Raw genomic sequence first — 129,181 nt, forward strand, 5'->3', positions numbered from 1 at the left:
ACGACTGTGAGAAAATTCAACAGGATCTAGAGAGAGTTCAAATATGGGTAATAAGAATAAATTAGTCCTGTATGTAAATGTTTTTTTTTTCCACAAGTGAAGAAAATGCAATTTAAGACTACAGGGGAAAAAGGAGGTAAGTCAAGATATGGTCGAAAATGAGTTAACAGCAGAATAATGTAGCCTGAAAGGTGTAGTTTGCATGCACTAAATCTCACGGTAAAAAGGAAATTAGTCACTAAGAAATTTAATGCTAAAGACTTCGCCTACAGGGGAAGAAGTAGGTAAGCCAGTGGAAAAAAGGTCAATTGTGTAAAATCATAAACAACTGACTTACCTCCTTTTTTCCCTGTAGTCTTCAATTAACTTTACCTATTCAATAAGTGGCACTTCTTTGTCTATCCCAAATACTATTAAAGATCCAGGAGTTATATTTGATAGTAAATTAACCTTTGCTTAACACATTGACACGATAACGAGTAGTGCATATAGAAACCTAGGTTTAATTTATAGGATAGGACAGGATTTCTACAAAAAATCAACACTTATAAAGTTATATTTTTCGTATGTGAGGTCAAAATTAGAATACTGTTGTACTGTTTGGACACCAAATGTCACTAAATAGTCTGATGCAATAGAACATATACAGTTTAAATTCTTAAGAATGCTTGCATACAAGAAACCCAGTTTCTACCTAAAGTATGTCCCCTATGAAGACTTATTAATGGATTTTAGTTTTCAAAAATTAGAAAAAAGGAGATGAGTTTTTGATTTGTTACTCTCTTTTTTACCATTATTAAATGGTAAAATTGATTGTCCAGAATTAGTTGCAGAAGTATTATTACGTGTATTATGACTAGAACAGCAAACACTGGGACTTTCTATTGTAGAAAAGCAAGAACTAACATATTACATAAATCTCCTCTGCGAAGAATGTGTGCTTCATATAGCGAAATTGTTAGATCTCCTGTAGTAGATGTGTTTAGTATGTCAGAAAACAAGTTCAAAAGAATTGTCAGGCAATAACTTATGTATTATCAGAAAACGTATGTTTGTGTATGTATAATAATGTATGTATAATAGTGTATGTTAAATAATTATATATACGACACTATAACTGGGCATTAAGCCTGTTGTGTTGTTCTTATAAAATAAATACTCACTTCGCCCCAGCAATGGGGTGAAGCGAGTAGACCTATGAGGCGAAGTGAGCATAATACCTAGCTATGATAACATTAATATTACAAATTCTACTACTGCTACTCGTATATCTTCTGTTTGGTAGATGCGCTATGGAAAACAATATATTCACTTGACTCATTAATATGAAGAAAAGCAAAAGCCCAGAAATGGTTCGTTATTAATATACATATTTTCAAAACTGGCAAAGTGAATGCATGTGATATATATTAAAATGAAATAAGAACTTGCTTATTTTGAAAGTATTATAAATTTATATTCTTTTTTCTTGTAGCTTTTATTTATAGTACGAACTTCTTGCTATAAAGCGTCAGTTGACTATACAGGTAACATCATATCATAATCGCTCTCAATACTTTACAAATACGAATTCGTCTTTATAAAACGCACCAACACTATATTTATGATGCCAAGCACCATACATTTGACACTCTATTCAATTCAGGAATTTTCAACTTTGGGCCTCAGAAAATATTCTTTGACAAAATCTACAAGGTGTCAGAAACAGACTTTGCAGTATATTCCCAAATGTCAAATTTCTCGGGCCCCATTTGATTTATTTTCTTTGCTCGCACCGATGTGAAGTTTTCGGAACAATTAGAACTTGAGGTCCTGTCTGAATCTCGCTTCTCTCATAGATGATCTCTTGTGTGAACATTAAGGTAGTATGACATGTATTTTTTCCTTTTCTCTTCTTACCTTCGGTGCCTGTTGTCCTGCATCTTCAGTTGTCACTTCTTGAAACGATTGTGTGGGTTTCAATAATTTTAACATAGTGTATGACCAGCCTATTTAATGAGAATGTTTCAGGGATTTTAAAGTCAGAAATACCATTTCATGCGGTTAATGCTTTTTCTCATGCCTCACATAACAAAACACTGAAATTGGTTATGGACCTATTAGCATTAGAAAATACCCACTGACTAAATTATATACTCAACTGTAATATGGGTGCAAGATCCAAAAAATGACAAATCTATGGAACGTACAACTCGAAAGAAATAAAATAGTGCCCCTGTGTTCAATGTAGTATCTACCACGTGCAGGGACTTGTTTGCCACTTGGCCATCCGTTTGAAGCAAGATAATGCATGTAGGTCTATTTACTATTAGAACCCTACATTAAAGAAAATATGCTGTTGGTCCTGTCTTTCTAAATCCCTTATCAGAAGCAGGAGTATATTTTAGTATTTATTTACTTATCTTTTATTTATTTTTTGTCAGGTATCTGTAGTCATTTCGCCCCGTCTCGGATACCAACTTCACCTCACATTACATATTTTTCTTTTCGGGATTATATTTACTATATACGACCTAGTGGCGACGGAAGTCCACTACTGTTAATTATGTCGAAGTTCTTTCAGAATAAATATATCACAGCAGCTTTGATCTAGCCTAGAATAATTGGTAGACCTTACGTAACATGTACGACTCCAAAGTTATAAGATTTTTTAATAGTGATACGCGTTCACTTATCTACCCACAAAGAAAGACGCCTGCAGTCTACTATGTGTACCAGAATTCAGGCACAGCTCGACTACATACATCAGTGACTACTTACACAATGAAAACTATCACTGTGTCGTCAGATTCTCCTTAGCAGTATTCATTTCGTCCCACAATTCACTTCATTCCCAGTAACTCTATGCCTTTATTTCACAACGAATTAAAATTCTTCTGTAGATTAGCGGCGGTCCCACACTGTGTTAATCAGGTAAGCAGTATTTTCTCTACGTGTTTCAATTCTTCTGGTATAACCATAAGTCATAATTGGTTTCCAGAAGAACATTGTATTATTCTCTTGCAGTGAAATACTCAGTTATGTCAGAGAGGATTCCTGTTCAAATTCTGAGCACCAAAAACTGACCACAAGTATTCCACAATGTTCAGAATTTGGTCGGGGAGTGCACCGATGTTCATGAATCCATACCTCAACAGTCACAACACTGTAAATTGGTGTATTCTCATTTGAAAATTGAGCCATTGGCTGAAAACATAATCTGGATCAAAGGATTAACGTAGTCACTTACAATATTGTACACATAATCACTGTCAGTAATGTGTCCAGGAATACAAGGAAATTGCAGTACATGTACAGGGTGTCCGAGAAGTCCTTCCCTGATTACAGAAATTGATAACTCAGGCTAGAAATAAGATAGAAATATGAAACTGGTGTTGAATTGTTTACAAACTATAAAAGTTTTCGTCTGTGTTAGGTTTGTTCTGTTTTACCAAGTCTCAATTTTTTTTTTTTTAAGGTTTGTAGTACGTAAGTAAGAAGCCCAAGAAGCCATGCCAACCAACCAGGAGAAGGCACAGTGTGTCCTGTGGTACCATGAGACACGATCACCAACCACGGTGCAGAGACAGTTCCAGACAATATTTGGGAGGACTCCACCTGATGTCAACAGCATTAAAGCCTGGTATGAGAAGTTCAAGAACACAGGGTCGGTTGCTGACCTTCCGAGGTCTGGTCGACCAAGAACCTCAGCAGACACGGTGGAGGCTGTGCGGCAGTCTTTTCTGAGAAGTCCTAAGAAATCGGTGCGCAGGGCCTCACGTGAATTACAGATGCCAAAAGGTCTACCGAACACGTGTACCAGATCTTGAAACCCTGCAGCAACGAATAACCACAGTCGTTGCATCGATCCCTCCAGTGATGTTGGCTAATGAGTGGATGGAAATTGAATATCGCCTAGATGTGCTACGTGCTACCAAGGGTGCTCATGTGGAAGTGTACTGATGTGACCAAAACTTTTATAGTTTGTAAACAATTCAACACCAGTTTCATATTTCTATCTTATTTCTAGCCTGAGTTATCAATTTCTGTAATCAGGGAAGGACTTCTCGGACACCCTGTATCACACAGATGCCGGCATCTTTCACGGTAGGGAGAAGGCAGTTCGGAGTATTAGCTTCTTTGGACGTCCGTCATATATACGCATCCTTTTGTTAGAAATGATATTAAAGCGGACTAGTCGGACTATGTTACACGTTTCCAATCCTCGGAGGGACAGTTTACATCACGCTAAATTGCTCTCAACGGTTTGGAAATTGGAAGCTGATCGTGGATGTTCAAGTTGTGCAACTCACATTGAACTATGATTGTTGCAATAGACTGTTCCGGATGCTGGTTAGGTTCCACAGTCCCTATTGCTGCGTTCGCTCTACGTTCCTTGGTGACAATGGACATTTCAACTGATTTTTTATTGCACTATAAAATACCTTAGAGCTAACTGGTTACGGAAAACTCTTCTATTCGCTCATACGTTGATTCTAAGTAATCGAAATCTGCTATTTAATTTCGCTCTGTTATTCATGAGCTAAAACCAGTGACCGCCATGTTTGTACGTCACTTGTAGGTTCAGGGGAAACTTCCATGTCGCTCAGTAAAGAAAAGGGCTTAGACAAAGAAACGATGTATGTTTTCAAAGTGTCTACGACGCTGCTTAAAACGAAGAATTGAAAAGTAAGAGGTTTTTTTTCTTGAAAAGTAAAATATTTCTTTATTTGGTTATAGGGGAAGAGCGGGCAAAGAGGTACACAAGTTATAAATGGCGTAATATTGTCAGAACAAAGCACAACAACAGAATGTTTTATACACGTATGGAAAGCCTGAACCTTCTGCCATATTATACAACAAAACGGAAATAAAACAACTAAACATGTTGATGATAGACGATATTTAATGTCGATATGCACAAGTTCACTTCGCCCGGCTATAAGGATACATGTATGTAGAATAAAAATTGTTGTTTGTTAAGATAATGTTGAGAATTTACTTAAGACATTAGTTGCGCAACTATTATCTTCGAAGAACAAATTATGAACTTACAGATTTGTAAGGCTGTGTTTACAATACGTTTATAAGAAAGTAAAAATTAAAAAAAAAAAAAAAAATATATGGAAGCAGCTTTTGCATATATGTCTATTCAAACAGTTCCACTTTGCCCGCCGTCTGTTATTTCTTTTTGCCCGCGTCAGCACGATTTACATTTTATACCTCTCCAAATCAAGGTTTCCATCAATTCACAAAACCATTTCATTTATTTCTATTATGAATGATGCTGTACTCACCTAATTATAAAATACGTATTTCCGTTGAATATTCAGGAACTACAATTATTTTCTTCCTGACCTTCTGAAAACTTGTCTTTTCATGTCGCACGTTTTCCCTCTATTATTCATACGCAACGCAACACGTGGAATTTTCCATTACGTCATAGCATCAAGACACTTGCTTCTCTTCAGTGCTACCACCTGTGTCTTCATATATAGCGTTATGTTTCTGAAAATCACAAATTCCACTTTTCCCGCACGTTTCACTTTGCCCGCCCTTCCCCTAATCAATTATTTGAATATACACGAATATCCTAGAGCAAAGATTACTAATTAAGAAGATTATACAACAAAGAACCTAACATATACACTGAAGCATTACTCAGTAATAAATTCAATGCAGTGAAATTACTATACCACTTAAATATGAAACTAGTGTTACTTTCCTTAGCAGCACACCACAATCACCGCCTATAAACATACATACTAATTCAAGTTTTGAAGTACATTTAAAAGCTATAATCTTTAAGCTACACTTGTAAGTACAGCTATAACAGTAAAGCTGTTCTATAACTATTTCATTTTATTTACTACCTTTATTTAATACCATTACTTTGTTTGCACTCTTAGGTAATACAAGGTAATACACTAATTACTGTCCGCCTGTTTGGATCACCATCCAATCTTATGAAGCGGACCTTATTCATCTTAAGAAAAAATAACCGATAGGAAAGCATAGTGATTTGATAGTGGAGGCTTAATTTCTGGTATACAAGTTCATCATTGTTTTGATAAGAAATGCATGTATGGAAGAAGCCCAAGTATATTTATTCAGGAGAAAACATTTCCCCAAGTAGAAGAATCTAAATTCTATTCTGGATTCAATGCTAGGACGCACAAACTTAGGATGATAATCATGTCCATGAGCTTTCTGGGAATTCTCTAGTACTATTACTGAACTATTTTACATATTATCAATATCATTTCACCGTCGTTTCCTTTAGCCAATGGAATATGTTCGGAAACTGGTTATTGTAATGTGTATTAAGATAACTAAAAAAAATTATGTATACCTAACCCGTCGTTATCCGACAGGGCGTAACTACCTACCACACCCCCACATTTAATTTCATTTAAGAAGGTTGATTTCATAAGTAATAATGATTTTTTTAAAATATTGATCGATTCTGAACAAATATTATACCGATAATTATAAAATTAACTTCATAAATGTAAATACTTGCAAAGAAATACCAATACTTGCATTCTTACTGTAATGGAACTCTTTGATTAATCCTTCGAAGCATCAAATGAAGAAAATGATAACATTTCCATAAATTATTTCAAAACTCATATATTATAATCAAATATATCTCCAAAAACATATATATATATATATATATATATATATATATATATATATATATATATATATATATATATATATATATATATATATATATATATATATATATGTAGAATATAGAAACAAACCACAGAATATTAATCTCAACACTGAACTAAATATATTAATATTAAAGTCATATAATAAATGCAAAAATTCAGTTTACCAAGTCACAGATGACTTTCCACGTACTACATTCAACTAGTAGTAACAGACTTCCAACTATGTTTGTTTCCGTATAAATCGTATCTCACTAACTTTACCAAATTATCATTATATAATACACAATGAAATTGCTTTTATTCGACACCATGTATGATACAATTTTGCTCACTCGATATAATCAGAGTTTGATATTGCCGGGCAGATAACCAGTGTAAAAGTGAAGCTGGCCATTCCCTTTTGATACAGATTGCTAACTAGTTCTTATAATTGCCACACCTGGCGCTACTAGTCTGTACAGCGTTACAAATAGCTGACTTTTAAAAAAATATATCCTCAACTCATTACATTATATTAGTCCATGAAATGTAAATAACTTATATAATTGGTAGAGTTTGGTGAATAGTAGTCAGTGTGAAAATTTACAGATCGACTGAAGATGATTTTCGAACACATGACTTAATATTTAAATAAACAAATAAGTAAATAATAATATAGCATAGTAAAAACAAACTATTTCCCATTGCCTGATTACTGAATGAAAAGAAATAAAATTTTTAGTTTTACACCCCACGTTTGTGCCATGTAAGCTAAAAGAGATGGATGATTAATTAAAGTGAATGATTATAAAATAACTGGTGGAACGGCAATGTGGGAGAAAACTATGGACTCGATGTTGTCTACAACAAACTCACATGACCTGAGATCGAACCTCGCATCAGAGATTAGCAGCGCTCCAGCACTGATCCACCGTGTCCTCTGATTATTAAATAAGTACGAATATTTGTGATATGTCATTACGAGTAATATTCTGTTCCAGTAACTGAAGCAATATAAGGGAAAACAATCTACACTAATGAAACTTAAACAAATGGCTAAACTCTTCAAACATTTGCTTTTATGATTTTCTTCCCCTTTGTGGACCTCAGAAAACGCACAAAACACAAAACTTGCACGATTTAATATTTTGCAAGTGTACCAAATATTACTAACCCTCAAAGTTGAATTATAAATCTGTTCGTATGCTCAGAACACTATTTCGTGTGAGAATGTCGAAAAGAAACATTTGAAGTTTCAAAGCAATAACATATGTAATACATAATGAATTGCTGCTAATATTCCTCTTGTTCAAGCTCGAAAAGCCTCGGGTGCTAGATAACCATGGAGACCGGAAATACGAATATGGCACACTGAGAAAAAAAATTGTAGGTGGCGTACTTAAAAAGATAGGTTACATGCGTAATTCCTGTAGTTTTTGGACTTAACGTACAGCAGACGTATAACTGAAAACGCATGTTTTATAATACTTTCTGTATAAGTGTTCCATCTATACGTACTTTCTGAATAAAACAATGTAGGCGGTCAGGATCTCACATACAAATAGACGTATATAACATATAGCTGACGAAGGTAACATAAGTACATGTATGTGATATACGGAAAACTGTTAGATGTCAGAATCCTGCAACGGCATGATATAACATCTAAGAGCAGTGCCTATGTAGCTTACGGATAACGTATGCTCTGTACTGATTTCTATAATAAGCAAGAGGATACAGTATATTTGTACAATTTACCGCTGTCCGGAGAACGGATTTTTCTCTGTGTACCTTAATAATTTAAATCTAAAATATGTAGCCCAAGTATCAAATTGTATTTGTATTATTATCATGTCTAATTTTGAGAGCTGGAACCTAGGTCAGAAGAAAAATTTCCGAGCACTACTCCTGTTTATTATGCTTTTTGCCAACCTAGCCATCTACAGTACTAATCTGCCTCTGTTTGCTATGTATTTCTTCAGCCACAAACCATCGTAGGGACCACGAAAGCTTTCCATATGGAAATACAGAAAAAAAGTAAAGACAGTATATAACACGAGCTCTTCTACTATTAAGATAAGAATACTACGAAGAAGTTTTCAAAAATGTAGAAGAAGTGGAAATATGCATATTCACAGACTTCAATTCACTAACCTTGTTGCCTTGAATTCGAGATAATGAGATAAGGGAGGGGTTGTTCTGTTTGAAGTGATCTTAAGATGTATTCATGAGCTAACTGCATTAAATTTAAATCCTCACGACTTTGAAGTCTACATAAATCATTTAACCCTTTCAGTCACGAATTTTTGTTACATGGTAAAAAAAATTATAAGCTTGTTATATTAGGTTATTTGGACGTATTAAACATAAAATACACGAAAGTTTTAAATTTTACTTTGTAGTTTGCGAAATTCGGACCGTGCAATATATAGGACATCGTGACTACAATTACCTCGGGTAGTCCCATATATAGGACATCGTGACTAGTAGTAACAGTAAAATCTAATATTACAGAATGGTATCAAATGAGAATGAAGTTGATTTGTATCTCATATTATGCTTTCTTTATTCCGTAATGCGTTACAAATATATAATTAAACATAAACTAAACCACAAAACTTTATATCATATTCATATTATGAATTAGAAATCCTCTTTATTCCATTACTTTGTATGGAAAGAACTGAAATAGTTTTTGCCTTTAGCTATGCACAGCGCTACTTTGCACTTGGAACACACAATGTATGTTTTACCTTTGCAACCCTCTCTTTTACATCTTGATTGGCTTTTCTGCTCAATGTACTCTGGAAAATGGTTGAAGCCATCAAAACGAACGTCTTCTACTGGACGAGTAGCGGGTACTCTCTTTGGGTACCCGATATGACTTCGTGCGAGGGCCTACCCCTCTTCCTACAATCCTGTCTTTTAGATAGAATGAAAGCTTCTCCAACATACTGGCGAAAGTGAATGAGATCCATCAATCATCAATATTCGTGAAAAGAAAGTTCGCAACTTTTTTTGTACTGCGTACAAATTCGTTGCATAAACCATATTTTCAAGATCTGCAGTGAAATATCTTTCAAAAATTTGGGTTGGATTTCGTAACTCCACGATATCATCCGGTGTATTTACAAAAGATTCCATAGGCGTTGTCTCAAAGCTGGATCCTTGAATCCAAGTTATATCCTTTTTCGCGGTTAGTTCTTTGTCACAAAAATACTGTTTCTGGAATTCCTTTTCAGTTAAAGCACGTATGGATGGTAACACTCTCGCTAACAGATTGGTTACTATTTACGTTCACACAAGCAAGGTAATTATTTGACTGCAAATCGAAACTCGGATCATTGTCTCGAACAGGATTTGATTCCAATTCTTCGAATAAAGGCGGCAACTCACTGTCGTCCAATAGCAATTCAGATCCTTCACCTGGAGAATCATCTCTAAAATCCTTGAGCTCGTCACCTTCTTCGTCACATAAATCTTCTAAATTTGATACATTGCCATTTTCGATCAAAGACAGAATCTCATCACAACTGAGTTTCTTTCTATTTGCTTTAACTCCTGGTTCACCTTTTCCACAACACCTGATGTATTCTTCATCCATTTTTAAACGAGCGAAGATAAAACGCGTCAAACGTGTAGCATCAAGCTTAGCAAACTGCGTACACAATGCTTTATTCACGTGTAAATCATTTTCTGATTCCGAACCGATCAGGGTAGTAACAGTCACATTGTCCTATATCTAGCACGATTTTTTAAAAGCACGTGGAATGAAACCTTTAGAGTATAAAGTTCTCAAAACTAATTAATTGATATATTTTGTATCTAATTTATCAGGAAAAAAATAAAGTTTGCGAATTTTCTTTTGTTTTAAAGCTCTCGACCTGTTTTTAGGTGAGCACTTCTTCAACTTCGTTGTTTAATGAAACCCGCTTTCTAAATATTCATGACAAGAATTACAATTTTGTATAATTGTTGTCGGAACTTCTCGATACTAAAACAAAGACCTTTTAAATATACAACGGGATAAAAAATAGCATGTGAAACGAAAATATAAAAGAATAAAGCAGGTTTAAATCCACTGTCCTATTTATAGGACGAGGTGACTGAAAGGGTTAATTCAGTTTACCTCCATATATTTTCACATGCTATTTCTTACAGGCAATGTATACGCTACGATTCTACCAGTCGTTTCACTGGCTGTTCTTGTGGAGTCAAGCTCCTCCAATGTCTCAAGAACAAATGACAAATGACACTTGGACTCATCTTGGTGAAGGTATTTTCAAACAACCATTCCTTACTATTTCTAGTAATGCACTGTTTGCCATAAGAAGTGGCAACTTTTCTTTTCGCATTATGGAAGCATACACACTCACTCCAATACAACCCTATAATTTTACTGACTTAGGAATTTGGGAGGAAAATCATAGGAGCTTCTCTTCTATCATACCGAAGAAGTATCTATATCTAAGAAGAGGAAACTTCCATGGTTCCATATTGAAAGTTACAGCTGCTGTAAGTATTTCGTATTCTTTGTTTTGTATTATAACGGTAGTAAAATTAATGTATGGAACAATAGATACAAACGTGAATCCAAGTGTAACGGTAAATAGGCACCGTCCCGTAAATTATCACAAAGTTAAGGATGCGACCTGTATACACGGACGAAAAGAAATATGTATTTTTCTACATCCGACACAGAGCCGTAGCTAGGGGGGGAGGGCGAGCGAGGCCGTCTCCCCAGGCGCAGATAGTAAGGGGGCGTCGAACGAGCAAGAAGAAAGAATAGGTATCGGAAAAGAGTAAACTACGCGGCACCACGTAAAGGAATTGGCGCCCTATTAAATTAATATTGTTTTCAGTTTGCAAATAAATACATTTGCAAAAATATTTTCTTGCTCGCTCCGCTTGCAACCCAAAGATTTCAATAAGGGTCACAACAAGTTTTTACTTATTACTTAAAGTTATAATATATGATTTTATTAATGACGATGTGATATACAAGTTATCGAGTAATGACTTACAGTGTATGCAGGAGCGTTTTCAAAATCGGAAAAGGTTAAAGTCTGAAATACGTGTTCAGCGTTTGTTGAGAATGAAGGTATGAAAATAAGAAGAGCATAGAGACACGCAAGCTGCAGTTTGTGTGGGAATATTAAAAATGAAGGAAAACAAGGGGAATAATACCATGCTCAAAATCGTAGAGTAGGGCTAAAAGTATCAGAACTTAATCCAACGAATTTCGTCTTTTTCTAAGATTAATCACTATCAGTAGTTTTTTCATTCCATTGACATATAAAATGCTTCCAATTTGAAGGAATTTATTGGGATCATTCCTCGATCAACTAGTTGTATCGCCAGGATATGTTTTCTGTGCATGCGTATAAGTTGTTCTCTGTTTTATTTATTTACATACAGATAAAATATAAACCTTCTGAATTTCCGTTATATTTCACAAAGTATTTCTACCACAAAAACTAACTAACTAACTAACACTATGGCTTGTAGAACCTGGAAGTTCAAAGCCACATAATAAAACCTCTCGAATGACTTCTGTCTTTACCCAACTGAATCCACTTTCTACTTTGTATTCCTATTTCTGCGAGATTCGTCTTAATACTGTCCTTCCATCTGCGTCTATGTCCTTCTAATGGACGTTTTCCGATTGGATTTCCAGTCAAAACTTTGAAAGCGTTCCTACTTTCTTTCATTCTCGCTACATGACTTGCCTACCTGAGCCTCTAGACTTAATGTTTCCAACAATGTTTGGTAAAGGGTGTAAATTATGCAGTTCTCGTTAAGAAGTTTCCGCCACTCCCCATTTCCGTTCCTCCTGGGTCCGAATATTTGTCTCAGGATTTTATTCTCAAATACTTTCAATTTGCGTTCTTCCCTTAAAGTAAGCGACTATATTTCGCAACAATACAGAACAACATGTATGATCGTTCTATATATTTTGAGCTTCAAATTTCTCGACAGAATTCGCGACGACAAAAGATTTTGAATTGAATGATAACACGAATTCCCTGCTTTCAGTCGACATTTAATTTCTTCGTGGATATGATTTTGGTGTGTTAATATTGATCCAAGATACTTGAAAGTATCCACTTTATCGAAAATATTATTTGATACTTTGACGCATCCATAATTTGCAGTATTACGATCCCAGTGAATTTCCATGTACTTAGTTTCTTTTTCTGCGTTTACTTCTGAACCTGCAAGCATTTAATAATGTCTCTGCATTTCTTTCTATTGTTCTCCTATCATCTCCTATCAGATTTACATTATCATCAGCATAAGCCATAATCTGGTAAATACCACTCAGCTCTAGGCCCTGGTTACTATGTTTGATTTTCCTCATAGCGTACTCCAGAATAAAGTTGAACAATAATGTTGACAACGTATCTCCTTGTTTCAGGCCATTCTCGACGAGGAAGCTCGTGGACAAGATTTTTTCTACTCGGTCTGTACTTTGGGATTCTTTTAAACACATCTTAGTTAACATTATTAGTTTTTCAAATTCTGCAAGAATGTTGTGTTATATTTAGCTCCTAATAGAACCGTAAGCCTTTTTTAAAATCAATAAATAATTGCTGTAGCAGGGTATTGTATTCCTAATTCTTTTCGAGTATTTGTCGAATGGTAAATATCTGGTTCATAATTGATTAATTTCGTCTAAATCCACATTGATAATCTCCAAAAATTTCATCTGCGTATGGAATCAATCTTGCTATAAAATAAAATGTTTGAGAGGATTTTATGTTGACACAAGAGAAGCGTCTCAATAATTATTACAATCCTCTTTGTCGCCTTTCTTGTGAATTGGAACAATGATTCATTCTTTCCACTCTTGTGAGAATTCCTCCTTGTTCCAGATAAGGAGAATGAATTTCTGTATCTTGGTCCACAATTTTCCACTCTAGCTAAAATTAGCTCAGTCGGAATTTCGTCTACACCTACAGAGTTGTGTTTCTTTAATTTCTTTATAGCAATTTCTACTTCTGTTTGGTTAGGCTCTGAAATTTATGGTACACAGGTTAGGCACGCAGCCATCACTTTAAAGTTATCTTCTTTAAACTCTCTGCAGAAGTATTGCACAGAGCCATCATTTATACAGTTCCCTTCTTTAGACTCTCTGCATCAATCGTGCACACAGCCACCACTTATAAACTTCTATTTTTTAAACTGTGCACCATTCGTGCATACAGTCATCACGTATGAAGTTTTCTTCTTTAAACTTTCTACAGCAGTCATGCACACAGACACCACTTCTAAAATTCCACTTTTTAAACTCTACATCAGTAACGTGAAAGTCTTATGGGTTCCGTGCATGTAGCGCCCGTAGACTTAGCGCCCAGTGTTTCTGGCTCACAGAAGGAATTTTATACTGATTTTATCTCACAATCAGGGATGTCCAGTTCCTTTTACCACTCTTTCCACAGGTTGTTAATTCCTATTATTTTCTTACATCCATGTTCCGTGTACTTAGCGTCCAGTAAGTAAAACTGTTATGAAGAGGGAGAGAGAGAGAGAGAGAGACAGAGAGACCAGCCAATAGCACTGATTATGACGCTTCAATGAATCATAACCTCCGGGGGAAAGGGTGAAACGCAGAAACGTATTTATATATATATATATATATATATATATATATATATATATATATATATATATATATATATATATATATATATATATGTATGCATGTATGTAACTGTACTCCGTGGTATGCAATGCTCTACAATATCTAAATGTACTATAAACTAAGGTTACATATTTAGCTTTTAATGTGAAAACTATGTAAAACAGACGTAATCTATAATAGAATACCGCAATGAGGATAAGGCATACAAAAAACGGTGAACATATTCTCACGACTGAGAACCGGGACAAAATGTAAACTGGCGAAACACCTGTATTAGAGTCTTCATGGAGGTCACGGAGGTTCAGTGGTAGAAACACTCACATCTGGTTCATGGGATCCCTGGTTTTATCCCATCTTGCGTCAAATGGGCTTTGTGATAGTCAGACGCTGCGTGCATGGATAAACTCGGAGTTCTTTCGTTTTCTCTCATTTTCTTCATTGCACCATTTCATTCATTCTCACAATCACCGTCTTCTCTATTCTACTCAAGGTTTCATTTCATTTCAAGAGCTTTCAAACCGGGACTGTCCCGGTAAAAACCTGACATATGGTAACTCTGACTATATAACAACATCGGTTTCGATACCAAAAAAGAAAAAGTCAAATTATCATATGGTAGTACGCAGTTTCAGAAAAAAAAAACATCTAACAATTTCACAACTTTATGCGTAATATAAATGTATATAGTTAAGCAATTGATATCATACACTACAAGCACTGAAAAACAACGTAACGTTCTATAATAAAAAGAACGTTACTTTACGAACCAATAAGTTAATCGCTCTACGAACCTTATTGTATACATTATACCCTAAAGTTACAGCCTTATGCAGTAATCAATTCCAATCAGATATTGAACGAGTATGGTGTTTCCTTGAGAATAATCCATCAATAAGTTGAACAAGCGCCTTTGAATGTTAATCGTCTTCCATTTTATCCTCTTCTTCGGTAATTCATCTCACTACTCTTGTTCGATGCAGTTGAAACCATGGCCTCATCCTTTTGGAATGTTCATCCACAAGGAAGGATGAACAGGTTCAACCTTTTGGAATTTCAAATTCGAAGCTTCTGTCAATTTACTCGTTCGTGTCTCTTTCTGTAATGTTGCTATATGAACGGCTATGTTGCGAGGAAACAAAAGAGGCTAGCAAAGAAATCGAATCGTAAGATCACCATAAGATGAAAGTCGCATACTCCAGAGACTACCTGATACGTAATGTTGATCAAAATAAATTAGGAATTCTTCAGTTTCTTCTGGTACGATTTGCTGTAAGTAATCCATCCCTTCTGACCCTTGTCAGAGAGAAGGAAAACAAATCCGTCCACCATTCCACAGAAATCGGACTTTCTCATTCTCCCTGTAAAATTTCGCCAATCCCAACTGCTGCAGTATGTACTTCGTGTTCGTGTGACTTGTCTGGAACGCTTTGGCTTACGACTTCCCTCACTAGCCACGTCTGGTTGTGAATTTAATTTACATATTCCAATATTTGTTTGTTTTATCCCTCCCCGCTGGTCTAGTGGCAAGCACGCAAGCCTTTGGCGTATGAGGTTCAAGGTTCGATTCCTGGTGGGAAAGCATTGAGTGACCAAAGTGATTCGGATTCCACTATAATCAGTAAATCCAAGTCTTCCTTAGCCTACCCGGCAAAACCATGGAACGTAAAACTAAATACAAACCTTTTCTTTTTTCACAAAAGGAACGTTTTATTATGAAGTAAAACACTATTCAGAAATATAATATTAAAATTTGCAAGAAGGAAATTTATTTCTACGTAACAAAATTTAAAAATTAATTATTCACAGGTAATTGTTTTATTGGATTGTAACGAGTTACAGTATAATTTCCCAAAGACTCTTCTCATACAATTCTCTTGTTCTCACATGTAACACTTCCCAAGTGTAACACTCCGATTTTGATAAAATTTAGCAGGTAGATATTACACATAAAATAAACGAATGCATGTTCTTTCTTTTCAGCGGAAAAACAGTTTTAGGGGGGAAAAAGCCCCTACCCAAAATTTTGAAATTTGAGTCCCGAAAGGCAAGAAGTGAGCCGAAGTGAATAATATTGTGCACAGATGCTATAAACGTAAAACGAAGGAATAGATGTTTCGTATTTTCCTGGGAAAAACGGTTGGACATAATTGCAACGATAGTTTGTGTAGGAACAGTACGCAAAAATAAATAAATAAAGAAAGAAAGAAAGAAAGAAAAGAAAAGAAAAGAAAAGAAAAGAAAAGAAAAGAAAAGAAAAGAAAAGAAAAGAAATGATTACGTGCTTTTGATTTTGTGCAGAAAAACAAAAGTGTGACAAAGGGCCCCCCTCCTAAAAATACGAAATTCAACTCCACGAGCCCAGAAATAAATATACTGTAATAAATGAAAATGTCCACAAATATTGTAGACGTAAAATGAGAGAATACGTGTCGTATTTTCCTGTGAAAACTACCTGCGCTTCTGCGGTAATAATTACTTTTTTTTCAGAGGGACTTTAGTCACACCACAGTTTTTCCGCAGAAACTAAAAACACGTATTCGTATTTTTTTTTTTTTTTTTTTTTTTTTTTTTGCGTATTGTCTCTAAACACATTTTCGTTACAATTCTCCATGTCCTTTTAGGTACTTTTCACTATACTAATGAACACTTTGATAAATCGTGATTAAATGTTTGAAGGGGTCTGTACCCCACCCAACCATCTTTTCCAGAAAAATGCGACACAATATTCTGTCATTTTACGTCTACAATATATGCACACAATTTCGTTCATTCCGGTCTACTTCTTCATGCCTTTCGGTCGTCAATTTCAAAATTTTCGGTGGAGACTTTTGCCCCTAAAAACATTTTTCTGCAGGAAATAAGAAAGAAGTGTTCATTTATTTTTTCTATATTGTCCCTACCCAAAATTTCCTTACAATTCTCCATGTCCTTTAGGCATGTTTAACGTACTGTTATTAGCCCTTTTGATATTTCGAGATCAAAGGTTTGAAGGGGTCTGTGCCCCACTCAACCATTTTTCCCGGGAAAGTACGAAACATATATTCCATCATTTAACGTTTATAATATCTGTGAACAATTTCATTCACTTTGACTAACTTCTTCTTGTCTTTCCGGCCTCAAATTTCTCCAAATTTTGGGTGGGGGCTTTTACCCTTTAAAACAGTTTTCCCCAGAAAAAAAACACGTATTCATTTATTTCATGTGTAATATCTACCTGCCAAATTTTATCAAAATCGGAGTGTTACAGTTGGAAAATATTAAATGTCAGTACATTCATGTAGCTTGCATTTGCGGCAAAAAGTTCTTGATTTGTGCTCCCTCTTTGCTGGAGAGACTTTCTTAGGCTGTTCCTCTTCAGTATGCTGGGAAGCTTCAATTCTCCGTGATTTCTTCTCAACGTTGGCGAACTGCTAACCAGACGAAATGAAAAAATTACGGAATTTCAAACTTTTTAATGTTTGTTTCTCTTTGAAATTACGCTTTGATGACACTATACCATAAGTGTTAAGTCCACTTACATCAGTTATGTAAAATACTGTCATAGGCCATTTTGTTCATTGTTTTGTGGTGTAACAGCGAGCCATATGATTGTTAGAGTGAACGTATAATTTTCTTATGTTGTAATATATGATAACTTTGAGTTTTTTCCTCTACTCTAGAAGTGATCACTTCAGGATTTTTTTTTTTGCAATGGGTGATCTTACTGGCTATATATTGTCAAAAGAGACAGCGCGCCCAAAAAATGAGAAATTGTTCGTCTACAGTCATATTATATGTAAGAATAAAATTATATTGCAGAGTGTGTGAAGAATCTGCAACTTCACAAATTAGGAACAGTTCGTCATCAGGTATTCTAATAGCGCCGATGTTGTCATCAAAACATAAGGCAGCCCATGTAGGATCGCTTTTCTCCGGAGTTTTGCTTTTTGCATTAGCACGTGCTTTTGCATTTGCTATAGGTGCTACGCTTCAAACTTCTAACCAATCCTCTGGATAAGAAAACTACTCAACGTCTCATTTCAATATTGGTACCTGAACAAGAAACTTCAGTTGCATTTGTATATAAGTCTGCTAATATCTTATCGTCTGTCGGGAATCAATTTCTTCATTGTTTATTGATTTACCAAAAATATTCCTCCTCTACCATCAACAGTGACGCGTATTGTTAGTGATCTGTTTGTCTACCACGTGCAATGATCAAAACACACTAACAATAAACAAAACTTTACATACAATCAGTGGCAAAGCCAGGATCAGAGCCCTGCACGGGTCGGGCGCGCCCGGTGCCCGGCCCGGCCCGGCCCGACCCGTTTCAAGTAATATCAAACTGGACCGGGACCTAACCGGGCCGGGCACATTTCGGGCCGAGCCGGGCCGGCACGGCTCGGCCCGGATACTCTGAAAAGCGGTTCGGAAACTAACATTGTCAGTCTATTTGTTTTTTTTTTTTTTGTTTTTTTTTATGTTCTCCACTACCTCTATATTTGCCGTGTTCGTACGTTCTTACTGTCAGCCTATGTTATTCGTAATGTGTTAGGGAAACTGACTCTTTATTCAAGACTGCGATGTACTGGTAATACTATTACTATTACTACTTCTACTATTACTATTACTACTTCTACTATTATTACTACGACCACTGCTAATACTACTACAACTACTACGACTTCGCATCAGAGTTGACATGTCTGGTGGTACCGAATTTACCTTCTAAATACAGAATAAAATGGAGAAATGCTAGTTATTACGGCCGGTCTGCGTAGAATGTGAACCGATGCTTGATCTACGAGGGAGAACAGTGGCTCAGTAGAAAAAACACTCACATCTGGTGCTAGAGGTCGTCGGATCAATCCCTGCTCATGCTATGTGAGCTTTGTGGTGGACAAACACCGTGTGCGTGGGAGTTTCTGGGGTGGTCCCGCTTCCTCCCACTGTTTTTTTTCCACCAATTCATCCCATCATCATCCATACAGCCTGAGCCGTAGTTACCTAAAGAACGTATGATAAAGTCAAGCACTTGACCTAGTAAGTACAATTTGGTACGCTACCATTGGACCACGGAGGCCAAAACCATGAACTGGCGTGCTCATAAGATCAGTGCAATTTGTAGTAATGTTCAATTAGCAAGGCAAATATCGAATGGTGTTACATGTTCATGTATTGTTTATAGTATGATGCTACAAATATAACAAAATATAATGATCAAATAAATCACCAAGTCGGCAGGGTCGATTAGGTGTTCTTGGAACGGTGGCTCAGTGGTTGAGCGTTCACCTCTGGTGTATGGGGTCCCTGGTTTGATCCGAGCTCTCGCCAAGTGAACTTGGTGGTGGACAAACCCCGTGTGGGGGGTTCGCGGCGTTCTCCTGTTTCCTCCCACTTTATTCATTCCACTATTTCATTTATTTCTCATCATCATCGCCTCCTTTAGCCTAGTTGGCATAACTTGGAACCACCCACCAAGAAGAATAAACTAATGGATTGGGAAGATAGACATTCAGTCTCTGATGAATTTGATGAAGTAGACATCTACCTCAACATGTCATCATGTGTAAGAGAACTAGATATACTGCAGTGGTGGAAGCAACAAGAACAAACATTACCAAAATTGTGTAAATTATCGCGTCAGTATCTCGTCATCCCTGCTTCTAGTGCGTCTACTGAAAGAGCTTTTAGTACTACAGGCTATATAGCTCAGGAACGGAGAAATTGATTTATTGATTTATTGACATATCAGGCACAGGCCTAATTACAGTGTTACATAGTATGAACGTTATACAGATTATGTATGTTAATAAAACTATTGGTAATAATTACATTCGGCTTACATAATTAATAGAATTCCTAAAACTACTTACATACATTGCCAGTACATCAAGGTTGAAATTTTCTTTAACTAACTTGTTGTAGGTTGCACTAGTTCTCCATATAGGAGATCTGCTTAATGCATTTTTCGAAGCAGTGCGCAATTTAGTGGATGGTACGTGGATACATATTTGGTCGCTAAGATCAGGACAGTCTATTTTGCCATGAAAGAGTTTGTGTAAAAATAATAAATCAATATTTCTTCTCCGGAGTTCTAATGTTTCAAATTTAAAATTTTTAAAAAGGTTAATGTAGCTTTCAAATTTCGGGTAGAATTTTGTTTTCTTAAGTGTAAGAAGCCTTAAAAACTTATTTTGAGTAGGGGAAGGTCGTCTGGTATCGGACAGCGGGTGGTATCGGACAAAAGCAGTTTTCGTTATTTCCCGCTTAGGACTGCACCTAATAAGCTTACAGTGAGTTGATCGGAATGAATTAACCAAGCCCACACCATAGTGGATTTGTCCCATGAACGGTGTGTCTCGTGCTTCAAGGTTTTTGTATTTTTGCGAGTGATCAGGTGCATGGAGATCGATTTATGTGGCTATAACTTATTACAAAATAAGTGTTTTGATATATTATTATTATCACAACATTTATTAGGATGTATATATTATAATTTAGGAGTATAGTTGCATTCGTGTTGTTACAATCCGGTAGATAGCCATTCATACGTTGCAAGTCATTCGGCTGGTATCGGACAAAGTGGAATCGGGTGGTATCGGACATTACATTGGTAAATAAACATGACGTTTCTGGCTTTTTCAGGAAACCATTGGGAAAGTACATGGCAATTGGGATGAAGAAAATATAAGGTTGGCCATGGATAAAAGTTATTTCCAAATAAATGGCACTACGTGTAACCGGTTTTAGATTTAGTGTTCCTAAGAGTACATTAGGAGATTGTGTCAAAAAAAGAAAAAAAAACTGTTGAAAGGAAAAGAAGCCTTGCTTCTCGGATAACAAAGGCACGTTTAGTAGAACGTTTGATCGCGACCAAGAGGAAACACTATACAATCATGTAAAGGCTTTGGATAGTCAACTAATGCCACTAAGCAAACCAGAATTATTAAAACTAACTTACAAACTTGGTGAAAAACTAAACATCATAATCTGTGGGAAGTCTTTTGATGAAGATAGGATGTAGTGTAACGTATATAAAGACTGGGTCCATGAACAGTATACCAATGTTGATGACAAACTGTTTTATCATTGTGATTTGTGTTACAATAAAAAAAAATAAGTGCAGATGAGACTAAGAAGTTTGAAATTTGTGTTTTACTTTTATTTTAGGCTGTTTCAAAGCCTAATAAAACTGTATTTCGTGTGTAAGAACTCCTGTAAGTAAACAGCCAGCAATTGTAAGTTGTTCTGTTATTAAATTACCTCAGAAGACCGATTATCTATAGTTTTGTGTTTGTCCGATACCACCCTCCACTTTTAAGGACGCTAATTTCTATTATCTTTGATTTTTTTTTACAAAAATAAATATTATTAGTTTCTACCTGTCAAATCACCTTTAGCATGTTGTGTATAAGATACCAAGGTATCGTTTTGTGCATTAAGTAATTGGATATAGGTATTTTTCAGCCTGACAGACTAAAAAAAAACTAAGGTATCCGATACCAGATGACCTTCCCCTACGCTTAATCAAGAATGAGTATTTCTGTATATTAGGGTTCCATATATTACTACAATGTTCTAATTTCGACCTGCCGTATGCATAATACAGTACAATTAAAGTTTGGTCATTTTGGAAATCTTTACTGACTCGTTAAATATATCCAAGATTTTTGTAGGCTTCTTTGCAAATAGTTTCAATATGTTGAATAAAGGATAATTTTGAATCAAAAATAACTCCCAAATCCCTTATAAAATCAAGCTTTTTCAGTTTTTCCCCTAAAGCCTGAGACTGTTGACTCTGTTTCCGTGCTATTCGATGCGTACAAGGACATACAGTAAAGCGATGTTCATTTTGCACTATTGGTTTCTTAAGAAACCTTATATTTTCATTTTCTTAATATCAACTATCCCTTCTATTATATGTGATCTTAAGAGGCATTTATGATAGCTGATATCTATACATTTTTCATTCAGGGGACTTTTGAGGTATTTTTCGTTCAACAATGATATGTGTGGATTTTGTTTTGATTTACAGCCTCGCATTCCGTCATATAGCTCTGTTATTTTCTTGTTACGAACCGTTCCAGGAACACTTCATCGACCCTGGGGTCTGGGTGATTTATTTGATCATTGTTTTTTGTTATTATTATTGTAGCATCGAATTATAAAGAATACAGGAACATGTAACATGATTTGGAATCTGCCGTGCTAATTGAACATTACTACAAATTGCGATGGTTTCGGCTTCCGTGGTCTAATGGTAGGGAACAAATTCTAATTAGTAGGTCAAGGACTTGACTTTCTCATATGTTCTTTAGGCAATTACAGCTCAAGACGTATGGATGATGATGGATGAATTGGTGGAGTGAAGACAGTAAACGAAAACGGGCTAATCCGAAAACTCCCACGCTCACGGCGTTTGTCCACCACAAAGCTCACATAACACGAGGAGGGATCGATCCGACGACCTCTAGCACCAGATGTGAGTGCTTTACCTACTGAGCCACCGTTGCCCCTAGTCAAGCATCTGTTCACATTCTACGCAGACTGACCATAATAACTAGTATTTCTTTGATTTTTTCTGTACTTAGATTGTAAAGTATGTACCACCAGACATGTCAACTCTGACGCGAAGTCGTAGCAGTTGTAGTAGCAGAAGTAGTAGTAATAATAATAATAATAATAATAATAATAATAATAATAATAATAATAATAATAATAATAATAGCAGTAGCAGTAGTAGTAATAATAAGAGTATTAGAAGTACAGTACTTTACAGTCTTGAATAAAGAGTTAATTTCCCAAACACATTACGATTAACACAGGCTGCCAACATTAGCTTTCGATCCGTCTTTCACAGTGTTCGGGCCGAGCCGGGCTGGCCCGGTTCGGCCCGAAATGTGCCCGGCCCGGTTACAGCCCGGCTCGAGATTCGGGCCGGGCCGGGTCGAGCTGGGCACAGAATTCAGATCCATCCGGGCCGGGCCGGGCCGTCTTCGGGCCTGGGTTTGCAGGGCTCTGGTTGCCATTAAATACAGTTTTCATTTTCTTGGAATACATCAAAACTTAACAATACTTAGAGTCACTCCACATTCCAGTTATACAAAATAATCCTAAAACCTAGAATTATGTTGAATATAGTAAATTTAATTGTATAACAAAACTGTATATGTACACCCCTAAACTCGTATATTACACTGCAAAATTATATATTCCTTACTGAGCTCCTTCGTTGGTAAGCGGTTAACGTACGCACCTTTGACATGGGAAACCTGGGTTCAATTCCCGGAGGGAGCTCACGTGGTTCGGACTCTACGTTAATCATTAAGTTCACGTCTCATATAGCTTCGCTGCTGAACAGGATGTTAAACTGAAAAAATCAAATCAAAAATATTCCTTACTATAAGTAAGAAGAAAAGAACTGTCAATTTTTCAAGAAAAAACTGTTTTAGGAACTGTCAATTTTTGTGCAATTAAAGAACTTGTGAAGGACTTCTTTTCTTGCGAAATGATATCTCAATTAGATCTAGAGCGGCTTACTAACATATCGAGCCCTCTTAAGATGAAATGAAAGTACGCTCGAATTGTCTCGCTCCAACAGCTTAATTTTTGGGCCATTTTTAGTGGCATTTTTAAAACGCAATTTCTGTAGCTTTCTTAACTTCACAGAAAGATAACCAATACGTACTCATGGAACGGCAAATATTTTATGGCACCATTTGTATTCTATAAACCAATAATACATACAAAACTTTATATTTCCAAATGAAACTATATACATTAATGGGTCATTTCAAAAAAGTGGAGGGGCAACTGCCCCCTTTGCCCCCCTAATCGCCGCCCATGGTCCTAGGGTTAAAAGTGTATCCTTGTATGGATATTTAGATAGAGGAAATACTAGTTCTTGCCGAATTTCTTTAACTACTTACGATATGTTTCATTATTTTCAAACTAGGGTTTAAAATGTGATTGATTGCGTTTAGGGCGGCTTATAACACTTGACACATGTTCATTAGAACGTTTCATTTTCATTTGATATAAAGAATTACCCAGCAAATTTTGGCAATTGAATTTTTTGACACCCTGTATTTACGATAGGAAATGAAGTTATGCAATGTGCATAAATAATTGCTGTTTTCCATGCAGTAGTATTTGCATTAAGGTGCGTGTAATTATTATTATTTAAAACTATATAAATTTTAAAATAACGCTGGCACATGAATTCACATCCATATACTGAAACTCTCATAGGTGATATGGTAATGCTCTTAAGTCGTGATTAAATTGTACGTAATTACAGATGTACATGAAAAGTCAGAGTGTTAGAGCTGACGGTGATGAACAGGATAGGTGCTGACTGCCACGGGTGCTGACTGCCACAGCCAATTATTGGTGCTGACTGCCACGACTGTCGCTGATTGCAGATATGAAGGTGCTGACTGCCACGATGGCGTGCTGACTGTCACGAGCCTGGGAGGAACTGTATTTGGAAAGAGAGTAATTAATCCCTCATACTAAATTTATGATTATTAATTAATTTAGTAGGGATTAATTTAGTAATCATCACAGCAAATCTATGTGGCATTCTATAAGTTGCTCTACAAAGTTGCTCACTAAGTGGAACGACATACACTTGGATGTTTATAAAGGGATTGTCTTTTCTGCTATATGTACAATTTGCACATTTCATTGTTTATATTAATTGTTTTATTGTATTATTTAATGGATGTGATGGTCTGAAGCCAGCTGACAAGGGAAGTTTGGGAGAAGCACTCGCCTGCAGAGAAATAGGCATGTCATTTGAAGGACTAATTCATGCTGATTACAACAGGTAATAAAACTCCTGTACGTTGAGAACTGTTCGAGATATTCAGCTTGGAAATTTATATGAGAAAATGAGTGGATGCACGTTTCAATACGTTAAGTATTCTCACCCATGGCGAAGCTTGATGGTTTGAAATTGCTATTGCTTGATCACTGGGGTCCATTCACAGACAAATTGTCTATTACAAGTTGCATGACGGATGGCAAAGACCTAATGGTTGAGAAGATACCAAAGAATTGCACACGATTTGTGCAACCATTTGATGTGTTTTGATTCCGATCAATCAAAGATTATAGCAGGAGATTTGTACATAATATGAATCTTCTTCATCTGGACGTTATAATGTACCAACGAAACAATCAAATAAAGTTCGTGTCCATACGAATCACTTCCGATCACCGCGATACATAGGATTGTTTCAGTTTGCGTTCTGCAAGGCAGGTTACGAACAAATTATAGGCCTATAACTTTTGAATCACTTGTCAAATTTGCTTTTTGCTTTAGTTCTGCGAACTGTTCTCTTGCCGGATGCAACACAATTGCACATATAAAATGTTCATGGTGCAAGGGAGTATTTTGCCTGCGTCATTTATTCATAAAACAGAAGAACAACAGTGATCAATTTTCATCTCTAACCTATGATTATTGTGAACAATGTAATGACCAATTGTATCTAACAAACCCGTTAGTTATTGCGAAACACTTTTTTTCTGTTACTTCCGATAGCTTTCAATTCGTATGTTAATATTCGTTACTAATTATGTTGTACTTAACGCGTATAAATGCGCATATCCTCATTTTCTCATATAAACTTCCAAGTTGAATATCTCGAACCGTTCTCAACCGTACAGGAATTTTATTAGCTTGTTATAATCAGCATAAATTGGGACTTCAAATGGCATGCTTAGTTTCTCTGCAGGCGAGTGCTTTCTCCTGAACTTCCCTTGTGAGGTACAGCCAGCAGTGCTTTTTTGATAGAACTTTCAAGAGCTGCTCGAAACAATTTGCGCAGCTGTACACAGTTCATTCTGACATAGGGAGTTCAAGTGAGAATACATAAATCGTACCAATTTTGTACGCACCGCTCCCTGACAAAACTGAAAGTACACTCATGTCCAAAATTATTGTCGCATATTTATAACTATTTTCTTGTAAGAATATAATTTGATAATTTTGCAGAGTACTTTTAAAACTTATATTATGTGTATAATCAGGAAATTTAAATTTGTGATAAATTTCATAGGAAAAGAATTATAAATACGAAAATCATAATGAGTAAAATAAAATGTAACTAAATGGACAAGAAAATTTTATTTTCGTTTTATTGTTCTTATTTACTGCTCTTTTGACATGAAATTTACCACATACATGTCTTTGCTGATTATACACGTACTAACATTATAAGAAATACCGGGCGAATTCGTTATCAAATTATATTACTAGAACAACATATTTATAATCGTATGACAATAATTTTGGACATGAGTGTACATACAGAGACCTGTTTACCTTTGTTAGGTGTTGGTCTGAACAACACGATCCTAAGGATCTAGTTTCTTTCATGCTTCTTGGCGTCCGGTAATGTTACGCCTAGCAACTTTCTCTCAGGCTCGTGGCAGTCAGCACGCCATCGTGGCAGTCAGCACCTTGATATTGGCAATTAGCGCCAGTCGTGGCAATCAGCACCAATAATTGGCTGTGGCAGTCAGCACCCGTGGCAGTCAGCACCCCACCGATGAACAGAAGAGGAAGAAAAGAACACATTTCTTTCAACTTGCCTAAGGGGTTTTAAAAGTGACATGACAATTGTGCAGCAGTATAGCAGGATCTTTCAAGTGAAAAATTTTTGTTCTTTAAAACCCCTTAGGCGAGTTTGACGTTAGTCGTCAAAAGAGAGGGGATGGGATAGATTATTTGAGTACGAAACTACATTTATACATATAAACTAGTTCTCTCTTTGGTCAACCCTAGCACACTGATAAGCATCAAATATTTTCTGGGCGCTAAGTACACGATATTATATGTGGGCGCTAAATCTACGGGCGCTAAGTACACTCCACGGTCTTACGTTAGTAGACAATCTTGCCCCTTCCCCCATTATGCAAAATTTGAGATAATGCTAGTTTTCTGGTCACAACTGGATTTAACGTCAATTTGTCGTACGAACCATCATGATTTCTGATAACTTGACTTCAGAAAGAACCGTTATCTCCTCCTAGGACACACTTCATCTAGTTACATTTATACTATTTACCCTTCTGATAGTAAATTATCACAAACTTACACTAAAGTATACTGTAGAACGTAATCCTTCCCGCTCGGTGCATAAAAGTGTAGACTAGAACACTTGGGTCAACACAACGTATTTCGTTTCTTAAGATGTAAATATTGTCGATTCGTATTGAGCTAAGCATAGGGATGAATGATCCTCTGTGGCAACTTCCATAGCTGTTCTCAATATACTTTCTGAAAATATATCTTAAAAGAAGGATATTAAGATAAAGGGAAAAAATTATAATAAATTGGATCAATTTATTAATAGGATACTGACAAGAGAAGCTTTCCCAGGAATATACACGTCTTTGGTCAGTTGCAATCTTAGTAGATGGTGGAAATACATAATACTTAAGCTAAAACACAGTCATAGATTTAAGAATTCTAAATCTGACGTTAGTTCTATTGAACAGAAACTAATACAATATATTTTCTTTTTAGCCAATGTATTCAACAAGCAAGTTCACCACTCTTTACGAGAAGACCGGTTACCCAGCTCACGATTCAAACATGGCTATATTTCTTGGTTTGGTGGATATCTTTAATTTTAGGTCTGTACAAAATATTTTCAAAAATGTATTTTTAGAACATTTTCAAACGTGAAAAATGTGCTGTTTAGTATATTGAACAAAAGTGTACCAACGAATTTCTTGAGGAACGTGAAATAAGAATATCTTGAAATTAGTGAAGATTTTTTTAAAAACTGAGATACATATAGTTTTGAAAGCTAACATTAAGACATATCTGCCCAATTATATTTGATTACTTAAAATTTTTCAGTACCAAGGTCATTAAGTGTGGAATAAATTTTATATTTAAGTTTCGAGTCATCCATACTGTGACTTGTGTCTGGTGTAGCTTGTGTGGGTACAGACCAGTGTTCAAGAGCATCTCGCATAGATTATTGTGTGCATTTTCCTCTCCACATCTTTTCACCCACAAAAGAAGTAGGTAGTTTACAAGACCATTCACAAGTTGTTTCCAGCTCTGTCCGGATAAACCTTCATCATCATGTCCGTATCTTCACTGAGAAAAGTAATTGCAGATTTACAGTCGAGCTCTTGGATAACATGCTTTCTGGCGGGAAAATTATACCAAGATTGGTAATAATCTACACCCGTTTCACCCGCTTTAGTGCTCTCGGAAAGCAGTGTCGGTTGTACTACGGGTGAAACACCCGTATTTAAATACGGTATACGGTGACATACGTCAGCACATGGAAGCAACAATTGTTCCTCCGTAGGCAGGTTTCGAAATCTGTATCTGTATTTACAGCACAGCACAGTCGAATAACAATTTTCAATTAGTGCATGTGTTATGTGTGGGGGGGGAGGGGAGGGTGCATCATTTGGTGTAGATTTAGAATTTTAAAATTCGAATTGCGAGGTGTTTTCATTGTTTGCATTGATATTGCTCCCTGTTAAGTTCCCGTTAAGTACCAGAAATCCTATTTTTTCTTACTTTGTCCATAAAAAGGGATGAAGATTTAAGTTTATTGTATCCTAGAAATAAGTGTGTCATTCAAGCTTACCCTGAAACTTATGATTACACCCCGAAAATTTATTTTACATCTCTATCTATAATTTAATGGGCCAAGCTTTATGTATATTACGTAAAAGAAATAAAACTCCCATCCTTTGTATACCGGTAATTGTGTTTACAGATTGGTATATTCTTCGCTCTGGGACAACAATTTACAGGCTTTTTTCTTTGGAAACTTAAAACAAAAATTGCAAATCTGTATTTCATTTTAATATGTATAAATCTGAGCAATACATATTTCTTGTAAATGTTATATGTAAGTACTTTTTTTTTTTTTAAGAACGCAAGACACACAAATTATACAGAAAGTATTGAGGAGGTACGTTATGTATGACCCATTCCTTGAGTATCCAAGATCTAAATCACGTAAATTAGCAATGAGTTATACTTGGTCGGATGCTTTGTAGAGTTCAGTGGCGTACACATAGTTTTATTGAGAGGGGGGTTTAAGCACTTAAGCTTGCATCTTTTTAAGACACGTCTTCTTTTTGTACAATATCTTAATATCTATTTTTCCACAAAATACTGTTAAACTCGGAAACCGATTCCTTGAGCACGCCTCTGATAGACTTAGTTGCATCGTGATTATAATTGACACACAACAAATGTGTTACATTATACAGTGTAAGCATGGCCTTAGCTTTTTTCTTTCTTTCTTTTTTCTTTTTTTCTTTTTTTGTTTTATTTAAGTTCATTAATGAAATATTTGAATAAATAAATGAAAGAAAGATGTATAATTTTCCGTCTTCTAAACACGATACCTTAACACATGTCACAAGAGTAGGTTTGCCTACAAAACAAGAGCTGAGATTATCTCGTCTCGAATACGTGTCGTGAAAGTGATGTCTCGTCTCGCAAAATGTATCTGTTTATACTGGTGGAGTTCTGACTCGATTCGTAATTCATCACATAGATTCCATGTCGTCTGGTTTCTTGGGAACCATACGCATAAGTATTCAGTGACACTTTACAGAAAAGTGTCTCTGTTATTCTTAATAGTACTAGCAGCCAGGTACTAGTAGCCAAGTACTAGTAGTCAGGGGCTTCCGTAGAAAATTTTCTTGGGATCTATCTCCCTGGTTGCTATATTACGTTTGGTATTGCTTATTTGTATTAAGAAAATTAAGAAATTTGAAAATATACATTATACACCACCCTGCCCTACGTTCGGACGAACATGATAGTAGTGTTAGCATTTGTTCGACAGAACTACGTACGTAGATTCTCTCCATTAGTGCAGACGACTTAACCAGAGGGCAAGAAATCAATATTTCAGATAGTTACACCATTACACACATAGTTACACCGTTAATATATATATATATATATATATATATATATATATATATATATATATATATATATATAATGCCTCTAATCAAAGTACTTTCAAAGGATTACGTGAAAAATATAATTTTATAAATCACATTATTTTGTTTTTCAGGTTTAACCTTACCATATCAGCCTTTGGTTCAATTGGCCAGTTCGGGTGGAAAGGAATGATGGGTCTGGTTTCTAATGCTGAAGTTGATATGTCGGCTACTGTTAATGCTATTCTACCTGAAGCTGGGCTTTTCGTTGATTTCTTACACCCTGTTACACTCTTTCGGTAAGATAAATGCATTAAATCAAATTCACTTTAAAAGAGAAAATTGAAATCAGATTTAAAGTCTCGTGATAGTCAACTTGAAGGTAAGGTAAAGGAGAGACGCCTTTAATATAAATCTATGCAATGAAATTGTGGACAGAATGATGAAATGAAAGGAAATTGTAGTATGTTTAAGTTTACTCCCATACACAGTGTTGTTATATCTCACAGCACTCGTTGTGAGAACACAGTTTAAAGTCATGAATCTGAGCCAATGTTATATTTTTAATCTCCTGTCAAAAGACGATATATGTTAGAAATGAAATGAAATGAAATCTGTGTTTTACGTCCCACGGTTATGCCGGTTAGGCTAAAGGAGACGGTGATGATGAGTAATGAATGAAATGGTGGAATGAAGAAAGTGGGAGGAAACGGAAGTACCCCGAGAAAACCCACGCACACGGTGTTTGTCCACCACAAAGTTCACTTGGCGGGGGCTGGGATCGAACCCGGAACCGATATATGTTAGAATCAAGAAGGTATCAATAACTGAAGAGAAAAAGGAAGATAATGTGAAATGAAACCTTTGACCATTTAAGCCAAAGAAGACTGATATCTGTTGCAAATTAAATGCTAATGAGGTAACTGATGAAATGATAAATAAGAGAAAAAATGGCGAAATAACAAGAAAATCCTGTATACAATTGTATTCATCTATCTATGAATGGCATCGGATTGAATTATGGCCTTGAGAGCCAGAGATAAGGCCTTTACCAAGAGAGTTGTTATGTTCCCTAACAACATTATCATCTTCTTAATATACTTGTTAAATTTGCAACATCTATTAACAGTAAAGCGCTCAGCTCCCTGCAAAAGATCTTAGGTTCAATCCGATTGTTATCAGGAACATCCTGGTTGGGATCTTCCTTACTATATAGTCGATTTTCCTACCAGATGAATTATTATTATTATTATTATTATTATTATTATTATTATTATTATTATTATTATTATTATTATTATTATTATTATTATTATTATCATAGAAATACAGTACGAACTATTCTCTCAGATTTATCACTAATTGGCTGGTTGGTTACTGACTGACGAACAAGTGAAAAGTTCACATATCTACCGGATAGTTGGCAGTTTTAAGATTTTGTACTTATTATGCAATTGCTTATTCTATGTTTCAAGTTCTCGTCTTTACTTCTTTTCAGGTCAGTGAAATTGTACTTTATTTTTACTTAATTTATATTATTATTATTATTATTATTATTAATAATAATAATAATAATAATAATAATACAATATAAAACATACTCTACAGTATGTTATCTTTGAGCTACTGAAGCTTCATGTATGAAATTAGTAGATATATTTTTCTCTGTCGATTTAATTCAACGTGTCTTCTAGTGATGGCCAGACGGATCCGGATCCGAAATTTCGGATCTTGGATCCGGATCCGAAGTTTCGGATCTTGGATCCGGATCCGAAGTTTCGGATCATGGATCCGGATCCGGAATTTCGGATCTTGGATCCGGATATCCGGTTCCTGGATCCGGATCCGAAATTTCGGATCTTGGATCCGGATCCGAAGTTTCGGATCTTGGATCCGGATCCGAAGTTTCGGATCTTGGATCCGGATCCGGAATTTTGGATCTTGGATCTGGATCCGAAGTTTCGAATATTGGATCCGGATATTCGGTTCCTCTATCCACACCCGAAATTTCGAAGTTCAGATTCGGACTCCTGATTTGAATATTTTAGGCCTTAGATTGAGACCCAGAACTAAAATATCCATATGTATAAAATTGACTAGGTGAATTTTATCTAACTCAGTGGGAAGACAATTCAATTTAAATGACAAAAGATTACATGAAAATCTCATTTTCACATTTTTCGGGGTTAGGCCACTGTTGCGCACACCCCATCATTTAGTCCTTAGTATATCTTTAAACGTACTACAAGTATGCCACTTTCATCTCAAGTCAGTAATTATATAGATCTGCCTTTTGTTATATATTAATCGAGTTAGGATTAAAACTCGATTGTTTGTGAGACCTATGATAATATTTTCAGAATGAGTTATAACGTTGAAAAACTGCATAGTAATGCTGCATATTTTCTTTGTGCCACATTGGAATTTAATGTAGTCTATCTTCTACAGTCGGCTCTTATGATTAATTCAATGATCTGAACTCCTGCAGCATTACGCTAAAATCATGGATGTCTTTGAATTTTCGTCATTATTTCTATTTTTTATTACGAGCAAAATAAATATCATAAGCGGCATTTTACATAATACATATAGACGCAGTTCAGTCAGTTGATTGCTTAAAGTTTATAGCAAAGCTATTACATTTCTAAGACACTGGCGGCTTTAGGACAAAATCCATGGCTTTCCCATAAAATTTTAAATCTCTCTATATAAAAAGGGCAAAGTCCTGAGTGAGTGAGTGACACAGATCACCGTACAGGCCAAATCGCTTAAGCTACAAACGTGAAATTTGGACAGTTTATAGGCTTTGTGACGTAGGATACTACTAAGGAAGGACTTTGGGAAATTCGACGAGGAAGGGGGGAAATGGGGTGGAAAATAATGATGATTCTTGACGTTAGATACTTCAAATTTCTTATTTGGGTTTCTCATTGAAAATAATTTGATACTTGTTAAAGTGCTTTTTGATAGCTATTTAAATTAGAAGGGGCAGGGAAGATGTAGAAAGTAAAAGAACGGGTGGTATAACGACTCACCAAGGGTAGTCGTTAACCTGGTTCGATCGATGATATAGGAATCTCGAGTGGTAGTAATAGTTTGCATGTAAAAATATCTTTAATGATTATACATATTATTATTCTCACCTTTTCTATCAAAATTATAAAGTCGACGAACGGTATCAAATGATTTATTAGTTGATACACTTTTATGTATTTTCATTCAAATTGTCATGCGCACATACAAGATGATTAGGTATCCATAAAACAACTACATAGCAACTAATTACATAACACTATCCCATAATATATATTTTTACATATATTAAAAACATTCTTCTTTTTTTATTACTAAATTAACATTCTATTAAGTATAGTGCACATGTATGAGCACTTTCTGCCCAAGGTACAGGTGATTAATAATCTATCCAAAGTATTTCGTTATATAAAATGTCGCCCGACAATTGGACTGAATATAAAAGTCATAAGCAAGCTTGGCTTTTATCTTCAAGAACCACTGGTCCGTTTACAATAATGGTCTTACATTACTTATTTTCATCACATTTTGATCGCCCCTCGTATTTATCTTCATTACATATCATAGATATAGATACATTTATAACAAATCTTTCACTTCATTAATACTTATTTTTCATTACATTAATTATATTTATTTCATTATCATTCATTATATTATTATTATATTTTATTATTAAAATGTCGTCGCCTATTTATTTAATCTTTGAAGGGTGCGAAGTCAAAATCGTAAGAAGCAATTACAGTTAAAACATGAGTTACCATTATCCAGGGCGCTTTATTTAATAATTATATTGGGTGATATTTTAAAATAAACATTGGATCAATAAGGCATCAAAATATAGAAGAATCTCATTCAAGATAGTCGTTGAATAATTAACTTAATAGAATGAATTTTATACTTAACATAATCTTTGACAGTTAGGTTTTCAACACAAGTCAATCTAATATAAATAATCTTTGTTTTTAATCAATTATGAATCGAATTATAGTTCTTCACATTAACAAGAGAGAATTAAAATCATTTGAAAATTATCTTTCCAGTCTATCTAAAACTATATCTAAGCACTTCAAGTATTTATAAGAGTCGTTTTCATTATCGATATTAACACATAAACTTAAAAATAAAAGTTCACAAGAATCTATAACTGATATGGGTTTAACCTAATTTCATTAACGGTAATCAGCTTACATTCATACTTGCATAGGATTCTAATAAAGTACATTGTACTGCACAATCATGATTAGGTTCCACAATATGCTGTACATGTATTTCATCGTGGTTCTGATTTTGATACGAAGTGCCATCTCTTGACCTCCAATTACGTCTATCCATGTAGCTTGTTGTATTCCTGTAATTTCGCCCTATATTCCGATTGTTTTTATGTCTACTTCTGTTGGGTGATCTGACATCAGGATTACCACGATTAATTAGGTTAGGCTGATTCCCTACATAACTTTGTCTATTTTGCTCGTTTTGATTGCTAGAATTTACTCGGCTTAGGTTGTGTTCCGTATCGTTCACACTTCTGATATTTAGATTCCGAACAGGTACAAAATGATCTGAATTATTCTTATTTTTACCTACTCCTGCTTGTTGACTCATAGCATGGTATTGAGTTTCATAGCATTGGACAAGCATTAATAAATGGTTGAAACTCATACACTGTGTAGAAAACAAGATCTGTTGTAACTTAAATGGGAGCAAATTTCGAATCGATGCTATTATTCTAGATTCCGATTGTAATGGATTAACGACTTTTAATTCGTTGTATGTATTTACGACAAATTCAACAACAGATTTGTGCAAACGAAAATTGAAATGTTGATTTCTAATGGTGGCATCTCGATTTGCAAGCAAAAAGTCATTTTCATAATTCGCAATTAGCGCTGCTTTGAATTCCTCATAAGTATTGATGTGATCACGTACGGCTTTAAACCATAAAAAACATGGTGGGAGTAATACATGAGGGATTAATTTCATATATTGTGATCTATCTATACACATTATATTGCATTCGTCCTGAAATTTTTCCAGGAAAGAAGTAGCGTTCTCATTACATTTACCACTGAATTTACTCATAGCCCGTATTTCACTCATCTTAACACTTAACTTTACCTTTCTTTTATCATTCCGTGTACTTATTGGGTGACAATTCCTATCCATGACGTGATGTGTCGTTGCACCATCCCTTTTCCGCCCATCTGTCCTCTTCGGATGAATTTCTTCCAAAATAATATCCTCATCAGACACAGGTGAAGGCGAAGCCATCTCTGATGATTGGGGAAAATCCAAGCGATCACTACCCATATTATTGTGGTATGTGTTGTCCTTAAACTGTAGCGTTCTAATTTCTTCCTGTAGAGTAGCTATCAATTGCGTATTTGCACGTATGTTGTTAGAATTATTGATGACCTGAATCTTTTGCTGTTGAACAGAAGATTCTATTATTTCTAAATCCTTTTTTACATCACTGATTTCTTGGCTCAGGTGGTTGTGATTATCCTGGCATTCCTCAGATATTCCTTTTAACTTTTCCTCGAACTGCGAGGTGATATCGTTCATCGTCTGGATAATTAATTGTTTCGTTTCATCTGACTTCTGTTCCATTCGTCTGCTTAATTCCTCGTATTGCTTGTTGGACTCTTCGGACTTCTGCTCTATCGTCTGCTTTAATTCGGTAGACATCTGAATCAATTGTCGCTGTAAGGCTAGCAAGATTCGGTCTTCTGATGTCATTCCTGGTGCTACACTATGTTCACCGTCGTCACTATTATTGGATTCTTTCTCAATTGCCTCACCGTTCATTTTTCTTATAATTATTCTACCACTTCTTAGTCTGGTGAAATTTGTATTCATTAACTTTATTACAAAAGTAAATTCACCCTTACTTTGCTTCGGGATATGAATTTACAGCAATTCCCGGGTGAGGTAAACCAAAATTTTTATAACGACTCACCAAGGGTAGTCGTTAACCTGGTTCGATCGATGATATAGGAATCTCGAGTGGTAGTAATAGTTTGCATGTAAAAATATCTTTAATAATTATACATATTATTATTCTCACCTTTTCTATCAAAATTATAAAGTCGACGAACGGTATCAAATGATTTATTAGTTGATACACTTTTATGTATTTTCATTCAAATTGTCATGCGCACATACAAGATGATTAGGTATCCATAAAACAACTACATAGCAACTAATTACATAACACTATCCCATAATATATATTTTTACATATATTAAAAACATTCTTCTTTTTTATTATTAAATTAACATTCTATTAAGTATAGTGCACATGTATGAGCACTTTCTGCCCAAGGTACAGGTGATTAATAATCTATCCAAAGTATTTCGTTATAGTGGTAATTGCAATTATTGCAATTAGTATAATAATATGCCTATATCTCGGAAACTTAAAGGGCTAGAAACATGGAATTTGGTATTTGAACTTCTCACTTAAAATAATTAGATACGTATTTCAACGTTTTTTTAATATGTGGCCCAGAAGGGAAGAAAAAGGGCGAGAAGAAAATTAAGTGGAGATTAGAATTATTGTATTAATATGTTAAATCATTTAAGGTTAGAGACTTGAAATTTGGTATTTGCATTTCTCATTGAAAATAATTTGACATGTGTTTCAGTGTTTTTTGACGTTTTAGTAAAAAGGAAAAGAGAAGAGATGGAAAGGAAAGAGGGTGGGGATTGTAATTATTATAATAACATGTCGATATCTGGGAACCTCTGAAGGTTAGGAGCATAGAATTTGGTATTTGGACTTTGCATTTGAAATAATTAGGTATGTACTTAAGCGTTTTTTGATGTATGTCTTAGAGGGGAAGAAAAGGGGCGGGGAGAAAAGACTTTTATATCTCGGAATCCTGGAATGTTAGAGAAATGAAACTTGTTATTTGAACAAAAATTCGTTATGAAATGAGATCTTTGAGTTTTACGTCCCACGCATATGCCGGTTAGGCTAAAGGAGACGGTGATTATGAGAAATAAATGAAATGAAGAAAGTGGTAGGAAACGGAAAACCCGAGAAAACCCACGAGCACGATGTTTGTTCACCACAAAGTCCACACGGCGCGAGCTGGGATCGAACCAGGGACCCCAAGCACCGGAGGTGAACGCTCTACCACTGAACCACTAGTTTTATTGTTCATGTGCTTGTCTTTATACAAAAAGTGTACAAGAACCAGACTGACTCCTAGGAATACAATATAATACAATACAATACAATATGTCTTACATACAAGAAAAGGAAATTGTAAAGTATAACAATAATCGCGAAAAATAAAAAAAATTAAATAAAAACGAAAAGATAAACCTACATCATGAGTTGTAGCGGTTTTTTTTTTTTACGAGAAGGGAGGAGAGTACTGCAACACCACTTCTAAAAACCTACTAAAATACTGCCTGTCCAACTCGGGGGAAAAGAGCTTTCGGCGAATGCGTTTTAAAAAATCCAAGTAGGTGCGAGCATCCAGCAAAGGTACATGGCGATGGATATACACAATTGTACACGCCAGTAGAAAAAGCACAGCGTGGTGTTTGGTCTGTGGAAAATAACGAAAATCCGGAAACAAAACATAGGATACTATGAACTGGTGTGGAGGTCGACGACAAATTCGTCCTAAGAAGGACGTAAGACAGTTCCAGATAGCTGGAGCACCCACACACTGATCGAACCGGTGGGATAGTGTATCTTCTTTGGCGCATCGAGAACACAGTGGGTCAGGAACACGTTTCAGCTCAAATAAACGAGAGCGCGTAGGCACCAACTGATGCACCACTTGATACCATTCAACCTGTAGGTATGAAGGTAATACCGGGGCAGAGATATTAGCCCATACCTGTGACCACGTAGTCTGAGCATATCGGTGAGGAATTCGGAGAATAATCTGATCGTTAGTCAACGAGAGAAGGAAGTTATACAAAGTGCGAGAATTGTATCCCGTAGGGCAGAGAACCACACCACTGTATGTCCAATAACGTATTAGTGAAGTAATGTACGCCGGACAACAATCAGCAAAGTTAATAAACGGGGGGCTCACAGGTAATTCATAACTAGGCCAAAAACATCGTATCCATTGCTGTGTGAAGGATTCGTTAATAGCAACTGCAGCATAGAAATCGAGCATAAACAGAGTTTGACATTTCAATCTGAGATGTACTAGACCCAGCCCTCCCTGTGAACGGGGAAGATAGAGTCCTGCACGTGGGATACGAAAATAGAAGCCACGCCATATATTCCATAGGAATAAGGAGTCAAACCGCTTAGCGAACAATTCCGGTAAGGGGAAAATTCGAGCCCGATACCACAGCTTAGGTGCAATGTAAATATTGATAAAGTGAATACGATGAATTAAATGAAGGCGACGGAAACGCTGAGAAAACAAAAGCTGGCGAATTTGTAACAACAACGGGGACCAAATCTCCTCGAAAAGGGGAGTAGGTTGTGACGTAAACGGGATACCTAAGATCTTCAAGGAAGTGACGTGGGGTACACACGGCACCCCAGGCTCGTTAGCAGGTAAATGAAAACCATTGAACTGTAATAGGTTAGTTTTCTGTACATTATACTGTAATCCGGAACAAAATGCAAAACGTTGCAACACTGCAAAAACCCGCGCCATACGAACAGGATCCACGCCGGTGATGGTGACGTCATCCGCATACCCGAATATATTTTGACTCAAGAAACGGGAGGGTCCAGGGGGTGCAGGGTGGCCAACTGTCGAAGTAAAGGATCTAATGCGAGTGCAAAAAGTATCGTTGACAAAGAACATCCTTGCCTTAATCCACGTTTCAGCGGAATAAGAGGGGAAAGGTGTCCGTTAATCTGTATACGGAAATTGGCCGTGGTATATAAATTGTTAATGACTGTGCGGAAGGCTAAAGGAAACCTCCAGGCTTCCAGCACCTGCAACAAAAAACTGTGATCTAAACTGTCGTACGCTTTTTCTAAATCTACAGCTGATGCGCCCGCAGGCACCTGCCGAAAATGAAAATAAGCAAAAATATCGCGCAAAGAGCGAAGAGTATAGGAAAGGTTATGCGTAGCATGGAGTGCTGCCTGATAAGGACTAATGTAGTGACGGATGATTGGTCGAAGTCGGGCTGTAAGCACTTTAGTGAACAACTTAAGATCGACGGGCAATAAAGAAATAGGTCGATAGTCCTGAACATAATGCGCTGCGCGGGATTTCGGAATGAGGACTAAGATAGCGGTATTACGACCCACTGCTTCGCCTCGTAACCAAGCATTGAATAAAGCGGTAAGAGAGGGACTGAGGTGAGACCAATACTGTTTATAAAACTGGATATTTAATCCGTCTTCTCCGGGGGCACTACGGCCCTTTGCCCGCCTGAGGACTGCGAAAATTTCTTCCGCACTAATGGGATTGATCAATGTCTGACACTCGTCATCCGTGAGATGGTGAGATAACGTGGACAAAAACTCCGGGGCATATGAGTAGTCTATGGGACGCGCACGTGCAAAGTCTGTATAGTAGCGCGTGAATTCTTGTAAAATCTGCGAACAATTAGTAGTAGTAGCGCCATCTCCCAGAATGAGAGAAAGAATGGCGGTGGAACGCCGTTGTCGCAAAATCCAATCAACATGATAAATAGTTATAGTCTCCTCCGGAAAGCGATGATAAAAGTCTTCCGACAAATACGCACTAATCGACGTGTGGGAGTAAATAGTTTTCAATCGATGTTTGATACCGTTAATACAAGCCAGGTTCTCCAGCGAAGGCGGAGCATTCCAAAAGTCACAGAGAGCTTGATATAAAAATTCATGTAAATGGTGGTCGTCTTCCCTCGCGATCCGCCCTTGCCATTAAAAAAAACTGCGTAATTTAGGTTTACAATATAAATTCCACCAGAAAATAACAGAGGGGTAGTACCGCTGCATGCTGCACCAATAAGGTAAGCGACGCGAGAATTCCTCTACAACCTGCGGGCGAGACATGATGTCATTATTAATCTTCCAATAGGAAGGGCCCCGGGCCGGTGGTAGCAAGAAAGGCATTTTAAAGGCTACTTCAATCGCGGCATGATCGGACCGCGCCACTGGAATTGTATTTTGTTGTATCACCGCAGTGCATAAACTCTCTGAAATGTAAGCTCGGTCGATTCTACTCTTCGTCGTAGTAGTGCAGTGGGTGAATACATGCTTCGAGTTTGACACAACTAAAGCGTCTTTTAACTTTAGGACACGAATAAGCTCTGACAGAGTAGGACAAGGCGTGGTAGGCGTCAGAGAATCTCGGGGATCAACAATGGCATTGAAATCTCCGGCAATTATACAATGAGGAATTCCCGGAGGAAGTAAAGAAGGAATGGTAGTTGCATAAAACTCATTCCTCTCTTTTGCACGTGTAAAGCCAGAATGACCATATAATGCTATAAAACAAATGTTCTGAATATAACAACGTATAGCCCTTCCTTCAGGGGCTAACACAACACGATCATAACTCAGACCCTTTCGCACCAAAATCGCAACCCCAGTCTCTTGGTCGCGGTTAATAATAACTTGATAATTGGTAAGAAAATCCAAAGATGTAAGCAGAGAACTTATTTCCTGTAGAAAACAAACGTCTGGTCGGCGGCTTTCGATGAACTGTTTTAGAAGGGCCTTATTATGATCGGAACTGATTCTATGAATATTGAGTGATATTAACTTAAATGAATTTACTGTTAACATTAGAAAATCACTCAAAAAGAAAACTATAACAAAAAGAAAAAAGTACTTACAAAGGTGAAAGGGATTCTTTCCCATGAACACTAGTAAAGTGACGCATTTTGAGACGAATAGAAAACAAACCGAGTGAACTTTCCTGTACGAACACAAACACTATCACTGCCAAATACATCATAACATACAATGTGGACGAAGCCCTGGAAAGCAGGTGTGAAGGTCAATAGCGAAGAGTAAACACACCACGCCTCAGGGCAATTCTGAATCAGATATTGCCCGATGTTGTGATCGTAATTCGCGTGGCTCAGCTTGGTCTATCCCTCGTGTAACATCAAGGGCACACTGTTCTTTCTTTCGTGTAGACGTTCGAGTAACTTTCCTTCTTTTTTGTTGTGAAGAAAAATCAGCTTGCACAGAAGTAACAGTATGTTCAGCTGAAGACGGGACATTATTGTCTTGCACTTCAGACGAAGAACCAGACGGAACTGTTAACACTTCCTGCTCCGACGGACGAGTCGAGTCAAGTTCCATGACATCCACCGGCGTATTCTGTAAAGGCGGGGGTCGCAGTTTCACTTCAGAATCTTCCATAACTAGGGCATTATTTGTTAGAGATGAATTCACTTGGGGTGTTCGTACTAACACTGGAAACTCGTTGGTATCAGTCAATGAAGGCAATCCTGAGGAACTCTGATCAGGGGCCCGGGGGGCAATGACAGAGAGCGAAGGCGAGCCAGAAGAGGGAAAAGAGCGATGCACTTTGCCAATCTCCGTCATGTGTAGAGACGTCTGTTCAGGGGCGGCCGTAGTTGGTTTTGCGTTCTTCAAAGGGCACGTGGCAATCGTGTGAAAATTACTCTGACATCTGAAACAAGTAATAGGCTGCCCTTCATAAGACACACTCACCTTACAACCGTGCACTATGATACGGGACGGTATATGCTTATGTATTTCCATATGAACAATACGTACGCCACTGTCTATGCCTGGGGGAAAAGGGGCACTCCATAGTTGTGGTTCCACTTTGCGCACTTTACCATAACTTTTGAAATGATCTTCTAGGAATGATAACGGTAATTCAAGAGGAAAGTCATATATACGCACCAACCGAATGGGGTCATCAGCGGGGACGATCCTTACTGTGCTTGTTTCCCCAAACACATGCGTGAAATCTACAGACGAAGGAGCTGTTGCTGCGAAATGTTCATAGGCTTGTAAATCTTTAAACTTAATATATATGCTATATGATTCCGCATGTAACTAGAGCGCACAAATGTTGTCGAAGATACGAGGAAACTTATTTTCCAACCACTGATATACTTGACTAGCATTAGGTTTGACATTTCTATATCTTCGGTCAAATATTAATTGAAATTGTAAATCCTTCTTATATTCCATACTACCACAAGCTATTTAAACTGCAAAACACTGTACACACAGGGTGAGATTCACCGATCACACTAAAGCACAAAACTTGTGGAAGAAGCACAAGTCTTTTCAACTAACGTATGAGTAGCGATATCAGGCACTCCAATGGGACCAACACTACTCACGATGTGAACAGCTCGAGACAACGAGCTCAACTGCCACCGCGCCCCCTTAAAAATTCGTTGTGTTTGCAGGCGTATGATGTGCGAGGCCGTAGACCGAGCAAATGTGTGGGCTGGGGGGAAAGCCCCCATGTACTCGCACTGAAATTCGGTATGTCTCGGGATACCGGAATGTTATTACATACAATTTGATATTTGAACTGAGATTCGGTATGGTTGTAGGTTTACGAGGTACGAGGTCATAGGCCGATCAAATGAGATATCAGAGGGTCTAAGGGCAAATCCCCAGACATTTCTTTTTAAATTGATTATGATTAGAGGCTTTAGTGGTGCGAGGCCCTAGTAACGGGGGTCTAGTGGCGAAGCCCCCAACTAGCCGAGGTCTATTAAGTACATAAATGTATTTGCGTAATGACTGGAAATTGCATGTATGCCTGTGGACAAAATTGCATAAGTAGCCACGAGAAATGACAATCCTTTAAGATAAAAATTTTAAAAAGCTACCAAAATGTACTCTTGAATGAGTTGTATATTATGTTTGCGCAGGGCCGAATCCAGAACGGACTCCTGGAGGGGGCGGATGGATTCTTAGGGGGCGGTTGGGGATGCTAGCAGTGAAAAATTACTTAGATGATCTGAAATTGCCACAAATTACTACTAAAGTACACTGTTAATGGTGGCGCTGGGTAGAGGCGAACGACTTTTCGCCATCCCCCTGCATCCGCCTATGTGTTTACATGAATGATATAGCTCCTTATACAACCTATGCAGAGTTAATAGTAGTGGATTACTAATTACAAAGATACGTGTTACTGCTCGAGGCTCCATGTGGTATTTTGTATACACATACAGTACATTAATACATTGATTTTGATACATTAATTGCCATTTAGAACTTCATCTCTACTACAATTCTTAATTCTAACTGGAGTGGTACGGTCACAGAGAAACGTATTTTTAAAGAAAGAAAAAAATCTCATCAAGAGCAAGAAAAGGAAGTTGCTCCTTAATTTGATTTGATCTATATTTTATGGGCTGTTCTATTAGCAATGGCCTAGCCCATCACGACTAGGAAATGGCCTCATTCAGTGACCACAATAACTCAGAAAGAATTAGAAAAGTAAGCAGCCTGAGTCTAATGAAGAAGCTTGGGCTTGAGACTAAGGTTTCATCCCAGCATTTGACTAGTGTTACAGAAAACAAAGGACAAATTTCCATCAGGACGACCGCTTTAAAAAAGATTTACTACCTTTTCGGTCAAGTATTTCTACTAGAATCGAATCTGACAATGAGATTGCTCTCACCTAAGTCGACAGTTTTACTCAATCAAATTTGGAGTAATTGTGACATATTAAGGCACGAAAACCAAATATCAACAGAATGAAGAGAAAGCAAGGCTGTCACACGATCAGATACCAAAAGTGTCTTAAAATCTTATTTTAAGCATAGGAATGAAAATCACTTTGTCAATAATTTCGAAAATTTTGCTGATTCGGAACACCCGAATTTTCTGACACGGAGTTTCGAATCCGGATCCAAGATTCGGTTTTTCAGGTCTGGATCCAAGATTCGAAATTTCGGATCCGGATCCAAGATCCGGTTTTTCGGATCCGGATCCAAGATCCGTTTTTTCGGATCCGGATCCAAGATCCGGATTTTCGGATCCAAGATCCGGATTTTCGGATCCGGATCCAGTGTCCGGATATCCGGATACCGGATATCCGGACCCAAGTGGATCCGGATATCCGGATCCAAAAATATCCGGATCTGGCCATCCCTAGGTCTTCTATTCAAACTCCTTTGTGGGCCGCGGTGCCTCAGTGGTAGAGCGTTCACCTCTGGTGCTTGGGGTCCCGGGTTCGATCCCAGCCCTCACCAAGTGCACTTTGTGGTGGACAAACACCGTGTGCGTGGGTTTTCTCGGGGCTCTCCCACTTCCTTCATTCCACCATTTCATTCATTACTCATCATCACCGTCTCCTTTAGCCTAACCGGCATAACGTGGGACGTAAAACTCAAAGATTTCATTTCATTTCATTTCAAACTGCTTTGTTTCGGTCAAATTTTGTAATCAAATTCTAACATTTCATCAAATTTTCAACGAAGATTTATACCTGAATTATGTCAAAAATTATATTTCTGAAAACTGTTCAGAAATGTTTACTTGGGAAGGAAATTTATATTCGTCTAAAAAAGTCACTATCAGTTTGCTTCAGTATTTCTAATTTATTTGACAAGGAAAACCATTCTGTAATTGTGAAGAATGATTTTGGAAACAATTTTTGAAAAAGAAAAAGTCATAAAGATAAAGTAAATATAAAAAATAGAAGACTCGATTTTATTCAAAATATGCACTATAAATTAACGGTTCTTTTTTGCTTATAGTGGTTAATATTATCGATCAGAAAATCATGGAACTTTAAAAAGAAAGTAATTCAATTCAGTTTAATACGTACAGTTTACTATATGTGAAATGAACGATTCACGAACAAAATCGTATGAATAATAATACATTTTACAGTTGGTTGTAATATATCTCGTTAGAAACACGAGAAAAATTTTCAGTTGCAAAATTTCTTAACGCGAGTTGTGTTTTAGTTTATTTTCTTTTTTGTCAATTTTATATTATATCTTTGAGAATGGAGTTCAAATTTATAAAAAAGAACAATATGTTAAGATCTTGCAGTTCAGTCGATTTTTCATTTTTGTCTAACATCCCACGGTTATGGATCGAAGCTAAGAAAGACGGTGATGATGACGGTGGTGATAAATGAAATGGTGGAATTAGGAAAGTGGGAAGAAATAGGAGAACCATAAGTCATTCTCTATACACGGTTTTTCCACCTCAAAACTCATTTGCTGCGAGCTGAGATCGAACCAAAGATCCCATGCAACAAAGATGAACACTATTGCGCTGAGTCATCACGGTTTCTATTCACTCACTTTGTTCATTCATCTCTTACTTCTAAACTTTCTCCAGCTCGGTTTTGATAAAATAACTAAGATTTGTAGCTTAATAGTGTTCGTAGTGTAGTGGTGCAAGATGGTTTTGATCTATCATATCCTTAAGGAATAGTTGTCAAAATGCTATCCCATACTATTAGTGCTACTAGCATCAACTCAGTTTCGCTATTTCCTGCTCGAACTAATTCAAGAAAGTTGAGACACACTGAGGAAACTTTGCATAGTGACAGTAGTTATAGTGTAGACGGTTTTGAAAAGAGATAGTTGACCTCAATCGTATTCTTGACGAATGTAAAACGGAAAATTATCTGATAAATCTAATATTTACAGATAGAACATATTCCTGTTTTTTTCTTGATTAAATAGTCCGACATGGATTGAACAATATTAAGTAAAGTCTGTAGTCTGTACGGTGATAGATTTTATAGGCGTGACGACGAAATGATTGCGATCAATCATTTCCTTAGGGCAGGGCGCAAAATTTCCGGTCTCCAGGTTGCCATTGACGACTAGACATTTAGAGCTGGCGACCAGTGTTCAGTAGAAATGGTTTCTGCCTAAACTTACAGCGCTACGCAGTTTCTGATTCGCACGAAAATAATTGTCACTGAGTGAGAGAAAACACGAAATGTAAAGTCTTCACAACAGACATGAAAAGTGCTTTGCAACCAGATTTATACAGTGAGAAAGTCGAACTTGTCGTAGCAGAATAGGCAGAATATAAACTTTTGTTTTCTTTATGGACGTTGAATCAGACACTAAAAACTTCGTTACGAGATTCCCAAATTTTCTTCCAATTGTCACATTTTGTGCAAATTAACCTGTGAGTACTGCTTCATATCAGAGAAGCTTCAGCAGTTTCAACAGAGTTGACACTGCCTAAAGGAATTCATCGAAGACTGACACACTGGATGATTTGCTGACAATTTCCGTTGATGGCTTTTCAATTAAGGACTTTGACCGAAAACTGCAATCAACAATTAGTACTTCAGTGCAGAGGGAGAGAGCGTTATAAAACGTGAAGTCTTAAGGTAATATATTTTTTTAACATGTATATGAATTGTTCAATTCAAAATTGATTATCCTGAATCTAATTGTCTGGTTTTGAAATTTTGTGCTCTGATGTAATCTCTTTCTTTGTCAACCAAGAATTCATAATTTGTACGTGAGAGATACTGGTGACCATCATTTTTGGATTGGTGAGTGTGTCTGACTTTGAAATTTTGCGCCCTGCCTTAGGAAATCCTGGACGGGAATTGTCCCATATACCTATCATAAACAGAGTGAAGGCGATTCCAATTCTTCTTGATAGAAATAGTCCCATACGGTTTGAGCTACATTCAGCATATTTTATATGATGATATAGAAAGTTTTGAACCAAGATGGTTATAATTGAATCAGTCGCTTCGGAAAAGGTCGTGAGTCAGAGAATAGCGAATTTGCATTGAGTTTTTTTTCTACCAATTGCCTTAAACAAGTTGTTCATTTCGTACAATGAAAAAATAACTACTTTTCAGACAAAGATCGATCATTTCATGTCTAGCAGGAGTTTAAAAAAATAAACAGGTTTTTGTTCGATCTTTTCGTAACTTCACTTTTCTGACTCATGACCTTTTCAAAACTACTGATTCAATTAATTTCATCCATAAGGTATTTTGATCGATGATTGTCTTATGTACACTCATGTCCAAAATGATTGTCGCATATCTATAACTGTCTTTTTGCAAGATTTTGCAGGATACTTTTAATACTGTTACTATGTGTATAATCGGGAAATGTACATTTGTGGTAAATTTCATAGGAAAAGAATTATAAATACGAAAATTAGAATGAATAAATCAAAATGTTGCTAAATGGACAATAAAATATTTTTTCGTTATATTGTTCTTATTTGCTGCTATTTTCACATGAAATTTGCCACATACCTGTCTTAGCCGATTATACACATACCAACATTATAAGAAATACCGAGCGAATTCGTTATCAATTTATATTCCTACGACATATTTATAGACATGCGACAATAATTTTGGACATGTGTATACTTAATATTAGCCTTTACATTTCAATTTAGTAAAAATTAGGGATCACGAAAATTTTCTGGAATCCAGATTCCGGAAAATTTATTTTCTGGAATCGGAAATTTCACTTTCCGGATTCGGAAAAATCTGGAATTCGGAAAATTCCGGAGTTCAAAAAAATGCCGGAACTTTTCCGAAATCCGGAAGTTTTCTGAATTCCGGCATTTTCTAAATTCTGGAATTTTTTCTCATTCCGGAATTTTTCTGAATTTCGGAAGTTTTTCCGAAATCTGGATTTTTCTGAATTTTTTTTTAAAATTCCGAAATTTTTCCGATTTTACTTTACGGATTCCAGAAAGTAAAAATTCCGGAATTGGCCATCCCTAGTAAAAATTCATCTAGGGGTGACATTGGAAGAGAGGGTTTTCTTACCTTATGCTAAGCAGGTTTTCACTCGCTGTGTTCAATTATGAATTCAAAATGCTCTTATTCCTTGTTTATAAATGACTAACATCTACAATATCTGAAACATACCATGAAATAATTTAATTTAGGTGTTCCAATGATATCACAAATGATTTATAAAAAAAACGAAACTTCAATTTTATTAAGTTAATACTGTACTATACAAAGATTGTGATTTTTTATATTAGCATTATGTAATACAGAGATATAAATAAATACATACACAAACAAATAAATAAATTACATACAAATATAATGAAGTCACACAATTTAAAATTCTGCTATGCGAAGTTAATTGATGTTTCTTCTACGGATTTTCAATTATTTGTCAGCAATATTTGTGGTATGTTTCCCTCGTGAGTCGTGTATCCGACTCACTGGAAATTTATCCTGAAAAAGACAATAAATATATTTATTAATAAAACTGTTTATATTAAGAACTGGTCTTACGAAACAAAAAATCATTATCGAGATGGAATTACGCAAAGATAACGATGGCAAATTTCGTGTTGGTGTCATCTATGGTTTAACTGACATAGTCGAACGTGTAGGGTCAACAGTGACTTAGCTGATGTAGGTTGGCTGGCCGACGAGATGAATCGAAGCTATCTCGTTTCAAAAAGTCACCTTGAAAATGATATTTCGTCTCAAAAGCTGTCTCGTCTCGTCTCAGAGCTCCGTATTGCATCATCTTGTGGAGAGCAGCTTAATCAATCAATAAGAGAACTCAACATGGAACAAGGTATCCAACGACCATAGTCTCGACTCGAAGTCAGAGTTACACTTGGATAGGTTCCCTCGTCAGGAAATATCCCTTTAACATTCTTGAATATTTCTGTTGCTGTTCGCATATCTTTCACTCTACGTCATTTCTTATAAATAAATACAAGTGAGTCACGTGCTCCAATAAATCTTAGATCCTATAGTACATTAATCTAATAATAAAAAAAAAAGTTGTATACACAAAGAAAGAATTAGAATATGCCTCAAAATGTCCCTAAGAATAGATAATGTGTCATATGAAGCACTTTATTGCATTTCTGGATATACATAGAAATACAAGAAAGAGCATCAAGCGATACATTTTCAACTCCTGTAGATATTTTAAACCATTCTTAAGGTGTCCTTGAAAATTTTCTTTCGTATGTATCTTACGCTTTAAAAAATCAGTGTTTGAACTTATTTGAGCAAATTAGAGAGCGGTATGGAGAAAAATAGTGAATGAGTTTGTTGAAGTTACAGAATGCAACTTATCTGAAGCAAAAGAATTGACGAGTTTGATTATGTTAACGATAAAGGTTCAGGGTACAAAATAAGTATGTGAAAGCTATTCTGAAATTACAAATAAATAATAGCCATTTATCATTCTCTCTGTGTCTTTATACGTATTGAACAAGAATTTTAGGAATGATTCAAAAAAATGCATTAAAAAATAGCGATCTTAGCCAATAATTAATTTTTTGGATCAGGGACCACAAAATTTTTGAAAGGCCCCTAAATCGAGTTGTATTTTGTACAGAATAAGCATATCATACTGAGTTAAGAGATAATTTGACTTTGGTGCACTATATGTAGTTCTCCAGATAGTGTAATGCCTACAAGAAAATTTTTGCCTGAAAAATATTGGATCTTTTGATCCACAAACAGAAAGAAATAAGTAAACAATAAAAGTATTTGTTCTCCATTAGTCATCATATCGTAAACAAACTAATGTATAGATACTTAAATCCTAACACATTTTGCAACTTACCCTCATATGTTTATATGATTTACTTATGTGATTTTGGTGCGACAAACATGCACAGAGAAAAATCCGTTCTCCGGACAGCGGTATATTGTACAAATATACGGTATCCTCTTACTTACTATAGAAATCAGTACGGAGCATATGTTATCCGTATGCTACATAGGGACTGCCCTTGGATGTTATATCATGCCGTTGCAAGATGTCTGACATCTAACAGTTTTCCGTATATTACATGCATATACTTAAGTTACCTTCGTCAGCTATATGTTATATACGTCAATTTGTATGTGAGATCCTGACCGCCTACATTGTTTCATACAGAAAGTACGTATAGATGGAACACTTATACAGAAAGTATTATAAAACATGCGTTTTCAGTTATACGTCTGCTGTACGTTAAGTCCAAAAACTACAGGAATTACGCATGTAACCTATCTTTTTAAGTACGCCACCTACATTTTTTTTTCTCAGTGTGGGTTTAATTCGCGGAGGGAGTTTATGTACTTACGATTCAACGTCTCATACGGGGATGATCTCATTGCTAAAAGAAATCTTCAGGTCTAAATCAATCAAGGAACTTAACCCGCTCTAAAGGTAACGAAGACATAAATAAAAATGTCAAAGCAATGTGTAAATTTTCTCTTACAGTAGGTATTACTCATAATAATCCTTTGTCATGGAAGTCAAATTTCGGACTTTGACCCCTAAATATATTTGACATAATGCATCAAATACCAGTTGGCAGGAAAGTTAAAGAAGGACAAACTAATTTCAAAAGTCCAAAAAGTATATTGGCATAAAAAAAAATAAAATGCTTCAGAATTACGTTGCGTATTAGCTGTTCTTTATTTTTCTTCTTTCATTATGTGTGTGTGTGTGGGGGGGGGGGGAGACAATGAAAGAGATGAAAACAACAACTGAAAATGGAAAATGAAATTATATTTCTAGTTTTGAGCTCCTCGCTTATGCTTTTTAGGCTAAGAGACGGATGATTAATGACAGTGAATCATTATTGTTAGTTTGGTAGTTTGATAGTTTGGGAGGTAACGTAATAATACCAACAACAACAACAAATACACGAAAACAATTATCCACCAGAAACTTACGTGACTTGGGATTGAACCAAGAATCTTTTGTAATTAAGGTGAGCGCTAAAATCGTTGTTTTTTTTAATTTATATTTATTTACTCGCCTTTTTTTCTTACACTTTGAATTTCTACCGGATTAACTATATGACTATATGAAAGTAACTATATGAAATCAGCCCGATACCAATGGAGTTACCTTACAGAATGGGATTTGGTTTTGGATTTGCGTTTAGCATCCCTTTCGGCAGTGACTGTGAGAGGCGAACCTACAGTTTAACGTGGGATCCCAACCATATGAGTTCCCGCCGGGAAGCGAACCCGGGTCTTCCGCGCTAAAGGCGCGTACACTATTCACATAGCCACAAGGGAGCTCTCTTGTGGAATAAGCTTGGTAACCAAAAAGTTATACAAATATTTTCAAAGTTTAAAATCAAATCCTGACTCAGATATCGGGGCACTGTATAATATATTTATTCCGCCCTTTGTCCAGAGATAATGTAAATTCTTATTTATGATTCGATTCGATTTTGAGTTTAATGTCCTTTTTAGCAGCTAGTCTATATAATATACGTCTTATATAGCCTAGCTGCTAAAAAGGACATTAAACTTAAAATCGAATCAAATCTTAAATAATTTGCAGGAAACCATATCAATTGTACTGATCGGGTCTTCACACGAAATGAAGAAAGTATTTAGTACTGTACGCTCATCCATCTGTTTCTCGGACCTCCATTTAACAGATATCGGAAACAATGGACAAAATCAGGAGCAAGAGATTCATTTTCAAAATCCTAATTTTAAACTAAACACGTTAAATGTTGAATCAGTGGCGTAGCTTACGGCTTGTGGGCCAATCCGCAGACAGCGTGGAGTGGGGCCCCTTCTCCACGTTCCTATTGAAACGACAATACAAAGCACTGGTCGATTGTTGCAACCTTCAAGGAAAGCTTATTGATGCTACAATTGTTTGCGAAATTCATCACTATAGATCGGAAACTACCGATGTGCAGTACTTAATAAAGTTATCTATATGAGTCGTTCAGTTCGAAACCGGGTTTTGTTCATTAACAGCAAATCCTGGAAAACAGAAAAACCTGTGAGATCGATATGTTTTATGGAACTGGAAATATTTAACTGTGTTCATGTGAATAATTTGAGTGCCCCTAAATATTTCCAATTCTACAAACCATATTGATCCTACGGTTTTTCTGAGTTTTCCAGGACTTGCTGTAAATGGACAAAAGTTGGTTTGAAACTGAACGACTCAAATACAGAAAACGTTTATTTTGATCATACTAATAGGAAGGATATGAATAGTCAATTTATGAAAATACCGATACATGCTGAATATGAAGGCGTCTGTTGTAACAATTCAGATGTGCACAGTTATAACCTGGTTATAATTTCTGGTTATAACCTGCTTCTGAATGCAAAGCTGAACTTTGTATTTGGTTGTAAGAATTCAAACATTATAAACATCATTTCATGTGTGAGAAATAAAAAAATATAGAACACACATAATAGGTAAACTAGAACGTCAGATACACCAGAAACATTAAAAGTTTTAAAACAATTTCTCGAAATCAACATTTTCTAAATAATTAGTTTTCACTTAAGCATCCCGACCTTTCTTCTCAGGTTTAAAAAAAAATGCTAGTGGATATTTTCTTTATCCGATATAATTATCATTTTTCTCAAACAAGAATATGGAGATTCTACAAGTATTAAATTCGTTACAACTAGCTTATCTACTAATTGAGCCTTACCTCCAAGACGTCGTGGTGTAAATGTTCATGCATGTGTGACAATTTCCTCAGTTTGGCAGCGAGAAGTGCATCCAAAAGTCTGTTGCTCCTATGGAACCAAAACCATGGCCATGGAAATGGTTTGTGAGAAATTGGAGAACTGTAAAGAACTTCCGGTTTCGAAGTGCTAGTGATTATGGGTTTTGAACTACTGTGAGTGTTTGATGGTATTATGACTGGTTTTGGTGGATTAATTGTTGTTGTCTTATGTGGTTTAGTTGTTGGTGTAAGCTTCTGTGTATGACTCGACGTATATGATGTTGTATATTTGTGAGATTGAGTTGTAGAATAATGTGGTTTCACTGTAGATGGATGATGAGGTGAATGTGTAGGAAGATGAGGTTTCACTGTGGTTGGTTTGTGAGGAGGAGTAGAATAATGTGGTTTCACTGTAGTTGGATGATGAGGTGAATGTGTAGGAAGATGAGGTTTCACTGTGGTTGGTTTGTGAGGAGGAGTAGAATAATGATACGGTTTGATTGTGGTTGGATTATGAGGTGAATGTGTAGGAGGATGTGGTGTTATTGTAGATGGTTTGTGAGGTAAATATGTAGGATGATGTGGTGTTACTGTAGATGGTTTGTGAGGTAAATTTGTAGGATGATGTGGTGTTACTGTAGATGGTTTGTGAGGTAAATACGTAGGATGGTGTGGTTTGATTGTGGTCGGAGTGTCAACTATAATGTAGTGAGGTTTAGTTGTCGTTGGTTTGTAAGTTCCATGAGGGTATGCCTTTGTTGTCAGTTTCTGCACTGCTGTAGAAAGAAATGTAATAGTTGTTTGTTTATGTGGTTGATACGTAGAATAATGAGGTTTGATTGTGGTAGGATTGTGTTGTGGGTGCAGAGAAGTTAAGGATTTCGTTACTGTAGTGTGTGCTCGTGTAGAATGTGATTCCCCGTGATGTGAATGAAGCACGGTAGGTATGTGTGGTGACCGAGTTGGATACTGTGGCCTGATATTAGGTCGATTATGTTGTGAATAAGTAGATGAATACGATGCAACGACAGATGCATCTGGCTGTGTGGAAAGTGATCCTCCATGATTTGATTGAGGTATTGTTGGTCTGTGTGGAGCACGTGTCGGATATTGCCCTTGGATTGTGGTCGGCCTCTGTTGTGAATTTGCTGAAGAATATTCTTGCGCAGTTGGTGCATTATGTGGTTGTGAATGATGCGATTCCCCATGATGTGCATGTAATATTGTTGGTCTGTGTGGCGATCGCGTAGGATACTGCCCTTTGATTGTTGTTGGGCGATGTGTTGGAACCTCGCTATGTGGTTTGGGTGTTACTTCCTCATGCAGCGTTATATCATGATGCGGCTGTGTTGCTGTTACTTCATGTGATGAATATTCAGCAGTGTGGGGTTTAGTAGTTGTCGCTATATGGGCGTGCGAGTGAGAATTTGGTTCTGTTGTTGGTACATGAGCATGAGTGTTATCTACTATCGGATGATGAGTATAAACTGAGTATGGTTTTGCTGTTGAAGGGTTACGTGTTGGATAAAATTTTACCACTTTATTAGAAGTTGTTGTTGAATGGTGTGGCTTTAGAGTAGTTTCCTGGTGTGAGTAGCTATCATGATGTGCTTCAGTCACTGGTGGTTTCTGCGTAACATATACTACTGTAGGCAATACTGTTGTCTTTCCGGAATGAACAGGAACGTGTGGTTTCATTGTTGTTGTTTTGTCTGGATACGTCACTGGTTTAACAATAGTTGGTTTAGGAGGATGTGGTGTTGGCACATGTTCTTGTTGATGTGGTGCCATCTCTGACGAATGTCCTGGTAGTGGTTTAGAGACTGTCGGAGTCTTATCAGGCAAATGAGACTTGATTTTCTCAGGTAGATGTCCGTCTCGAATATCAGAGCCCACTTCGTTGTCTTCGTCCACTATTATAATTATTTCGTTGCTTAAGTCGTCATCGTTTTCTACATGTTGTGTTCCTTCAGACGTACTTTTGCTTACAAGGGTCACAATCCAAATAAGGATTAGCTGAAAGATAAAATAATGGCAATATTTTCAAGCTTTAAAATCGGATACAATTTAGACATAAACATAAGTGTAATTATATAATTTACGATTCGTTTGATTTGTAATTATTACAAAGCTTTTTTTTTTTTTTTTTTTAATAAAGAGTCTTATCTTTCACCTTAAATCTCACATACTTCCACGCGAAGTAGAACTTTGGAATTTTGTTCAAATACGTAGATCCGATAAAATACAGTATTTTTTTTTACATAATTTTCGTTGTAGTTTATCGTTTTATTATATAATTTGTTATTAATTATTCCCACCAACTACATCCTATTCCACCGGATCCATACCCTTTCCCATGTTTTGTAGCATGTTGCGATTAATATCGCCAATTCATTTCATGCCGTGTACTGCGGTAGAAAGTGGAAATACTGCATGAAAACTAAACCTCGAAAGTTAATCTTTTGAAGCGCATGTCTCACAATAACATATGTTTATTAGATTTTACAGTGAAATCGATTACATCATTTTTACTTGCCCTGTATTTGTAGTTTATAAACTTCTACACAAAAAGATTCTTACATCTGTTTTCTCGTAGAATCAATCGTTTCAAATATGAACAGCTCGGGTGAAGATAATGATAAGCGCCATTTCCGGTGAAATTGAGTAATTAAGTAGAATGGTTTGCGATTGAACCACAGAACAGTATGTAGATAGTTTAATTTCGGAAATGTACCTTTCAGATAGCCGGGGATGCTTGTTTGGTACGTCTCATTACATTGTAGTACATGCGAATGTTGAAACTTTTTTCCTAGTTTACTTAAAGTTAGAAAGTGTCATGTACGTACCATTATGTTTCCCCGAGCCGTTGGTATATAAACTGAATTATGTCTGAACATAAATAGGGTGTGGATTTTAACTTGAGACTGTAAAATAGGCCTATGTTAGAAAAATAAGGTCAGCATTTTGATGGAAGAAATTCGCCCGTAATGAAATTAGCCAGTTCCCTCCTCCTGGGAGTGGGATGGAGCAATTTTGAAAACTCAAATAGGAGCCCTTCTTTCTATTGTGGACTCAGATTCTACGAGAAAAAATAATCAATTTTATTCGTAACATTTTTTCTCAATTCTTAACCAGAGAAAACTACAGTAGTTTTAATTAGGTTTCTTGAGTTGGGTAGAATAAATGGCGGCAACCAAAGCTTTGCACTGTCAATTCCCGTGTCACTGACATGCACGTTCTTTGCTAAACTTGGTCTTAAATATCATTGGAACTGGCATAAACACCGACTTTAAGGGGGGTAGACGCTTTTGGCCCCCCAATATTTAGAAATATAGCTGGGGTTCTCCCCCTCCCAATATAATACAGTCGAGCAAGAATTAACAAACAGGAGCAAGAATTTCTGTCGTAAACTTCGTCGTGCTTTTAATTCAATATAGGAAGAGCCTTTTTATTCGACAGAAAACGCCATTTTCCAAACTGTGTTTAATGAAGCACTGAAGCTTCAACCAACACACTGGTAGCACTGATAGACAAGTGAAGATCAGTGTGAGCGCAAACTTGCAGTGAAGTTCCCAAATTTTGAATTTGTTTTAAAGCCTTTAGGCAAATTTGCATTAGGTCGTGAATTCGGATGCAGCGGAGTGGATGCAGCTTACCGAGAACTCGGGAGAGGGGCGGGGCGGGGGCCTTCATCAAACAGTTGATAGAAAACGTTTGAATGTGATGATATATTTATTCATTATTTTACCCTCCCAATATTTTCTTCAAGTGTGCGCCTATGGGGACTGGCACCAATCAGCTTAAAGATCCCGAAAATTACGGATTCGGCAGTAAAGTGGATCATTTTGGACACTTTGTTTTTTCACCCTTTCTTATCCTCCATGCAGATGGGACTGAACTATCACTTAAACGACATCAGGAGTGTCACTATCCACCTCAGCTTTCCGAAAATTATGGATTCGACGCTAATATGGGGTCTAGGTTGTTCTCGATTTTTTTTTTAGTCAGGGGTAAAAGTGCGGGGAAACTCGGGGCGACGCCGTCCTCCCACCTCAAAAAATATATGTACGGCGTCCCCCCAACTCATAAAAAAATTATAATGGGCAAAGATAGGCAGGGGGAAGCCCTCACCTACCGTCCCTCACCTTTTCAGATCCACTTTTACCCCTGCTTTTAGTTACACCTTTCCTACTCCGCTCACTGCTAAAGATGTCTTACCCACACTGTATTTTTTTAAAAGATTGTAAGTCATATGTGTATGTCACTTGTTTTAAAAATGAGCTTACAAATCGAGTTTCATCTTCCTAACGTGCTCCTGAGGTACTCTATTTTTGGCATAAATCTTAAACATATCTTTTCCTTTGAACACCTTCCTCCTCCCTTAGAGCACACATCAGAGAATTCTAAATAGCATCCGGTCTATTCTAAACGTTCTTGTCTTCAATACAACTACTTCGAAGTATTCTAAGAAAATAATGTGAGTTTGTATACTGTACAAACATTCATTTTTATATAGGTCTATAAAACTAGCGGAAATACTCGTATCGCACGGCAAGAATAATGTTCAGGTACAAAATTTGAAAATACAGAACTGAGTAAAATAATTAACGAAGAGCCTGTCAATTCCAACTGACATGTCCAACGTTTTCAATGTTGTCACTGTCAGAAAACAGAGACAAGCAACGCCTTCGGCAGTGCCCTACAAAAGTAAAAGAAAAAATGAGTAAAATAAATCACCACGAGCTACGCTTACTACCGCGTTGTCTCTGTCAATTCTGGACCAGCTGGCATGCACATTCTTGACTAAATTTGGGCTTAAATGTTATTGGAACTGTAATCAACCAGCTTGACGACCCCGAAATCTACAGGTTTAACACTAATCTCGCTCATTTTGGATATTTTATTTTTCATCTATTCTCACCCACTCCTCCTTGACGATAGGTCTGACTGACTTAGACTGCATTGGGAGTATGTCTATTCATCTCAGCAATCCCAAAAACTATGTGTTTGACAATAATGTCGGTCGTTTTCGATTATTTTTTCGGCATTCCCTTCCCTTCCAATTCCCTAGGAATATTTTATCCCATAGTTTATTTTCTATATTGTAAGTCATAAATGCTAATTTGCTTTTAGAAATGAGTTTACATATCGAGTTTCATCTTCCTAACATGAGTAGCTAGTAAGAAATTTTTTTGCATCAATTTTAAACCATATCTTCCTCTTTGAACTCCCTTAAGATATGCATAAAGAAAATTCTAAGTATCGTACAGTTTCTTCCAAACTACGGTTTCTTCGATAAAATTACTTTGAAGTATGCTACCCAATTGTGTGGATTTGTGTTCGAGACAAATACAGAAATACAAATGTTCATTTTTGAATATAGGACAAGAAATGCCTTTGTCGTTGTCCTTATCAGAAAATAAGAAACCAAGTAGAATAAATAACAACAAGCAATGCCTTCGGCGTTGCCCTTATGAAAATTAAATAATTGAGTAAAATAAATAACTACCAACAACGACTTCGGCCTTCTCCGTTTCAATTCTCGGACCAGTTGACATGTACGTTCTTGACTAAACTTGGGCTTAAATATCATTGAGATTGTCACCAATCAGCTTAGAGATTCCGAAAACTATGAATTCGACGCTAATATCGGTCATTTTGGATATTTACTTTTCACTCCTTTTCACCCTCACACTGATTGAAACTGAACTTGCTCTTAGATGGTATACGAAGTGTTGCTATTCATCTCAATGACCCCAAAAACTACGAATTCGACACTTATATCGGTTATTTTCAATTATTTTCACATGCCACCCCGTCCAGACAGTACTTTTTTCCTCGTGATTGTAAGTTATATTTGTTTGTCAATGTCAACCTGTTTTTAAATGTGAGGTTACATATCGAATTTCGTCTTTCTAACAAGAAAAATTTGTTAGATATTCCATTTTTATACAAATTTTAAAATATCTCTTCCCCTTTGAAGCCAGCTTCTCCCTCTTAGGATTTCGAACCAAACAGTTCTATATAGCCTACGGTTCTTCTCGAACTAAGGTCTCTTACTAAAATCACTTTGAAGTATGTCAAGTCAACTGTGTGAATTTGTATACCGAACGAGCAAACAAATACTTATTATTATATATATATATATATATATATATATATATATATATATATATATATATATATATATATAATAAACCACCTCTTCCCCTTTGAGTCTCCCTCCTCCACCCTTAGGATACGCATCAAAAAGGTTTTAGGTGGTGTACAGTGTCCTTCAGACTATGGTCTCTTCGCTAAAGTTATTTACAAGTATGTGAAGCAAGTAGCCTGGAATTATATGGTGAACAAAGAAACAAACAAATATTGTATACTGTTTGGGTCGTTTCGGCGCAACAGATTTTATAAGAGGGAGCTGCGGTATAGGTTGCACTCTTCCACCTCTCTCTTTAAATCATGTGCGCCGGTACAACTTTCAACCCTGAAACATAGATATTTAAATAGAGAGTGTACTAGTTCCTCTAATAGTTCTCATAGTTTTCGAGCTAAGCAGCCTCAAAGTTACAATTTTCTCGATTTCGGCATCTCGTAACTTTGAAACAACGCATTTTTCACCCTATATTCATATGGACTTTTTTTTATTATTATTATTATTTTTAGGTGTGAGGATTTCACCAGTAGATTTTGGCTACATGATAACTGAACACCTTGTATATATAAGATTACAATGATGTACGCTATTTCTGTTTATGTCTATATAGTAACATAGACATTCATATTATTCAGTTGAGTTGAGTCGAGTTTATTTTAACATCCCTTTCAGGAGTAAGGCTATATGAGACGAGACCTATTGATAAGCGCGGAATCCTAATCACATGAACTCCCGCCGGGAATCGAACCCGGGTCTCCCACTCCAAAGGCGCGTACACTAACCGATTAGCCATCAAGATGCTCATATTATTCAGTATATCATAATATTTAGTCTATATGGTAATTCAGACATAATTCAGTCTATATCTTAAAAAGGATTGATTCTTCGGAAAGGAAGTCTAAGGACCTTTTGTGTGTGTGTGTGTGGAGAGAGGGTTTCAAAGATACAATCTTGTTCTTAACTATTTACGTTAAAAAGAAAAAAAAAAGAATTTTCGAGATCCTAGCTCAAAAAAAAAAAAAAAAACTAAAAATCCACGGCTGAAATTAAGGATACCTTTTAGGAAATGCTGATAACATCAAAACAAAGGTCTCCACGAAAATCTAGTTTGTTCGAAATTTATTTTCGCAGTTAAAATATAATTTTACATGGCTACTAGGGCTATTCACGAAAATTTATCCTGAAGTATGTCATTTTGTCCAGACTGATATGATCTATCGATTGATATCTAAGTTATCCTCGAATAACATTAAAGATAAACAGAAATAAAAGATTAAGAGTAAATCATAAATTCGTTCTATAACTCATTAATTATGTTAAGTACTGTCATCTTGCTAAAGTCATTCTGAAGAACTTGTTGATGGTGTACTTCAGGATCAATTTCACATAAACAGTTGTTTTACAACGTCAATTTTTAGGATTAGGATTACATTTTGTTCAGTTAAACAAAATCTATCGATTGGTATAACGTTTCATCTTTGAACATAAGATCGATAATCTTTGGACAATTCTATTTTTTCGTTCAACGCTTATAATCAAGGATCTTATGAAATAGAGGATCTGCCCTTACAACAAAACTTGACACAGTTTCTCCACCCCTATTCTGCCCACTCCGTTCAATAAGATCACAATGTTTTGAGTCAACAATCTTGGCGGAGACGAAAGTAGCCAATCAGACAATGGCGAAAACGAGAGTAGCCAATCAAACTTGCCGATGCTCGGTTGTTTCTTGGCTTCATTTATTTAATAGGATGAAGATACATATAGGCAGATCCTCTATTTTATAAGATCCTTGCTTATAATGTACTAGAACTATTTACTTTAATTTGTACAAGCTTAAATAAGCTGCAGATCATAGCCTATATCTTAAATCTGAGCGAAATGGAACACATAGAATCAAAAATGATTGGTTTTTATTCAGATTACTCTTTTGACCACTAGAATAGTTAAAGAAATCTTTCAGGCAAGTACTATCTTCGAAAGCTGAATCTGAACTTTTCTTTTACTAACTGAAAGAATGTCGTTACTGCTACTTATACACAATAGTTGAACTGTTGAGGTTTAAAAAAAAAAAAACATTATTTTAGGAAAAGTAATTTGAAATTCATTTTAAAACAATTCCATGAATTTTTCCACTTTTGTTGGCAAAACCATCTTGGGGGACTCTCAGAACTTAAAATAAATAAATAAATAAATAAAATTACGTGTTAATCTTTGAACAAAACGTTTATCTTCCAGGAAGCACGTCATCTCCGATACAAACCCAAGTAACGGTTTGGATTTTAATTTAATAATAGATCCTGTTCTTCATAATCTCTTTTTCATAAAATCGTGAAGCAGAAATTACAGTCAATAAAAGGAAATGTTATCTTCCTGGTAGTATAATAAATGTTGGAGCTCCTCCATGGCTAAGCGGTTAGCGTACGCGCCTGTGGCGTCAGAGACCCGGGTTCGATTCGCGGCGGAAGCTCATGTGGTTCAGATTCCACGTTAAATCAGTAAGTCCCGTCTCATATAGCCTCGCTGCTGAAAAGGACGTTAAACTCAAAATCAACTCAACTCATAATAAACGTTGGTATAAGTGTATGTATGCTACTGATGATAACCATTTATTAACGTGCATGAAGTTTTATTATCACAATTTGTAAATTTAGAAAAAAAAACATTGATTCCATTCTCACGCAACATAAGATACACTTAATCTTACTAAATAATATTTTTTTTTAAAAAACCAAAGGCCTCTGCATTTTAACCATCAGCTAGATCCTTAGCAACAATGAAATTACTTACGCCACTAGAATAGAACTGAGTTCATACTTCGAACCATCAACGCAGTGTACAGTATTTGTAATGTCCTAACACACTGTTAAAGGTTTCAAAAATAAGAATGATACTTTATTTTAGATTACAGTTCCACTTATTAGGTATTTTAACAATTGTTTTGTTTTCTTTTTAAGGAGATTGGTTTACCAACCAAAACTCCAGGATATGATGTTGAGGATCAAAAGTTAGGAATCGAGCTTCGTTCATAAGGGTAATATTCAAACCGGAAATGGTATAAATCAATCATTTCCGGTTTTAACTATCAGAATAGAGAAGAAACGCTAACAAATACCAAGATGCTGTTTTCTGCAATTAATTAAGCGCCCTAAGAACATAATCAATCTCTATTCTAATCTCTCTACTAAAACCAAAAGTTGTAGAAATCTACTTTCACTTATGGTCTCAATATTAATTGAGAAAATATTACGACATATAAACCGAAGTCCTTCACGTGGAGTACACGTAACACCTCTACTTTTATTTAAAATATTATTTCTTTATCATAATTCATATATAGGGCGCAAAATTTCCGGTTGCTATAGGTAGCTATTGGAGACTAGAAACTTAGAATTGGCGACCAGTGCTCAGCAGAAATGGTTTCTGCTTAAACTCACATGGCTGTGCAGTTTCTGTTTCGCGCGAAAATGATTGTCACTGAGTGAGAGAAAACACGAAATGTGAAATCATCACAACGTTGTAATTTGCCCTTCCTTTCTTTAAGGACCTAAGGACTTTGATCCGAAAAGTGCAAACTGGTACTTCAGTACAGAGAGCGTTACACAAACGTAAAGTCTTAAGGTAATATATTTTGTAACATGAATATGAATTGTCCAATTCAAAATTGACTATCCTGAATCTAATTGTATTTGTTTGGTTTTGAAATGTTATGCCCTGATGTAATCTCTTTCTTTGTCAACATCAGCCAACGGAATTAGATATCCATCTCAGATAACAATAGTGTGTTGCAATTAGACTATTATGACATTCCTACACTTTCTCCTGTTGAGAGGCACTCGAGACATCAAAACAGAACTAAATAAAACGATGCCTGAAAGATAACAAGATTGACCGATTTCATCTTTCAGTCCAATTATTTTAACAGTATAGATACTAGGGAATGAATTAAATTTTAATATCGTAATATGTTTCTGATAATACTGAGAATTTTTTCTGCATTCTTTAATGATTTCTGAAAGCAATACTGAGAAGTCTTATAGTTTAAGATTTTTGATCAGTATTTATTTCTCATATGAGTTTAGTAGTAAAGATTGCAGTTATACTTATCCCCGAAGTGAATGAATTCTGCCTCCTTGAAATTTCAATCGTGTCATCTGCCATATAGTCCGTCTACGGTGACGATTCCCGTGCGTGGTGCTGAAATAATTGTAATTTATGAGCTAAGGTAACATTGGTATCTAGTTATAATCCCGAAAGCCAATAGAGCAATGGAGAGTGGGTAGTCACGCTGCCCTTGTCTTCACTAGTAATGAATGTAAACTTTTGATATTTATAGAGCTCAAGTAATCAAAATTTCAGTAGTGTAAATATGTTTTTAGAATTAAATGTGAAGCTCGTAACGGAATTTAGACAGCTGTAATGATCGAGCGCCCGAAGGCAGTTGTTCTTAAACTGTGGTGCCCCAGACAATAACCGGTGGGGTGCTGACTGCCACGGATGCTGACTGCCACAGCCAATTATTGGTGTTGGTTGCCACGACTGGCGCTGATTGCCAATATCAAGGTGCTGACTGCCACGATGGCGTGCTGACTGCCACGAGCCTGAGAGAAAGTTGCTAGACGTAACATTACCGGACGCCGAGGAGCATGAAAGAAACTAGATGAACCTTAGGATCGTGTTGTTCAGACCAACAGCTAACAAAGTTAAACAGGTCTCTGTATGTGCACTCATGTCTAAAATTATTGTCACATGATTATAAATATGTTGTTCTAGTAATATAATTTGATAACGAATTCGCCCGGTATTTCTTATAATGTTAGTATGTGTATAATCGGCAAAGACAAATATGTGGTAAATTTCATGTCAAAAGAGCAGTAAATAAGAACAATAAAACGAAAATAACATTTTCTCGTCCATTTAGTTACATTTAATTTTACTCATTATGATTTTCGTATTTATAATTATTTTCCTATGAAATTTATCACAAATATACATTTCCTGATTATACACATAATATAAGTACTAAAAGTATTCTGCAAAATTATCAAATTATATTCTTACAAGAAGACAGTTAGTTATAAATATGCGACAATCATTTTGGACATGAGTGTACTTTCAGTTATCGGTGCGTACAAAATTGGTACTTTTTATGTATTCTCACTTGAACTCCCTATGTCAGCATGAACTGTGTACAGCTGCGCAAATTGTTTCGAGCAGCTCTTGAAAGTTCCATCAAAAAAACACTGCTGGCTGTCCCTCACAAGGGAAGTTCAGGAGAAGGCACTCGCCTGCAGGGAAACTAAGCATGTCATTTGAAGTCCCAATTCATGCTGATTATAACAAGCTAATAAAATTCCTGTACGGTTGAGAACGGTTCGAGATATTCAACTTGGAAGTTTATATGAGAAAATGAGTATATACGCATTTATACGCGTTGAGTACAACATAATTAGTAACGAATATTGACATACGAATTGAAAGCTATCGAAAGTAACAGAAAAAAAAGTATTTCGCAATAACTAACGGGTTTATTAGATACAATTAGTCATTACATTGTTCACAATAATCATAGGTTAGAAATGAAAATTGATCACTGTTGTTCTTCTGTTTTATGAAGAAATGACGCAGGCAAAATACTCCCTTGCACCACGAACATTTTATAGGGTATGTTCAATTGTGTTGCATCCGTCAAGAGAACAGTTCGCAGAACCAAAGCAAAAAGCAAATTCGACAAGTGATTCAAAAGTTATAGGCCTATAATAATTTGTTCGTAACTTGCCTTGTAGAACGCAAACTGAAACAATCCAATGTATCGCGGTGATCGGAAGTGATTCGTATGGACACGAACTTTATTTGATTGTTTAGTTGGTACATTATAACGTCCAGATGAAGAAGATTCATACTATTTACAAATCTCCTGCCATAATCTTTGATTGATCGGAATCAAAACACATCAAATGGTTACACAAATCGTGTGCAATTCTTTGGTATCTTCTCAACCATTAGGTCTTTGCCATCCGTCATGCAACTTGTAATAGACAATTTGTCTGTGAATGGACCCCAGTGATCAAGCAATAGCAAGTTCAAACCATCAGGCTTCGCCATGAGTGAGAATACTTAACGCATTGAAACGTGCATCCACTCATTTTCTCATATAAATTTCCAAGCTGAATATCTCGAACAGTTCTCAACGTACAGGAGTTTTATTACCTGTTGTAATCAGCATGAATTGGTCCTTCAAATGACATGCTTATTTCTCTGCAGGCGAGTGCTTCTCCCAAACTTCCCTTGTCAGCTGGCTTCAGACCATCATATCCATTAAATAATACAATAAAACAATTAATATAAACAATGAAATGTGCAGATTGTACCAGAGCCGTAGCTAGAGATTTCGGCGCCCGGGGCGAAGTAGAATTCGGCGCCCCCTACACTCACCAATAATTATATTTATATAAAGAAAAGCAGTTTTTGTTGTTATGATACGCTGAATTTTTATTAATCTTCTTGGAAAGGCACTGCCATTGCAAAAACCAAAAACGATCATTATGTATCCTTTTTCAAATAAGAGCTGTTTTCAAGAGTCTTATTTTGGGCTTTTTGTTAAACTTGACAAAATTACCTTTGGTTGTCTACAAATTCACTGGGAGAACAGTTATGGAAAGTTACTACTATTTACAACGTTTCATACTATCGATAAGGAATGAAATTTCAATACATTAAAAACTGTGTGTTTTTAAATTGTTCGAAATGGGTGACAGTAATAATTGTAAACTTTTTAATTTTATTCTGTATGTGACCACATCAATAGCATTTTAATTTCGATCTTTTAACGGTAAAATATATTTTGTGAAATGTAATGGAAATTCAGAAGGAGCCTTCTTTATGAATTTTTAAATATTGATCGATGGAGCTGAAGAATATGTTCAATGTTTGTACTTAAAATCCAAAATATACTTTGGCTACTAAATGTCTGAAATTATAGTAATTACTTAATTTCTTAATGAATGAAAGTTCCGAATTTAAGGTACCGGTACTTATTATTAATTAACATATTAAAGTACTCTAACACGTACATATATAAAGAATGTGTGTACTTATGTTTTGTATGTATGTAGATAGATAAAAACATCACACAAACTAGACACGTATGCTGCCGTCCTAAGCGAAAAGACCTTAGCTCCACATTTTTCGAAAATCGAGATATTGGTATGGGAATGTTCGTAGTACAATTCTGCATCTATCTAAAGTGAAATTGACGTGATTTGACCAATAGGTAGGGGGTAATGACATCATGAGTGTTTACCTTATGTTCAAAACTGTAACTGAAAGTAAGCAAAAATACCTTAAGGGGCAATTCATAAGCAAATATATTTAACTGTATTACCACACAAATTTTAGATCGTGAATATATATTTAATAAAGTTTTACTGAAATACAACAAATTTGAACGTACAGCCTAAGCCAAAACACGTTTTGCTTATTTTCTCGAAAGTATGTGAAATGGAGTTAAGGCTTTTTTGCTTGCACAAAATAATATGTTGGCGATACAAAAAGTTGATGAAAAATAACCCAAATAAATTCCTCCAAATTGGAAGCATTTGATATGTCAATGGAATTTAAAAATAAATCATTGGTAGTGATAAGTGTCTGAAAAAGTCGAACTTCGTTGGGCTAATTTCTGACCCCTTAAGCCCCTATCCTACAAATGTTTGAAGTTCGAAAATATTATTGTTCCCCTCGTTTACCTTTATTTTGAACATTCCCGCACAAACAGCAGCTTGAATGTGTCTCTACACTCTTCTCACTTTCATACCTTCATTCTCACCGTCACACAATGGGGCCAGGCGTGACGTCATTTTGTGTGGTGCTCTCGTTTTGTCAACTTAAGATCTCTCAGGCAATTCTTAGCAAAAACTCGAAAAATGAAGTAAAAGATTGACTCGACATAATTTGTTATAATGAAACCTTAATAGTGTACACATAAGATCGTGTACAGGAAAAGAAGTTATAGCAGTTTACAATGAACTCATGGGACGTGTAAATTTGGTTATCCGCCGAAGCCGGAGAGGCGCTGCTTAGTGACAGAAGATAGGAAATTGACTTTGAATGCAACTATTCCTACATTGCGTGTAAATATTCAGTGGCTGGTAGGGATGCGCACGAGACGAGTCGAGACAGGATTTTCCTGGCAAAATTCGAGTCGAGACACGACTCTTCCAATAGAGAAATATACATTTTTCGAGTCGAGACATCGCATTTACGGCACTTTTTCGAGTCGAGACAGCCACAAATCTTGTCTCGTGCGCATCCCTAGTTGCTGGTAAACATGGTGGCACGGCGAACATGTATGTATCATTTTGTATATTTAGAATGTAGATGTGATGTGTAGTCAATAATCATATTTGAAATGATGCTAATAGTTATCATATCCCTATGATAATCCCCTACTTAATATCATATTTGGAAAATGTTGTGGTACTGAAAGCATATAACTATGGTCAAGCGATAGAATGGCATTTTAATAGAAAATATGGCATAATATGTCTGTAATTTTTTAATATGTCGTAGCGGAAACATTGTTCTTACTGTATGCAAAGAGAAAACCTGCACATATTTGCACTTTTGAGAAATATAGCGCATTAAAATGTTTAAGGAAAACCGCATTCTGGATGCAATGCTGCTTTTGAATTGAGCTGGGATAAATGTGAGAGCAAGTGTTAGGTTATTAGACGTGTGATCCCCATGCACGCAGTGACAAAGTTGAATATAGGTCGGAACTTTGAACCCAGATCTCGTTGGGGGGCTTCGCCCCCAGAACCCATCTTGTTTCTAACATCTAGTCATACTTCTCTGGCATTCATTAACAGAACTAAACTCTAGTCAAACGTATTTGATTAATGGTGACGACATTTTGAAACACCAATGCTAAACCATCTATGGCCTATAAGGTAGAACCATATTAAAAATGGTGTTGATCAATTCACTATTGTGTTTTTTTGTGATGCGTGCACAGAAGTGACATTGGAATCAACTGTAATGAACCTCCGCTTGCTCCAGCTAAGAGTGTTCCGATCAAGCTCTGAAATGAGCTCACGTAATACACGATGCAATATATGAAACAACTTGAACAGGTTACTGTTGCTTGTAAATCATAATGGGCCTTATTCAGAGTCGTTCTGACGTTTGATTAGTGCCATACTCAAGAGTTCGACTAACATATGTTTCCTGCAGTAGTCAGTCTTTTAGTATGACGCTAATCATACGTCAAAATGACTCTGCATAAGGCGGCATATGTTTAATATATCTGATAATATATTTATATCGAGAACTTGTGATGAGATAATTTTTATGTATTGAAGCGTCCTTGCATCTTCATTGTCATAACGAATCCTCCACAACTTTGAAATAATTTTGAGAAGCAAGAACTTCTCTTCAATTTTATTACTCTTCAGTTGTAAATGAATAAGTACACTTTTTTCTTTCATGCGTAAGAATGTAAGCCAATCGTGAATTGCCAAATCAAAGCATATTACCCATGCGTTTGTTTACGCCAATCATATAATCTGTTAAACAATTTAGGAGCGAATATAAGGAATATTTCCTTTTATGATGTAAAACTCTGTTTTTGATTAAATAATGTCGAAATAACATTATTGTAGCCACTGCACATACCGAAATAATTGGTTTTCTTTCAATTTTCTGCTTCATATTGCGAATTCTTATTTTTGCCAAGAATTCAGTGCTTTGGCCCCACTGTGCGTTGAGATTAATCCGATTGGGTAGAAAAATGTTTTGAACTAAGCAAACTCATTACTGTCAAAACACCGAACACGACTTCGCTCGTTTCTGATTTTGAAAATGCTCCTGCGCACACTATAAGTCATTACTCGGCAGAGGATTGCGAGCGAAGCGAGCAAGAAAATTTTTAAGAAATCTACGTATTTCATTGATAACCGACAACAATATTGATCGAATAGGGCGCCAATACTCTCTGGGGGCGACTCGTCTTTCACTCATGTCCAACACCACTTTTTCTTTCTCCTTGTTCGTTCGGCGCCCCCTTGCATCAGCGCCCGGGGCGGGCGCCCCGCTGGCCCACCCTTAGCTACGGCTCTGGATTGTACATATAACATAAAAGACAATCCCTTTATAAACATCCAAGTGTATGTCGTTCCACTTAGTGAGCAACTTTGTAACTTATAGGATGCCACATAGATTTGCTGTGATGATTACTAAATTAATCCCTACTAAATTAATTAATAATCATAAATTTAGTATGAGGGATTAATTCCTCTCTTTCCAAATACAGTTTCTCCCAGGCTCGTGGCAGTCAGCACCTTCATATTTGCAATCAGCGACAGTCGTGGCAACCAGCACCAATAATTGGCTGTGGTAGTCAGCACCCGTGGCAATCAGCACCTATCCCAATAACCTTGGAGTTCTCTCAGATTGAACATTAGTCAATAATAATAATAATAATAATAATAATAATAATAATAATAATAATAATAATAATAATAATAATAATAATAATAATAATAAATTACAAATGAACTTTGTATCATATACTATGTTTGAGAATCTCAAACAGTTGTAGATTACAAAGTAAAATGTTATACAAATTCTAATAATAGTTTGTTGTTGTTGTTGTTGTTTAACACTCCTCCACAATCATGCACCGAGCTTGAAGGAGACGGTATTGATAAGGTGGATAATAATGGTGGAATGATGAATGCAGGAAGAAACTGGAGAACCCCGAGAAAACCCACGAACGGTCCGCCACAAAGCCCATTCTGTTTTAATTCATTTTACATATAGATGTAGTTTATATACATGTATTATTATAAATTATTTTTCATACTCTTCAATTACTATTAAATAGAAAACTATTTACTTCCATTGATACCAACATATACCGGTAACAAAGGGAATTTTAATTAATAGGGTAAACCCATGCCAAATGGTCCAATCATGTTGCTGAACAATTTTAAAAAATGGAAAATTTTTTGTGCAGATACCTTACCATCAGTACCGTACATGTCTTTCCGTTTGGCCTATTTCCGTTTCGCCTACAGAAGACCTTCCAGCAACTTCTGTCATTATCTCAATCTCATTATATCTGTAAGTAAGACGGCTATTCCCGTTTCGCCTACGCTCACTTGACAAGGGATATTTAGTATTTGAGATGGGAACGCATTATAAAGATAATGAAAGTAATATATCGACTAAATGCAGTCGTGCTATTTTCAATCAAGTTAAATCTATGGAAATGAATCAGTCTAGGGAATAATAAATTAAACCAATTAACTTGAATTTTACAGAAAAGAAAATTCCAGAATTAACACTGCATATCGTCTAAAATTCTCATACTAATTAATAAATGCTGTAGTAAGTTTTACTTGTCTATAGTGTTCTTAAGATTCTATACTTAAATTTCTCAACTTTATTATTATTATTTTTTAAGATTAATTGATAAATTGAGTGTATCAGGCCTCATAATTTTTTTAAGTGTGAAACAGCAATGTTCAAATTCCGTCGTTGTCTACTATCACCATATTCACTTTAAAAGTTATACCTTGAGTGAAGACTTATCCCGGCCCATCAACCCTATAAAACTAATTCCTTCATTATGAGAAATTTGGTACAAAAAATGAATAATTTAGCTAAAATAAGTTTAAAGAAATTCAGATTTGGAAGGTAATTAGCTCCCATTCGAGATATCCCACCCTTTACTCCAGAGCCTCGTTAAATACTATCAAAGCGAAATAGCTTATAAATCTCTTCATTCTCAGAAACTCGTACTCAATTTGTCTAAACAGGAAGAACGAGGGAAAGAACTAACTCCGTTCACTTCACCTCTGTTACCTTTCGTTCGATACTCGTCCACCACTCAGAACATGAGTCAAGTATTCTGAATTGAATTTAATAACCAGCATTCATGCTATCCTGAGCTCTTTCTCCGGACCTCAATTTTACTCTACTTGCAATATTACAAGTATATTTGCATTCAGGCAGAAAAACTAAGTTACGACAAACCCACCACTAAGGCTGAAAAATTCCATTAAGAAATTTTCCTAGCAGGCAGTTGGAGGGCATAATGGTTCATCTCTCAGAATAACGGGAGTACGACCAGGAAATAGGGTCATTTGCCCAAGTGTCTATTTCCTCAAGTCTCTAAACTAGAGTCATTTCCTAAAGTGGTTATCTTTTTTCTTAATCTGATGATCATCAACCGAAACAGAAGGGACACCTGCTGCATTCTTAGCAAATACCAGAAAGGGGATGGATGGTTTCGCTGCAGGCTATTATGAAATATCTCCGATAGACAGGGTTGCAGTGTGTCACATAAAATTGTGTTGCTTTTAAAAATATGGTAAACTAAGCATAGTTGAAACTAGTTCAACTGAAAAAGAAGCATAAACTAAGACTTTACAATATAAAATGTCTGTTTTACAATAAATTAACTGAACTTTTCTTTAAAAACATATCACAACCTAAAAGTACTCACTAAATTATCTCAATGTGAAAGCGAAGCAAAAATAAGAAGTTATGTTGATTAAGTATCGAATTTCTATTGACGCCGTTATTTTATTTTTTAGCCTAACGTCTTATGATTATGCACCGAGGCTAAAGGACACAAGCATGAGACGGATCACAATGCTGGAGTAAAGGAAGTTGGAGAAAACGGTAGGATCCGAGAAAACCAACGCACACGGTGCTCACAACAAAGCCTACTTTGCTCGGGCTGGAATTGAACCAGGAACCCCACGAACCAGAGGGTTGACGCCATTAGGACCAAGTTTTCAAATATATGCTGAATAAATCAGTTTTATTATTATTATTATTATTATTATTATTATTATTATTATTATTATTATTATTATTATTATTATTATTATTTCGAAAGAGATGTTCAATTTTAATTTAAAGTTACATTCTTTGGTCAAATGTTTTGTTATTATCCTACGTACTAGGCATAACTCTTACTAGTAGTTCTATCAAAATTTCCTTCAATCTTAATTAAGAAGAAAAGACAATATTAAAATAGTATCTGGTACATAGTTTGTGCTGCACTTACTAATCGTAAGATTCCGAGTTCAAATCCCGAGTCCGTACATCCTGGTTAGGCCATCCAGGCAAGCGTGGATCCAAGATGGGGGAGGGATCGGGCGACTTAGATTAAACTTTAATTACTACTTAAATAGAATGGATTTCAGATTACTTAAATTTTGGAAAAGTGACAATCTTAATGTGTGGAGGAGGGTTAATTTATAGGCATTACGTTACATCGCTTCCAAATGTTCAGAAAATTTTTAACAGGCTACAGTATATACTTATCCAAATAAAGGGATATTTTAACCAAACCGTGAAGGAAATGTAGAGACGATTACTTCAAGCACCACACCATAACTGCATTGGACAGGAGATTTGGATGAGATCCCCGATTGTATTTTATACATTCCCAATGTTTTCCAGAGTGGGGTATTGTATTGCATAGTGTACCTCAAGAACTTTTGAAAGGGGGAGATAAGATAAAATTCCAAATATTTTATTATTTGTAAATAAAGAAGGAAAATCAAATTTACTTATTTTAGTTAAATAAACAAATAATGGGGAGAGAGAATATCGGGATTTGGTATTTGGAACCTGAATATCAGGGAGTGGAGAAAAAGTATGAAGAGTAGGCGAGAAGAACGATGAAAATCAATTTGCAATTTAAAACAGTTAAAAAAAAAGTATCTCAGAAATGTGAAAATATGATTTTTATCGTTCGTCCCACATACTCTTCATATTTATGTGGAGAGGGGGAGTATCAGGAAGAGAAGTGAACATGCGCTCTACAAAACACAATAGGAAGATATTATTATTATCACAGTTATTACATATCCTCTCCCATCGAATATTTCTGCCAAAGCCTATGTAGTATATAGACCTATAGTCAAATTTAACTTCTCTCAATTACGCTCAAAGGCTATAGGAGACATTGATGAATGAAAGAATGAAAGAAACATGCCATAATTAGAATTTATATATAAAAAATATGGTACATTTGAAAATAATAGGGTATTATGCGAAAATTTCTATAAACTTATTTAGCAAATAGTCCGAAGAGAAAACGTTATTTAAGCAAAATTCAGTTTTTTATAAACTATAAAAGTATCTATAGTACATAAAAGACACATAAATTAACCAATCTCTGGTAAGGTGCACTGCTGGGACATAAGCGATACAGTTGAGTTGGATCAGACCCACTGCTGCTTCAAATGGAAAATGTTGAAACGACGAGTTTTAAGCAGAGCGTTTCTATTTTAGTAATCTAGGTTTCATGTAATAAACTCTGCTTCTTTCAGAACAGGAGAGTTACCTATTACTCTGAAAAATTAAAAAGAAAGAAGGAACTTCGAAAGATTCATAAAAGTAACGTATAATTCGAGGGTAGTTCAACACTAATATAACGCCAACATGTCTGAATAAAACGCCGACATGTACAATCTCGAAGATTACTAACATAATAGTTGGATTAAGTACATGAGAGTATTACACTTGCAATACACAAGCTTCAGAAAAAGAAAAAAGTTTGGTGCTGGTGTGTCCAAACAAGTAATTGAGTATATTCTTCATTTACTTATCCGATCTACAATCAATTGCTGGAATATCTTGCTCTAGTGAAGTTTTCTCCTGATGGTACACCTTCAATACGTGTCGTCTGCTCGAACTTGCTCTTATAGGTAAAAACTGAGAAATGGGTGACTGGTGTGAAATAAATCTTCTGTATAAGAAATATAGATACAAAGCCAGTGCGTTTTCATCATACGATGCACAAAAGTGTAATTGGAAATGTTATTTCGGATTCGAAGTACATTTGTTGAATATACTCACAACTTATTGCAATTAACTATTTCCCAAGTAATTTCTAACAAGTCTTGTTCTCTTTCTGGAACAGAGACAAAGTCGTGTCACTTCCTGAAAATTAATGTGAAAACAGTATTACATCACCCATACTTCCTCCTGTAATTTCATGTATTTATACATTTTGACTGGTTGATGAAATCTGCCTTCTTTATGAAAGAGTTTTAAAAAATCAGAAAACTACTCTTGAAAGAAACAGACACAAGCCTACTCTATCATTTGTAACTTCATATCTACCTAACCTACAAAAATGTATTATATATCAAACGAAATGAAATTTTACTTCGAAAATATTTTGTTATAACTTTCAAGACCGTAGAATTGAACGTAAAGTAAGAAATCAAGGAAAGCATCATTCTTCTATAGACAAAGGCGGCCAAATTAGGTATGGCAGCCATATTTGCTGAAGCTTAAAGCGCACTTCCAGGATATGCCTATACTTGATGGAAAGAAGCTGCCCTGCAAGTTTAATTAAGTTACTTTTTTTTTTTTAGTTCAGACTCCTACATACTGGACTAAAAAGTTTGCACTTAATTAAACTTCTTAAATATATATCAACCCACAGACCAAACTGCTCAAACTATAAACTTGAAATTTGGACAATATGTAAGATTTATGACATAGGGTACTACTAAAAAAGAATTTTTTGAAATTCGACGGGGAAGGGGGAGAAATAGGAATGGAAATTAACTTAATAAGATGGCCATATCTCCGAATTCCTTAAAGTGACAGATTTGAAATTTGGTATTGAGATTTCTCATTTAAAATAATGTGATACTTTTTTTTCAGCGTTTTCTGATATTTTACTAAAAGGGTAAGAAAAGAAATGGAAAGTGGAAAGGAAGTGGGGGTTTGCAATTATTATATATCGATATTTCGAATCTCTGACGGTTAGAAACATCTGATATTTTAATAAAAAGAGGAAGAAAAATGGTGGGGAAAAGGTAGGGAATGCAATTATTATGATAAGATGTCACTATACGTATTTTTTACATCTGGCCTAGAAGAAAAGAAAAAGGTGAGGATCACAATTACAATAAGATGTTCATATTTTTGGATCCCTGAAGATTAGAGGCATGAAACTTGGTATTTGAACTGAAATTCGGTACTCTATAGGTTCATGGGATGTAAACCCGTGGGCCGGCCGAACGCAGGTTTGGGGGCAAAGTCGCCTGGTACTTGAAATTATCAGTGTAATACAATATAATATAATAATGTAATAATATAATATATAATGTAATACATACAATATAATAAATATGACCTTCTTTTTGCTCTTGAAACATGTGTTCCCTTATTTTTAACTAAAAATCTATGTACTGAATTCCACATCTCCAACTTAAGCGAATCTTCACATTCGACAGTCTCTGAAGAAAGGAAAAGAAGTTTGAATATTATAGAAATGTCTCCGCTAGAAACGGCATTTTTGAAAGCGCTAAAAATACGTATTCTCTTATTATAAAGAAGAGTTTATATGCTGAGTTTCATCTCTCTAATTTCATGAATGTGTGAGATACTGAATTCTTTTTTTAAAAAAGAAAAAAAACTTTAAAAACCTCTTTATTTCCCTTGGAATACGTGCTCCAAAAATCCTTTCTTATCTCTTGCCTCCGTAATAAAAGGGATAGGCCGTAGGCCGGGAGTGCTCAAATAAAGACCTCTGTGCGATCATGACACAAATAAGAAACCTCGAGTGCACAAAATATGATGCAAAGATACTCCATTGTGTAAAACAGTTTTTGGCAAGTAATTTTTTTTTTTTTTTTTCAAAATCACCATCCTCCACCCTCGAAACAAATATTGCATTATCACTGAACACAAGATTAGTTAATTTATTTCGCGCTGGAGAAGAAAACAGAATTTGGAGATAGGTCAACATATTACGTGTCACGTCTTTATACTTTCATATTGTCAGCATATTCTTTAAAAAAGTAAACTGCTGTTCTCTATTAACATATGGTATCATTTTCAAAGTAAACAGCAAGAATAATTGTGCATAAATGAAATTCAAGAATCCTATTTTAAATTGTCTAAAACTGGTACACAAACAAACTTAAATTTTCCCCTTCACGAAAGTTACACATTTAGCGGCACTTATACTGTGGTGCTAGCCGGTGATGTTCACTATTCTCTTTTTTATAGGTGCTAACTAAAAATGGGTAAACGTCAATTAAAGACATATCGTGGATATAAAATTTACTATATAATAATATTACGTATATGTTATACTTCTTGCTATTTACCTTTTCATACAAAACATCTTCCCGTATTTTTCACAAATCAAAATGTGGCAATTAATCGTGTTATAATAAACGTCTATTATATTTCTTGATATTTGCCTCTCTATGTAACAGGAACAATCTCTTATATAGCCATAATTTGTAAAACAAATCTAACCATGACAACGCAATATCGAATATTGTGTGCTCGCAATACCATAAGCACTTTATTTCATTTCTTTGTGCGCTAGTGGAGTACACCCGAGGAATATTCTGTCAAAAATTTCAGTTTATTTTTACCTAAAGAAGCATGATCTAGGCGATGATAAGAGAGTCACTTCCATTCTTGTATATAATAGTACTATATAGATTATGGAATTAGTGTTACCCAACATAATGTCGAGAGAGAATTTTTGAGATGACACCGAACTCTTCCAAAAACTCATTTTTAAAGACAACACTTTCAAGCCTCCTTTTTAAGACGAAACAGCCTTAAATCTCTTCTCTTGGCTAATAGGCCTACTATTCTTAATCGTTGTTATACTCTACGCATAAAACATTTTGTTTCAAACAATGGAACATTTAATATAATCTCCTTCAATACAGCTCATTTGAATTATACTGTACATAACCTGAGAAATTAATGTTATTTATTTAAGAATTCGTACATACTGTGTATCGTTTGTAATTAATTATTCTCTTTTTCTTAAATCTTTTAAGCAATAAAAGAAATCCAGTTTGTACCTTGAATTGCTCAGATACAATGTTTTGCCTTCGTAATATGGAAAATATGATATCTAACTTGTGGCAACCCTGCACATATTTTATCATATATGAAAATCTCAACCCCCGTTCTGGCTATTAGCCAATATTTTCGCGCCTGTGATGGATTTCCAGTTCATGATCAATAGCAAGATAAGACACTTGAGCAAATGTCCCACATTTTAATAGTTGAGCAAAACACACTTGGGCATCTGACCTGATACCACGACCAGCCTTGTAAAATGTTCGAGAAACTGATCTTGAATAACTAGCCACTCGGCTTTTTAATCTGTGAGCCCATAGAAAAAAAAGAAGAACGTATATCGGTTTTGAAATGGTGACCTTTGAAACTACTAGTGGCACGGCACGTACTTGGCTAGAATCACAATTAATCACGTCAGAGCTGTTGCTGACGTTAAAAAATAAACTTATTCGTAAATCTTTGTAAAAAAAAAAAAAAAAAAAAAAAAAAAAACTCGTTGAGTGAGTGTATGCAAAACGGGAATACCCGTTTGGCCTACATCTAAGATGAGATTGATATAATGATATATAGGCTATTCCTCGAAGGTCCATAGGCGAAACAGGAATATGCCAAACGGAAATGAACCGTACCGTGCCGTAGAAAATCAGCGCCTGGGGCGAGAGTATACGACGGCGCCCCTGTACAAATTAGTGAGGTCGAAGACGAGCCGCGAAGCACCATCATGGTTGGCGTGAATGGTAAAAAAAAAAAAAAAAAGGTAACAAAACGTTCAAAGCCCTGGTTTTCCTTGATTTTGAGCACTTTTTATGACTTTTTTCCTTCCATTTTATGTGTGCACATGCATTTTCCTAAAATGAGTAATATTATAGGACCATTTCCTAAAGCAAGAAGAGAATTTATGTACATACTAGTAATATTCCAAGTAATTTTTCCTCTCTTTTTCTTTCCTACTTTTCTATTTTTTACTCCCGAATTTTGCGTCCTCTTACTTCGGCGCCCAGGGCCGTCGTCCTGCTAGCCCTTCCCCCACGGCACGGCCAGCGAGAAAAGTTCGAAATTAAGTGAAATTTGGAACATTATGTTACCATAAAAATGAAGAGAACTGCAACAATATTTGATTGTCAAAAATTGAAATATTAAATTATAACAATGTAACTATTAAAATATGTAACAATAATTGTTCAACAACTACCCAGATTAGTAGAACTCTGAATATAAACGCAGTCAATGCGTTTGAAACGTCAGTCTAATTAAATAAGCATGGATGGAATATAAAGTTTTAATTATTGAATTACAATCACCTACGTGAAAATTACGCGGAACAGGAAAAGGATAAAATGTGTTCATATACTACGTTTTTATTTACCCGTCTGTGAATCATTTATCCGCTGTAAATTGATTTCTGGCGTGTGTAGGCCTATATCTTTATATAAGTAAAATAGTTTGTTTCTGTGTTTGTCTGCCTGTGTGCGGCCTGGGGACCAGACGAGTGGACCGAGACTTACCAAATTTGGTCACGGGTACCTTGGTACAGGCCCCAGATCAAGACGAAGCATTTTTTTTTCTTTTTAATTTCGAACCAGTGGGGTCTCATGGAGGCATTTACCGGGACATATAACATACCTAGGTATAATAAACTCTAGTGTATTTGTACTTTCGCATGTGATTTTCGTACGATATAACTTTCCGTTCATCGGAAAATCGTGGTTTTGGAAACAACATTTTTATACAAAAATGTTATGGAGATGAATTGTATATTTTTATCTGGTCTCCCATCGGAAATATCCACCTGTGAAATGAGTGTTTTCTTCATTCTTCTGAAGTTTCACAAAATCATACAAAACAAGGGACCACGCCAAAGAGCTGAAACTTGGTGCACATCTACGTCAGGGATATTAATCCAGAAGTACTCAACTTTCTTATTACTTTCAAATATATATCATAGGAGCTCTCTATCGCAGATTCAATTCCCATTCAGAGTATGTGTGTTAAGTGTTATGCTTTCATCATAGCCTAAAGCACATATTTGACGTAAAACTCAAATAACGATAATAATCAGTGTAGTAAGAGAAACCAATTTATTCGTTCAGTAAGAGTAACTTGAATCCTCTTTAAAGTTTGAGAAATGTTTTGACATAACTTGTAAACTTTATTTGTGCAAAAAGACCAACACTTGTGTTGTGATGTAGTTACATAAGTCTGCTTTCACTAATACAGTCAATATCTATATTACAGCAGTTCATTATTTCAACATGTCGAATAGAAGTTTTTAGGGATCACCAAATAGACAGAGGGAATATATTTTCCAGTTTTACGGAACACTACCAGATTTTGAGCTGACATTTCAGTATCTTGAGAAAATATTCTTTCGTATAGTGAAATGTTCCAGCTGTCCCTACGAATTGAATTACATTAACTGTGCACACTGTTCATATCTCAAGCGAACAGTGCTATGTTTTCAGACACGTTTTAGGAATTTCGAAGAATTCCTGCAAAACCGATTATATCTGTTAATATAAATTTATCACGAGATCCTAAGACAGATACATTCGTCTGAAAACTATGAGTAAGCAAATGCGATTTACTTTTTTTTAATATTAGACTATAAATTAAACATTAATACAGACGTTTTGAAACTTCACATCAACACTTTTCCTCTTAGTTCGAATATCTGTACGAAATCAGTGAAAAATGGGACCTAATTAATGTAACGTTACATTACTTGTAAAAGATTTGATTTTGAGCTTAACGTCCCATTCAGCAGCGAGGCTATATGAGACGTGGACCTACTGATTAACTTGGAATCCGAACCACATGAGCTCCCACCGGGAATCGAATCCGACTCCTTGTAAAAGAGTTGAATCTAATATCATGTTAAAAAATCGATAGAAGAGTTAATGAAATGTCTCAGTGTTAACTATCAAAAGTCAGGTCATTCTGCTACAGGCTGATACTCAAGCTATAAAATACACTGAATCTGTCACTAAATATAAGAATAAAAAGTGTATTCCACATAAAACTTTCCGTCATTTTTAGTATTCTTGCGCCATCGTGTCTCACAGTGGCATGCACAATAGGGATTCGGAGTTTTAAACCCCCTCTTGAGTAAGATATTAACATTAACCATATTAAGATGTGTATAGAAACATCTGAAATTAAATGAACTTACGAGCTTGACGCCACTCCGTCAAACTTCTGCGTACACCACTAGCATGTAAAATGTGTCTTACTATCGACATCTACTGCCCTTGCTTATTTTTCTCACTTCTTTCTAATTGTTACCAAATAATGAACCCTTATATTGCACATAATAAAAAAAAAAAAATGAAACCTTTAGTTTATATGTTTCACACTTATGTCGTATACAAAAGAAGAGATGGATGATTAACGAAAGTTAATAAAAAATTATATCTTTCAGTTTAACGTTGCACGGATATGCACTTTAGGCTAAGGGAGATGATGATTAAGGTAAGTGAATGATGATGGCAAAATTGGTGGAATGAGGAAGTGGGAGAAAACAGGAGTACTCCAAGAAAGCCCACGGACACGATGTTGTCTACTAGAAATATATTTGAATCGCGATTGAGCCAGGGAGCTCACGCACCAGAGGTAAGCGCTCTACCACTAAATCACCTTGCCCTCTACTGCATATTGTAGCATAACTATACATCTATAAAATATGAAATAATTATCTAGCTATATAGTTCTTTTTGGATCAAACGATCCAATATATTTCAGGCAAAAATTTTCTTGTAGGTCTTATATCTCGAGAACAGCACTCAGTGTAGCCAAACCCAAATTATCACTTAAATCAGTATGATGTGCTTATTCCGTAAAAAAACACGAAAACTTGATTTAGAGGTCGTTCAAAAATTTTGTGGCCCCTAACCCCCAAAAATTCAATATATTTATTCAATCAAACATTATAATGAACGCCAAATATTTTGAGAAGTAAATATTTTGTAGCCAAACAAAAACTAACAATTTACTCAGTATGATGTACTTATTCCGGAAAAAAATATGAAAACTCAGTTTAGGGGCCGTTCAAAAATTTTGTAGCCCCTGATCCAAAAAATCCAATATATTTCATTCAATCAAACATTTTCTTGTACGCTTTATATCTGGAGAACTACATACAGTGTAGCTAAACCCAAACTATCGCTTAACTCAGTATGATGTGCTTATTCCGAAAAAAAAAAAAAAAAAAAAAAAAAAACGAAAACTCGATTTAAGGGCCGTTCCAAACATTTGTGGTCCCTGATCCAAAAACTAATTATTGGCCAAGATCGCAATCTTTTGATGCATTTTTTGGATCATTCCTAAAATTCTTGGCCAAGATCGCAATCTTTTGATCCATTTTTGGACCATTCCTAAAATTCTTGTTAATGCTAATTTGATTACCACTAAGAATATTAATTTGAAAACTCTGCGAAGATCTGTATTTCAAATATATATATTTGGGAGTTATGATGCCTCAATAATGAAAATTTTACCTTCTATGCGAGTGATCCCTAGTTCGATTCCAGGCCATACAAGCTTGGGGAGGACAACATCGTGTCCTTGAATTTTCTCAGTGCTGTTCCATATCCTCCCATTTTCTCATTCCACCAATTCGTTCACTTCCAAGAACGATCCGTTCTTTTTAGCCTTCTGGACATGAACGTAAGTTGGTAAATGAAATATTTCATCTCGTTTTAATTTCAAACATCAATTTGTATTTATTTTCATGCGAAAGATGTCTATATTTGGATTCGGGTTCGCATACATTTATAATTTTAACACAACTAAAATATAATAGAAATTTCCTTACTAATTGAATGTTGAGTAATTGAAAATATTAAGCTGCACGTATTTCTGAGTATAAAACTTGTACTACCAAATGGAAGGTACGTATATACTAGGGATGGCCAAAATTTTCCGGAATCCGGATTCCGGAAATTTTGTTTTCCGGAATCGGAAAATTTACTTTCCGGAATTCGGAAAAATTCCGGAATTCGGAAAAATTCCGGAATTCAGAAAAATTCCGGAATTCGGAAAAATTCCGGAATTCAGAAAAAATCCGGATTTCGGAAAAATTCCGGAATTCAGAAAAATTCCGGAATTCGGAAAAATTCCGGAATTCAGAAAAATTCCGGATTTCGGAAAAATTCCGGAATTCAGAAAAATTCCGGAATTCGGAAAAAATCCGGATTTCGGAAAAATTCCGGATTTCGGAAAAATTCCGGAATTCAGAAAAATTCCGGATTTCGGAAAAATTCCGGAATTCAGAAAAAATCCGGAATTCGGAAAAATTCCGGATTTCGGAAAAATTCCGACATTCGGAAAAAATCCGGAATTTAGAAAAAATCGGAATTTTTCCGAGATCCGGAATTTTTCCGATTTTACTTTCCGGAATCCGGAAAGTAAAAATTCTGGAATTGGCCATCTTTAGCTAGTAGCTGTTAAAAGAGAAACACAATAATGAATAGGCTATATATACTGTATTAATTTCTTGTAGTTGGATATGTCTTTATCATTTACGTAGACAATTGCTACTGCAGTTATTTACTACTTTATGAGAAAGGTCTTATTTTCACACACAAAAAAGTCGCCGGTATGTCTCAAACATATCGCGTTCCCACCTGCAGCTGCTCCAAAGCACTGCAAACTACTTTTTAACCAGGCGAAAGGCAGTGAAGGAAAATAATCTCAACAAATATTCTAATAACATTCGCTTATTGTCAACATACCTACAGTGAGCGCAGAAAGTGTTCGTACACCGTGCATACTTTATATTGAAAACAGCTAGCATGAGAACGGGAGGTGGAAAATATATGTATATAACCAGAATTAAGACTACACATTCATACATTTTATTTCTATATACAAGAGAAAGGCCAAACAAACACAATCACTGTTTTGTTCAGAAGAAAAGAGAGAATTCCTTTTTTGTAAACGCAAAAAGTCACCGTACACTTGTGCTTGAATTAATGCTTATAAAGTATATTACGTTATTTAATATTTTGTGGGATTACCCTGTGCGTTAATGATTGTCTGTAGTCTTCGTGGCATTGATTTCACCTGTAGTAGTTCGTAGTTCTGTAGCTTCGGGACTGATTATGTCCCATTCTTCTTGAATAGCTTTTCTTAGGCCTTCTTTAGTAGACAAGCTGTGCCTTCTGATTCTTGTCTCCAGAACAGATCATAGATGTTCAATGGGGTTCATGTCTGGGGATTGGGGAGATGTGCGAAGCTGTTTCAAGGTATTATAGGCGGATCCAGAGGGGGGCGATCGGGGCAATCGCCCCCCCCCCACAAGAGAAAACTCTTATTTTATATATAAATAAACCCATCTATAACAAGTTTGGAGCTCTTAAAAGTAGCAGTATTACCGCCGACCGCCCCCCCAAGAAGTCCGTCCTGGATCCGCCCCTGGCAAACCTTGCAGACAGGCCTCGTTCAACAGTACAAACAATAATTGCGATGTATAATGTTTCTATCACTGTGCGAAACCATAAAAAAATAATAAAAAAATAATAATAAAAAAAAAAGAACTGGAAGACCAAGAGTGTTGAGTGAACAAGTTAAACGTTACATTATTAGGGAAAGAAAAAAGGTTCCAAAAAGTAGTGCTGTGCAATTGGCAACGGATCTGGAAACACGCGGTGTTAAAATATCAGCCAGTACAGTGCGGAATATTTGCAGGGTATCATGGTCGGATAGCCAGGAAAATGTTCTGGGTGAACAAGACAAATCGTATAAAGAGACTAAAGTTTGAAAAAGAGTATAAAGATAAGGGATCAGGCTTCTTTCTGGAATAGGGTCATATTTTTGGACGAAAGTAAATTTAATTTTATCGAGTCCAGTGGGAGGCGTATGGTATGGCGCAAGGTGAATACAGAGATGAATCCTCAAAATCTCGTCCCTAAAGTAAGACACGGAGGAGGGTCCGTGCTCGTCTGGGGTTGTATGAGTGCCTCAGGAGTGGGTCGTCTCCACCTTATCGATGGAGTGATGATCCACAAAGTGTATATTAACATATTAAAGGAATATCTCCATACTAGTGCGCAGAAGATGGTTCTTGAAAACAATTTACTGTTCAGCAAGACAACGACTCCAAACATACAGCGGAAAATACTCAATTGTGGCTACTCTATACAGGGACGGATCCAGGACGGACTTCTGGGGAAGGGGCGGTCGGCAGTAATACTGCTACTTTTAAGAGCTCCAAACTTGTTATGGATGGGTTTATTTATATATAAAATAAGAAAGTTTCCTCTTGTGGGGGGGGGCGATGGCCCCGATCGCCCCCCTCTGGATCTGCCCCTGAGGTTTGCTATTTTTCTCAAAGACTTACCCTTCTTATGCACTTTAATAATTACTTTTCTTGTCTCCTCATTTGTTTCTGTTCGGTTGCTTCCCATTTCGACAGCCCACCGTGCAGTTTTTTCACTCCTATTCACAACTAAACTCATTCTGTTACTCGTCATGCTATACAGAGGTGTATACTCAGGTGAATACTAGTGAACCCCAGTTGTGGTATCTTTGTTTCGTATTCGTACGTCAGGTGTACGATCACTTTTTGCGTCTACTCTATACATTTTCTACGGAATTTATTTACTTTCTGACCATTAAACTTGTCTTTGTGGTTCTTTATTGATATATTCATAAAGCTTAGTTTTCATTATTCATATTGTGTGTGTTATTACACTTCTTAAATTTTCTGTTTCTTTTTCGCAGGCATTCTCGTTTCAATAGCATAGGTGTACGAACACTTTCTGCGCTCACTGTATGTACAGTAAATACAAATTTATAATTTTTGACTTTACGAAGTATACAATGTAATTGTTCAATAATTAACATAAGCAGGCATTCATTAATTTATATTAATATAATAATTAACAAAACTAATAAGCGGGTGATTGGTGACTCAGTGGTAGAGTTTTCATCTATGGTATTCTAACCCAGGACATGTGGGTTTTCGATGGCTAATTTTGTGTTCGAAAATTTTCCCGATGGTACTCTTGGTTCCCTTTCTTATATTTGTTCCATCATCACTCATTAACGAATTTAGTTTATCAAAACTCTATAGCCATATATTCATTCTGTCCGTCAGTGAAACAAACAGTCTCAAGAACTATCTGATGGATTACCAATCAATTTTGGCCATGATGTACAGAGTCAATAGTTAAGAATCGAGTTCCCTGATGAATGTAATATTCAAACCGGAAGCGGTACAAATCAACCATTTCCGGTTTTAACGTTAATCATTATATAGTAAATATGGTAATAGATAGCGAGAAGCGGTTTCCAGTAATCGACATATATAACATTCATGTAGATAGAATGTTACCCAGTTTGTGCATCTGCTGAAAATAATGAGCTTAGGTATTTAGAGAGCATTTTCCGCTTTAGAAAATGTGTGCTTGGTAAAGAATGTAGAGAATTAGCTGAGTCAGGCACGTAGCTAGAATATGGTAATAGGAAGGGGGGGGGGGGTCTGTCACGAAATACTGTGGTTATTTACCAGGGGCTCAATCATTCTAAACTATTTTATTGGCAACATATATTGGTTCGTTTAGCCAAGATTTCTAATAGGGGCATGATATGAAATACTGTGGTTACACACCAGAGGCTCGATCAATCTAAATATTTTACTGACAACATACCCATATTGATTGGTTAGGACAATAAAATGAGGATATATTAGTAAGTATTTTAATAAGAAGCTATGAAGAAATCTCGAGTAAAAGAATATAAAAAACGTATTGAAAAAGATATCGTCTTCCGAGGTCATTCGAACGGTAATATAATAATAAATAGAATAGTACCAGCAGTGACCCCCCCTCCGGAATACTAAATGTGCCCCCCGGAACATTTTTCCTGAAAGAACGACTGAACGCAATTGTGTGTTTGAAGTGTAATTCCAGCAAGTAAACACACTGTACATAGTTTTCTTGATAATATTACTGAACTGATTTTACATTCACTTTACATTTTCTTTTCTATATTTTGTGTCCTGAAAAGCCAAACAACTCGCAAGGATTGTGAACAGAGATATCTGGGTAGAGCCAAACAGCCTTTTGTAGATTAAATTATACTCTTTGATTATATTAATAAATAATTATATATCAGTCATTTATACGTTTATTGTAAATTTTGTAGTATAATGAAAAATTGTATTTGTATGGATTGCCCTTTAGTGAACTAAAATTGTATTTTTTTCATTTGTTCGGAATATTATAACGGATGGAGTAGTAACTCACTGAGACGATGAGAGGCAAGCCTAGTTCAAGTGCGAGTGGAAGTTACTTTACACAATACAATAATAAGTTGAATTGTAGGGCGCTAACATCCCAGTGCAAATATATAGCCGGCGCATTTTCCCCTCTTTTTGGGGTAGGGCGCAAACATCCCAGTGCAAATATATTGCGAGCGCATTTTTTCCTATTTTTGTGGTAGGGCGCAAATTTCCCGGGCGCAAAATTCTCGCATTCAAGGAAAATATAATGTCCGTGAAGTTGACAAGCCACTTATGTCAGACTCCAATTTCGACTTTAAACGTCGCTAGTGCTACGTTAGTGTTCGATAGTGTCGCAAATCGTTAGTACTTCAACTGCATGCCAACACGCCCACTTCTAAGAATCATCTCAAAAATGAGGCTAACCGTTAGAGCAAGTAAGTGCTCATAATACGGCCCTTTGAGTAATAATAACACCACGTTTTTTGCTAGTCTCAATGCGTCCCTATATTCTCGCGAACATTCTGACGTACCCAAGTTAGTTACTTTTTTTTTGGGGGACTATTGTTTATATGTTATTGTTTATTGTTTATTGCTAATCTGCATAGTAGTCCTTACATTAATATGCCATTGTCCTTGATAATCATTGCGTATTTACAAGCAATTTGTTATTACTGTTAGAAGATATCAAAAAACAACAGATAAAATCTACTACTTAACGGTTCATATTTTTCTTTTACAGTACATAAACGATTAATAATAATAATAATAATAATAATAATAATAATAATAATAATAATAATAATAATAATAATAATAATAATAATAATAATAATAATAATAATAATAAGACTATTCCAGCATAAAAGTTATCAATTGCATCACACTGGCAACAAGCGACGCATATTTTAACTTCATAAAAAATCGTTTCTCACGATTTTCTGGAAAACTACGTATGATAACTTCTTCATTATGTCAAGTTGTTTATCTCAGTGTGATATATGTCTTACCTCTGGACAATATCACAGTAAAACAAAAATTAAATATTAGGAGTACATCGTACTTTTGGACTACATCGTACTTTTGGACGTTTCAGCTTAACTTGCATCATACATTCTTAGGATTACAAAAAGGAAATTTGTTCGTTTGCATTTGAACAAAATTCTTAGGATTACAAAAAGAAAAAATATTTTTTCCGAATTCCGGAATTTTTCCGAAATCCGGAATTTTTCCGAAATCCGGAATTTTTCCGAATTCCGGATTTTTTCCGAAATCCGGAATTTTCCCGAATTCCGGAATTTTTCCGAATTCCGGATTTTTTCTGAATTCCGGATTTTTTCCGAAATCCGGAATTTTTCCGAATTCCGGAATTTTTCCGAAATCCGGAATTTTTCCGAATTCCGGAATTTTTCCGAATTCCGGATTTTTTTCTAAATCCGGAATTTTTCCGAAATCCGGAATTTTTCCGAAATCCGGATTTTTTCCGAATTCCGGAATTTTTCCTAAATCCGGAATTTTTCCGAATTCCGGAATTTTTCCGAAATCCGGAATTTTTCCGAATTCCGGAATTTTCCGATTTTACTTTCCGGATTCCGGAAAGTAAAAATTCCGGAATTGGCCATCCCTAGTATATACACTCATTTTTAACATACTTTTAAAAAAAATTCCAAAAGCAGTGGCGGATCTAGCTCATCGCCGGGGGAAGATTTTTGAGTGCCAAAAATAATTGAAGCTATTATTTATATACTTTTGAAAGTTTATAATAAGCGTTGCGTTTATTCTTTATTGAGCATTTCTAGGATAACATTTATAGTGGTGAGTTGTATATTTATATTCAACGTTTATTTTCTACCATGATTCCTAACTTGAATGTTAATTGCAAATTTTGCCATATTAAACGCAATGTCTTATGACTAATCTGTTTAGCTACCATACCAGTAAATACCTACAATTTATCAATTGTTTATTCATACTTCATGCCTAATTGTAACTTTTGAAAGGAATTATTCATTTTTTTATTCCTAGTTCCTGTTAACGAAGTGCGTAAACGGATTTCAAATTAAAATGATTTGTGTAAACTCATGATATACTTATTATGTATGGTCTGGATTCTCTCTGCCAGTCCCCCAGTTTTTACCTTCTAAATCCGCCACTATTCAAAAGGTTCTCAATTCGACCCCCTCATATATGTTGTGCATATGTTTGAGCTTAAGTTCAAAATTTGTGCATCGATTTTGATGATTTTTTCTTTATTTGTTCCTTTTTATTAAGAAAAAAAATGAGTTGGTTTTGAGGTTAATGTCCCTTTCAGGAGCGACACTATATGAGACAGGACCTACTGATTAACGTGGAATGTGAACCACATGAGATCCCACCGGGAATCAAACCCGGGTTTCCCACGTTAAAGGCGCGCACGCTAACCGTTTAGCCACGAAGGAGCGCGTTTGTTTGAAAAAATGTACTTACAGATGCAATATACATATTGAGTTCTCCATATTATTTAGTGATATTCCATATCTACTGTTATTTTGAAAATCCTTTCCATTAGTTTGAAGTGTACAACATCCATAGGCGACATGAAAAATTAAATAAATAGAGAAAGAAAAATCTATTCTCCTATTGAAACCAATAACAAATTTAATTTGCAGCACCGTCAAGTATTCGGGGAGCTATTTCAATTAACAAGAAACGAATTCTAATTTAGAAAAAAAATGTAGATAAGTTTCGTTAAACAGAGCGAAACTACAGTAGACTTCCAAACTATGAGAAGTCAATATTCGAACTTACTACTGCACCTATAACTACTGGTTGCAACAGATTAATAACATCAAAGATAGAACCTGTTCCTCGGATGCTAAAACCATACCAAAAAGCCATCACTATGAATTACTGATTTAACCTATGGCAATAAACATTGAAACTGGAAATGACTAATTTGAACCACTTTCGGTTTGAATTGAGAGTTAAGGGAGTAGATAGAACCTACTCTTGGGAAACTGAATCGAGTGTTGCAAAAAGACTGAATTTCAACATCTCTTACCGTTTTTGCTTTACAGAAATCAGAATTGAAACCGAAAGTAGTAGTAAATTATAACCATTTCCGGTTTTGGTACCATGTTGCGGGTTGTGATGGTATCTTTTGAGACCTTGAAAGGTTTGCAGAAAATTGCTTGTCCCTTTCTAATACCATTTTGTTTTATGGAGATAAATGTTGAAAGCGGATAGTTTATTTTAATCATTTCTGATTTGAATAGAGCGTTAATGGAAGAAATGGAACCTATCCTTAGAACGCTGAATGGATTGCAAAAGAAAATCTCATATCAATATGTTTTACTGATACCTGTCGATAGACGAGCGGATGGACAAAGTCAGTTCCGACACTTACGCATAGCATAGGTTGGAAGTCTAAAAGAAGAAAAGTAGTAACAGCTGCGATAGGTGAAGAACTTATCGCATATTTAATGACGTTGAATATTTGAATTGTCTTTGGTGGTTAGCCCATTGATTTACAAGTAGGAACTATTTTTATATTTTCTTTCATATGAACCGGAATTATAATAGCTTGGTTTTTACTGACTGACTTCTTAAAATCTATTTAAATGTCCCTTATTTTGTGAAAACGGAATGGTGATAATGTTGTTACACATAAATTTTAAAATTTAATAATCAAATTCAAGTAATATAGGGCCTTACGCAGTCTTTCTGACACGTGATTAGTGCCATACTAAAGAGTTCAACTGTTTCCTATAGTAGTCAGGCCTTTAGTATGACGCTAATCATACGTCAAAATGACTGCATAAGGCTCATAGAGTTTATATATGTATAATGCAAATTCGTTTTGAAGAAACAACGGCATTTAACTAGACTTGAAACAGAAAAATCACATCATTAAAATTCCAGTGCATGTCAAAGAAAACAGAAAAATAATGTCCAATATAAATCAATAGCCTTTAAAAAAATCAATAGCCTAAAAATAGGCTAGTACGCAACATAATTAATCAAGGACTCATTTAGCACCTCTAGACTGTTTCGAAGATGAACACAGTACCGACTTTGGTTTAGTATATTGATAGAACCGCATTTTCCTTCCATGCCCTTCCAACTGGTCTAGTGGCTCACGCAAGCGCCTATGGTACACTAGAACCCAGGTTCGATTCCTAGTAGGAGAAGCTTGAAATTTGAAAGCATTAAAGTGGTTCGCATTCCACTTTAACCTGTAATTCCACGTCTCATATAGGATCGATGTTGTAAACGGAAGTTAAACTCCAACCAACGATTTGCTCTCTGGTTTTTTTTTTTTTTTTTTTTTTTTTTTTTTTTTTTTTTTTTTTTTTTTTTTAAGAAAAATCTATGTTCGATGGTGAAAACAAGACAGAATTTCGAGTGTTAGAGCTCATTCGTGGAAAGCATACATACGATTAGTATGGAAATTCGATGCCCAGTAAAAGATTGTATGCTTTGATTTTCACTTAAAGCGAAGGTTCACATCTCATTTAGTCTCAGTGCTGAAATGATATGCTAAACTCCTAAGAATCAATTCTCGGTATGATGGGCTTGATTAAGTGACAGAAAGCTTCTGTCTAAAATTAAAAACAAAAAAAGAAAAAGAATATTGGTTTTAGTAATGGACTTGCAAAGCAGATACTTTCCAACTAAATAGTCACCGGCCTCCTTTATATGCTGCAGTATTTTGTAATTATTATGATCTGAAGTAGTTCCTGAGATATAACTATTTACTTAAAATTTACAGCATTTTCGCAATGACATTTTGAAGATGTCCAATTTAAGGAAACTAATCTAATACAAATACTTATGAATAAAAGGAAAAAGAACTTACCAGCTTCATCTCTGCACGGATCTCCAACCACCAAATAACTTTAAGCCGCAGGACTTACTATTTATATATTTATACAAACCAAGTACCACCTCTTCCTTTAGTCTTACAGAAATTCCAATTTTATATTTAGCATGACTGACCCCCATGTGGTCTAGAACAAAGCAGTTCACATATGTATATTAAGGACATTTTCCCGCTAACCTAGTGCCCATTTAGTCACCATCGTATGTAACGGAAACTTTGCAACGTCCAGAAGTAAACAAGAGGAAACGCCAATTCAAAAAGAACTCATCCCACACTAATATTGCCTGCATATTTTTTTTATTATATGTCTTTGTTTGTGTGTAACAGAAACCGATTTCAATTCAGGGTCCAATTGTAAAGTCGACAAAACAAAAGCAAGTGCTGACGAATGTGTAATATAGCTAAACATTAACACACTGAGTGAGACTCTTCAGACGAATTAAAAAATATATATAAATGTTTCTTTCTTTTGCCTTTCATATCTTAAAACTGCTGCTAATTCAATTCGAGTTTAATTATGAATTTTAAACTTGTTTATCGATTAATAACTGTGCCAGACATTCCTAAGCTTAATTTTATGTGAATATTCTTGTCAGTCATCTTTTAGAATCGAGGAAATCCAAATCTTATATTAAAAATGAAGTGGAATCAGCGAGTATTTTGCTTGCGCGTGGTCTCAGGTTTGATACCAACTGACAGCACTTGTCTTTGATCAGGGTCGGATTCAGGGGGCGATCGCCCCTCCCCAGAGGAGGAAACTTTCTTATTTTATATATAAATAAAACCCATCCCAGAGTTTGGAGCTCTTAAAAGTAGCTGTAAGTAGCAGTATTACAACCCACCGCCTCCCCCCAGAAGTCCGCCCTGTGTTGGATGAAAACTTGGGTAATTATTTGAATCTCGCATTAAGCTATAGGTCTTATATAAGTTCTAAAAATTAAAGTCAACCTCTAAAAAATAATCAATCAATCAAAGAAATCCAGAAGAGATCTTATGAAATGTATCCCTTGTAAACCACAATTTCTGAATTCGAAACTAATGAAATGAAATAGCTAGTTTTACGTCCCACAATTATGACCTTAAGCTAAAGGAGAAAAATGATAAATGATAGTGAATGTCAAAGTATTGGTGGAATGAGAATGTGGGACTCAAGAAAGCACACGGTCATGCTGTCGTTCACAAATTCGCATGATCCGGGATCAAACCAATGATCTCTCACACCAGAGGTGAACGCTTTGCCTCTTTCTCTAAAACAAAAAGACGTTAACTGATTAATTGAACCTTTTTCAATAACTTGATTTATCTTATTTTCCTAATTTCACTCTTTAAACCATTTTCTACTTACTACGACAGCAACAGGACTATAGAACTATCGAGGATAGTTAATATTCCTCCCCACTGGGAATCGAACTCGGGACCACGAACACCAAAGGCGCATACAGTAGCCACTAGACCAGTAGGAAGACTACCACTGAGCCACGTCCTCCAGTTTCAAAATACAGTATTGCTCAGTAAAAGTGTTGATATTTTTTGTTGGCTAGTGGCCCCGCGTAACGTAGTCCCTAACGCTCTCACCTAGGTGCGAGCGGTCCCAGCTTCGATTCCCGGTGGGGACATTCGGTCAAGAAAGTGTAAAAGCTTTCTCAGGCCAGCCATCCTGAGTGAGGTTTTCTTGGATTTTCCTCATTCACACCAGGCAAAAGCCGGGATGGTACCTAACATACAGATCCCAGGCCTCTTCCTTTTTTTCTCCAATCCTTTCTTCCTTCCCTTTCCCTGGATAGTGTGCACGCCGAGGAAGGTCATCCCTCATACATAACTGGTTAACATGGTCATAGATACCGAGACCCCAGAAATCTAAATACTTATCCTAATCGAAATCCTTTGGTTCGCAAATTCAAGTTTATCATCTTTTTCAGGCTATACGAAAAGAAAATTTATTTTCTGACGTGGAATACAAACTACTATTCGAGTTAGAGTTTGAAGTGAGTGTCCCTACAGGCAGGGGCGGATCCTGGATGGATTTCTGGAGGGGCAGTGGGTTGTAATACTGCTACTTAGAGTTACTTTAAAGAGCTCCAAACTCTGATTTTTTTTATTTATATATAAAATAAGGAAGTTTCGTCTTCGCCTCGATCGCCCCCCCTTCTAGATCCGCCCCTGCCTACAGGAAGTCGAACAATTAATATTTTGCTTTTCCTATTAATGTGTTGTTTCTTTTGTGTGCATAGTACTAAGATTTATCAACATATTTTCAGATTATTACAAGATTTATAAAAAAAAACATAATTATAATTTGAAATTAGTTATCTCAATATGTATTCAAATGTGACATACAATCATAAATGATTCTGAAATTTACTTTCTAGAAATTTCATAAGAAGAAGTTTGGAAGTAAAGTTTACAGTGTATCTTAAGTGCAAATATATCTTATCAGAATATGTAAAATAAATAAGTAAAATAGAAACTAAATTGTCAAACATTAATCAATTGAACTTTTCTACTGTTGTAAATTGCATTTAAGGTATTAACTTAAAACTAAAGATTTTCATACTATCTATTCATACAAACAAATTATATTTAAGACTTAAAAGTTATAATATAAACTTCGTGTTAAAAAATACAATTTAAGCTCAACAAATATTCTTTCCTAACACATTTCTGCCCAACTATCAAAGCTCTAAAATTAATTTCTTAGATACATAACTAAATTTTACTTTTATTTGCGACTACTAGCTATTGACTCTTCAAACTAAACTAATAAAACTCCATGCCGAGACAATGTATTTGAAAGTCAGAATTGGTCATCCAGTGACATATTCGAAATTCCATCAACGAAGAAGTTGAAGCTCCCAAGTTCATATATATATATATATATATATATATATATATATATATATATATATATATATATATATATATATATATATATATATATATATGTGTGTGTGTGTGTGTGTGTGTGTGTGTGTGTGTGTGTGTGTGTGTTTATTTTATATCTTCTCGAAGGGGATTCTGTTAAAATCCGGAACCCCCTCTGCCTATGCCACTGGCGCCATATCTATTTACACCAAATATCAGGATAATATTGTCTTACCGATATTAATTCATTTGAGATTCCTTTCCAATATCGTGGGTATAAGAGAGCTTATCACTTAAATTGAGATCCGAATCACTACTCAGGTTTTTATTCAGGAAAGAGGCGCACAGGATGCACATTGGTTTAATGGCAGAGCCGTAACCAGTGGGGGGCTAGGGGGCCTGGCTCCCCTACACTTTTCCTGGCTCCTTGAGATCTTAATACAAAATGCTATTATTAAACAAAGAAACACAATTTAGATATTTGTAAGATAATTTTAATGACTTGCCCCCTCTATTATATTCATGTCCCCCCAAACCTCTCTGGGTGTTTTCGGGCCTGTTTAATGGTACAGTGCTCACCTTTAGTACGATTGGATGTCTAAGGTCATTGATTCGATCCAACGTCTGTGGGTTTGTAGTAGACAACATCGTGTCCGTTGGCTTTCTTGAGGTCTTATTCCTCCCACATTCTCATTCCTCCAAATATTTTAGAATCATTCACTTCCATTAATCATCCGTTTTCTTTAGCCTATGCAGTAAAACCAGGGGTCACCAACAAGATTTTCACTTTGAAGGAAGATCCTCGTCGAGACCCAAATACTGTACCACACTCACAAAAGTACTGTGTTAGGTACTTGCTATGGTTTCCTGACATATCTATTACATGCAAAAGGATGCTGTCTGATAGCTAAATCGATAGCCTCATTTTCTTCGATGTGGGAGATTCATGATCGATATTTGTTCAAACTCAAGTTTTCGAGCCCAATGAAAAACAGTAGGATTATGTTTCGTATAATCTTGTGAAAAAATACGCTGCACTCCAGACTAACCAACCAACAACTAATAAACAAATCCAAGATAATTTCTGTCGCTGGACACACAGTAAACATTGTCAAAGTTGACCACTCTTGACTTTACCAAAAAAAAAAAAAAAAAATCAACTTATCGAGATGGCCAAATACAGAGTAGAACCAGTGTATAACAATATGCACATATTTTCACAGATGTGTGGAAAACTAAGCAGGTGGCGAAATTAAAGAAGTATCTACCTAAACGTTTATTGTAAATAGGAATTAAAATTTCCACTTTGATCTTCTCGCCACAGAAAACAAATTTGAGTTTACTATCTTTCCGTTTCCTCCCAAAGTCGTACCGAGGAAAGACATTGGTCAGAACTTTCCTAGTTAAACATATCGGGTCTTATGCAGAGTCTTTTTTTTAGTGCCGTATTAAGTATTCAACTAACGCGTAATGCTAACTTCTGTACTTAGAAATACGTTAGTGAAGTATCAACAATTTATAAAGGTAAACAAGAAAGTTCTGTCGCTTTTTGTGGAGGTCTGTGTTTCATTGACCCTCACTCCATTGGCCGAATTGAATGCGAATGGAGATAAGGCGAAGGTCAGTGGGGGTATATCCAACATACTACTTGGATATCGGAGTTCAGTTACGCCGTGAACTTGCGTAAGGTTAGAGTGAACATGGGACCTCCACAGAGCGTCAGAAGGGCGTGTATGCTGTACGAGTTCAAACGTCACTGCAACGGGGCGAAAGGTATTCCAGGCCTTCGGTAACGGTGTCGTGACTACGTAAACAGTGCAGCGGTGGTTTAACAAGTTTATAGATGGTGACGAAGCACTCAAAGACGCACCACCTGGAAGACCAACACATGTACAAAATGAAGATCTTCAGGCAGCAATTGAGGCGAGCAGTGATCAGACATGTGAAGACCTGAGACAACAATTCATCGTGAGTGGAGAAACCATTCGGCAGCACCTCCATCAACTTGGGAAGCACTACAAGTTGGGTCGATGGGTCCCTCATAATTTGACTCCGGGCCAGAAGGCAACGCGAGCTGACACCTGTGTTTCTTTGCTGTCTCACCTGAGGAAGGAACCATTTCTAAACAGGGTATTGACATGTGATGAGAAGTGGGTCTTGTACGAAGCTCCACAGCGCCGTCATCATCCGTTAACATCCCATGAACCAGTTTCAAAACAGTCGAAACCAGCACTACAACAGAAGAAGATCCTCCTGTGTGTTTGGTGGATTGTTCGCGGCATTGTGCATCGGAAACTGCTACCAGCTGGTCAGAGCTTCGATTCAACTATGTACTGTCAGCAGTTAAGCCGTGTTCAAGAAAAACTCAAAACTCTGGAGCCAGCACTTCTGAATCACAAAGGGGTCCTCCTGTTGCAGGACAACGGTAAGCGCCACTTAACTAGGATGGCCCGGGGCACCATTCTAACCCTTGGATGGAAAACACTATTGCATACGCCATACTCCCCGGACCGATTATCACCCGTTCCAATCCTTCGACAATCACCTTAGAGGACACGAGCTCAAATCCCTAGTAGAGGCGCAAAATGCACTTGATACCTTCTTCGCTTCATGGCCCACCAAGTTCTAATGCGATAGAATTCATGGCCTTCCAGAACGTTGGCAGAAGATTGTCGATGCTGATGGGGACTATTTTTGATCTTCCAGGTACGTCTTAGATGATATATAGATGTTCGAAGATAGTGGGTGAAAAAGCGATAAAACTTTCTTGGTTACTTCTATATATTGAGAAAGGCCAGCCAAGACTTTTTCGACTTAACTTCACTAACATGTTTCTAATCACGGAAGTTAGCATCACACGTTTAGTCAAATTCTTATTATGAGGCTAAAAATGACTTTACAAGGACCCACCATGTTTCTACTGAATAAAATTACGTTTTAAACAACTTTCAAGTTCTTCTAATAAGGACATATATACCTAGAATTCTTTGTAGTGCTGCACTTTATTTCTTCAAAAATGGACGTGTTGCATTCAAGATTTGTTTTTCTTCTTTATAGATGCAAGAGCGAACAGGAAAAACTGTAGACAAGTTGTTTATTTTATTTTTTTTACCAATGGTGATTTTTTTTTTTTTTTTTTTTTTTTTTTTTACATAGCTGCTTGGATGCTCGTACTGCAAATATTTAGACTGAGAAATCACATTAAAGGTATCAGAGTCGTATGCAAATTATTGCAATTCCTTTAACTTTTGACAACTTCTTGATAAGTCTTTAAGCCTATACTCTTTTTCCATCTAAATGCCGTATTCCTCTCATTCTTCCACTACCTCCTCTCCTTTCGAACTTTCTGTCTAATTCTGCTGTTCGCACACCATTGTATTTTTCGCACACAGTGTGTGTATACTTGGCATCTCACAGGATATATTTTTAAAAAAAATTAAACACAGCATTCCAGAACTTGAAATTTTCCAGTAAAAGGCTAATTTGGTTTCCGTTGTCCGCGTAATAGAATGTAGGTTATTTAACACATCTCCTTCTGAAATTCAATGAACTGCGAAATAGATGTCAATTTAACAAGGAATCAGTTTTACTTATACGTATTAGTTTAGCATCCCGCAATTATGATCTGAGAGTAGGAGAGACGATGATGATGACAGAATGATCAAAATGGTAGAATGAAGAAAGTGGTGGAATCCCGGAAAAAGCCACGCGTAAGGTATTTGCCCAACATAAAGCCCACTTGGAGCGAGGTGGGATCAAACCAGAGACCATACATACACACAACAGATAAGCATTGTAGCACTGAGCCACCGCGCGGCTTCTCAAGCGCTCATATGTGGTATTTTGTAGACATAGAAGAAGGTAATTCAATAATAATAATAATAATAATAATAATAATAATAATAATAATAATAATAATAATAATAATAATAATAATAATAATAATAATAATAATAATAATAATAATAATAAACTAGCAGGTACTTTAGCGTGTTATCAGAACTAGTAATTTAACTACAAGGAACTACTCAGAACCCTTTTGACTGTAGTGAAACGTTAATCTGACAACATAAAAATTTTTAATCTCGCAGGATGACGCAATTTGCATTTTGATGAGATACATTTTGTGTATACTAACACATTATACTTCGTTTTAAATAACAATAAGAATAGAGAATATCATTACATTCTTTTCTTAAATGGGTAAAATTTAAATACGAACATCATCCGTCACTATTGTTGTAATTCATCAGATATAATTTACATACATACGAGTATTAGTATTGATTTATAGAACTAATGCTTGAACACAAGAATTATAAGTAATTTTACTCACAATTGAAAAGCAAATTTACTTCTTTCTGTATGACTATACAAATAAATTGGTTTCCCTTTCTATCGCCCGCTAGGTTCAACACGTCGACTTGTATGTATTATCAAAAACATAATGATTTTGCTCTGTTTAATCTTGCTTCATAACATTCGTAGTTTATCTTTTAGAATCATTAAATCGAAATACTTTTTATTATTATAGTTTATCTGTTGATTCAAAAAAAAGTATTGACGTCAAACCTATTATTATATTCAAGTGCCCATTTTCTTGCAACGTAAGTACTTTCAACATTCAGTCAACCAACGAAAGATCTAAATATTAAAATGCTACGTTTATATATTTCTGGCCAAGTCCTCTTGGCAATGAAATCTCGGATTTAGTAATGTGCCGTTTTCACTGGTCGATTCCAAATTTTGTGTAGATTTGCCAGTTCTTATCAGAAAACGACCGTTATTTTTCTGTTCCAAGTTTGAGGGCTCGTTTTAAGTCCATAACATTAACCTTGTCGCTTAGGCATTGCTAATATTGATATCTTTCTATTAAACAATCAGCAGAAGAGCCACATATAGCGGGTTGACAGACATTGCAGAAACTTTCCTTAATAATCGATATGGAAAAATCTATTTTGTGCTGGCAAGTTCAAAGGACTGTAGAGCCCGAATGAGCCACACACTTGGATATGGACTTATAGGAAAAATACATTTTCATTTCAATCATTTATTACTTTCCCAAGTTTGCCACAAACTCACACCAACGTTTATATATTAAAATGCAACGTTTATATGTTTTCTACAGCTATTTCCTTTCTTCATGAGTTTCCCCTACCTCACTTGTGTATATAGGCACATGTACAGATATAAGTGGGAAGGAGATTCATTCTCACATTAAAATGATTCGCTGTATAGACAGAGCAGGTTCAGCTAGTATTGAATTTAAAAGTGATTTATATTATAAGATAGCAAAATAGAAAAGTGATCTCTGCTTATGTGTTTGTGTCAATCTCAGTAACACATTCAGAATTTCACTCTTGTTTGTTTGTTTGAAATTTAATGTCTCTTTCAGCACTGAGGTTACATGAAATGTAGACCTATAGGTTAATGTAGAATCCGAATCACGTTTGCTGCTCGACTCGGAATCCAAAATGCATCTTCAACATGAAAGGCGAGATAGAAAGCACTTTTTTTTGAGTATACTTAAACAATATAATTGTAAACACAAATAGTCTAGGTTGCGCTTACAAATTTAACCCTTTATTTGGCCATGTTGCTCACAAGAAGCATTGCTTTGAATTGCATTAATTTAATTGCTATCCTACAATATTGATGTTCGTAACTTGCACATCACTTATTTAGATAATTGTAATCTTCATCATCAAGAGACAGCCAAATTCAGTACAACAGAAGCTTTATCTACCGAGTTAAGGTAAAAATTGTTTTGTTTGTGGTTTCTTGTTTCATAGGAAGATGCACGTGTATTTCAAAGAAACTATTGCCCATCATTCGTTGTGAAAGATAGTCCTGATTATAATTGACCATGTTTGGACAATGTTGCTCACTAGCAACACATTATTAGTTATTTTCGGCCAATATTGCTTGAAAATATACATTGTGTATTCTCTATCCACAATAATTTTTATTAATGATCAAAAAATGTATCAAAAGATTGCGCTCTTGGCCAAGAATTTTAGGAATGACCCAAACAAGTTGATCGAATGATTGCAATCTTGGTCAATAATTAATTTTTGGATTAGAAGCCACAAAATTTTTGAACGGTCCCTAAATCACGCTTCTGTATTTTATACAGAATAAGCACATCATACTAATTTATGTGATAGTTTGGGTTTGGCTACACTATATGTAGTTCTCTAGATATAAGACCTACAAGAAAATTTTTGATTGAAATATAAAGGCAACCAAGAAAGTTCTGTTGCTTTTTGTGGAGTCTGTCCTCAATTGACCCTCATACATGAGTTGAATGTAAATGGAGATAAGGCGAAGGTCAGTTGTTGGTGTGGATATATCTTGATAATTCAATTACAACGTGAACTTGAGTAAGGACAGAGAGAACATGGGACCTCCATAGACCGTCACAAGGTCGTGTATGCTGTACGTGTTCAAACTGGGGTCAAAAGCCGATGCAACGGGGAGGAAAATACGCATGGCCCTCGCAGACAGTACAAGTTTAAGGACGGCGACGAAACACTCGAAGACGCACCACGTGCCAGAAGACCAACACATGTCGAAAATGAAGATATTCACACAATTGAGGCGAACAGTGGCTATGTGAGGGACTGGGACTATAATTCAGTATGAGTGGAGAAACCATTCGACAGCACCTCCATCAACATGGGTAGCACTACAAGTTGGGTCGATGAGTCCCACATGATTTGACTCCAGGCACCTGTGTTTCTTTGCTGTCTCGTCTGAGGAAGGAACCATTTCTGGACAGAGTGTAGGCGTGTGATGAGAAGTAGGTCTTGTACGAAGCTCCATGACGCCGTCATCACTGGTTATCATCCCATTAACCCGGTTCCAAAACAACCGAAACCAGCGTTGCAACAGAAGAAGATCCTCCTATGTGTTTGGTGGACTGCTCGCGGCATTGTGCATCGGGAACTGCTACCAGCTGGTCAGAGCATAAATTCAACTGTTTACTGTCAGAGTTAAGTCGTGTTCAAGAAAAACTCAAAACTCTGGAGCCAGCACTTCTGAATCGCAAAGGGGCCCTCGTGTTACAAGACAACGGTAAGCCGCACGTGGCTAGGATGACACCATTCTACGCCTTGGATGGGAAACACTATTGTATTCGCCATACTCCCCGGACATTGCACTGTCCGATTATCACCTGTTCCATTCCTTGGACAATCACCTTAGAGGATGTCAGTTTAAATCTCTAGTAGATAATGCAAAATGCACGTGATACCTTATTCGCTTCACGGCCCGCGAAGTTGTACCGCGATGGAATCTATGGTCTTCCAGAATGTTGGCATAAGGTCGTCGACTGGGGACTATTTTTGATCTTCTAGGTACGTCTTAGGTGACATATCGATGTTCGAAAGTGGTGGGTGAAAAAGCGACAGAACTTTCTTGGTTACCTTATACATACAGAAGCACGATGGTTCTGACGAGGAAAACTATTAGTGCAAAAATTTGTGAGGGAAAAACTCAAATCCGTCGATGAAGAAATGAGACATTTTTTTGCTCCATGGATCAGCCGCCTATGTGTAATTAATCAGTCAAGTATCACATTAAAGATATGAGAAAAAATATTTATTTTAACTTCTTGTATGGAGTTTAAATCTATTGCCTTCATTTACTACAATGCGTTTAATTCATTTAATAAATTAATACAGGATTTAATTTTCTGTTTAATAATAATAATAATAATGTATGCGTTAAAATATCAAATAATACTTTCGATAAAGTGGATAGTTTCAAATATCTAGGATCAATATTAACAGACGAAAACCATATTCACGAAGAAATTAAATGTCGACTTAAAGCAGGTAATTCCTGTTATTATTCAGATCAAAACTTTTTGTCGTCGCGAATTCTATCGAGGAATTTAAAGCTTAAAATATATACGGAACGATAATCATGATTGTTGTTCTGTATGGTTGCGAAACATGATCGCTTACTCTGATTGAAGAACGCAGACGAAAGTGTTTGAGAACAATAGGGATGCATTCGAGTCGAGTCGAGTCGAGATTTAAGCCTGTCTCGACTCGTCTCGAGAAAATGTTGTCTCGACTCGTGTCTCGACTCGAAAATATGTTTCTGTCTCGACTCGTGTCTCGACTCGACAGTCTCTGTCTCGACTCGACTCGAATTCGAGTCGAGACGTCTCGAAATTCGAGTCGAGACAAAATGTACGAGTTAAAATATACGCACACATCAGCAAGACCATCATGACTACCTACCTAATTGTCAGTATGTCGACTTTTGGCATGGATAAAAACGGCGACACGTCTTGGCATACACGCAATGATCCTTGATAGGTCGCTGGAGAGACCTGGCACACATGTGCTCACTCAGGTCACCTAATTCCCGTAAATTCCGGGAAGGGGGCGATGTGTTCTGACGTCACGTTCAATCATATCCAATCATATCAATCATGTTCAATCATATCACTCAAATGTCCGGCTCCAATTTCAGTGAAACTTTTTTTGCTGATAGAAGGCATGTATGCATCATTACTTGTGATGAAAATTTTTGTCATAGTGCATGTTTTCTATTTTTTTTTATAACTTTTAAGAATTGTGATGTGGTTATTAGAGATTACTACAGAAGTCCCTTACTACCCTTTGTAAACGGAGCGTTAATGAAGAAAAGTGAAGAAAAACCATGTGGATACATATAAGTCCTGGGGGGAAGTCGTATGGTAGATATGACCTTGATGGCAGCCATCTTGAATTCCGCCATTTTGAATTAAGGTCAAGTTTTCAAAATGGGATGATACATAATTTCGGGCTAGAATTTAATTAGAAAAATAATGGTGAGATTAGTTTTAAGATAACCATTTGGGGGAAAGTTACAGGAAAGTTTTACTTACTGTGTGCGTAAGTCCCTTCTTACTTTCGTCTCAAGACCTGTAAATCGATCGCAACGGCACAGCCCGGTTTCGCACTAGTGTTTAGAAAACTTTAAACTCACTTGAGGCAATATTTGTGGATTATTGTATTGTATTTTGCCTTTAATTAAATTTGAACCCACTTCATGATCTTGTGTAAAGTATCACTAAAAGAGAATTTCTGCTTTTATGGAGAACGTAAGCATGGCAATTATAAAAGGTGAGTAAGGTGCGTATGTATTTATAAGAAAGTTTATTTTACGAGTCTTTTGTGGTTCCGCCAACCTATTCTTTAGTTTTTTTTTTTTCAAAATACTCATATCTCATAAATAAAAGAGCTATTATAAAATCTCTTACCACTATTCTTTAATACTTATAAAATTTTATTTATTGTAAAAGCACTGGCGAGATATTTCTTATCGCCCACTAAAATTATGCTGGAGCTCCTTCGTGGCTAACGGTTAGCATACTCGCCTTTGGCATGGGAAACCTGGGCTTGATTCCCGGTGGGAGTTCATGTGGTTCGGATTCCACGTTAATCAATAGGTACACGTCTCACATAGCCTCGCTGCTGAACGGGACGTTAAACTCAGAATCAATTCAACTCAAAATTATGGTTTTGACTTTATTATGATGTCATTAGTTTAAACGCCCAACTGCCCAGTAATTATAAACATTGACTACATTATAAAATTGTAATTTGTGACGACTAAAATATCAGAAATTAAAGATTATTCTTTGGGTTTTGGAACATTTTGAAAAACGTGAAAAACTGGTACTGCACCGATACAACACACCTTTTGGATTTGTCATAACATGTCTTACATAGCTTTGGTTCGATTCTCAACACGGACTGCAAGTACCCGTTAAATTGTGCATCCGAAAGGCACTCTTTGTTAAACCTCGCTTATCACCGCTCATCTTAATAATATATATAACTTCACCGCGAAGCAAATGTTGTATTTCTCTCTTTCATCCTAACACAAAACAAAACTAACCACAGCTGTGACACGAAGGAGCTATTTCGAAAAGAAACAAGCTGTGCTTCATAGAGATGTGTACCAAATGATAGAAGTATAAAGTATTGTTTTCTTTCCTGTTTATTGATATCAGTTGGTGTTCTTAATGAGTTTACTCATTAGTTTAGAAAGAGTATATATGGAATTTGGACATATGTTGTACGTATTCTCCTGAGAAATTGATGAGACCAGAAAAGTTATAAGGACAGATGGAATAGGTTTAAGCGCGTCTACATGAGTTTATCAAATATTTATTCTCCATAATGGTACCACGCGGAAACTTGGTATAGGCCTACTTTTATCTTTGCCTCCCTCTGTTAGCTGTTTCGTATCTTATATATCGGATGATTTTGATATTTCTTCTGATCATTAAAACAACAATGGTACCTGTGTGCGTGCAGAAATGCAAAAGCACAAGTTAACTTTTTATTTGTTTTGGAAACAAACCCATTTCACGTGTGCGAGAGAAATTGAGCACAGCGAGATCGGGTGTTTACTCACGGTCAGTTCGCAGCAGGAGTCCATGGTAAAAGATTTGGCTATCTCGAAAACACTCGCAAAACCTTACAAATACAAAAGACTGCGCTTCAAAGAAAGTTTAGACACAGATGTTTCAATTTTCTTTTAGCATCTTTCTTCAGCAAAAGAGTCGGTTCATTGTATTCGAAAAAGGGAAGGGAGAAAGGGTGAATTTATATTTTATGTGGGGGGTAATGTTGTAAGTAGTATAAACAATACATACCGCTTCCGACTCTGTACTGAAGCACTTCCTTTAGCGGTATATCACTAGATCTATCCTGACCCTCATCCCACCTCAAGTTGTAAAGTAGAAAGGGACAGAAGTATTCAACATGACTGCGCACTTGAGTTTCAGTTCACAATACGAAAACCAGTGAGCAAGTAAACAGTCTTTTGTAGGATCATGTTTTACTTCTTGAATTTATTTTTGAACATTTCTGTGAATTCAAAAACAGAACGCAGTAGAAATACGGACTAGTTTTTACTCCAACCATTACTTTCGCTCCAACCCAGGGATGCCACATTTAAGATTTCGTACTAGATTTAGTGATTTTACTATTGAACTAGTGATCTAGTACGTACTTTGGGTAAATAGGCACATTCTAGTGATTTTTTTGCATTTTTTTCTGATGCAGACAAATGAGAAGGAAATGGTTCTTAAAATAAAAGGAAGAAGTATATTGCAGTTCAAAACAAATGTAGAAACCTTATTTTTTCTTTTCCCTCTGACTGAATGAAACCCCTGCTGTGTAACGACCTTAGGTAAACAACGGCTATCTTTGGTCCGCTACCTCCTTTTGTTAACCGACATGAGATGGGTTACTTTTTTTTCTGGAAGAAAGTGAAGAAATAATTATCCAGTACATTTACGTTTTGTCAGGCACACAGGCGCAGTCTGTACTTGTTTCCTAACGAATTTTAGCAACATAACATAAATGAAACATATGTACCAGAAAATAGAGGCAGTAAAAACGGAAATTTTCATCTGTGACACATTTGATGAGAAATATAGTTAGATGTCACGTGCAAGCACTCTAAACATGTCCTATTCTGTAATTCTATTCGTATGTTTATGTAGGTGAGACTGAGAAATCAAGAAACAATAATAACTGGTTTTCTTCCAGGGGAAAAATCTAAATGTGAAGGGGTGTTACACTTTAATTGCGTCCTTTGTACAAGATTAACAAGTAATAGCAATTTTTTAATTTATTTTAGTTCTTGGGGAGAGGAAGATGGAAGCGAACCCTCGTAAGGACCTCTGCAAGGAAACATGAATACTATCCGCCACTGTTTGTTACATTACACAAAATAGTTATATATATATATATATATATATATATATATATATATATATATATATATATATATATATATATATATATATATATATATATGAGTTTTAGTCAGGGTTTTCATTCTGCAGGAGAGGGGGGATAGTAATACCTGACGAACATTTTCTATTCTCAGAGTGTTGCAATGATAGCATTTCCTCCATTATAGCTTGGCCAAGCTAGTTGCATTATATGTAAGGATTAAGTTAGCCTAAAAAGCTTAAATTTCTATGGCTGTTTTACTCTGTACCCATGTTTCTCATTTTCGGTCTACGGGACTCTGTGTCCGGAAATTTTCGATGGCTTCCAAGTCGGAAAATAAGTGTATCAAAGGCATATATATTATATCTATGGTATGAGGCATGGATCTACAGTTTAAAGTGGGATACCGGTAACAACTTCATGAGCTTCCACCGTAAATCGAACCAGTCTCTCCCGCGATCAAGGCGTATGTGTTAACCATACAGCCACGAGGAAATTCACATAAGCACACACACATATATATATTGTTGAGTTGATTTTGACTTTACCGTCTCTTTCAGCAGCGAGGATATTTGAAATGTAGACCTCTCGCGCCGGAATTGAACCTGATATGCTCGTCGGATATGCTGCAACATATTAAAGCCTCAGAATAGTTGGGCAAGCGAATAATCCAGAAGTTACGTAACCCCATTGCGTTCATGGGAACGAAAACACAATAATTATAACTATGCTAAATTACTATAGACTACCAACTGCTCATTCAGAGAATTTATGAAGTTCACTTTATCGCAATAGTTTTATACAAACTAGATTTAGACTACGGATAATAGTTTTATACAAACTAGATAATCAATTATTATTATTATTATCATTATATTTGCAGTACAACCAAATACAACGACATTAACTATTAGTTCTAATTAACTGAATTGAGCTGAAAATTAAATCTTGATCTTTAAAGATTAACTATTAATTTTATGCGTTCTGTACCTTTCTGAAGGAATAAAAGCTGGAATTGGTTTCAAGGCTGTTTCTGAGTGAATACTTTATTCAAAATAATATTAAAAATTATAGAAAGATTTTCGAGACATTCGAGTCGAGTCGAGATTTTTAAGAGCCGTCTCGACTCGACTCGTGTCTCGACTCGAAAATTCGAGTCGAGAAATACGTTTGTCTCGACTCGTCTCGAATTTTACAAAGTGTGTCTCGACTCGAATCTCGACTCGAATTCGAGTCGAGTCGAGTCGAGATTCGAGACATGTCTCGACTCGAGCGCATCCCTAGAGAACAAGATTCTGATATTAATATTCGGACCCAGGAGAAACGGGAATGGTGAATGGTGGAAACTTCATAACGAGGCACTACATAATTTAGGCCTATATAGTTCACCCAACATTGTTAGGGTGATCAAGTCTAGGAGGCTTAAGTGGGTAGGTCATGTAGCCAGAATGGAAGAAAGTAGGAATGGTTTTTGAAATCCAATTGAACTGAAATCCGGTTTTAACTAGAAATACTGTCGAAGAACGACCATTAGGAAGACCTAGGCGCAGATGGGAGGACAATATTAAGATGGACGTCGCATAAATAGAAATACAAAGTAGAAACTGGATCCAGTTGGCTAAGGATAGAAATCAATTGAGAGTTTTTGTCAACGCGGCATTGACCTCCGGGTTTCATAGACCATAGAGTAGTTTAGTTAGTTAGTTAATTAATAATAATAATAATAATAATAATAAATTAATTTATTAGAATAAGCATTTATATTAATAGTATCATACAATACTTTCTGTGCGGAATAACTCTTCGGTGTGCCGCGTTGAGTTATGTATAAGTCCTGCCGTGCTGCGAATAGAAAAAGGTTGCGGAACACTAGCCTATGTAGGTAGGTAGCCTGTGACTTCGAAGTAGCAAGCATTGGAACAAAACACGAATTCTTGATGCTTATCTAGAGACGCTAATGATGAAATAACATTTCTATTTTGTTTTAGTTGCTCTTTAGCTCCTCTTATTTTATTTTAAAAGTGTGAAATATCTCATATTTTTGTTTCATATTTATTAATACTTTTAAAAGTCAGATTATTTTTATTTTGCACTTCCTTACTGTATTCGAGGGTATGAAATTTGAACAAACAACAAGGTTTAACGGAGGGAGATCATGTGGTTCGGATTCCACGTTAATCAGTAGGTCCACGTCTCATATAGCCACCCTGCTGAATGGGACGTTAAAAGCAAAATCAACTCAACTCAATAAGGCTTAATTCAAAGTATCGTTTCATTAATTGTTTAGTGAGTTCTCGCCCACCCTCACATAAGATAGAGCAAACAGGTGTGCCAATACGTTTCTGCCTTTTTAAACGCATAATAAAGCAAATGTAAATGGAATGCAAACTCAATTAATTTATGCCTATAGTATTATCATATATACCATTGAAAATGTTATCTTGTAATGTACTCATATAAGAGATAAGAACCCTTAACAGTGCTGAAGTCTAGTAATAAGGTTCAAGTGGCTGTAAAACTGCTTTTATTCTTTTCAATTGCAAAATATGATTACTTTCATTGTTCCGACCAACATCTATACAGTAATCAGTTTGTGGTGCTCTCAGGCAGAAAATGCTTAAAGATACGTAAATATGGCAAGTCCTATAAAAGTGTTAGTCTATCATTTAGTTATCAGAGCAAGTCCTAGTAGTATTTTTCCCCCTTTCTTTGTCGATTCAGAATCCCAAAAACTGTTCCATCTCCACTATTATCCGTGTATTGGAATTGAAAATGGTAATCTGTCCTTTCTGTTCCAATATTCGGTCCTTATAGAAACAGTGAAAGAACTAGAAATCTATAGACCCTATAAATAAAAATGAAAGTGACTATGTTTGTGACTTAATAACTCTTGAACCGCCGACCGATGTCGATTGAATTTTCAACATAGGTAAGGTTCGGCCCTGGAATGATTTTTATCGTTTCACTTTGATCGTGCAACGTAGGGCCGGATTTAGAGAGTGCACCGGTGCACGCGCACTCTCCTTGGTTGTAAATATACACTATCTAAAATGAGAAGCTAGCAGTGAAAATAGCAACACTTTTTTAAATTTTCTGGCATTATTTTTCCGTTTGGGGCTTAAGAGAAAGCAGAGCTTCAGAAAAGCAATAGTTTAAGTCAATTTTCTGAAGGTTCATGAAAAAGGATTCATCAAGCAAAACAATATAATATTTGTCAAGTAGGGAAGAAAACAGGAAGCAGGAGGAGATGAGAACATTTATTCCTGCATATCACTTGCGACCCTCTTTTAAATACTCCCCCATCCCGTTCTATGTATGAGCGTTGTCAGGGTTAAAAATATTGTCGCATGTCACTTTGAAGAGTTTCAGTGTTATTTTCGTAGTTATTGGTGCACCCCTCAGAAAATCCTGAATCCGACCCTATATATATACAGGATGTATCTTGAATGATGGGTCAAACTTCAAGGGATGATGGAAAATGACCAAAGAAGTGATTTAAGATAAGTTGTTATTCCAAAATGCGTCACTTCTCAGCTATAGCCCGCCGAAAATGTACCAAAATACAACAAAAATGAATAGAACTAGAGAACGAATTGTCGGAGAAAGGTCGGCTCAAAGGAAATAGTGCATTATTTGACCTGGAGATTCGATTTAGGTACAAATCGTTGAGGAACAGTGGTGGCGTAAGAGTATGTTCACAAGAAATGGACATACTCTTCGTGCCGAAGGCAAATATCCGACGTAGAAGCTGTTGTAATTCTTGTACGTAGAATCGTTTGAAATATTGGGAACGAACAAGATAAATACAGGATGTACACACTGGTATTTGTTTGGAAAAGGCATGGCTGAACTAATATCGAAGTAGGTTGTACTAGCTACCGAAAGTACAAATGGAAGTGAGTTATCATCATCTGTGGCCTACTAGACTTGGCGACCACTAGCCACAAGAGAGCTTCTATACCCGACTACCTGAACATTGTTGATATGTAAACATTGTCTTTTAATATCATCCTTGATGCATCGTGGTTGCGTGGTAAAGCACTCAGATCTGAATTCAGGAGACCTGGAGTTAATTCCAACTCATGTAAGGTTTTGTGTTCGACGACATCCTTGTACTGGTGTCCCCGAGTTTCTCTTAGTTTCTTATTCCACCAATTATGTAAATATCAGCAGACCTGACTTTCAATAGCCTCAAGTTGCGTTTTATTCCTCTTTCGCGACGCTGTAGCAAGTAGAATGCTCCACACGCAATCTTGCATAAATCTTTTCTTGAAAGCCCTATTTAGTAACCCACAACAAAACACGTCTCGTCTTATTCGATACCTGTCCTTTCTTGAATATCATACGTTACCTACGTTGTTTGCTGCACAACAACAGAGGAAACAAGAGTCTCTGTAGCTGTATGCACGCTGTATTACAATACTCGGATGACATGAACGTCATCGTTTGGCAGGAGAAGTTTTTGTTCATTAAACTGAAGAAGGTGTGTGGTGTGTTTCTATTCCGTGAGTAGTCTCTCAGTATCTGTACCTGTAGTTCGTCTGTGCTCTGGGTTGGTAGTGGGTTTAGTGGGGGAGTGAAATGGAGTTCACGTTTGAAGAACTTGCAGATATGGTGTTTGTGTATGAGCTAGGTAATGGAAACACTTATGCAGCTGCAAGGTTGTATCACAACAGGTATCCAGACAGGCGACATCCCAAGTACTCCATGTTTCCGAGGCTATTTCGGCGTTTACGGGAAACGGAACACTTTCACCCATTATGTCACGACCACGGAAGGAGACGAATAACCAGGACTCTAGACCTTAAAGAAGAGGTTTTTGATTCTGTGACAGAACAACCTTCGATAAGCACTAGAGCATTAGCACATAAAATGGGGGTTGATCATAGTACTGTTTGGAGAGTACTTCGTGAACAATAACTACACCCCTATCATCCACAGAAAGTTCAAGACCTGCATCCTACATACTTCGCACCCCGTGTGGTGTTCAGTGAATGTCGAGTGCAGCGCTGTTTGCACGACCCGCAGTTTCATGCCGTGATACTCTTCACAGATGAAGCCTGTTTTACGAGAGAGGGTGCATTCAATAGCCGGAATAGTCATGTGTAGGCCGACGAAAATCCCTTTTCCCAACGGCCCGATAATAATACAGAACATTTCTGTGATTCTTCTCTTGCGCCACTACTGTTCCTAATCGATTTGTACTTGAATCGAATCTCCAGGTCAAATAATGTACCAGTACTGTTTCCTTTGACCCGACCTTTCTCCGACAATTTGTTCTCTCGTTATCGGTCGTTTGTATTAGTCAATCGCAATTTCGGCGGGCTGTAGCTCGGGATTGCTTCATTTCAGAACTAAGGATCCGTCTCTCGAATATCTTTTTGTGTCCTTTTCCATCGTCCCGGTAAGTTTTATCCAATGTTTCCGATCCCAACCAGTGCTGTCATATGAGCCCTCCTTGCACCTCCACTGTTCTTCATCGATTTATACTTGAATCGAATCTCCAGGTCAAATAATGCCTTTGACCCAACCTTTCTCCAACAATTCGTTCTCTAGATTATTATTCTATTCATTATTATTTATTATTTATTATTATTCTATTATTTATTATTATTCATTTTTATTCTATTTTGGTACATTTTCGGCGGGCTATAGCTCAGAAGTGACGCATTTTCGGATAACAACTTTTTATCTTAAATCACTTCTTTTGTCATTCTCCATCATTCCTTGAAGTTTGATCCATCATTAAAGAGTCACCATGTATATATAAAGGGTGTTCTAAAAATTGCGCCCACGGACCACGGAGCACTATTCTACAGGCCAAAATAAAGCGAAAATATTATATGATGGTTTGCCCTCCTGTGCCTCCTTCAGCCGCTATTGGGAATAAAAATTTCACAATGTGGCAACATCGTAGATTAACTTGGAGCCATTAGCATTACTCTACGAATACAACAATCGGTTGCTACACTGTTGAATCGATTGCTACACTAATAAGTGATGCTAGTGTCAATCAACATCGACTTTAGCTGTCATCTGGAAAGAATTTATTTAACTGTTTGTTAGATTGGTAGATTTAACCTATGGTTCTTTATTTGCGACGTTGCCACATACTGCAATTTGTGTCTCCAGACGAGAACTCGAAAGGTGTACAAATATATATATATATTTGCTTTATTTTGACTTGTAGAATAATGCTCTGTGGTCCGTGGGCGCCATTTTTAGAACACCCTATATATACAGGGTGACTCTTTAATGATGGGTCAAACTTCAAGGAACGATGGAGAATGAGATAAGAAGTTGTCATCCGAAAATGCATTACTTCTGAGCTAAAAATGTTCTAAAAATGGCGCCACGGACCACAGAGCCTTATTCTACAAGTCAAAATAAAGCAAATATATATATATTTGTATATCTTTCGAGTCCTCGTCTGGAGACACAAATTGCACTATGTGGCAACGTCGCAAATATATATTCTTATTAGTGTACACATCTTTCGCGTTGGAGATCCGGCTTAAAATTCAGATTGAAGCTCGTGTAGTTTTGGAACCAACGCTAAACTGTTGGGTTTCAGTCGTTATGTAGCCTCGATGCTGAAATTGATGTCACGGTAGAAAAAAAGCAATCAAGCACCTGTTTGACTGCCTAATATTGTACCAGACTTTTATTCTGAAATATTTGTTTAAGAAAACTTTCAAAGCTCCGTACTTTCCTCCAAAGTAGCGACTGTCTTTCACATTCATACAATACTAGAAGAAAGAACCACCGCTTATGTCAATGGTAAAAGTGCCTATGCTTGAAATAGATACCTAACAGCCAAGGGCGCCCATATTGTGGTTTCCAAGGGGGGCAAGTATACGCGACATTTCAAATATAGGTTCAAATTTTGCTGTAACTAATTTAAAAATTCTATTGGGTTTTCGATATTCCGAAGTACAATTACACTCCCCCCCCCCTGATGGGCGCCCTTGCTAACAGCTCTTTTTATACTAATTTGATGACGCAGAATCCAGTGTAATTACTGTTAAACATATCCGCCTATGGGGTTACGAGAGAAATGTCTTTAACATTGGGACATTTGTACTTATTTATCTACCAATTTTGAGATCTCTTTTCCCGCGACCACAGGGGTGAGTACATTCAACAGTATTTTCATTGGCTTCCGAGTCCAGAAATTAGTGTAAAAAAGAATAATTAGAAATTTACCTAAATGTGGGCATTTTTATCATTGGTGTGAGCGGTAGTTCTTTTTATTTTTAAAGTTTCGTTTCTTTTTGAATTGAGTTGAATTTGAGTTTAGCGTCCCTTTCAGCAGCGAGGCTATATGAGACGCGGACCTACTGATCAACGTGGAATCCGAACCACATGAGCTCCCGCCGGAAATCGAACCAGTTTATCCTAGTCGTGTACACTAACCGCTTAGCCATGAAGGAGAATAACATTTTCTTTGTAACTTTTACTCTTTTATCGTCATTAGCACAAACAATAAAAACTTTTGTATGATATAATGACAAGTATTTTCCGCTATACTTAACACTAAACGAATTTAAAACAAAAACGGAGCTCCTTCGTGGCTAAGTGGTTAGCGTACGCGCCTTTGGCGTGGGAGACCCGGGTTCAATTCCCGATGGGAGCTCATGTGGTTCGGACTCCATGTTAATCAGTAGGTCCCATCTCATGTAGGGGCGTTAAACTCAAAATCGTTCATTCATTCACAAAACAAAAACTGTGGAAAAGGAAGACAGTCAGGAGCCATTCTGGCATTTCTTTGGTGGATCTGAAGGAAAACCACGAAAAACCTTCTGTTAGGATGTTTGGCCTCCGGATTTGACTCCAGAACTTCTCGATCACGAAGGTAGGACGCTATCTACAAGGTACACTCATGTCCAAAATGATTGTCGCATATCTATAACTGTCTTCTTATAAGAATAAAATTTGATAATGATTTTGCAGGGTACTTTTAATACTGATACTATGTGTATGATCGGGAAATGTATATTTGTGGTAAATTTCATAAGAAAAGAATTATAAATACGAAAATTAGAATGAGTAAAACAAAATGTTGCTAAATGGACAAGAAAATTTTATTTTTGTTTTATTATTCTTATTTACTGCTCTTTTGACACGAAATTTGCCACAAACATGTCTTTGACGATTATACACATACTAACATTATAAGAAATACCGGAAGAGTTCGTTATCAAATTATATTCCTACATCAACATATTTATAGACATGCGACAATAATTTTGGACATGAGTGTACATTAGTTTGGCAAAATATCTTCCTGTTTAAAACTTTCCCAATACTCAACAAACCGTATTCCTTGTCACTCTAATAGTCCTCTCGTATGGAAAGAAAGCTGGGATCAAAGAACTATTACAAAGGGATGAAAACCAGACTTTATACCTTCCTACCAAACTCACATGCTAAGCTTAACATCCCACATTATCCAAGGACGTATTAAGAGCAATATTCCGTGGGACGGATTGATTTGTCGTTTATTGTTAATATTGGTTTGCATTCCATTTTAACACAGATGCTATACGAGACGTGGACCTTTCAAACCATCGTTACGCACTCAAATTTAAATGCCGTCACACCAGAAATCTAATGCTAGTATACACGTGCATCAAACTTACATTTAGATTGGTTTATATAATGGTTAAAAAAATTAATAACGACACTTATTTAAAAGACTTGCTGCTGATTGCTGATTTTAGTTTAGCGTCCCGTTCAGCAGCGAGGCTATATGAGATGTGGACCTACTGATTAACGTGGAATCCGAACCACATGAGGTCCCGCCGGGAATCGAACCCGGGTCTCCCACGCCAAAGGCGCGTACGCTAACCACTTAGCCACGAAGGAGCTCCTAAAAGACTTAAGAATAACTTAAAATGCTATAGGCCAGCCATCCTGAGTGAGGGTTTTCCTCATTATACCAGGCAAATACCAGGATGGTACCTACAGGTCTCAAGCCGTTTCCTTCCTTCCCCCACTTCTCCGAATAGTTTGGTCGTCGAGGGATGTCATCCCTCAGCTCTCATCTTCTGAGGTACCATTTACTTGTTCTTTGGTTAATTTTAAGAGCTCACCTTTATCCTTATCGAGGGGGCGCGGTGGTTTAGTGGTAGAGCGTTCACCTCCGGTGCTTGGGGTCCCTGGTTCGATCCCAGCTCGCGCCGTGTGGACTTTGTGGTGGACAAACACCGTGCTCGTGGGTTTTCTCGGGGTTCTCCCGTTTCCTCCCACTTTCTTCATTCCAGCATTTCATTCATTTCTCATAATCACCGTCTCCTTTAGCCTAACCGGCATAAGCGTGGGACGTAAAACTGAAAGATTTCATTTATTCTTATCGAATAAACCTATATTTATCTGTCAAATAATATTAGATTGTCTTCTATTATAATGATAAATGCTACAATTTTATTTTAATTATGTCAGAATGATTAAAATTTGTTATTTACATTAGCAATCAAACATTGCATGTTATGTATTTCTTATATGAAAGATTTTATCTATTTGTTGAATGTTATCTTCTTCGACTCGACTAATTTCCCAACCTTGACCTCCTTTATAAATACAAGCTAAAGCCCCCATTTGCTTGTTGTGGGTTTCATTCTTATTGAATGAGTTGATGGATGGATACCGTTATTTAAAAAATAAATATTTCGTCAAAATGTTTAGCTTCCGTTTCTGTCTTATTTCCTTAAATCAGTTTCCGTTATGTTTACTCACATGGAAAGTTTTATGTTGTCGTATGTAGTAAATTAAGTGTATAGGTCTACAATATTTAATTAAAACAGAAAATGCAAAACCAGTGCTGGAAAAGTGTCAAGGTCATTATCAATATTAACTACTACAAAAAATATATTCGTAATTTTTCACTGCATTTGTGTTATAATTACTGGAATAATTATTGCTTTATTATTATTACTATTTTCCTTACAATCAACACTAGTATAAAAGCGATAAAATATTTAGGAAAAGAACAACACAGTCCCCGTATTGAATCCGCACATCCAGATTATTCTAGGAGAAAGAGTTATGTCACGTTTTGAAAGATGTGGTCTGATTCTAAACTGTTGTGAAAAGTGGCCCCGCTTGGCGTGGTCGGTAACGCTTTCGCCTTTTGGTGTGAGCGGTCCTGGGTTCTTTACACTCGGTCGAAAAAGTGTAAAAGCGTTTTCAGACCAGGCATCCTGAGTGAGGATTTCCTGGGTTTTCCTCATTCCTACCAGACAAATGCCAGGATGGTACCTGATATACAGGTTCCAGGCCGCTATCTTTCCTCCCTTTCCTCGGAGAGTGTGATCGCCGAGGGACGTCATCTTCGTACGTGACGGGCTGATGCCTTAGATTCTGAAAACACAGAAATCTAATTCCATATTCCTGTTGTTGTGAAAAGTCTCTATCTAGTGAAATTTACAACAGATAAAAGTCGGTATTTTACCATTATTTGTTTCATGATTAGCAGCCCCCTCCCGAGCAATCCCCCCAAATTTACCATTTTCCTCCACCTAGAAAAAAAGTAGTAGGGCGATTATAATTGGTTGTGACAAAACCAAGATAACCTGCTTTGTATACTAAATTTGATTCAATTTCATAAGTTTTGTCTTCATAATATACATGTCGATTTGTACCATACTTAATGAAAAATTATGATCCACCGCCAAAATTATATCTCATTAGTGCAACCTGTACCTAAAACCCACCTTGGGCACCCCTGCTCATGATTAATTTAAGCATATAGTGTGCTCGTCCAGAGATTGAAAAAAAATAATAAGAAGAATATTCCAATTTTAAGAAATCAAGTATTCTGTTTAAAACTGAAACTTATTTTAAAATGTAATTTCTTTAAAAATAACTCCCTTTTTAAGAGAAAACTGTGATTATCGTACTCAAATTGAAACGGGGGGGCGCGGTGGCCCAGTGGTAGAGGATTCACCTCTGGTGCTTGGGGTCCCGGGTTCGATCCCAGCCCCCGCCAAGTGAACTTTGTGGTAGACAAACACCGTGCTCGTGGGTTTTCTCGGGGTTCTCCCGTTTCCTCCCACTTTCTTCATTCCACCATTTTCATTCATCTCTCATTATCACCGTCTCCTTTAGCCTCACCGGCATAACTGTGGGACGTAAAACTTAAAGATTTCATTTCATTTCATTTCAAATTGAAACGACTTATAAACTAAAATTTTAAGTTTTAGTTTTTCATTTTCCATCCTTATTTCATTTTTAGTCCAATTTCATTTTTGAAAAGTTTCTTCTTTTTCTTCTTCTCTCTCTCTCTCTCTCTCTCTCTCTCTCTCTCTGTCTGTCTGGCTATGGCATATCGAATCCAGAGGTTCAATGCCGCGTTCACGAAAGCTCCCCATTGATTTCTATCCTTAGCCAATTGGATCTAGTTTCTACTTTGTATTCTTATTTTTGCAAGATCCATCTTAATAATGTCCTACCATCAGCGCCTAGGTTGTCCTAATGGTCGTTTTCCGATTGAATTTCCAGTTAAAACTGAAAACGTTCCTCTTCCTTCCATTCTGGCTACATGATCTGTCCACCTCAACCTCTTAGACTTGATGACCCTAACAATGTTTGATAAGTGATACAAATTATTAGGGATGGGCCTATTCCAGAATTTATAGATTCTGATTCTGAAATTTTACTCACGATTCTCGATTCCGGGCTCGATACAGATTCTGGGTAAAAAAAGTAATAAAAACGCATTTGAATCCAAAAACATTTTATTAGCCTATTGCAAATGAATAAAAACTCTTTCAAAACAATGAAAAATTGAAACTGAAATATTCAAAACCTGCAAATATTGAATTAGAATGAAAAGAAAAGTACCGGTATTATGTCTTGTAAAGTCTTAAAAACTAAAAGTTTGGATTGTATTTCAAATTTATGTTAAGAAAAACAAGCATTTGAACACTCTCTGGGTCCAATTTGTTTCTTTTTTTTGTCACAAATGTGCCCTGACATGAAAAAGAGTCTCTCTGAAAACAATGTTGGTGGTGGAGCAGAGAGATATTTTCTTGACAGTTTACTGAGTCGAGGAAATGCAATCCTCTCCCTCTTCCAGAAGTCTCCAACATTGGTGTGAAGACTTGACAGAGGTTCAGTGAAGTACTGAGTGACTTCTTTTTCTGCTGTTGACACTGCAGTAGTCGAAGTCTTATCAGGATCATCCATCAGTACTGAGTAACTTTTCCACATTTTGGTCTTTAGTCTGTCAACTGATGACTGAAACAAAACCAACCTGAATAAGCACAAAGACCAACTAATTTATTTATACTAGCAACATAATTTTAACTTTTTAAAATCGACATAAAAATACATGGTTTTGAGAGTTTTCACTATTTTTTTCGTCGGAATCGAACGGAATCGGTATCGAACCCGGTAGCGCAAAGAATCGAGAATCGACGATTCCTCGATACCGCCGGTATCGAAGAATCGAGAATTGGAATCGGCCCATCTCTACAAATTATGCAGTTCCTCGCTATGATTCCTTCATTCCCCATTCCCGCTATTTTTGAGTCCGAATATTCGCTTTCCACATTATTTAATTGGATTTGAGCTTAGAGTCTCGTTCAGGAGCGAGATGAGAAGTGAACCTGCAGCTTAATTGGATTCCAAACCACATGAGTTCCTGTTCGGAATCGAATCCGGGTCTCCCACGCTAGAGGCCGGAACGCTATATACAAATCTACGACGGGACTGTATTCCACACTATTGTAATGACAACTGATCACACATGATCCCAAAGCATGCGTGATTAGTTAGGTGCTATAATGTTTAATAAAATAATATGGGGCTAATTTCCGGATGTAAGTGTGAAGAGAGATATTTCCGAAACTGTGAAAATAGAGTTACTTAGCAAAAAGAAAGCCATCTTCCACGCCGATGTATATAATGTAGAGCGAGTTCTCATATTGCCACTGGTTGCGAAGGAACTTGACTTTGAATCTTGCTGTAACTTTGCGATCTCTTTTAAATTTCATTCATTTCAAAATCAACTTTTTAGAGCAACCTTACTTTACACATCTACCCGGAAACTGCACGTATTTGTAGCCTAAAACTAAGAGAATTGTGTTGTACTTTTAGTGTTAAAATATTAAAAGACAAATTGGTCTGGTCCTTTATGTTAGAATTAATTATTTTAACATTCTTGAGAGTTTTAATGAGGCTCTGACATTTTACTATTAGTTTGGATTAATTCGTTGACTTTTTTTATTTGGTATTGGATGTATCTCATTTTCTTTAATTAGCTCAATGGAAATGTGAATGTGTATAATGTAATATCAATAATAATAACCTTATTTATACTGCTAGAGACAGCGGTCAATAAGATATATAATGAACTTGTTAAAGGTTCAAATAGTAAACACCATGGTGACAAATAAAATCGAGGTATCTTCAGATTATATCACTTGATTTAGAGACATATGAGCTGCACTGAATTCTATTTGAGTGCCCTTAGAGAAGTTCTACAACAGCTATTTCCAACTCGACGTTCTGGGACGTCACAATTGCTTCTTCAACACTCAATAAAGCCCACGAAGCGTATAAAGAGCAGATGAAGAAAACTGGGATTTGATACAAAGGAGACAAGCAAACAAGCAAACAAACAAACAAAAATCAATGATGTAACTTAGTAGGTGTTTTACAGATGTTTTCTACACTATTCGTTGATCCATAATTCATTGTACACTGGCAACGCTTCTTTATTCCATTCTCCTACCTCTCCCCTCCCCTTCCTTTGCTCTTACTGTTTCTCTCTGTTGCTTCTCCGAATGTAGGAACGTGCTTTGATGTGCATGTAACAGTTGAATTGGATATATCTGCTTTATAATATAAAAGGAAAACATGTTAGAGAGATTGGTAAAGAATTAATAGTTCGAAGTGCATTTTTTTGTGTATGCAACATTGTCCATTTTCGGGGCTTAGCTTTTACAGTAATGTTATATTTCCAATAATTACATTCAGTTGGCAACGCCAAAGTTAATTTGTCCTTTCCTTTAAAATATAATTCTTTGATTAAGTGATAAAATACTTATTAAGAAGCCGTGAGGTTCAATTAGTGCCTTAGGATATAATTCTACAGAAACCTGGGTTCGATTCGGTGGTTCGGATCGCACGTTAAGCTTAGATCCATGTCTCATGTTGTCTAAAAATATTGAAACTTTGGTTCTCAAAATTGAGACTACTTTTATTGTAATTTCAAAAAAATAACATTATGGAACCATATATTCACCATTTTGTTTGATTACCTTATGTCATTTTTCCCCGCAACACCATAATGCTTACTCTGTACAACTTCTGTGGTTTCCAGTATTAAAAAAAAAAAAAAAAAATTGACATGTTGTAACAGACTTCTTTGAAACTAACACTACTCAGAGAATTCTGTAGAGACCGAAACAAATGATACTTCGATGGTACCAAATACGGGCCATATGTTGGATACATTAAAATCTCCCAACAAGTTTTCTGAATTTCTGATGGGTAGTTAAAGACTTACACTGTCTGGCGTTATCAACGTGTTATATATGATACTCTTTGTGTTGACCAGTTCCGGTCGTTTCTTTTGAATTGCTTCATATACTTGCACTAATTGTTGACAGTAAAGGTCTGGATTTATCGTTCTGTCCGTGTCCGGTGGCAACAACTCTGGTGCACAATAACCTTCTAATCCCACGAAACGTACAGCATAAACCAACCTTTGGGCCAGTATGGGCATAGCTTTTTCGCAAGTTGTCGTAAGTTATCCACTTTTAATCACTCGTGATCAATAGCTTCTGAAATGGTTTAAGTTCGTGACGTTTTAAGAGATTTGAAGATATAAATTCCATTGAGTAAATACAGGGGTGTAGCCGGCAGATTTATGTAGGAGATGCCCGTCGTTTTTGAAGGGGCAGATACAATGTACAAAACCAAAAGAAACTGTGTTGCAGCTAGTATTTTTAGGCCTGAAAAAACCGAAAAATTTTGGAGAATCGCCCCGATCGCCCCCCTCTGGATCCGTCCCTGCAGAGAACTTATCTACATAAGACTGATTTTCTTTGAAATTTCACTTAATTTCTTTAAAATTTCCGTGACTTATTCGTGACTTAAAAAACATAATTATTTTATTAACAGCTATATCTCATTTCCTGTTTTAGGGCCGTCAACATATTACGTAACGCTATTTTTCACCAATTTTTACCTCTTCCCTCCTCGTAACGCAAGGCCGAACCCTTCCCTCTTTGATAGATAACACTTTTTGATTTTTTCATCAATTTTGATTATTTTGGGGATTATTACAATAATAAAAACTATTTTAGTGGTAGAACATTTTATTATTAAATGCTTATACTATTGTGAATATATTTGTAGAGTTTTTCGTCAACAAATCAAGGTATTAGAAAATGGTAGACCCGTAATAATATTTTAACCCCATAAGGTTGTTTAATTAACCACTCCTAATTCTTCAAAACTATTGTCGTTTCCCCGAGGAGATCGCACCCATCATTTTAGGTCACCAGTAATTAGCAAGGAGAAAGTACTGCGGACGATCGAGTTAAAACAGGAAATAACATCGACCTCTTCTTCCGAGATCCAGGATGCTTCGTGCATTTGAAGTTCGCCAGTGTCAACGATACAAAGTTCTGTTCCTCGTCGATCACAGATTAAAAGTGGCTGCACACGTGAAGGAGCAGGGACATCTCGTGTGTGAACAAGCTTTCGAGCATCTTCTTTGTACTTTGGACTTAAGTTTACCACTTTACAAATTATTCTTGTTCTAAATCAGTGGGAGAATGCGAATAAACTCAATTTCTTCGGAAATATTTAAATCAAAAAAATGACAAAAAAATAGTACGACATTAATATCCGACGAATTAGGTTTTTAATATCTTTTGGTCTGTAAATCGTGGATCGTTCCGTCGCGGAAAATATTATTTCGCGAAAAAGAGTTTCTTTTGACTCACATGCGAAACCTCTCAGAAGAAAAGAGTGGGTAATGATTCGAATCAAAAGTTTTAAATAATATTATCAGAAATAGCTATACGAGTGAGAATGCGAAGGAATTTTAAAGCTGTAGTTACGATCACTAACAACTAACTCCCGAAAGGCGTGTTGTAAATAGAATGCTGCGATAGCCATAAAACGGAGTTTTATTGTATTGTAATACACACAGGGTTCCTCACCAGTCATGCTGGTGTCTAGTGCGTCTTAGAATCCCTTCTGTATGATTCAATTTATATAGGCTATAGTTCGCAACTTCCCAAAATAATGGAAATATTTATTTATTTATTTATTTATTTATTTATCTATCTATCTATCTATCTATAATATTGAAAGTGACTACATTTGTAAATTATCTCTTGAACTACTCAACCGGTCTTGAACAAATTTTCAACCTAGATGAGGTTCGGGCTTGGATTGTTTTTTATCACTTTACTTTGGAGGTGCACTTTTAAGAGAAGGGGAAAATATAAAAATGATCGAAGATGACCAATATTAATGTCGAATCCATAGTTTTCGGAGTGGCTGATATGAACAGTGACACTTCCGATGCCGTTTACATCCAAATTCAGTCTCCATTAGTACTCCTAACGGAGCTGGTGACGTAAAAATAATTGAAAATTACCGATTATTTGAAATCCAACTGAAAAACCGAATAACGTTTTTCATTAGATTTTCCAACAGATGTAAATATGTTTTATAAACACTAGTTACAGCATATAAAAAATGTAATGTAGATCTACTTACAAATCAGTTTAGTACCATTGTTTTACGGTAGTATTTATAGAACCTTGTTAAAATTTTTATCTTCAAATTGTCAAATATAACTGGCAGTAAATTGGGTAATGTGCTGTCAAGAAAAGTATACCATACTATTTTCCGATCGATACCATACTATTTTTCGATTGATATGGTAAAATAATATTTTCCATACTATTTTACCGTAAATTATTAATTATATAAAAACTTTGTTATTTTTAAGTGACTCAAGCGAGGTAATCTTACGATGATGTTTTAATAGCTGGTCATTTAAGGGGGGACAGGAAATCATTTGGGGACCTGGCTCCGATGGGCCCCCTGGCTACACCTCTGAGTAAATATTTTTGGAGTCAGTTCATGTGGCACCCAAGCGTCGAGTTTCTTTCTGTACCCAGCATTCTCCAAATGGTTCAATGCTGTTTAGTGATGGGTGTTTAGATCAATGACGATATCGTGACTGCTCACATGCCAGTCTTGCTCGATTTATAAGAGAATATCATGCAATTTGTCTCTTGTCATCCACTGCCTGCAGCATGTTGGTCATCGACATTTCCAGAACGAAAGCAACTGAACCATTTTTGGGCTGGTGATTTTGAAACGTATCTTAACAACGAAAATTGTTCACGGGTCTCCGGAGCATCTGCGACTTTATCGAAATAAAATTGTAAAACGTACCGGAAAGTTCACTTATCTTCACGGCACATTATCTTACGTGTGATTATAATAATTCCAACACTTTTTGTACATTTACAAGCTTCAACTGTCGGCTCTCGAATGACGTTAGGTCTGACCCACTGTGTCCCATATATGTTGAGATTTCGGACACTAACGCCATCTCGTGCACAAAAGGTTCACTACTTTTTTACACTACCTGATATCATTGGTGTTCAACAGAGATGCTAAGCACCAAACTAAGCAACCACGCTAATGCCACCATGGAGATTCTGTGAAAGCAAGCAAATTGATACTATAGTAGTTTTTTAAAAAAAACCTCAAAGCAGGTTCGAAACAGCCAACAGAAATTAATGAAACCACGATAAGTTGTTTTTTTCTCAAACTACGTAATAACACAGATGTGTTTTCTCGCTCTAATTAAATATTGATGAATATCATTGTTTATTTTCACAGACCTGCAGTATACTTCATGCAGCCTCCAATTTCCTCCGTGAGGAACGTATTCACATGGCCGTTTGACTCCTCAGTTTGGATTGCATTAATTGTGTGTTTCGTATTATTTGTCCTCGTATTCAGGATTACTGTCTATACAGAACCTGTCGATCAGCAACATAAGCCATGGTATTTGGCTGAAATTGTGCTTGTCTCTATTGGAAGCGTTTCTCAACAAGGTAGGCCTAATCAGCACTTGGAAATTTAAAGCATTTCAGGAAAAACTGTTCACTTTAAAATGAATGAAGAAAATATTTGATCTTATACAAATCAGCTAGGGCTACGTATATCTAGCAGTAGTAATAAAAATATTTTTCTCTCATCTTACATATAATATACTGTACGTATATAATTTTCAGCTCTTTCTAAAATATAGGCTAATATGTTATATTTTTTGGATTGTTTCGCTTTATTGTTTGGAGTGTTGCTTTGTTTCGCTTGAAGATTAAATACAAGCAAATTCAAAACTCTTCTTCAGTTTGTACATTATTTTTGGTTAGATTAGATTAGATTTTAGTTAATCGTCCCTTTCAGCAGCGAGGCTATATGAGACGTAGACCAACAGTTTAGCCTGGGATCCTAACTACATGAACTTCTGCAGAAATCGAGCCGATGTCCTCAACGTCAACCGCCGTACGCTAACCGCTTAGCCACGAGGAGTTCCTTTTTTTTTTTTTTTTTTTTTTTTTGTCCTTGATTCAGGTAGAGTTTATCTCCATGATCTGGCTTATGACTTTAAAGAAATAGCCACGAGAAGAAAATTAACAAGGAAAATAAACGAAGGGTAAAACCCACTCAACGGTTACAACATTGCAGCAATGAACGTTACATTTTCAATTGTTCATAAAGTATTTTGCTGAAATGCAGTGTATTTTATGAAATATAATCAGTTTATAATGTTCCGACTGTAGAACAATTCACAGACTACTATGATCAAGTGTAATCAGCGTGTGAACCTTGTACCGTACTCTTATAGATTTTTAAAAATTTCCACTAAGCAAATAGTTGCCTTATGAACAACAAAACTGAGTTCAGATGCACAGGGTTTTATGTATTATAACATCTTCATTAATTACAGGGGCAGCAAGGCTTCCTGTTAACTTCTCTGCGAGATTAGCTCTGTTCTGTCCAATATGTGCCATCATTATCCTATACAGTGTTTATTCTGGCAGCATCATCTCCTTCCTTGCTACAAGAGAAAAGGCTATAAAGACAATTCAAGATGTTGTGGACAATAAATTCACTATCGTATCAGACGAATATCCTCTACTACACATTTATTATAAGGTAAATATCCATACATTAAAAAAAAACATATGCAATCTAATTGATATAGGAGAGGTGTGTGCTAAACGTTCATTAATCGTATAAATAAAAATGAAAGTGATCTTTGCTTTTTGATCGCAACGTACGAAAACGGATGAACTGTTTGAAGTGAATTTCTGAGTATAGTTATCACCTACCTTGAACTGAGACTTTATCATATTACTTTAATTAAGATGCATATCCTAAAGGAAGTTGAGGGAATTCAAAATTTCACCTAAAAGTAGAATAGCTCTCATAAGCCACTAAAGTTAGGAAAATGTAAATCGTATCATATAAAATAATAATTAAAAGTAAGCAAGCAGAAATATTTTTAAAATTCCACTTTTAACGGGGGAGAAATTGGAGATAATTTCTATAAAAATGTTTATAAAATTGTTCACTCTGTATTCATAAAATGGCAAAAGTGAAGAAAAAGTTTATCAATTTAAAATGAATTTTAGAACATAGTTAAGATCTGGATTAACCTAAGTTTTTATTACTAAAAATTGAGCGAAATACATGTTTTAAGACGGGAGTGAAGGTTTTCAAACATATCATTCAAATATTTACTATAATTCTATTCTTTCCGTGCAAAGAACGGCTATTTTAGTTAGTAATCTATTTCATAGCAATGCCCTATTATTGCATAATACTACAATAGTGCACACCTAGAATCAATATCATTTTATATTTTCTCAGTGGCGTAGTTACTACCCTTGCATCTCTTGCTATCACTGGGACCCCTAAGACCGGCCCTGATAAGATATTAGAAAGGTTCATTTTGAGCTTTGTTTTAATAAGAAACGAATTAATTAGTTTAATACTTACAGATTTGTGAAATAAGAAAGGACAAAGTTAGTCGTTTCCTCTATATGCATGGGAGAAAATCTTGTAAGGGATTGATTTAAATTTTAGTATGAGCAAATTATTTCATATATATAAAGGTAATTTAATGTTGTATTGAATATAGAACGAGCAGAGAAAACGGTCTAAAGGAGCATAACAATGGTTTCTTTCAAATGTTCTACCTAAGTATATTAAAAACTACTTTCAAATTAGTTCCTACGAGAATATGTCAAAAATTTTCCGTTCTTTCACCATAACTATCTTTACGTTATGAAAATCTTATCTTAATTGTTTCATTTCTCTTTCTTCTGCTGCAGAGGGGATATGGCCACTCTACTTGAAGAACGGAACAGAAATCTGATTTTGACACCGATCTCGCATAGACTTGATGATAACCCAGTTTCTCATTGTTGATTTCATATTCAGAACACATGAAGAACTTATTTGTAGAACACGTTCAATATTATTTGCTATTTATTGGTGGTCAGTCATACTTAATTAGAATTATCCCTTGGGATAGTTTATTGAACCCTTGCTTCAGTAGAGAAGGTTGATTGGTGTCTTGCTTCCTCGCAGTGTTTGATGATTGTATGGGGACATTTTGAAACCTTTTAACATCTACTTACATATACAGTTTCACGCGACAAACTGATGCCCTCGTATTGTGTTATAATGCTGAGGTGAATTAAGACCCGTCCACACCTTCCACCTTAAATGCACGGCTACTCGATGCCTTCGCAACCCGTTTTTATGACTCATGCGTACACTTGGAATACATGACCATGTATTTAAATGTGGACGGCTAACCACGGTGCGCTGCAAACGCGAAAGCAATAAAATGCGTCAGCTCCAGCGTATTTGGTGCGTTTCGGAACAATAGATCGCCTGCTCTTTCCGATTTTTTAAAATTTTACGTCCTACGGCTATGCCGGCTAGGCTAAAGGAGACAGTGATGATGAGTAATGAATAAAATGGTGGAATGAAGAAAGTGGGAGGAAACGGGAGAACCCAGAGGAAACCCACGCACACGGTGTTTGTCAACCACAGTAAAAGATGTCTAAAGGAAGGAAAAGAAGGAAAGACGTGTTGCCAGGCAAGTGAACTTTAGCAAGACGCAGCTGCTTGGAAGATGCTTTGTGCAGAGTAATGAAACTCTGTTATTATAAAGTATGTGCGTATATTTAAAAAAAAAAATCACAAAAATACAAGGAAATTCCGAAAAATTAGCTAATTACTGAAAAATCTATGTAACACAATAGGGTAATTTCTCGTGATTCGCATGAATGAAAATAAGGGTGTGGAAGTAAGACCTGGAACCCTGACTGGCTCACAGTATGATTTATAACTCTGGCAAAAGTAAAATTAGCGAGTAGCCACCTAGGTCGCGTTCACTGCGTGGGGTAACGCAATGGAAACGCATGCATCCTCGAAGCCATACAGTATTCGGATTACTGCCCACTGTTCTTCCTTTGTGTATTCTACAGTACAAGGAAAAAGAAGCGATTACGGTCGAACTCTCTCATACCGTTACCGTAATAGTGTAACCTTATACTTTAAGAGAACAGAAGGCCGTACGAACAATATAAAAACAATTCTGACGGAAATATGGATAATTTTTGATTTGCTCTCATATGAAGTTATAGGAGCTAACCTCCACTGTCCTTAAGGCGCCCGGCCCGACTCTCGTGGGCTGGATGTCTTTTAGTAATATAGTTAAGGTTATAATTGATAATTTTATATAGTTTCTCCGTAATCTTCAAAAATATTCGTGCAGGTTTACTTTTGGTGCGCCTTTCACTAATTTCCTTCTTATTGTCTCCTGCGCTGGGCGACATAAAAATATCTCATTTGGCATAATTAAAATTCAAGCCCCCCGAAGTTTTTGTTAAAAAAAAAAATACAATTCTTTTCTGATTGCGTATGAATATGGCTTCCGGATACGGAAGGAACTTTATTTGAATTAACGCAAGATAATGACATATTTTAGGGGTGGCTTACTAACACTCACCGAAATTTTATCGCAACTTTTTTTTATTATTTTATACCTATATATTACAGAATTTTCACATTTCCAGGAATATCAGTTAGCAAAGCCCCTCCCGAAACAAGCAGGAAATCATTTTATAACATATTAGCTTTGAAAGCTGCCTTCAACGCTAAAACTAAACTCCCAGAGGCGAGCCTTCGCACCTTCTCAACAATGCGTGCAACTCCCAGCGATAATAGCTTCGTTCCCTGATCAACATAGCCCGTAAACCTGTCTAGCAAGCTGGTGAGGCTCAAACGGAAGGGACTCCGAGTGTTTCCAACCTACTATTTTGTTACTAAAAAAACAAAATGTTGAGGTATTTATTTTATAAGAAACCAAAGATAGAGAAAATATACGATAGAAAACAGAATAGGCCCGATCTCAGAGCCTCATACTTCTCTTCGCCACTGTATGAAAGGGTCTCTTTATACGTCAAACTTTCTTTTTCAGCGACAAAATGCCGTCTTTTGTGGGAGGGGTTGAATATATGCTATATGCTAATTTATAGACCTAATGGGTATCTAAATGGAAACAAGGTCCCATTACAAGCAGAGCTGGGAAACGGGGGCTCCATTATAAGCGGAGATAGATAACAGGGGCCTCATTACAAGTGGGGCTAAGAAATAGTGTCATATTACTTGCTTCACGAAAGCTTAGTATACGAGGGTCACTACGAAAGTTTTGAGATGTGAAATAACTTACATACTTAAAATCAATTTAACACTTACATTTTCTCAAAGTATTCACCATTACACTGTACACACTTTTGCATCCTCGAAAACCACTTTTGGAAGCAGTGTTGTCAGTCTTTTTTTTTTCCAAGTGTTAAAGTTCATTCTCGTAAGCCACTACAGCTTCTTCAGGGCTGCAAAATTCTGCGATCTTTGATCCTGGGGAACATAAAAAAATCACACGGGGCCAGGTCAGGGCTATAGGGCGGATGAGTCATAAGTTTGACCTCCGTAGATTCTAAAAACTGAATTGTGATGTTGGCCGTGTGTGCGGACGCGTTGTCATGATGAAGCAGGATTCCACGCAATCCAGTTCTTTGACGCCGTTCCCGAAGCTTCTGGAACACTTTTGTTAGGCAAACAGTGGTGTACCACTAAGCAGTAACAGTCCTTTGTTCTTTAAGTGGAACAATTGCAACATGGCCAGATTTGGAGAAGAAAGTTGTGACCATCTTCTTCCCCACACTTGGCGGTCGCTTCACTTTCGTGGGTGAATTTTCGTCTGGAAAGATCCAAACTGTAGACTGGCGTTTATTTTCAGGGTCAAATTGACAGATCCAAGTCTCATCACCAGTAACAATGTCAGAGACGCGTCGAGAATTGCCCCCATCAAATCTTGCACACATTTCTTCACACCATTTCACACGCATGCGCTTCTGCTGTTCAGTCAAAGTGTGAGGTACCCAACGAGATGAAACCTTCCTGAGCCGAAGATGATCATGAAGAATTTTTGTTACTAATGGCGATCCAATGTTCACTGTAGATTCAATGTCCTTGAAAGTTGTTCGAGGATTTTCTCGAATCATTTGTTCCACAGCGGCAATGTTTTCCTCTGACACAGCTGTTGCCGGACGTCCAGCTCTCTCTTCATCTTTACGCGATATCCGGCCTCTTCTGAATTCACCAAACCACCGAAAAATTGTAGCACGGGAAGGAGCAAGGTCCCCAAATGCCCCCTGCAAACGGTCAAGGCTTTGTGTCTCGTTCAAACCACTTTTGAAATCGTAAACGATCATTGCCCGAAAATGTTCCCTTT

General features: G+C 36.2%; 1 protein-coding gene across 1 annotated transcript; it reads right to left on the reverse strand.

Annotated features, from left to right (window-relative positions):
• Positions 1–48,079: 48,079 nt before the first annotated feature.
• On the reverse strand, positions 48,080–90,824 carry LOC145693557 (uncharacterized). The gene is made up of 3 exons (XM_081769650.1): positions 90,671–90,824; positions 52,571–54,604; positions 48,080–48,359 (listed from the first exon to the last, which is right to left on the reverse strand). The coding sequence occupies exons 1-3, from the start codon at positions 90,677–90,679 to the stop codon at positions 48,291–48,293; spliced, it is 2,112 nt and encodes a 703-aa protein (XP_081625776.1). The 5' UTR covers positions 90,680–90,824; the 3' UTR covers positions 48,080–48,290.
• Between the last annotated feature and the right edge of the window lie 38,357 nt (positions 90,825–129,181).

Source organism: Thermobia domestica, chromosome 1 (assembly GCF_964235325.1).
Source record: "Thermobia domestica chromosome 1, izTheDome1.hap1.1, whole genome shotgun sequence".
Classification (NCBI taxonomy): Eukaryota; Metazoa; Arthropoda; class Insecta; order Zygentoma; family Lepismatidae; genus Thermobia; species Thermobia domestica.

What these genes read in the sequence shown, in the direction of transcription:
- LOC145693557 (XM_081769650.1), bottom strand. An exon ending in TACACCACGACGTCTTGGAG is followed by an intron (nt 48,360 to 52,570) that starts GTAAGGCTCAAT and finishes TGTCTTTTTCAG; the next exon opens with GATAAATTTCCAGTGAGTCG.